The following is a 104920-nucleotide window of genomic DNA, read 5'->3' as shown; positions in this document are numbered from 1 at the left end:
GTCTCTACGGGCTGATCATAGGTATATATCTATATACGGTTAATATTTCATAATAAATTTATTTATGAATCATAAGAAAAATGTAGATGATAAATATGTTATAAAATATCAAAGAACAAATAATTTTTTTTTTTTTTTAAATGTAGTAAAGGGTTTTTATGGTTGGACAGTGCTGCCACCTTGCTATTGGTTCGAGCCTCCGCTTTGAACCTTATAGGTGGTATTCGAAACTTCTGGTCACACTTATATTCACATATATTTGAACGCCAATACATCGATATGTTTTGATAAAATATTTGTTTATGTCGTGATATCGAGTACAGTTTTTGCAGAGGAGTCGTTTTGTTTATCGATACTTTGTAGATTTTGTTAGCAATTAATAAATTTAAGCGAGCGGAAAATACGCAGGAAGCCAGAAACCAGTGAAAACTTGCCCGAGGGACACAGGAGGCGTGGGGTCCACTTGGCCATATCAACTATCAATCAAATCAGATCGAACCGAGCTTTCGATTCGGCTAATTTCGCCATCGGGCACAATTTCATCACTGCACACGTGTCTGGAGCTTCGCTTGGAAATTGGACACCTCCGTGGATTGCGGACAACCACGAAGGGGCTCTGGGACATTCCCAGCAGTCGGCGGCGGGCAGAAAGAGACTTTTCCGGCGGAGAAGAGGCTGCAGCAGCTAATTCGAGCTGCTGCCCAGCGGAGGCGACCGTGGGAGCACCGGACTTTCCATGGCTGAATACTGGCAGCATTTGACCAACGGCGCCGGCGGATCAGGCTCGGGATCAGCAGGATCGCCTGCCATGGCCGCGTTGAATGGAGGGCACGAGACGCCGGCGACGGGTGGTTCCAACAACACCTCGAACGGCAACAACAACTATGTGAACTTCAATCAGTTCATAATGCAGCACAATCTGGGCGGTGGAGCACCCTCGAATGCCGCAGGCACCATGCAACATCCACTTGGTAGCAATAACATCAACAGCAACTCAAACTACTCCCTCGGCGGCGGCGGAGGGGCTTTTGGACTGAATCCACCAGTGGCACAAGGGAACACCAACAACTTCACAAATGTGAGTCATGCTTGAAAGTTTTCCTAATCAATAGAAAAAATTTACAACGCCTTGATTAAGACACTTCCTATCCCAAAATTTGTATCTAATCGAGACTAGCATCATTCTGGTGATTAATTGGTTCATTGCTTTCTCTTAATAGTTAAAACAAAAAAATAAATAACTGTTTTTTTCACACAGTTTTATTCGCAGCCCATCTTCCCATCGTATTCAAATGGCGAAGGCGTTGCCGCCTTTTCCAACAGTTACGGGTCGGACAATCCGAGCAGCAGCACTTTTTCGAGTCTTTACACCCCGTTTGGCAATAATCCATTTGACTTCAGCGCTTCCAAGCTGCAGGCCTCAGCGCCCGAATTCGTGCCCAGTATGGCCAAGCTAAGTCTAGAAGAGACTCCGACGGCCGCAACGAATGGGAACAGCACTGCCAGCCAAGAGACTGCCATAAATGAAACGAGATCTAGGAGCTTACAAGCAGATGGAGCTGCTGAACGAGGAGCCAACAACCATCGTTCGAACCAGAATTACGAAAGGGAGCGAGACAGGGACTCGCGTCCAGGCAGCACGCGACAGCAACGACGCTCTGATTACCGCGAAGATCGGGATGATCGCAGAGAAAGGGAGGAGCGAAGGGAGAGAGAGGATCGCTACGAAAGAAACGATCGCAGAAGGCCACAGAAGCAGCAACGCTACGACAATCATCGGAGCAATAAACGCAGGGACGACTGGAACCGTAACAGGGATCGCATCAACGGGTTTCCCCGGGCCGTCGACGATCTGGACACGAGCAACGAGAGTGCCCACCCATCACCCGAAAAGCAGTCACAACAGCAACAGATTTCGCCCAGAAGAGCTCCACCGCCCCCACCGGCGGACAACGAGAAGCTATCGCAGCGAGAAAAACTCATCCGCGACATCGAGCAACGACGTCTGGAGTGCCTAGTTTGTGTGGAGGCGATCAAGGCGCATCAGCCCACCTGGTCGTGTCAGAACTGTTACCACTTGCTTCACCTAAAGTGCACCATCACCTGGGCGAGCAGCTCCAAGTCAGAAGTGGGCTGGCGTTGTCCAGCCTGCCAGAATGTGCTGCCGGAGCTGCCCCGCGAGTATCTGTGCTTCTGCGGCAAGCTAAAGAATCCTCCGGTGTCGCGAACGGAGCTGGCCCACAGTTGCGGGGAGGTTTGCTGCCGAATCGAGGGCTGCAGTCACGCGTGCACTTTGCTCTGCCATCCCGGTCCATGTCCGCCTTGTCAGGCCAACGTGGTTCGTAGCTGTGGCTGTGGGCGCAGCTCCAAAACCATGCAGTGCGCCATGAAGGAGGAGCTCCTCTGCAACGAGATCTGCAATAAGACGCTCAACTGCGGCGAGCACAACTGTCAGTCGGAGTGCCACTCGGGCAAGTGCGCCGCGTGTCCCGAGCAGGTTGAGCAGCACTGCCACTGCGGCAAGCAGGAGCGCCAGGTGCCGTGCACGCGCGAGAACCAGGATAAGCGGAGCTACTCGTGCAAGGAGAGCTGCGGCAAACCGTTGCCGTGCGGTAACCACAAATGCAAGGACTCCTGCCACGCGGGCAGCTGTAGGTGAGAATATACTCCATTTAATATACATCATTTAAAGTAATTGTATACTTATTAATAGCTTCATATAAATGACTTTATGAAACACAAGTGCTATGTTTGATTTGTGTTTCATTAAATATGTGCATAACACATGACTTTAAAGTACAAAAATTATCTTACTGAACGACAGAAACATTCACCATATAGCCTTACTTATATAAAAGTCAATTGTATGCTAAGTTCTAAGTATTCCAAAGCTTTAGCGACTGTGTCTGTCTTACCATTTAAAGGGTATTATAAAATATAAATGCATCATTTAAATAATAAAAACCTCTCATTACAGGCCCTGCAAGCTGAGTCCCGAGCAGATAACCAGCTGTCCCTGCGGCAAGATGCCTATACCGGCGGCCCAGCGTACGAGCTGCCTGGATCCCATCCCCACTTGCGAGGGCATCTGCTCCAGAACGCTGCGCTGCGGGAAGCCGGCGCATCCGCATCAATGCGGCAGCAAGTGCCATTTGGGCCAGTGTCCCCCGTGTCCCAAGCAGACGGCGGTGAAGTGTCGTTGTGGTCACATGGACCAGATGATCAAGTGCCGGCAGCTGTCCAGCCGAGCAGATGATGCCCGTTGCAAGCGACGCTGCACCAAGAAGCGCAGCTGTGGCAAGCACAAGTGCAACGCCGAGTGCTGCATCGATATCGACCACGCATGTCCGTTGCCCTGTAACCGAACTCTGAGTTGTGGCAAACACAAGTGCGACCAGCCGTGCCACCGCGGCAATTGCCCGCCATGCTACCGCAGCAGCTTCGAGGAGCTCTATTGCGAGTGTGGCGCTGAAGTGATCTATCCACCAGTGCCGTGTGGCACCAAGAAGCCCATCTGCAAGCGCCCCTGCTCGCGCCCCCATCCCTGCGAGCATGCGCCGCAACACAACTGCCATTCGTCGGCCACCTGTCCGCCCTGCATGATATTCACCACGAAGTTCTGCCACGGCAACCACGAGCAGCGCAAGACCATTCCCTGCTCGCAGCCCAACTTTAGCTGTGGCATGGCCTGCGGCAAGCCGTTGCCCTGTGGCCGCCACAAGTGCATCAAGCCGTGCCACGAGGGTGCCTGCCAGTCAGCAGGAGAGATTTGCCGCCAGAGCTGCACCAAGCCGCGAAACAATTGTGGGCACAAGTGCTCGGCTGCCTGTCACGAGGGAGCCTGTCCAGAGACTCCCTGCAAGGAGCTGGTTGAGGTTCAGTGCGAGTGTGGCCACCGGAAACAGAGTCGCAGCTGCCAGGAGCTGGCCAGGGAGCACAGTCGTATAGCCACCGCCCAGCTGGCCTCATCCATGGCAGAGATGTCGCGTGGAAATTACATGGAGCTCAGTGAGATTTTGGCTCCCGCTAAAGCCAACAAGTCTAATAGAACGTGAGTAGTACAGAAATATAATATAATCAAAAACACAAGTTAATAAATATTTTAATTGTTTTCTTTTAGTTTGGATTGCAACGATGAATGCCGCTTGCTGGAGAGGAATCGTCGCCTGGCTGTGGCCCTGTCCTCAGGAAATCCCGATACAAAGCAAAAGTCCCTGACCAAGTACTCGGAGTTCGTGCGTGGCTTCGCTAAGAGAAACCCGGCGCTGACCAAAAGCGTTTACGAGACGCTGAGCGATCTGGTGAAGTTGGCCAAGGAGAGCAAGCAGCGGTCGAGGAGCCACTCCTTCCCCACAATGAACCGCGAGAAGAGGCAGCTGGTGCACGAGCTATGCGAGATATTTGGCATAGAGTCGGTTTCCTATGACAAGGAACCCAACCGCAATGTAGTGGCCACGGCCCATAAAGAAAGGGTAAGTTGAAGTAACGAAAAATGTCCAAAGAATGTGTCAACTTACTTGTCATAATTTGCAGTGCTGGCTGCCTGCCACGAGCATCATGGAAGTGCTGGCTCGCGAGTCCGGACAGCGTCGTGTCCCGGTGCCCAGCAACAATGCATGGGGCTTGAAGAAGTAGATCTAATCCATCTGGATATTCGTATACTGAGATATTCTAAATGTTTAATCGTTGGCGCTGGAAAATAGTACTTTTAATTGGATGCAAGCGATGTGGAACAGGAGCCTGGATGAACTACTGATATCGATCCTGAATGAGAGAAAGCCAAGTGCGCTGCGAGGACAATACACAAGGATTGTTGCCGTTATCACGTATCTTTTGTAAATTATAACGAATGTTAGTTGAACCCTAGAATGCTAAATGTTGAATACTGAATGAAGTGAACTGGATGCGCAGGCACAAATATGAAGAATGCTGTTAACCAATCTGTTGTACGATGAATTTATCCAAAATTGAAACTCTCTGACCACGTTGCATCTAACTAATTAAAAAAGAAATAGATCAGAGGGATAAATAAATGAGAAAATAGAGCCGAGGGAAATTGTTGCGTTTTTCTTTACAATTTTTTGGATAACGAAAATCTTTTAAAATTTTTTTGAGTGTAATTTTATTTCAAAAATTGTTGAAAATTTTTAGTATCTTAAACCAATACAAATTTAAATACACATTAAATCAGTTTGTCGCATCAAAAAACTTCTGTAAGATATCTACCTTATAATGTGTTGTACCAATTAGCTTTCATCAGTATCAATTTAGTGCTGCAAGACGTTTTATAACGGACCGTTTTTTGAAAGTGTCTGTGAAGTGAAGCATAAATTTTAAATGTTTTCAAACATGAGTCTCAAATATTTCATTAGGTACAAGAATCCCAAACCGCATATAAAGGCGTTATTAAAAACAGATCCTGCAATGTGGGCCCTGCCCCACCATTAGATAATTAAAGTTTCAGGGCATGGATATAACCCAAAAGTAGGTGCTCAAGGGATATTCCACCTGATTGTCCTCGTAGTCGAGGAAACTAGAAAATATCCCTTGCCCCCACAGACGCGTTGCCATCTCGTTTCGGGCTATGGGCACACGCTTCTAATTTGTTGCCATTGCCGTTGCCATTTTCACGAAAAACAATAAGCGGCGCCTGGGGAATAATGCCAAAATAAAGATGAAATGTTACGACAAGTTAGAGTGGCGGGGGATTCCCCGAGACGAGGCATACTCACGCACTCAGCGGAACCCAAGGCGGATGGGGTCCTCGGCGGGCTGGAAAAGGCAAAAGGCAAGTCGTATATGAATATAGACCTGACATAATGAGCAGCCTATAAGCGAAATGGCTGCCAACATCGGCCTGCCTCAGCCTCTCAAGATGTGTGCGTAATTTGAATTTAGTCTGCCGGGGAGTTTATTAACAAATACAAAGAAATACGGACGATGCGGGGGCTGAAATGAGCGAAAAAGAATGAACGCCTTCAAGGAGAAACGGGATCTGATGGGCTGGGGAAATAATTCCGGGGAGATTAAATTGTGGTTGGCATCTTTGGACTGGGGCTTTTGGCCAAAGCCCGCGAGATTGAGGGGAAAAGAGTTCATTTTGGGTCAATTGTAACCACTGGATGTGCGTGCGACGAGGGGGGTTGGATGCTATGTATATGATATGTGTGTAATTTTAATTATGTGTTACGGCGAGTCAGAAAAAAAAAATAATAATAAAGAAAAATAAAACAAAACGAAATGGCAAATGTGTGTGCATATGCTCTCGACTGATACTTGAACACCTCAACATTCCAGAAATTACGAAATTAATATGGCTATTTGTTTTAAATTTAAATTTAAAACCAACACGAAATTTTTAATTGTTCGAGAAATTACTTTGCTGCGGTCGGATAGGTGTGGACTTAAAAAATATTCGTTAACTGGCTTTCACGGTGTGTTGAAATATGGGCTTAACTCAATGCGATATCATTAGTTGTCAATTTTGAGTGGTCATAATACCAATTAATTAATTGCGGAAATTACATTCGGGTGTGATAATGAGGAATGGTAACATATTTAAATGATTAAAAAAGTACTACTGTAAGTCTTGTTACCATTTAGTTTGCATTAAAAATTTTAATAAAAAAAGGCGTGCCTTTAATGTGGATTTATCTTTACGTTTATAAAAGCAAAAGTCGATATATGGATTCGGTACATATTCGTTGTTAGATAATCCAGACAGACTAATGTGCTTTTGAATTTATGAACTTAATTAATGCACTGGAAACAGTGAACTAATAAAAATAGAGCGCATTCAAGTCTAACTGAATTGCCAAAAAATTAAAGATAATTTATTAAGTGGAATTTATTTTTCTATTCACTAATTTCCTGTTTTGGATTCTATAGAAAAGACGAATGGTGTGTGTTAAATTTTGGTTAGTCCTTTTAAAAAGTTCCATTCATATTCGGGCACTCCAATATGAACTTTGGCATTTGCCGCAGCAAAAATAGTAACTTGACAAGCATTTGATGCTCATTTGTGACATTTGTCCTGGGCGAACATTCATACATCTATGCATATAACATATGCAGTGGCAGGTAATATGAAAGCTGTCCCTAAAATATTCATTAAGTCTGAGTGCAGTGGCTGAAATTATGCCTGCGTGTGGCCCAGTATCCCAGCCAACCCAACCCTCGACCCCAGGCGTGTCCTGCGTCCTGTGAGCACGTGACCCCAGTGAAAAAGAGACGACCACAGAAATGAAAGGAGGCGGGGTCGACTAGTGAAAAGATGGGTGGCAAGCCGGCGAGTCGCTTTCAATTTGCGCATTTTGGCATTTTTAAAAATGCATTAAAGGAGCAGCCTCAGCTCCATCAAGGAGCACAAATAACGTGCCCAAAAAGATCTGCAGACAGACACAGCGAGAATGCGAAAAGAAAAAGTTGCGATGAAAGCGCGAAAATTACTTCCTAAATAGCCGCCTGACTGCCTGCCAAGACTTCTCAGCAAAAAGGCGGCATCTTGGTGGCGAGGGTGGCGGAGAAACGGCCTCCTTGCCGAGACGACGGCCATGTCTTGGGCTCAATAAAGGACACACACAGGCAGGCACTAGCACACACCAGCACACACTCAAGGTACGGTATGCAAAAGGGCCAGGAGTCAGGAGCCGGGAAGAGGTCACAGGCAACGGGGTCGCAGGGTCGAATTCAAATTGCAAATTCGCCGCAGATTTTTTATGCACTTTTCCCTAGCCAAAATTAAGCCAAGCGAACGCTGCGCTCCGGAACGATTTCCAGACGGGTACCAAGACCAGGAACAGGACTAAAACCAAGTGCAGGACGACCAGGAGGACGACATTGCTGACGTTTTGACAGCGAAATAAAAAAAGAAATAGACTGCAACAGGGAATGGTAATAGAAGGCGGGGCCTGAGGAAAGAAGGCCCAACTGAATGCAAATATTATCGTATCTGTATGCGAAGACAGACCAGCGAGGGAATATCGAGGTAATCGCGAGGAGAAATTGCACAGAGAAAAACGTATCAAAATAAGAGTTCCTTTTGAAAAAAAATTAAGTCTGAAAGTTAAATGTATACAAATAAACAAACAAAGATTGCCTAATTAATTTTGGCATATTTATAGCAGTGTTACAAATTAAACAAACATTATTTTAAATGAACCTTACATATATGAATAAAATTTTAACAAATTTAAAAAAATTAATATAATAATTTATTGTTATACAAAAATAGCTAATATTATTTTCCTGTGCAGGGAAAAGGGAAAAAACTCAAGAACGAGTACGACGACGAGTCTCGCCTTTCTATAAGACCTTTTCTATAGCGAAAAGGTGACAAACTGGTCGAGCCACTTGTGAATGGTGGGGGATTGGGTATTGCGAAGGCCATGCGGAGATATAACCACCCAAAACCACCCACTGACTATCTGTCGCTGCTGGCCCACTTTGGACTCCCTTCCGCCATCCAACTAAATGCATTTCGGTTTTATTCATATTTTATTCAAATGTGGCAACCAAAATGGCACAAACACTGCACAGTTATTTATGTAATTCGTTCTTTTTTCCTGCAGTCGTCCTTGTTGCACCAGAGATGCAATAAGGGAACTTGGAAATGAACCAAATGCGAGATACGTAAATTTCAAGAGGAAAAAGACAATTTGGTGGGTCACCGAACCGATTCCTTTCATAGCTTTTGGTTCAAGTTAAGGCAATATTTTGTATGAATAATTGTATTTTTATAGAAAACCTAGTCGGTAAATTTGTTTTAATTTAAAAACTACCGATATGTCTTAAATCCCAAGTAAAACTCAATTGAATGAAGAAATATTTAGCTATAAAAACTAAAACAAATACGAATTTTCAACATTTCATACTCTGGATATTTTTTAAATAATAAAACTAGTTCCATTATCAACAGACCTACCTGAAAGCATGATTTATTTTGTAGCTCACTAATTGTGCTTATTCGATTACGTTCAAGCCAAGTGCAGCAACTTGAAATGAACAAGGCAACTCAGTGTCACGAACTGTCCTCGAACTACGACGAGTCACTTGTTTGCCTTACTAAAATTTCACTTAGTTATTTATGCATTTATTTCTTGATCACTTTAGCAAGAGGGCAACGAGGCAGGAATTTTATAATTCTCATTGTTCAAGGCTGTGGGGCGGGCGTACTGATGGGTTGCTTATAAATAAAGCCACGAGACATCAGCTTGCCATGAATTGCATTTTCGCTTCGCCTCCGCTCATCTGTTCGCCTCCGTCCCGGTTTTTACCAATATTCCGTCGCTGCCTCGCTTCGCCTCTCACGAAGCCTTTGCCTTTTTGCCATAAACTTGTCATCATTTTAATATTGGCAGCTTATAAAGCCACGATAGACGGGGGACGTTGGGAATTGGAGGGGTGAGCGGCGCGAGGCGTTCGAACCGTATAAAATGGAAGCAGAGCGGGACGTCGACCCAAAGCCAATGTCAGGCCAAGTCAAGACAAGCCAACTCAGCAGCGGATTATCTGCGACAGCAGCATGGAAAGCGCCGACACGGCTGGTGGTTGGGCGGTAGTGGAGTTGTGGGAGTGGGTGGGAGTGGGTGGGGTCGGAAGGTCACAGGATGTGCGGTGGGGCTTTTGGGGGCGGGCTTACAGGACACAAGGACAGGTCGTCTAGCTAGCTAGCTAGTTTGTGTGTTGCAGAAATTTACTGTAAAATACAATTTCCCGTTTTTATAGCTCATTTCCAACAACATTTGCTTAGCCGCCGTCACCAGCGTCTATGGGAAAACAATTTTTATTGCATTTCGCTGGCAATAAGGAAAATGAGCGGCGTGGCGAAAAAGTGCTGGGGGGGGGAGGAAAAACGGGAAGGGGATAAAGGAAAAGGGGTGATGAATGGTGAATGTCGAACGGTGTGGGAGTAAGTAAATATTACTTCTTTTCTTCTTTTCACTTCCTCGTCCATCTGCCGCTGCCTCTTACTCTCTTTTTTTAAACACTTGGCATTAAGTGCAACAGCTGGGGCGGGAAACGGTGGCCAGTCAGCCAACGTTTCCTGCGTTAGTTGTGCGCTCCAAGATTCAATTATAATGCAATAAAGCGCGAATCAGAGCTACAGTAAAAATACAAAAAAAAAAAAGAAAAAATGAGCTCCTCTAAGGGGAGACCCACCCTTTAACACACAGATGGAAAACGAGGATACAATACATATACCATACGATTCTGGGGGACTTTCTACCCACCATACATATGCATGTTGATATTAAAGGATGTTCCAGTTAAAGCAGCTCGTAAAAATGTCTCCGCCTTTCCATTTTAACATTTTTAATAAGTAATTAAGGAACGCAAATTTATCAAAGTGATGGTGGATCAGGAATGGGTATTTTTACTTATTGAACAAAAGATGTTCCGCACTTTTAAATTAAATATGAATTTATTTTTGAATAACCATTTTCTTTTATTTTTACAGATTTTGGATATTGGTTTTACATTTGTAATTGTGTAATATTTTTATTGTAGAAATCCAAGGTACCTCTAAACTTTGTAGCTCTGCAACCTAAACTTAATTAAAATCCCATTCACTAAATTTCGAAGAAGATCCAGGAAGAATAAAACAGAAAATGAACAACAGAATGCGGAAAATTGATAAAACGAAGACTTTAAGCGATTTCTAGCTCCGGGTGGGAAATTCCAGGGAATCGCTTTTCTGGAACGTGCTTAGAATATGCAACAAAATGAAGGGCGGACTGGGAAGATAACCCACTACAGTGGCAATCGAGGAGGAGGAGGTGGTGGGTTGGGGCTAGCTAAGTGCTTAAGTGTTCTAATGTTGTTCCCGTTCTCTTTCATTTGGTCGGACCCCCTTCATCCAGCCATGTTTCCCCTTCACTCGAGTTGCAATTTGCAAGGCGGCAAGCTTTCCATATAATTTTCCCCCCTCCAAAAGAATCCCAGCCTCATTTTAATGCAATTATTGTTGCTGTCTGGCGCTTATTATGAAAATTATCAACTTGATGCTACACCACCAAAAACAAACTTTAAATAAGGGAAACCAAAACAGACTTAACGGCAAAATTTCCACTAAAAAAGCAAAGTGCTAAAAAAAAATTTGATGTTCCTGGAATATATGCAGTGGAATTGACTTGGGGCATTTTAATTATCCAACATAAGGGATGGCAAAGCCAACAAAATGCTAAACAGGCAACGGCAACAATAATGCCCACAGAATTCAATTAAAAGTGGAATCCCCGGAAATTCCTTGTAGTCGCCCAAAATGTCGAAAAGCCATATTGTCAAAAAACAAAATGGAAAAACAAAAAAAAAAAAAAAAAAGAGGGAAAGCCAAATTGTTTAACTCACGAAGGTGGCTATGGCGAAACATGTGGCCAATAAATTTGCCAAGGCCGGGCCTAAAAACAGAATCAACAAAAGGGAAAGTGGGGAAAAAAAGAGAAGACAAATCTGCTCTTCAGTAATCCCAACTTAAGTATGTAAATTGCCGCACGTTCATTTTTTGATTTTCCAGCATGAAATCAGTATAATCTGTTTTGCAGACCGCCCGTTTTCCGCTTTTTCCCCGAACTGACCATTTGGGAAAAAGTCAACGTTGGCGCTAAGAGCAAAATCAACTGGCCCAGTCAAAGTGCACAACAAAAAAGTGTTTTCACTGAAGATTCACAGGTTAAAACTGATTTAAATATTCAGATTCGGGAAAAAGGTTCTTAAAATACCAAAGTTTGAAAGAGTTGTTTTTGTTTTTTCGGTAAACACCAACTAAGCTTGGCACATTAGTTCACTGTATCATTGAATTGTTTAGATTTAGCAAAAACAGGGTTCAGAATTTTGTTGATCTAAGCAAGTTAACAAGTTTTTTTGTGTGCAGTCACCAGCAGCGATGTCCTTTGGTCCTGCTGTCCTGCCCAGGAGCGCTGATTAACGCACTCGAGCGCAATCTGCCTCACTTCACTTTTATGTAAACACAAAACAGAAATATAAAGGCACGAAGCGAAGCAAAATAAAATAGAGCTCGTGGCCCTCCAACTGTCTGTGTCTCTTTTGGGCCTATCTAGATTGCCAGCGTGAAAATGCTGCCGCTGGAAAAACTCTCGTCGTCTCTGTTTGACTGTCTGCCTTTTCACATTAAAGGTAATTTTCATATTTCTGCAAATGGCAACCAGACTCAATCTCTCACTGACTGTCTGTTTGTTCTGGCTCGTCCTTCTTTTTCTTCTGCTGCTCGGCACACGGGCAATTCAATCATTTAAATTCAAAAATAACATAAATATATATAATTTATATGCATGTACATAAGTAGAAAAAGGCGGAGTGGGCCGCCAGGCAAAAGGAATATATTGCCGGCATAAGCCAACGACCGCCGTTTGAGTGCGGAAAGTGAAATAGGTGAAACAGAACCAGTATGAAAAGCTCATCGAAGAGGTGATGAAATGCCTGATACTCTTGTTATTTTACCCAGACCCATTCAGACCCATTCTGCTGGTCTTGTTGTGGCAGCTCTGCTCACTTGGAAAAGCAGGTGAAATTGTTGCCATTCGAAGTGAACTCATGGAGTTAAGTGGGTGTGCTCTCTATATGTGAGTGGCTATAAGTCCCAACTTCCCCTTTTAATTTTAGTAAATGTTTGAACAACTTTATTGATACAAGGCTCACCCCATCAATAATATGTTACAAAAGTTTGAAGAGCTATTATTATCAAGTAAAAAGTTTACAACAGTAAAAGAATGCTATAAAATAATTACAATTTTCCAGTAAATATTGAAAATTAATAGTTATACTTTATAAGCGATACTGAAACCAGTATCATACTAAGATTATGCTACCCATTCCACCACACAGAGCATCTCTGTAATAAAAATGGCAAGGCAACTAACAAAATCTTTGGAAAAAAGAGCGAATAAAAAAATGGAAATGTTTTTTAAGCTGAAGCAGCTAAAGTGGCGCAGCAAAAAATATTTATTACTTTCTCCCAACTGCATATAGTAGCTATAGTGTGTGTGTGTGTGCGAGTGTGTGTGTGAGTGGGCGTGCAGCTAGTGGAAGATTCTTTGCCCTCAAGGTGAAAATATGCTAAGTAACAAATAAAAGCAGGATCTCTATCAGAGCCTCGCCTTCAACCCGCCTCCACCATTCCATCGTGGCCCAATCTCCCCTTGCCCCAAACCTCCGTTGGGGCTGCAAATGTTGCAAACGAGTCGACGTCGAGTCTTTGGCTTTTTACATATTTTTGAGGTTTGCAAAACCGGCAGGGCAACACGATGGCGGGGGCGGGGGGCGGAAGAACGATGAACGGCCAAAGGAAAAGCCGAAAGCAGGGCTTGTAAACAAATTAAGAGATTGCTTTTGGGCAGGCGACCGTCAAAAGCGTTGAGCTTGAAGGCCGAACAAATGGCCAGAACAGAGCCGGCAAGTCAGGCCATCAGTATGGCTCGGAGGTTGGAGGCGTTACAAGTCTACTAAAGATTTGAAAGGGGCGTTTCTAATCAAATCAGTTTGGCTGCATCCAATAAATTTTTCCAGCTGAGAGCTAAAAAAATATAAGCAAATGAAAACACTTTGCGGTTGATGGAACGACTTTTTGTGTTTGGAAATATTTGTTTACAAGTTTCGCTTATTTATCTCGGCTAAGGAATAGATTGAATAGACCCAACCCAAATTTGCCTCAAGCAATGGAATATTTAGTTTCTCCTTGTTGTTTTATCCCTCGCCCAAATCTCGTTCAATAAATCTTGACTTTAAGTTCGTTACACTGTTCATTGTTGCTCGCTATTTCATTCTGTTATTCTGGCATGTGAACATGGAAAAGATTTTATTCAGATATTTCTTAAGCCTCAGTAGATGCTAATAAAATCATGGAAGTGAAGTAAATTCGTTGTAATTATAACAGCATTAAAATGGGATTTGCCACAACCAAAACGCATTTTTGATTTAAATATTTAAACAAAGAACAGCTGTGTCACATTGACAAATTTATTGACCAAATTAATTAAATATTCAAATGTGATGTTAAATTAGATATTTACTTTTCTATAATCAACTTTCAATTATTTTCCACGCGACTAGGCATTTATTCCCAATCGTGGAAAATTATTTCCATCAAGAATAACTATTTTGTATACAAACAATATTCATAACATGGCCTGGGAAAATTCTAATTAAATGTGACTCGACTCCAAGTTTTCGAGTTTGACTCTGCAGTTCAAAAGTTGAGCGAGCGGCGCCTTTCGCGGAATAGTTTTCTAATTAACTGTGAACTATGCGCTGCGAACTGAGCAACCAAAGAGAGATGAAGGATATATATATACATATATATATATATATATATAGATAGTCCAGGTAAAAAGGAGAAGAAGAAGAAGAAAGCAAGGCCGGTGAGATAAACCGTGAAATCTCATGAATTAACTGAGCCAACTTTTGACTCAGCGCTGCGAAAGAAACAAATAGAGAAGTGAAAACTATTTGGGAACAAAAGACAATTGCAACGGGGTGGCGCATCGGAGTGGTGGAAGGGAAAGAGAGGGAGGAGAATGGAAGTGGGTGGTGGGAAACGGTTTAGCCAGGACGGAAAGCGAAACGTCGCCAGCAAACAACTTCGAGTGCGGGGCTTTCCCCTCCATTGTTACCGCCATTGTACCGGAAATGCCGCACAAATGAGAAGTGGAAGGAAGTTGACAAGCCAAAGGGGGTTGCTGAGGTAATGTAAGGGTGCTAAGGGTGGTAAGGTGGTAAAGGGGGTTTGGCCATGCCAAGTGTGAAGGCAGTTGACTGCAGGGCAAATGCAGCAGCAACAGCTACAACACTAGCAACACCAACAGCAAAGGCAAAGGCAATGTGCAACAGCAACTTGCAACACCAGTGGGCAACGACAACGTGAGAGGCGTCAACAAGGAATCCCGTACACATGACAGCTCCGAGGAGCTACTGCGGATGCGGGCTGTCTGGGGTTAAAGGCGCTGCTGGGGTCACTCCTCTAATTAGCTGCCGTAATGGTGTGTCAACAGGGAAGGAGCCGGGTGACAGCACAAACTACAAACTGCAGCCTGCAGTCTGCAACTTGCAGCAGCCTCAACTCGGGACTCGGAACTGGGAACTGGGAACTGAGAACTCGGGACTCGGGTCCCTAAGATAACAGTGGTCCCGGATAAACTAAAGCAGTCTCCTGTAACTACACCACCGCTGTTGCAACCAGATCTCCGGGAAATGGAAGGGGGTTTAGGAGTGAAAAGGTGGCGAAAAGGACCTGGTCACGTGGGACAACTCGGCGGAGATGAACCAAAGTAAATGCCGGGCTGAGATTGCAGCCAAGTCTCTTAACCCATTTAGCCCCAGACATCCAACGGGCGGAATGGTTCAGCTGAAATGTAGCATTTGAAAGCGTTGCAGTTGGTCCCCACTCGAATTTCTTCCAATCACTGACATTTTCTGTCAGCGGAGATAGCTAACTCGTATTCTAAGAACACCTATTGACTACAAAGCACTGCGCTTACCAGCTTCAGTTACCCAACTATTGGTTGTATAAACTAATGGAGTGAATGGAATTAGTTCAATTCTTACCTGGTTGCAGCTTTTCAGCTTTGAAGTTGATTATGCACATTATACTTACAGTATTGGAAAGGGGAAACCAATTTGAAGTCTTTGTGGGAACTTAAAAGTCTTGCTTATAAATAAATTTAATCTATAATTAAGTTCTTTCATTTCTGAACGTGTAAAAAATTCGAAGAGTAGCTCTCTTTTGCAGCTTCATGTTCGCCTGGTACTTCAGAATTTTGCTCCAATAATTCTGGTCTTCGCCGACCGATTTTGACGATACTTTTAGGGATCTGAGGTGTATCTTTCACAGCCTTGCAAGCTTCTTTCTGAAATTATTATACCTCTCGCAAGGGTATAAAAATGAGCAGATTGATACAAAAAGAAGTCACCAGACTAAAAAGTTTTAAGATCAACTTTTTTGTTTCGTTTCCTCGACACTTGAAGTAATCTGTACCCGGCATTAAGGATTCCAGAAATTATCCAAGCAAAATCTGTGCCAAGCATTCAACGTCTTCGTACCGCGAAACGGACGAATCTTGTCCCAATTCTAATTTGGCTGACTTTTAAAATTTTGTTCCTTTTGCCTGACACAAATAATTGGCGCATAATGAGCATAACTTAAAGCAAATTACGAGTTTGGAGCGTGTGCTTCGAACCCTGAGCAAAAGGGAGAGGGCGTGCCCTTGGGGCTGGGTTGGTTTTTTTTTGTATTTTATTTTGGGTGGGCGGGGTCGTTCGTACCGCTCTGCACACTGGACTTGTGCATATTTCAAAGCAAACTTTAGAAAATATGTCCCGGCGCCGGTTTGTGCAGCTCTGCGGTTTTATTCCTTTATTGCTTCTGCTCCCTTTTGAGCTCCGCCAACGTTTTTCTTTAATTATTCAAAAGATAATTACACTAAAAAAATTGTTTGTCGCTAACTGGCTGCCAGCAGACCAATCCCAAGTTACTGGGCCAAATCTATAGACGTCCGTGCCATCTTGAAGGCAAGGAAAACTTTGGGTTATTCACTCGTTTTTTGGCTGGAAGAGGAGCGAAACTGGCTGCTAAAAATGTTGTTTTTATTTTGCATTTCATAATTGCCAGCCAAGTAAACTGAGCATACGAACGAGCGCCGGATGGCAGCGGAAAGTTAAAGGAAACACAGCCCAGATACGGAACACAAGCGGTTTGGCACATAAGAAGATACCCCAGATACAGATACGGATACAGATACAGATACAAACACAGATGCAGACACATATGCCATCTGGCAGGAGTTTTAAGGATGTAGCCGGAGTAAAATAAAAAGGGAAAAGATGCAAATCGCCCGGCTGGAAGTCTGCCAGATCATTCGCCCACTTTTTAAAAGTGTCTCGAACGTTTTGTTTTATTTTTCAGCCTTCCCATCCTTTTACGGTTTAATTAATTAAATTTATTTTAAGTGATGCAATAAAACGAGGCGAGCTGCAGATATTTTGGGACGCGTGAAAACACAGCCAGTATCGATTTTTTGAATTTTATCCGTTGCCACTATCTTTATTAATTATTTAAAATAACAATTTGTGCATAGATTGGCACTTTAGATTCAATCAGTATGCTCGATATTTATTTATTACATTTAAAGGCGTTAACACGGTTTAGAGGCCGCATTCATTACAAGTTTATTTTTAGGTTGTCAAATGTTTCAAGTGCGTTTTATCAATTTACCTGGAAAACCGAAATTAACTGAAATATTTACCTCAGTAAAAGCATGAATATTTTTAATCAATATTTAAATCTTCCCTCGATGTCGGCACGGCGTGCACATATAGTTTTATGGCTATCTGGCTACATAAAAGGCAACCGTATATTGACCATTTCGATTTGGCCCACTCAATGTGCATTTAAGCATCTGGCCAACCGAACTGTCGACCACGGTCAGTTGGGCTTTAACGGTCGAGTCGGGTCGAGAAAGAGTTCGATAATTATCGAGACATATTTAATAATAACAAATAATAATAAAAGACCCGCAGACAGTCCGCTGCAGTTTGGTGTGGTACCCCATATGGCCACAATATACTATACGCATATATTCATCTCTCTTAGTACGTTCTATAAATAAATGTGGAACGCGCATAATTGCCAGAAATTAACGTTACCGTACAATCAATATTTATGCATGCATTTATATATTAATATAAATATAAATATATATATATGTTAACTTTATGAGTTTTATGCCCCATTCAAGTTGTGTGTAGTTCGCTTGGCTGTAATTTGCCTTGCGCTGCGTTGGCATTTTAATTTAAATTCAAGTTGGTAACTGCAAAAGGGCTCAATATTTTTTTTTGTGCCCTGTTCGTTTGTTGATTTTGTCCATCAACATACAAAAATGGCACGCAAATTATGAACCGCAAATGTGCGTGCCAGTGCAAAAGGAAAAGCAGGGGGTCGGTGGGCGGTAAGGTGGTATGGGTGGTATGGTGGATGGTGCGGTGGGCGTGGCAATTGAAAGAGCCGAGCTGCACATTTGCATGTCCAGCAGCTGACGAGACTGGCCGAGTTCACTGCCACACAACGGCCACACATCTATTTTTAATGGACATATTTTCATATGCAGGGCTATTTTTTCGCCTCATTTTTGCCATTTTCATTTTTTGTCGTGTGTGGTGGGGAAACAACAGCGAAAAAAGAAGATGAAATTTATTTACGCAAACATTGCGGAGCTTATCTATGGCCATGGTTGGTTTAATGGCAGGGAAATGGTCGCGGCTTGATGATTTTTTTATTGATGCCCATGTCGAGGTCGCGATTCGTTGATCTTTGTCAAGTCTGCCAGGGAATGTTTTTCGGCGATGTCAAATAAGATCTGAAACTGTGTATTAAGCAAAAAGAATTACTGACTCCATAAATACCAGCAGTAAATAATGAACGTTGTATTTTAATAAGTACATATGTTTAATTAAAATACACTAACGAATACAGTTGCATATCACCATTAAGCATTCTGCCGCATATTGTTTTAATTATATCACCGAATAATGAGTTCTGGTACATGGGAAGCAATTTATCAAATATAATTTTTTATATCTATATCTTATAACTTTTCTTTTTCAGCTCTTTAATTGAGAAAACTCTTTAATCTACTTTAAAAAGGATGCAAGAGACTTTTTTGAATTAAGTATTTAAAACTTGACCAAGCTAAAACAATTTTTCCATACTTTTAAGATGGTAAATTCATTACTTTCTATTTTTAAACGTTAAAAAAAATAAAAATAAAATAAACAAAAGAAACCCTTCTTGCCAGGTGTGGGGTTCGAACCCACGCTCTCTCACGAGAACCAGAGCTTAAATCTGGCGCCTTAGACCGCTCGGCCAACCTGGCCATGTCCCACAGGAATAAATGTTTCGCAATATATTCAGCACTCATTTCACACGGTAACCTATTTTGTTATGAAATGTACCGTTTTCTTTTCTTCCCATAAAATTGAAAAGCTATCACCCCAAAAAGGGAACCTAAACGCAATCCTCGCAAATGGACAATACAAATCCGAGCTCTACGGCAAACGCAATCCACAAATGGAAGTGAAGTTGAATCAAATTACTGCCTCACCTGGCTGGAAACTTTGCCTGGCTTACTTTCCAACACTAATTGCTTTATTCTCCAATGAACTTTATATCGCACAAATGTGTCCCTCCCACAATGTCGTCGCTGGAGTTTTGTCCTGCTGGCAGCAGGGCTGCAGTTTTATCTAAAGGCTGCGTCAACTTTTTGACCAGGAACTTCAACAACTTGGCAGTAACTCATCAACAGCAACTGAAGAGGCAACTGCAGTGGGGGCAGCAGGAGCAGCAGCAGTGGCACAACTGCACTACCGAAACCAACCACACATGTCTGTTGTTGCCAGTTGGTGGCAAGTGGCAAGTGGCAAGTTGCAAGTGGCAGAAGCAACTGGTGGCCTTTGCGTGCCTATTTGCACTTGCGAAGTGCCAAGTGGGCAAGTTTACATTAAATACAATAAATACCTGCCACAATTTATGCAACGCCAATGGGGTGGCACGTTGCGCTGCGATAATGCGGCTGGCAAGGGTGATATACATATTTTATGGCCTCCGGAAGCAATTCAAACTGCATACAAGATTCAGTTCAATCTATCTTAGATTGAAGGGATTAAACTGGAGTGTATAGTATGCTAAGTATTCTGCTGATAGTTGGAAATGGCCTGTTTAACTTGAATGTAATTTTAAATAATTTACATAAAAGAATTCGATATTCTACCAGATTAGGCTTTTGAAGAAACACCTCATAAAATATTTTTATTGCAACTTACTTTCAATTAGATTCATTTACATCATAAAATATTAAAATGATCAAAGCATTGATTTAATATACTTTTAATTGATTTTTTTTTGCTTTGCAGCTTATTGATTCAAAAATGAATTGATTCTTTTGATTCAGCATTTGTCAGTCAAACGCAAAGCCCAAAATTGAAAATAAATTCCATATATGTACATAAAGCACATGCAATATTCATAGAGTCCTTAACAACTTTACGCTTTGGCAAAGGATTCAACTCACATATCATAAACATGTTTCACACGTTTCCCAGGACCAAACACCCGAGCTCACTTCTGTTAACCATTTACGTTGCCATTTCGGGGAGGCCACAAAAACCAGCCCGTCATCGTTCACTGTTTATCGATGATGTGCAAATTAAATTTTCCAGTGCAGAGGCGGCTTTGGAAATTGGAGGGCGTGGTCGTCCGTCCGGAAAGGAAGGGATGGCAGACAGTGGCACTGATGGATACGATGCGCACGTGTCATAGACCGCAATCGAAAATATTTTTACACTTCAAAATTATGGGGACTGGCAGTGGACAAACAAACAAATAAATAAATAGAGCTAACGGAAAATTGTGGCTGCCACAGAAGGCTGTGGCAAGGGGTTGAATTGGGGAATGGAGGAGGTAGGGGCTTCGGTTCGACGACCATGAGTTGGTAAATTTACTGAAAGTTGTCTAAATTTATAAAGCTGCAAAACAGTGAACTGGTGGCAGTGGTGAGTACCTTTATGGGTGCCATGAACAAAGCGCTAAAAACGAAGCCAAAGCCAAACGAAGCAAACAACTTAACCAAATAAAAAACTAAAATGCAACTAATTTGCGAGGAAACATGTGGGTGGCGGTTTATGCCAGGAAGGGCCGTTCAAGTGTGTTGGCTGAAGCCAGTTTTTCGTTTTTTATTTTTTGAATTGTTAGAATAAGTATTGTTGGATTGAATTTGAAGTTTACTGTAAGTTAGTTTAGGGCGAAGGCGGGAGCGCAATAAAGCATTTGTTCGCTCTCGGCGAGTTCGCTCCGTCTTCGCCAACCTTCGGTAAGCTAGGCTTAAGTATGATTGTGGAGAATAGAGCATTCGTTGAAATTGAGTCTTACCGAGCGCACGCATTATTTTCGTTTCGTTTTGCCAAAATAAAAACATTAATTAGCCACCCAAATTTTCGGAATTTAATATTTAGAAAAACGCTTCTAATTTTTCATGGCGCCCCCGGGTGGACTAATTAATTAAATAAAAGGCAACAATTTTTTAAAGTGACAGTGACACAAATAACAAACAATTGCAAGTGATTTTTTTCTTGTGGTTTTTTTGCTATAAAAATTGCACAAAAATATAAAGTTCTTGTGAAGTACATACAAGTTGCCCGCGACGTGTGGTGTTTTTAATTATTAAAAAACAACAACAAATTCACTCGTGCCGGTCGCGAAATTTAATACCCTAATTCGACGTTTCTGCCACCGACGAGGGATGCCCTGCGATTGTTCAAGTTGCAAAAGGAAAGTGGCAGCAGGATTGAAAGATCCAAACGAAGAACCAAAGGTATTTGTGCAAAAAATTGAAAGCTGAGTTTTGACAAAAAACTAGAAATATTTGTTAATTGTCTAGTGCTGAAAAATTGCACCTCGCTTTCAATTCTTGGCACATATGTACAAAATAGTAGAGCTAGATTGCATGCAAAATAAAAATTTAAACAATTTTAATAATTTCAAAGAGTAGCAAATATTACAGCCATTATATATATATAAATACCTAATATATTTACAAGTGCTAAATTGATATATACTATTTGAACCAATTTGGATGCAACTTTTGTTAAATTGTGTTAAATTATTGCAATCACTGTCGCCCCCCTTGTTTTTAATTATCGTTAAAACCTCGCAAGTTAATAGTTGGGAAGTTAATCTGAGCCGTTATACACAAATAAATAAGCCCTTATATACAAGCAGCTGCAGCGGTAAACTTTTTTCGTTTTCGCTTTCGCTTGGTCGCCGCTAGCAGCGTTGTTGTTGTTGTTGGGTTCTTGTCATTTGGGCGCGCTACAGGTTAACGGACCGTCAAGTGACGCGCTACCCCGCATTCGGTTGGGTATATTGTTTTTCGCCGTCGTTTGCACCCACTATTAATTTTGATACTTCGTGCCTCGATATTCAATTTAAAAATTATTTTCGTTGTTTCTCGCATCTAAATAATTATTTAATAATAATAATTATTTAATAATTTTTTTCGAACAAATTTAATATTTTATAAATTATTATTTTTTTGTGGTTTAATTCGAAAATTAATTTCATTTAAATTTTTCACACTTGGTCCTTTAATAATTTACTTTAATAAATTTGGTTTTTGATAATTTAATTCAAAAATGAGCCAAGAAAAGCCAAAAAGTAACCTGCTTGAAGACTTGAAAGCCAAGTTACAAAATCGAGTAAAAAGCATTCGCCGATTAAGTGATCGACTCGATTCTGGCGCGATCGCGATTAAAGAAGAAGAATTAAAATGTAGATTAGATACGTTAAACGCTGCAATTAATAAGGCAAATCTATTGCAAGAAGAGATAGAAGATATAGATGATGGCGATGAATTTAGAGATGAGTTGGAGGAGCTATCAATTGTTACCAAGGCAAAATTAATGTCGCTTTTGTCGGCCTTGAAGACAGCAAGCGATCCAAAAATTTCCGGATCAGCTTCTGTAGCCCCAACTCGAGCTCGACTTCCGAATTTGGCCTTGCCAAAGTTCAGCGGCAAATATTCGGAGTTTAAAAATTTCATCAGCCTTTTTGAAACTCTCGTTCATCAAGACGACAGCATTCCAGTTATCGAGAAATTTAACCACCTAATTTCGTGTCTCTCCGGTGAAGCCTTAGGGACTATTAAGGCTTATCAAGTCACCGCGAGCAATTATGAGAAGGCTATGGCCAGCCTTAAAAAAGTCTACGATAACGAATGCTTGATTTTTATGAATAATATCTCAACATTGTTCACTCTTCCAAAAATTACGCACCAATCAGCGTCTTCCTTAAGAAGCCTTATCGATACCGTTTCATCAATTTATGGATCGTTGTTATCGATAGGAGATGATACAAAAATATCCAATGCAATGTTGATTTATCTCGTCTTGAACAGAGTAGACCCAGTGACTAAACAAAAATGGGAAGAACAGCTCGATTATGAAACTTTGCCGCTTTGGTCCGATTGTGAGAAGATGTTGAATCGCCGATATCAGCATTTATCTGCTGAGGAAACATCAAAACCAAAGCAAGATAAATTAATTCCGAGCAAACATAATCGAAGCTCGTTTTCGTGTTCTTCGACCAACACTAAGTCCGTGCAAAGTTGTAGCTATTGCAATGCTGGAGACCATGTCCTAGCGAACTGCAGTCCGTTTGGTCGGCTGTCAGTAATGCAAAGGTTCGATTTTGTTAAATCTGCGTCTTTGTGCATAAATTGTCTGCGAAAGGGTCATACGGTTTCCAAATGCAAGAGTAGTAAATGTCGAGTTTGTGGTCGCTCGCATCACGTTTTACTGCACAGGTATACCGTCTCCGAGAATAGTTTAGCGTTGCCACCACCCCAAGAGAGTCTGTCTCCCTCTAAAAGTCAGGATCAGCCTTCCACGTCACATGTTATGCATGCGACATCGTTGGACAGGGTGATTTTGGCCACGTCGATCGTAAGTGTCCGCACGAAAAGCGGTGAATACATTTTGGCTCGAGCCCTTCTTGACTCTGGGTCTCAAGCCAATTTCGTTACAGAAGACCTTGCTCGCCGCTTACAGATCCGTAAAGAGGAATCGTGTATCAACTTACTTGGTATTGGCGAATCCAATTCTCAAGTTAAGAAAAAGGTACACACAGTGGTGAAGTCGCGAATAAATGGTAGTGAATTTTCGTTCGATTTTTGGATTTTGAAATCGATATCCGGATATCATCCGGACCAGTCTGTGAATATCAGTGACTGGAAAATTCCAAAGAACGTACCATTAGCAGACCCCTATTTCTACAAGCCACAAAGAATAGATATGTTGATAGGAGCAGAATCATTTTTCGAGCTTTTAGCTGTTGGTCAAATTAAGCAAGGTCCTGACTATCCAACTCTTCAAAAGACCCTACTTGGATGGGTTGTTTCAGGCAGATACAAGGCGTCTGCCCCAAGAGATGTTGTGAATAGTTTCAGTTGTAGTGAAGAGCTATTAGTATCGATTGATAGCACACTACAAAAGTTTTGGTCACTGGAAGAAATGCCATCTATAAAGAAAATTCTATCACCTGAGCATAAGTTGTGTGAAGAACACTATAGAAAGACCACTCAGGTTTTGCCATCAGGTCGGTTTGAAGTTAGATTGCCGTTTAAATCTGATCCCACTGGATTGGGCAACTCATTCGAGGTTGCAAAAAGGAGATTTCTGTTGCTCGAAAGAAGGTTGTCGCGAGATCCTGAATTAAAGAAAATGTATCTCGAGTTCATGGAAGAATACCTCGCGTTAGGTCATATGTCTCCTACAGACAATAGAGTTCCTTTGACTCCACATTATGTTATTCCGCATCAGTGTGTCCTTAGGCCCCAGAGTACGTCTACTAAGTTGCGTGTCGTGTTTGACGCCTCTTGCAAAACGTCATCTCAGGTGTCCCTAAATGATATCTTGATGGTAGGCCCAACTATCCAAGATGAGTTATACTCCACACTGCTCCGCTTCCGGCTGCACAGGTTTGCTCTGACAGCCGATGTTAAAAAAATGTATCGTCAAGTAATGGTAAATGAAGCGGATAGGCCATTTCAACTCATAGTGTGGAGAAGAGACCCCTCAGAATCCTTGAGATTATACCAGCTCAACACCGTAACATATGGAACGGGTCCAGCTCCATATCTAGCGATTCGGTGTTTAAAAAGGTTGAGTGAATCTGCCAAACTTTCATTCCCTAGAGCTGCTGAAGTGATTGGATCCGACTTTTACGTCGATGATATGCTAACTGGTGCTGCATGCGTCGAGGAGCTCAGATCTATTAGGTCTGAAGTGTCTCAGGTTCTTCAAACCGCCGGGTTTGAATTGACAAAGTGGTTTTCGAACTCACCTGAGGTCACCGCATCTGAGAGCACAGTTAAATCCATACCGATCTCGGATTCAGAGTCGACGAAGGCGTTAGGCATATCGTGGTTGCCTAACGAAGATTCTTTCAAGTTTGAAATTGACAATTCCGTCATGGGTCTCAGAGCGACAAAGCGGAACATACTATCGGTGACATCGAAGCTGTTCGACCCCCTCGGCTTGCTTAGTCCTATCGTAATCAGAGGAAAAATCCTATTGCAGGAACTCTGGCTGAACAAGTTGGATTGGGATGAGTCGATTCCTGTGCATTTGGAAACTGCGTGGAATAAGTTGAAAAATACATTGTCTCGTTTGGAAGAGATAACAATTCCGCGGTATGTGCACACCGATCCGATGTCACCGGTTCAATTGCATGCCTTTGCCGACGCATCCATGAGAGCTTATGGAGCTTGCGTCTATATTCGTAGCAAAACTGCAGAAGGTATTAAACTGTCATTACTGACGTCAAAATCTAAAGTAGCGCCGCTCAAGACTAAAACGCTCCCAAGGCTTGAGTTATGTGCCGCTCACCTTCTCGCAGATCTCTGTCACAGAATCAAACCCCTATTAAAGGTCCCTATCGAACGGATAGTCTATTGGTCAGACTCGGAAGTTACGTTGCATTGGATTCGATCCCATCCGTCTTCTTTGTCGATAGTCGTCTCGAATAGGGTAGCGGAGATTCAGGAGTGGTCAGGAGAAGCTACGTGGCGGCATGTCCCAACTAACCAGAACCCAGCAGATATTGTATCAAGAGGTTGTGACATAGAGGAAATTAGCGATTCAATCTGGTTTACTGGACCATCCTTTTTGAAGAATGGAGAAGAGACCTGGCCCAGAAATTCACATTTCGTTCTCGATGAAAAGGTCCTAATTGAAGAATCAAGGAAGACTGTGGTAACGATGGCCGCCACGGTACGGAAGTCGGAACTGGTAGATGTCATCGAGGGATTTTCGTCACACCTCAAGCTGCTTAGAGTGTTCGGTTACATGTTCCGCTTTATAAGGAAATGCAGAGACAAGAGTATAGTTTTTGAAAAAACTCTGTCTCCGAATGAGTACAACGAAGCCTTCTTAAAAATTGTCGAGACCATCCAGAAACACGAGTATCACGAAGTTCTTGAAAAAGTTCGGAAGAACTCCAGAGTTGGCCCAAGTCTTCAACGATTGAACCCATTCATTCATGAAGACTCAGGCACTTGGTGTAATTTTTCGTTGTTGCGAGTTGGGGGCGATTAGCAAATGCTCCTATAACGTACGATGCCAAGTTTCCCCTGCTGTTGACAAAATGCTCCCAATTTGTGCAGAGCTATGTCCGGCAATTGCATCTAACCAATTTTCATGTCGGGCCACGAGCACTTGTGAGTCTCCTTCGACAGCGTATTTGGATCGTAAACGCTCAGGAGGTCTGCAGTCAAATAGTTCGATCATGTATTCGCTGCTTTAAATGCAAGCCTCGACTAATGACGCAAATTATGGGAAATTTACCCGCAGATCGTCTCCGTGCTCTCCGCCCATTTAGTATCTGTGGCGTTGATTTTTGTGGCCCCGTCTATACGACATTGAAAATTCGTGGAAGGCCTCCGTATAAGTCCTACATAGCGCTTTTTGTGTGTTTTGCGTCCAAAGCGGTTCATTTAGAAATTGTGTCAGACTTAACCACTAACTCCTTCTTATTGGCTTTCCAAAGGTTCGTTGGGCGCCGAGGATGCCCTCGCACAGTCCACTGCGACAACGCGACGAACTTCGTCGGAGCGAGTCGCCACTTCCAGGGCCTTCGGGAGCGCATAGAGAAGGAGGCAGACGCCATTCGAGAATTCGCGTCAAGAAGCGGATGCGAGTTTGCATTCACACCGCCTCGGGCCCGCACATGGGCGGGCTTTGGGAGGCAGGTGTGAAAACTGCAAAGCACCTACTCCTACGAGCGGTGGGCAGCGCGCTCCTAACCGCAGAAGAGCTGGAGACGGTGCTCGTCGGGATCGAGGCGGCGATGAACTCCCGGCCGCTAGGCGCGCTATCCAACGATCCCAGCGACGGAGAAGCGCTAACACCAGGGCACCTGCTGACAGGCGGGCCGCTATTCCCCATCCCAGCACTCCGGACCCCGGACCAGGCGGGTCTCAGTTGCTTGCGGCGATGGCAACTTGTCTCGTCAGCCAGGCAAATGTTCTGGCGGCGATGGTCCCTGGATTATGTGCTGGGCCTGCAAATTCGGGGCAAGTGGCACCAGGAGCAGCCCAACATCCAGGAAGGACAACTGGTCGTCGTCGCCGAGGACAACCTGCCGCCTCAACAATGGCTGATAGGGAGGATCATCGCCACTCACGCAGGAGAGGACGGCATGGTCAGGGTCGTCGAAGTGAGGACCAGCGGAGGAGGAATTTTTAAGCGGGCCATCCATAAATTGGCGCCGCTTCCAGTTTGTTGAAGCCGGATGGGCCTTCAACGGGGCCGGTGTTGGCTGAAGCCAGTTTTTCGTTTTTTATTTTTTGAATTGTTAGAATAAGTATTGTTGGATTGAATTTGAAGTTTACTGTAAGTTAGTTTAGGGCGAAGGCGGGAGCGCAATAAAGCATTTGTTCGCTCTCGGCGAGTTCGCTCCGTCTTCGCCAACCTTCGGTAAGCTAGGCTTAAGTATGATTGTGGAGAATAGAGCATTCGTTGAAATTGAGTCTTACCGAGCGCACGCATTATTTTCGTTTCGTTTTGCCAAAATAAAAACATTAATTAGCCACCCAAATTTTCGGAATTTAATATTTAGAAAAACGCTTCTAATTTTTCAAAGTGTTTGTTAAATGTTACCAGTGTGTTTGTTGTAATGCTTTTGTAGTTTGTTGTGCTGCTCACTTTGACTTACTCTAACCAGAAAAGAGTTGCTTGGTTGTCTAATAAAGCCTGAATTCGAGTAAGACATTTTTTTAATATTTAAAACATAATGGGAATAAAATGGAACACTTAAAACAGAAAGAGAGAGTAATGTGCCGCTTAAAACTCTTATATTTTCATGAAGTAAGTATTCTCTTAAAATACCTCCTCAGATTTATATATATTGCTACAATAAATTCCTGGTAATAATAAAATAAAATTCTAAAATAGTATATTGATAAGCATGAATCAATAAATAACTGTATTCTGTGAATATACACTTCACATAACTGAAAGACTGATAAGTCCAACTCGGCTGATTATTATTTCCAAAGCTTCAGTCATTCAATCGGCAGTTGCAAAATGAACACCATTGCAGTCGGGATCACTTTTCTTATTTTTCCACTTTTGGGATCTGCTCAATTCATCGATCCGGCATGTGGAATTCGGGCAGCCAATCCTTATTCCTTCCGAGTTGCAAACGGAACGATCGCTGAATTGACATCGAGTCCCTGGATGGCTTTCCTCCACACTACGCAAAATATATTCGTTTGCGGCGGAAGTCTTATTTCTCAGCGTGAGTATTTATACATCCCTTCAGTTTATAATCATACATTTTTTATATATTAGGTCTGGTCCTTACTGCAGCACATTGCCTTTATCCTAAAAAGGAATTGTACGTAAAATAAAATTTTGGTTTAAAGATGTTTTTGAATTATAATATTTAACTTATAGAATAGCTCGTCTGGGAGAGTACGATAGAGAGGATTACGAGCACTGCCATGGAAGTTACTGCAACTTTCGAATTGAGGCCAAAGTTGCAAAGGCCATTCATCATCGATTCTATGATCCTAAAACCTTATCTAGCGATATAGCCATTCTCCAGCTGTTCAACAGAGTACAGTACACTGGTGGGTTTCGATATTCTAAATTGCTTGAAGATGAAATCAACTGATAATTTGTTTGTTTTATAGATAGCATCAGACCCATTTGCATTCCGTGGAACACCAAATGGAGGCACTACATCGACAGATTGGATCCGCTAACTGGAACTGGCTGGGGAACCACGGAATCGGAGCGTGATAGTGCCATTCTCAGAACTGTGGACTTGAATCGCCAACCTCCAGATGTTTGCCTTATGTACACCAACGCCATTCTTTCGACCGATCAGTTTTGCGCTGGAAATTGGGAAAGCAATTTGTGTAACGGTGATTCCGGGGGTCCGCTTGGAGCTCTGGTTCCGTATGGAAAATCGAAGCGTTTTGTACAAGTTGGAATTGCCAGCTTTACGAACAAAAAGTGCTCGAAGGCAAGCGTTTTCACTGATGTACTAAGCTTTGCGGATTGGATAGTTAAAGTGCATTCCTTTTATAATTAAATGTTTTTACTCCATTGAAAATTGGTTAAATAATAATAAATTTGTGAAGAAGATCAATAGATAAGTAATTTTATAAGATTTATTAGTTTTAGATACTTGTCAGTCTAAGAAATTTCATTTCATCAATTTTTGTATTTTTTGATTTAAAAATATATTTAAAGACTGTAGTCTTCTATTTCTGACCTCCGCAACTTGCTCTGAAGAACATTTGAACTTCGTGATATTGCTGGTCGAATCGTAGGAGGGCGATACCCGACCCGTTCAGATCGCCTGCCATTATGCTGTTGACTTGCTCCTCCCCAGTTTTTCCATGCGTAACTTTTGTTTGCCTAAGCCACGCTTAAGCATTTGGCCTGTGCGTGTGGCAAGGCAGTATTAGCATCCGTTGCTGGGCTTCTGGGTTTCAGCTTGTGTTTGCCGGCTGCTCTCTTGGTTGCTGCGTTTGTTTGTGGCTGGCTTAATCCTTTCATTTTCATAACTCGTCATAGAATGTAAACAAGATTAAGTTAGTTTTCTGTGCCGCTCAAGTGGCTTTGGTCGCCCCAAGTGCGAGGCAGTCCCCGTGCTCCTGGTTATAGTTATGTGGAAAGGGTTCGGTGTTTGGGGTTCGGGTCTGGCCAGGACATAAGGATATGCAATATGCCGGGGCGGGGCCATTGCGGCTGTCGTCCTGCCCACAACAAGTCCACCAAGTGACTGTTGCAATTGCTTTCGGAGCTCATGCTGTTGTAGTCCTTGCCTTGTCCTTGCCTTGTTGTTTCTACTGTTGCTGTTTCTGTTGCTGTTCCTGCTGTTGTTGCCATTCTACTAAGCTCGGTAAAAGTTTTCGTATTAAAAAGTTGGACGTAAGGATTTCACAAAAGCTTCCGCCGCATTATATTGAGAGCTGATTTTGAGGATGCCCTTCTTGCCCACTCACTTGCTCAACCGCTAGCCATCCGGCCAACGGGCCAACCAAACCAGACAACTATCCAACCAACCGACTTCCAAACGCCTTCGTCTTAGCCTTGGCTTTCCCGTTTGATTGCCCAAAGTGACATTGCAGTTTGTGCTGCTACTGCTGCTGTTGTCGTTGTTTTTGTTGCTGTTTGCATAGTTGGCAGCACTAATAGTAATTAAAGTTATAGCAAACATAAATTTATATGCAGATTGGAGGTTTGGAGGCGGTTTTCCTACACCAGCCATCAATAAGCAAATGAAGTTGCCGAGCGGACAAAAAGGAGCAAAACAAGGATAGAGCCTTTTTGGCTTACTAATTAGTTCATGATAATTTGGCAGACAGCATATAATAGCATTATACTTGCAGAAAGCTCTCGCATGTTTAATTTGCTTAAAAATTGAGTTATATCAATACTTTTGTAACTGAATAATATTCTTGTTGCTTTGTGGCATTACACTTTGCAGATGAATAAACATTTCAGTTTTCTTGACCTCTCTACCTTTACTTCAAATTTAATTATAGGTTATTGATAAGCTAATGCTAGTCTCAAAAGAACAAACATGTTCCTGAATGCTGATTACACAATGGCTGGTGAGGACAATTATTTGACAATAAGTTCCAATTAAATCAAGTTAAAGGGAACGCACGTAACTCAAAGCTGGTTACTTCATCAAATGCAAGTCGGAGCCTCAAGCTGAACTCATTTGGTTAACACCTCAATTTTCTCACACAGTCACCCGCATGCTCAAAGTCAAAATAGTAATTAAACTTATTAGAATTTCATTTTAAGCACATTTCGGGCTCGAGACGGAGTTAATCAATAAATTAAACATTCGGTAGGAAGGCTGGGAAGTGGAGTATTCTCAGCCGCAGCTCTTGCATAATTGCGTAGGCGTAATGTTTGTTTAGTTCAATTCGCAAAATATGTACACTTGCATGTTTAAATAGGGATATTTAATGCAAATTCAGGCATAAGTGAACGAAGCCAACTGTGCAAAACCTCGCACACGGACCGCATCAAATAATCAAGTTTTGTTTTGCCGCTCGATTGCGATTTACCGCAGGGACCAGCTAGGCAAACCCCATTCCCATCCTTAGTGTGTAGTACCCAGTATCATTTGGAATCCCTTCGTGAAGACCGTTCCCAAGCTCATCATCTGCGTAAGTCGGTGCCTGCCACGCCCACTTACAGCAATTTGTGCACATCGGCATACATATGTGAATTTCCTGTAATAGATCTTGCGGCAAACATAAACTGCATGTTAAATGCTTTTGCCTCGAGGACTACTAAGCCCCGACTCTAAGGGGAGGTGAAAAGGCGGAGGAGGTGGAGCCATCCTCCTGATGAGCTCAATGGTTTAATGCATTTGAATATATGCATGGTGGAGAAGGAAGAGGAGGAGGAGGTGGGCGGAGTGCGTGCGTCATGCTCAAATGATAAATTGCTGAAGCCAGGACCACGAGGACGAGGTGTGGACGGGACGGGGAAGGCGGCTGGGAGGCAGTTGTGATAGCCGGGGATAACACACAATGCACAGTTGATGCCACACAATTTACACATATTAAGTAATGCTCCCGGTAACTAGTCTATCAGTGCGTATATCAACTGAAGATGCCTCCAAAGTGGGCGGTCTGCCCATCGATGGCGGAGGCTCCGCATGTGTGCCATTGTGCACATGGACAAATTGCAACAAGATGGTCCGAATATCTTTGGCCAGGCAAAAGATATCTGGGCATCTTCAAAGTCCCGAAATTGGTCACTGGCGTGCAGCAAATTAGTAAGCACAATGGTTAGCTCGCAGGCATCTCAAGTGTTTTTGATTAAACATCGTAGCACATCATCGTAGTCGGAAATTTCTGGGGTTATGGCTAGAGAAATTGTTGTATTAAGCTTTGAATATGGTGCAAATATTTGCTCTTAAGCTGCAGGATATCTGAGTTTATCTAAAGCTTATTATTAGGCTTCTATTGTATTAAATAATTATACTTTAATGGCAGTTTATTACTTTTAAGCTTATTAAACTTATCTTGATAGTTAATAGATTGGATACAAGCTGCTATTTTGTTTGCAATACTACTCAAAATTCTATTCATATAGTTAACCACCATTAAATACCATTCCTACATCTATTTTAGTTCCGAGAGCTCTTAAATAAATTTCAGAATTTTCAGTTACTTTCCTGTTATAAAATATCCACAAAAGAAAATCAATTCCAAAGTCGACATAAGAAATGGATTGGCTCTTAATCAAGCCATGTGTTTCTCTTTGTTCACTTACGATGATGGGACCACCATTATTTTCTGTTTCCAGTTTTCATTTTACATATGCCCCAAGTGCACCTTGTGCACTTTTATTTGCTGCCTATAATAAATTGTGGCATTCTTTGTGGGGCAGCCGGAAATGTATTTTTGATTTAAAATGCGTAAAGCACCGGCCACGTTGCGTATACGCAACGATGGCTCAGTGTGTGTCCGTGTGTGTGTGTCCTACTTTGTCTCATACTTTTGTATATTGCATTCCAGGTCCTGCACACACTCACACACACGCACACACACATCCCACAAGTGGGAGTTAAGCCGAGTGGGGCTTCTTCTGCTCCTTGCCGTTCCTCGGGCGATTCATGTCAAGTGGAAAATTAAGATTGATTACGGGAGATAAGCCGTTGAATTTACAACGAATTTAATTGATTGCATGTTCACCCGCCTGAGATGTGGCAAAGTGTGTGTGTTCGAGTGTGTGTGTGTGTGTGAGTGTCTGACACGTCAGCCTTCAAGTGCAACCTGTCAATAGCTTAGATGCACTGCACTTAGTTGAATGTGAACCATTGCCATTGCAATTTAATTGCACGGCCAGTCAGAATCGAAAAGGTCCTTCACCCCTTTCCACCCACCAGATGTCATGGCTGCAAAACACTTCGTTAGCGCAAACTACAACGCACAAGTCACAACTCGCAACTCACAAAAGTGGAGAGTGCGGTAATAAGCCGAAGATGATGATGCTGGCGTGTCAGCCAAGCATCGCAGCAATTTTCCAAACTCCAAACTGGCAACTTTCTTTTGCGGCAGAAGAGGCAACAACAACCGCAGCAACAACAACAAAAGCGCCGGGGACCAACAAAAGAAGTATCAGTTGTGGGAGCAGTTGGAGCGGCATCGGCAATGCGCAGCTACAAAATTTGTGGTTCCCATTGCGGTTTTCTACTCTGAAAAGCAGGCAAAGTACTTTCCAAATTATACAAGGTTCGTTAAAGCTATCAAACTACTTTAATTGGATTTATCGCCATGGCAGCATCCAAAATAATGTTAACTTACTGATTAATGTTTAATTTTTGGTATATTTTCAGCTTTTTTAAAATGCTTGCAGATCAATTTACACAAAGCTTCATCGTGAGTTCATTAGTGTGTGCCCATTTAAATGGGATTTTTGAGGGGTATACCAGAACCAATTTATTCTTTATTATAAGTATTGTTTCCAATTTTCTGAATTTGTTGTTTGCTTTTCTCAATAATATGCAATCATAAACTATTTCCAAATTAAAGCTGATTTGGTGTGTAATTTTGTATATTTCTGTTCAATTATTCTGCCAAACTTAGGGGTCTTCATATTTATGGGAGCTTATCATAAAAACAAAATTGGGGGAAATTTGAGCTCAAATATAGCAAAAATGTTATGTTCCAGTGTAGGAATAATAGGATGGGTCTTTTGTATTCCGCTCCTAATTATCTTATTTGCAGCCAAATAAGGGTATCGTTGGATTCGATAAATTGGCATCGCACTTCTTTTCGGAGCTCCGTTCGCCGAAATTCTCCCTCTTTTCAGGCAGCTGGATGTCGTTGCTTTTGTGTGGTTTGCTGCTTGTTATGCCATTTTATACTTGGCGTGTTGGAGCAAATGTTTATGTTTGTTTACTTATGCATGCGTGCGAGTGTCAACCTCGCCCTCATACACTTGCCATATCTGCACTTCTATCAATGTGTGTGTGTGTATCTCTCTATGTGTGCGTGTGTTTGTGTGTTCGGTGTCTGTGAGTGTGCGTTTGTGGCTCATTTCAATAACAAAACCAGCTCAACTCACTTGTTACCGCAACTGACGCACTAAACTGAAAATATTATGCAGAAGACAAAACAAGGCAGAAACTGAGAATTGCGACCACAATTGTTCGCTCCAGGAGCCACGATCCTTGCTGGCTTTCCACCCGGCTCACTCAAGTGCACAATGACAGCTAATCAGGGCTGTGATAGGCCACCCATTCCACAACCCATCGCACATTGACAGGTTAATGCAAATATTGTGCGAGCATCTCGAATCAATTGGTATTAAAATTCACACAGGACAGCTTAAAATTTGGCAATTGTGTTTGGCCAGGCTGAAAGATGGTGCCGAGTGGAGTGAAGTGGAGTGGGTTGAATGGGTGCGTTTGCCGGACTTTCAATCTTATCTTGGCCAGGCAAAAGTTTGCCCCTGGAAAGCACTTTGTACCTGCATTTGTCACAGAATTTATGATGTTCGTGTGCGCTCTCTGCGGGGCGGCAAAAAGTGGGAGAAGACTTCCAGAAGTTGTAAGGCAGAAGGTTGTTAAATGGCACTGGGACAGACGACAAACGATGCCGCTGCAAATTCTCCTTCGTTTGCTGCTCACTGGACTCTATCTAATAAAATCTCGAGTGTTTAATCCTTTGCACTCGGCTGCCATTGTTGGATTTTCGGAATGGCCGCATTTAGAATTTGGCTGCTATTTTCGCAGTCTCCTTAAAAGCTAACTCATTGTGCTCATTGGATGCATTTTAATTGGAATTTAAATCCCCGTGTTTTGGGAAGTCAGTGCTGAAAAGTGGTGAATTAATTGTGTGTAGACAAGCAGTTGATAATCATAAAAAAGTTTTGAAATAAAAAAATTCTTTAAATCTTCATAAAATCTTTTTACACAGTTTCAATGTTCGTAAGGAACCAACAGAAATCAAAACTGACAAGAGGATTTTTTTATTGTAACATTTTAAGAATCTAATGCGGTTCGGTTTAACTGCCACAATTTTTTGTAGAAAAAAAGGCATTCCTTTCATCCTTTAGCTGACTCCTTAATTACATATTCATTTCCCGCAAAGTGGTGTCTTTATAAGATTCCCACCAAGTAGAACCCTTGAGTTCCGTTATCGGTTTATAGTTCTTGAGGAAAGTGGTTTTGGATCGAAAATCTCTTGGGATCAAGTGTCCTCCAGCCAGTCGGCTGATAACCCCAGCAATTGGACCGCTCACAGTCGTCGAGTGACGAAGCCGTAATTCAAGTTCAGTCAGCGCCAGGACTTCAAGAGCATTCGGTCGTCCTTCTTCACTTGTCTCTGCACCATTTCTCCGTTTCTGACTCCTTTGTGCCATCTTCTAAAAATTCATTTCGCCAATGCACAAAAGCGTTTCGCAAAGAGAAAAAGCGGGGGAGGGGGGGAAGGGGTCCAGTCATAGTTGGCAGTGGAAAACTGCAGTCGAGAGAACCGGAATCTGGAGTCCTAACCCACTCGATCAAATTACTTATTGTAGCTGCGCCGCAGGATGCAAAAGTGCCATTAATACAAATAAAGTGACACGAATACAGGGAGTCCGTGGGAATTGCCGTTGGCCAGGTGGAAAAGAGGTAGAAATGGTGGCTATCGCCTCGCTCGGTCGCCTGCCTGCCTGCCTTCCTGCCGGGCTCTTCATTTTGCCCCAGTCCATTCGGCCCATTCCCATTCCCGAATGCCATAACTTTGGCGCCCAGCAATGCTGCAGATTTGGCCAAGTGGAAGACTAATCTCTGAATCCACGCTCGCGGGGCACGCGGAGGTGTGAGTGATGGCGCTCTGGTTGGAGGGGGGAGGAGGGGGTTGAAAAACTTTGAACAATGGGCTGGTAAAAGTTTTTTTCCTCGAGAAAAACTAGTCCTTTGCCGGTGAGCTTGTCAACTGCGAGCGAGAACAACGAAAGGCATTTCGCTAGCCAGCGGGTGGTGTGTCCTTGTGCCGGCCGCCCGCCCTTTTCATTCAGCCCCATTTTCAGCAACGAGGCGTGAAAACAGCAGGCTAGAAATGGAAGCATTTCAAGTGGAATTAGGTGAAAGCGAGTCCTTCTTTTTCTTTTCTACACTGCCTCTGCGCCCTGCGTGTTGATAGATTTTTCTGGCTTTTCTGAGCGATTTGCATTTTAGCGTTTAAAGGGACACCCTTGACCAGACAAATAGCCGCCGAGGAGCACAGCGAAGGTCAACCAGGGGGCGTGTGAACTTTCGGGCTGAGCTCAGCCGAACTGGCCATCTGTCCTTGGGCTTCCGTCGAATTGAGTTTAGTCGGCGTCCCATAAAGTGTCTGAAGAGGGTAGATTAGCTAAATGTCTGGGCGGTCGACTTTGCTGGGAGGGGACTAATATGCTGAGCCAGCCAAATTAAAGCAGGAGCCGAGAAAAGGATACAATCTCTTTAAAAGGGTTTGCCAAGTCTGGCAAATAAGCAAGCAAATTAAACATCCAAGGGAGACATTTATTTAGCTAGCTTATTTATAGGGGAAGAGGAAAAGCTAATTATACAATTTCTTACTCATTTGCACAAAAATGTTATGCTCACTTAATAATCTGATTCGTTTGCTTACATAACATATTAAAATCCATGTAACTTTTAATGAGCTCAAAATACAATTGTCGAGCAATTAACACCACTATTAGCATTAAAATTCTAGATTTTTAAAGTATATTTTCCATATTTATTTATTGTTCCTTTCCTTCTCAACATTTTTTACTGCAAACGTTATGACTGCACTCATAAGTAGGCAACATATCATATTCCTTTTCTCATATTCCATTTCTCGGTTACTAAGCTCGTTGCCATCGAAATTGTAATCGCAATAGCAATCGCAATTCACCATCCCATCGCCATATCCTGATTACCCCATCTGCACATGTCACCCAACAGGCTCAGGCCAGGCTCCCAGGCTCCCGTGGCCCTTTGCTCTTTAACCCCTGACCCCAGGCTCAATCCGCAGTTCAGTTCCATCGAGACCCCCACAACGATGTCCCCAATCCAATAAATTTACAATATGCTGGCATTTAAGTTTGTTTTGTACTCTAACCGCGGGTGAGGGAAGTGGCTGCCACCGATTTCTGATGGTCTTTGCCCGCCTTTTCGAGGGAAATCAAGCGGAAAATAATGGGGAGTTGTTGGAGGTGCTTAGGTAAACAAAAAAAATGTATATTACAGACAATTAGTTTAAGTTTCCAGGCGGTTGTTCAACAACATCACACCACAGTCAAAAAAAGTTGTATTTAATTGATAGAAATAAATGGTATGGGTTATAATGCGTGCTGCGATTAGGCTGATTATTTAATGTTGCTCATTAAAGAAATCTCTATAAATTATAAAGTTTCTTCTTATTGTCATTCATAATCATTCTAATTCTCAGACATTTTTAATTTCTTGATTGGGAGTTTACATTGTAAAAAACGACTTTATTGTTAGCCGTTGAACTTATTTGTTTCGAGACTTTTTTACTGAAGCAAACATTTTAAGTCATGGCAAATAAGCTCAAATTTTTTCCAATTTGTTACCGAATATGCTGCCCTGATAATTAATCCCTTAATCATTAATAATGTCTGACTACTGGTTAGGGTATCGAGCCTTCGTTGGGGTCATTAATTTTTCTCGACTTTCATGTTTGTTGCTCTCGCTCTGCTGCTGCTGTCGATATTTTACAGCCCGTGGCACAGAAATTTATGTTTGCGCCTTTGCGCCAAGTCAATGAATTGCAACAAATTTCGCTTGACTCCCCTTAACTACCATCGCAATACGGCTGCCCCCACCCCTCCACTGCCCCGTTCCGCCCCCTTTCGACGCCCCTGATCCACCTTGCGGCTTGTTAGGCGGCATTTATTTATTTATTTATCGCGCGTTGCCTTGACAGTGTAATAAAGACACAAATGTGGGGTTCGACTGGGAGGTCAGGTGTCGCCTGTTTGTCCTGCTTCCCTCTTTCTCTTTGTGTGTGTGTGTGTGGTTAAAATTTTTAACTCCATGGTCGAGGGGGGAAGGCGAAGAGCTGGCTCATTCGGATTTATGTTGTGTTACGGATTTTTGTGGCCTATAAATCGTAATTACTTTAACGCGGCTAAATGAGTTTTGGCCAGAAGGCATTAGGCTTCAGTCTTGCCATTATTGTAGCTACTTTTTTTCGTCTTGTTATCCGTTCTTGTTGTTGCTTTTCTTGTAATGGCCGTAATTAAAATTGGTTGCCTTCATAATGTGATCGGCTTGGCTGCTTCGCATTGAGAGCCCACCACAGTTGTATTTTAATAAAATGCCATATATCAAGAAGAAAAACCGTCGAACGTCTTGCGATTTATAGCCACAGCAGCTGTCAGTTGGTAAATGGTTGAGGGGTGAATATGGGGAGAGTGGGGGTACAAATGGGGTGATGTTGGCCAGGTCAACTCAGGTAAGTGAGTTCGAAAAACGTTTGCTCCACTGCTCTTTGCCAAACTGCCATCCACTTACCCCTCCCCACTCCCCCTTTCATCCACTTGCCACTAAACAAATTCACACGACACGAAACATTGCACACGGTCAGGGGCTCACGAAGGGGGGTTCGCCATGATTCAGGGAGCTGTTGGAGCTGCTCCGAGCAGTAGGGGCAACACTTCAAACCACTCAACTCGTCATAGACTAAATACTTGTGAAGCCATTCGGTGGTGGGATTGAGTGGCGGGTTCGAGGGAGGGAGCAAGGGGGAAAGTGTTGATGGGGAGAAGGATGGGGAGGAGTGCTCGGTCAGGAGGTGACGCCCATGGCAAATAACATTTTGCAAAATCGGCCGCAATTGCCAAACTAGCCAAATTAGAGAATATGCTAATGCAAGCAACATTCACACGATGTGACTGGATGATGGTAGTTTGCCATTCGGACGGACGGACGAAATAGAGGGTACAATTCGGCCAGAAAGGACCAGTGTTGGCCGGGCCAAAACGCCGTTGCCAGTGTGACTTTTAGCTGTGATGGAGTCACAGTTTAATTGGATGACAAACTTTTTTCCTCCACTTTTAGTGTCTAAACGGAGGCTTGAAGTTTACGACTCCCAAAGCAGAGCTGTTAAAATGAGCAGTTGCTAAAAACTGAAAGACATATAAATTCCAGTGGCCTTTAATAAAGTAAATTAAAATGCATATTTGTTTTACTGTACATTTGTTAATTTGTAATTAATTGAAGCCGTAACAGAATCTATTTAGTATTAATCAGATTAGAAACTTTACGACTCCATTATCACATGAGTTGTAAGTCTCTTATGTGATTTCGATTGCTAAAAACTATTGCAATCCTGTTGATTTCACACTCATCTCTGTCCGGCAGATTAAACATTGTTGCTGTCGTAATCATAGTCACAGTCGTCGGAGTGCCCATCATCGTCGCCATAATCATCATCAGCAGCAGCAATCGTAATCGACAGACGGCATCTCATCGACCTTTCCCCCTGGACGACAAACCGGACAAATAGTTGGCAGTTCGGAGGAGTGGCACCGTTCACATGGAGACAGACGGGTCTGAAGGCAAGGCGACCGAATTGAATGGACGGGATGGGGGGAATGATTGGGGGATTGGGGACTCCCAACGAGTCCCAAACCGTCATCAAAATCCGCACGGAGTCAAAGGTTTATAACTGGCTGCTGTGGTTCGTTTGTCGTCTTAATCGAGAGACGGCAAGCCGAGTGAACTTCCCTGACCAACATCACTTTGGCTTGGCTCCGTTCTGCTGTTGACGTGTCGGCCAACCGAGGCTAACTAAAACAGCAAACATATTGACTAATCATTAAATTGAAGCGACTTCGTCACCAAATTGTGCAATTAAAACCCAATTGAGTCGAGCGATTTTGGCCATGTCGATCGAAATCGATACCAAACCACAACAGCAAAATCTGGCAATTCTAAAAATAAGTTAAACAAATGCTTTTAAACCTTTTTTGAAAATCTAACACTTGCTAATAATGGTTTTACAACTAAATTGAAAGCAATTATAAAACAATTGCCCCAGTTAAACAAAGTGTTTTATTTTGCTGGGTGAGAAGTTTAATTGTTGATGCTTTGAATTTTAACCAATTATTATAGTATCTTAAAATCAAGTTACTGAAATAAAGAAGTCACAAGATGTTGAACGTTGACAAAGCGGTGTGTTTTTCTTAAAAGAAATGATAACAGAGAACTGCCGTGTTTACCAATTTAAAAGTAAATACAAATATTGTTTTCTGAAAAAAATACGTTTATGGTAATTTGATTACCCAGTATCCAGGTTTCGGGTACTCAAACTGAAATCCCTTTAATTGTTAGTTCCCACATTTTTTCAGCGGCTTTAGTTCAGAATGCGGCTTTCCTCTTAGCCTTTTTTTTTTTTTTGCTTCTCAGCCAGCTTGCGGCGTTTACGGCTTAAACAAAAGACTCGGGGACAGTTGTAGGGCTGCATACGTTTGGTTTGGGTGCGAGAGGCAAATCGGTTTACCCCCACATAAATCCATGGCCCGTGGCCCTGGCCTTTGGGGCTCCGCCGCGCGGAATGAAGAGAAAGAGAGAGAGAGAGAGAGAGAGAGGAGAGATAAAGGGGAGTTTTGGGGCGACACACACAACCACGAAACAGACAGGCGATTGCATTTGGGTATTGGGGATTAACGTTGCTGAAAATGTTAAAACGAAATCCGTTCGTATGCCGTCGCTATGCTCGTTGAGACCCTTGTTCAAACTGTCGCTGCTTACAGCACCAAAAACAGACGGCCTTTAGAGCTGGCTGGCTGAAGCGAACAGAACAGAACAGAACAGCCCCGGACAACACTGAGTGTAAAAAATGACAAAAAGGCATTTGTAGCCATAAAAACCCTGCAATTTGTATTTGAAATTGCCGCAAAATCCCAACAGCAGCAGCGGCGCAAATCGCAGGAAAAGTCCTGGCCCAGAACTCGGGCTCGGGACTCTGGATCGCAGGACCCAAGGATCCAGACCAATCCGAATCCCAATCCGAATTGCTGGCCCAGTCGACACATCAGTTCACTTGAGTTCCAGCCAGTTGAATATGTATGAAATTCGGCGTTGTCGTTGTCTTTCTTTGCCTCCGCCTTTCAGGTCTGGTTATTTTTGGGCCTGCGGAGCAGTTGCAACTGCAGCATCAGCAGCAACGACTGCGTCATCAAATCCACTGGGTGTTATTTTTTCCACGAGACGCTGTTCCGATTGGGAAATGGCAGTACGCGTTTTGGAGCCGCAATTCCTGCGCTTTTCGTGCGTGCCTCGACTTTGAGGTGGGGAAACACAAGGTGTCAACTTTAACCCATGTTAAGTATCAAAAATGTTTAATAATCCCACATAAAAAAAATTTTATTTAAAAATGTATTTTTAATTTTAGATAAAAACATTGATATATGGCTTTACGTAGTAATGTTTAATTTTATTCAATAAAAACTAAAAATTTTATTTGTAAACTATAATTGGTAACACTTAAAAGCATTTACTTTTATACAAGTTTTATTTTAAGGGGTTATATCCAGTTGCGAGGCCAAAAAATGTGCTTTTTGAAAATTATTTTGGAGAGGCTATTTATTGTATGAATACGTAATATATATGAAAAGATAGGTCATTATTTCTAGTTTTAGAATATATTTAAAAAAAAAAAATTTTGGACTCCGTCGGTCCTGTAGAGGATCTCCCGAGGGTCCACTTCAAAAAAAGGTTTTGCGGTGAGCAAAATATCTCCGGTCCAAATTATCTGAAATGCAAAAAACCAAAAGGATTACGTAAAGAATAGACAAATGCTGGTAATGAGACTTGGGATTTTCAAAATTTTGATTTTTGACAAAATGGCGGCTTCCCAAACACAAAACTTTGTTTTTGCACAAAAATTTCAACTTTGAAGTGGCTAAAAAAATCGAAGTTTTTGTCGGAGCCAAAATTCCAAGTTTCATTACCTGAAAAAAATATCTAAGAAGAGAATGTGAAAGTTTCAAGTCAATCGGACAAGCCGTCTCTGAGAAATTTTGCTCACCGACTTTGAAGACATAGTTTCGAGAAAACGCACTTAAAGTTTTGGCTACTAGTTGAACTACATGGGAGGCGTCTTTACAAATACACTGATTACTCCAATACTATTTACCGGAATACTTTGAAACTTTCAGACAATCTTCTTATATATATATACATTCAAAATAGGCAAAAAAAAATTTCGATTTTTTCAAAATCGCAACTGGATATAACCCCTTAAGCGAGTTTTGACCATTTAAACATTACCTTCCCTCTTGGTAGTTCACGAAAAAAGACCAAATTTTATTTCCACCAACAGTTTCTGAAGACCAATCATCCGCTCAAGGGTTAATCGCACAATATCTGATTGTTGCCATCAAAATGTGAGTTGGATTCGACGCTTCAGTCGCCCAGATGCTGACGTTTTTTTCGGATGCTCCTGCAAGTTTGGCTGCTGTTCGAAAATAAAAACCGCAAACAATAAGCTGATCCATTGCAGCGGTCGAGCATTGGAGGGGGAAATTGGGTGGTGACTGGCTCCTGACACGCATGTTGAGCATTAGAAAGCGCACGGGGATGGAGGTGGAGAAAGAGGGGAAGGGGAAGTGGAAGGGGGAGGGAGGAGCGCAATCAATATTTTATCAAAGCGAAAGACGCAGTGAAAGCTCAAACTGCACAGAAACTGTTCTTCACAAATTTCAACATGCCACCATTTTTGTATAGCTAACAGAGAAGAGATAAAAAGTATGTTGCTTTTATGCAAACGAAGGCATCTCTTGAAGTCCAAAAAGCTACTCAACCAAAATTTAGGTAACAGAGATTTAAAGCAAATGTAATTATTTGATCCCGAATAATAAGTTTATTTTTCTTTCGGACAACTTCAAATAAAAAATATTAGTTTTTTACGTACTGAGTAATCCAAAGTCGTCGCACTCAACTTAAGTATTTTTCCATGTTTCTTCTATCTAAGAGATGATAGTGGGGTGTTGTGGGGAAAGTTGGTGCTATTTACTATTCATGCTAAGCCGTGGCGTGTGCAAAAGAAAAACTGCAAACAATGAAAAGCGGAGCACGGGAAAAGCCGAAGCCAAAGAACCAGAGCCACGAGCACTGCCAGCATGAATAATACAGAAATCAAAGCGCGTCCCTGAAAAACCTAGCCCTAAGTCATAAACGGATTCGGGCTTGAGGAGAGTAGACTAAAAAAAAAGTATCGAGGAAATCCCAGAAAGAAGGAACTCCAAAGAGGTCCAAGGGCAGGAGAACCCGAGACAGACAGAGAAAATCGTTGGGCAAACTTTCATTAAGCTGCTCGAGCAGATTCGTTAATAAATGATGGCGAAACGCAGCCTGGCAATGTCATCAATCATATTGCAATCAATTAATTTGCCCTGCGGCAGGACACAGACTGGGGATCCGGGTCCAACGTTCGAATTTCCCATGCACGTCCAAGTCAATTGCATTGATTCGTTTCTAATTCGGGTTCGTGTTCTCTGCTTTACAAGCATCAGAGCCAACCAGCTCAGCAAAATGTCCCCAAAAGGGCCAGAAAAAAAGGGGGATGGTGGAAAGCTGGAAAGCAGGGAGGCGGGGAAAGCGGGAAAGCAGGGAATCCAGGGAAAACCCGGGCGACTCAGGCGACTGGAGGAGTCTGGACACTCTCGCCTGTCATTTGCAGCACATAACAAAGCGTCAATAAACAACTTTGACAAAAAAGGAGAGAGATCCGGAGTTCGAGAGACAGTAGTAGTTACTGGGCGAACAGTGCCTTGTTTTCGGCTATATGTTGGCTATATATATCGTCCGATTCAGTAGCACAAACCCGGACCACGTCGTCCTGGTTACCTTCGTGCGGGGGCGAAGTTGATAGAGTCCTTGGTCCTTTTGGTCCAAAGGTGTTGCAGTCCCTCCTAGCCAATGCTTATTCAGTCCGGCAAAGGACATCTGCCTACGGACCGATTCTGATTTGCTTCTCTGGCAGATCGAGTGATGGAAACGGGCCAACAAAAGTGAGCAGGTGGGTGAGGTATTTACCACACCCCAATTTGGTCCAATCCGAGGCAACTTTTAATTGGCAATGTAGCAGCCATTTGAGGACATTTGATAAGTCTGCCTGGCAATGCAAGATAATTCAGTCTTTGAGAGGTGAAAATGAATAGAACTTTACTTTCTAAAATGCTGCTTTTGCCGAAAGTATTTAATTATTCCGTAGAGTGAAACAAGTTTATTGAAAGGCTAGCATACCAATTATTAGAGCAGCAGTTTAAAAAATATAGAGCATAAAAGTGTTCCGTTAGGGGAAAATATCTAATAAATATTGCTTACCAAGTTACTTAGGATTCCTATAAAAAACTTATTTTAAAATCCCCTCTTTCTTTAAAGCCGAAAAACAAACGAACAAAATTAGCATAGACAGCAAATATTTGGAGCTTGATAAAGGGGCAAGGGTAAACTTTTCCCACCAATTGCTAAACTTTCTCATTTGGCAAATCTGATTTGAAAACTGTGACTGCCTGATAATCCAGTGCAGCCCTCGCCCTCGCCCTCGACATTCAACTCGATCTTGACCACAACCACCATTGCATTACCCTGGTCATCTGCTGGAATTTCTGGTGGCCAGAGCCACTGACCAATTCGCCGGCTTGTTGACCTGTCCGCTTTTGTTTAGACCCCCTAAAAAAAAAAAAAGAGGACCCCTCCAGTTTCGGACCCTTACCGAGAACCGCAAAAGTTTTTAAGCCCAGTTTTTGGCTGTGAAAATTATAACTGGCCGGCTGACTGCTGAACTGCCACAACGTCCTCATCGCCAACTAAGCCCCAACACACATGTGCACTTGGAGGCCAAAAATTCAGAGAGGTCCTACTCGTTCCACAAAATGGGAAAAAAAAGTAGGCTAATGCCACTTTCGAGTAGTTCGGCCGCAGAGTCTAGCTTGTGAAGTGTGTTGGCTGCAAGTGCACTTGTTACCAATTAAGCTAATCCGTCAGATAATTAGTAACATAACACACACACACTCACGCAGTAACTCACATACACACACGTACATGCGAAGGGGTCGGGAAGAAGGACCCTTCTCTCTTGGTCCTGCCAGTCCTGCCGCTCCTCCTTTCTGCACTTCCTGCAGCCTCGGCACATGCAATTTATAGCCGCACGTGGTTGTTGCATGTATCACGTGACACTTGATTTCCGGCGCAGTTGGTTTGCCTCCCACCCCCTACCTTCTCCCCACCCCTTTCCCTGGCCACGCCCCTTTTGCCGGCTTCTCCTCTTGCTGCTGCTGCTGCTGCTGCTGTTTGCATTGCTTTTCTTTGCGACTTTTCTAATTTGGACGTTGGCACAACATGCAATGGTATCGTCAACGTCGTCGCGAAAATTTGTGGCTGCCACCTTATTAAAAGCGCCCAGCAGCTGAGGCTCAGTCTCCGCCAGACAGCACACAGGGCCAAGTACACTGCGAGAAAATATATGCAAAATATGTTTTTCAAACATTAAAAAATACATTTTAAAAAATTTAAGTTAGGCTAGCTTATATATATATATATCTTATATATTTTTTTGACCTTTTAAAGTTCTAAAATATATTCCAGCTTATGGCCTTCTCCATCTTGTTGTACACCAAGAAATGATTAAAAATGTTTATGTGAAATCCGGAAAGCTTCTTATTAAAGTAGATTTTAAATATTGAAAGACTGAGTACCTTTTTTTTTCATCAACCATTTGCAAAATGTATTCAATTTAAGACCAAACGCATAACTACCATTTAGGTTTTTGCCCAATAATTGTTGACCACTGCAGGGCTTACAAATGGTTCTAAACCGATTGTTAGTGGATTTCGGGCTGTATTTTAAGCCCTTTCTCCATGTGTGTGCGATTTCCGGCCCCCTTGTTACCCAGTGCTACCAATATTACCCATCCCGTCAGCCTCTGTATATTCCAGGGCCACTTTTCGTCTTCGTCAACCGCTCTGCTGCCTGCTGTTGCAGCAGTTGCAAATTGGCTGGCAAATGTCGTTGGCTGCTTTTAGGCTGGCTTATTAAAATTTCAACGTGTTCATTTGCCTGCAAGTCAACGGCTGTGGGGAAGGTGCAGGTCCCTGGGATTACTCTTGCAACAACTAGTTAATGTTTGATTTGCCTGGCTGCCACACATGGTAGAATATAGCTAGCGATCCCATCCAGCCCAATTCCTTTCAAGCGCTCAGCGCTCCACTTGCCTCGAATTCGTAATTTGTTAACTTGAGTAGTTTGTCGTCATCGCTCTTGGTGGAAAAATGAAAGCTCTTCACAAGTTAAGAGAGGTGCAAAATATTAAGAAAACTTTGTAAGATGTCCCAATAGAATTTATTTTAGAAAACAATGAAACTTTGATAAATTAAAGGAATATATGAATATAGGAATAATAATTCTTTTTTTATTCATTTTATTTACTATTTTATTATATTTACCTAGTCTAGAATAAATTCTAAATAAATAGCAAAACAACATAAGTATCAATATTAATTCGATTTACTGTTCAACAAACTTATGCCACAAAATCAAAATAAAATTCAAATCGGTTTATGAAGTTGAAACTCAAACATTTCATTCCGCCATCATTTGTTCCCCAGAGTTGACAATTTTTTGGCTGCCCCTCACCATAACTACCTTAACTGTTTTAACTCGGCTTTATCCACCTCTTTTAGCCACTCAAAGGGCATTGCTCTAATTTGTTTCTAAGTGGACCCCGCTGCTTGGCCCCATCTTCACATAATGGCTAATTAAATCGCTTGAATTACAAGCCAACAATATTAAAATATTACAATATAAACTTTTCTTCTTCTCCGAACAGATTTTCGGACAAAAACAAGAACAACAATGCAAATTAGACTGTTGGGGGAATGAGACGATGGGTATTTCACAATTGAGAACGGGGCCCGAAAAATATTTCCAGCAAAAACTTTTCACATTAAATAAAATACAAAATGCCCATTAACAGTTCGAGTGGATAAACTCGGCTTGCATTTCCCACACACACACATACACACAGACACAGATACACCCACACACACAACAAACGGAACAGCCCCAAACAAAAATTGAATTTTCGGTTCGAGGCTCAAACTCAAAAACTCGCGCATGAAAAGAGGAGAGGGGGAGTCGGGGGTGGTTCGGAAAATTATCGAATGGGTGGGTGGTGGAAAAGCGTCGAAGGCGAATGCCACAAGAGCATTGTTGGTATTGCCGGTTATTGTTGCTTTTGTTGTTAGCTGGTTGGCATACAATAAAATACGAACGAACGACAACAAAGAAGTACAAATTAAATCCCAATTGGAGTTGACCGCAAAATGGAAAAGACCACAAAATTATAACCACAACGATGTGGGCGAAGGAGCAGGGCGTCCTGGGAACGTTGCCAAGGGGGCAAAAGCGGGGCGATTTCGAATCGTTTTCGGGGGAGCTCCCCCTCATAACCCCCCGCCCCACTTTGGCCCCGCCCCCATCGGCAAATCGAAGCTGTAGATAAGCAGCCGTGGGGGCAGAGCAATATCAGGAGAAGCTTTCAACTTGTTTTGTTTGAGGGCGTTGTGGCCTGATGAGGGGCTGAGGGGCCAACACATAGTTACCGCGCATCGTTACATTTGGCCAATTGATCTGGCAATCGACGTGGCTGGCATTTAGTTTGGCCCATCGCTTACTTCCCCTTCCTGCTAGGCTGAAATTGATATTTATATATTTAACCCAGAGCCAACAATAAGCCGGGGCCAAACCGATTGCCACACAGGGCGTATGCTTAATGTGGCCAAATGACGTTGTGGATTTCAATTGATTGGATGGCGGCGGTATACAGATACAAATGCGAGTACGGTTGTTCTCTTGTAGGCGGCAGTGCTTGAATCGAGTTGTTGTCTATTTTTAGATAACAGGCAGCAAGTCAACCGAGAACTTTGGCCGTAGGATGTGATTATACCACGCTGTTACGGCGGATATTGCCCTAAGCCGGGTTCTTGGCCCTGTGATTTGCCCCCCGGGGGAGAAGAACCTCTTTTAGATGTTCTTAAGGAAAATCTTTTGATACCAAAATATAAGTGATGAGATGGGAACTTAAAAGGGAAACAATAACTTATGAATTTGAATAAATTATTTGGTTTTCAGGTACAGAAATCCTTTGTTTGCAATACGTTTTGCTGTTGGGGAAACCATTTTGTAGTTAGATTGATATTTATATAATTTATAGGGTATTATAATTATACATTTATAGGGTATTACAATTTCAGTCAGAAGATTGCAACGGTCAGACCCAAATCTTTGGGCCAAACTTACTTTGAAGTACGAGGCGAAACGATTGCTATAGTAGGATGCTACTCTTTTTTTTCAAGATTTTTCAAGCAAGCTGCTTTCCTTGAAAATGAAATTTATTTTGATTATGAATTAATTTAAATACACGCCTTGTGGCGTAAAATACGTTACAAATGCAATGATGATTCTGATATTGTGTAATGGGTTATGGTAATAATAGTAATTACTTATTCTTGATCGATTTTAAAGTAAGAACTTTATCACTTAACCCAAATTTATGATCCTAATGGCAGACCCTTGAATGATAAATAGGTGACCCAAATTAGCCATCCATCAAGACTCGGATGCATCTATGCTAATAATCTGCTCTAAAAATAGTCTTATCAGGAGCATATTTAATGCTGAGTCGGCATTTAGTATTGTGACGAGTGGCTTCCCGCTCCCCGCTCCACTCAAAACCGAAAGCGTCGCCTGCGTGTTCCACATTTATAATTAGCCAACAAAAGCACTAACAATAACAATGGCAGGGAGAGGGGGAGGGCGAGGGGGAGAAGGGTGACGCGGGACGCGGGATCGAGAGCGGCAATTGCAATACAGACAAGTGCGACGCCTCGTATGGCAGCGTCAAACTTTGGCCTATAAATCGTAGCGCCAAAATTTAAATTAAAACCAAATAAATTAAACGCCTTTCATTGAAGATTAATGGCCTTAAGACGAGCCAGCTTTGTTCCCAGTCGGAAGTGGTCATGGTGGTGGGGGAAAAGGGGGTTAGTTTTGGGGGACAAAAAGGAGGGGGGTGGCGCCTTTCAGCCTCTCTCGCTCTTTGTACGCTTGACTGCGAATTTTACGGTTGATGGATTTCCAGTTTCAGATCCTGAGCCCCCGAATTCGGTCTTTAATGCCCTCCGCAATGCCTTTCTTCGAGTGCTGCAGCTCGGAACGAAGGCTTTAAGATTGCGGCTGCCACCGACAATTACCACACGTACTCAATTCAATTTTATTCTTTAGTGAATCCAAACGGGTTCCCCTGATCACGTGCTGGTAATCGGGGAACCACACGAACTTGCAGCGAGAGACATTTATGGAGTTGCTGTCCTAGAAGCATAAGGATATCTTCAAATTATGGGGAGCATTAGCGGATTTACAGTTCAATAAAAGCTTTTCCAGTTCGATTTATGGGTCAAGAGCACTAATCCCCCAAGAACCACTTTTATCAAACTCCATAAATAATGTGCATAGTGTTTCTTCTCAATCAATCTTAGGTACATAAAAATACTGATATTAGGCAGCATAAAAACCAAATAAATTAAATAGAACATTTGTTTTATGGTAATTTATTTTTCACGTCCCAATATTTCTCATTTAATTCAAAAAACCAGTAAGTTGCAAATTTATTAAAACCGTTGTCAACCCATTCATGAATTTCTCATTTCGACATTCATACATTTATTCATTAAAGAATTAACAAAAAGAGATTTTATTATTTATTTCAATGCAGAATGAGTCAATTTAAGTGTTTTAAATACATTTCAAGCCATGCTAGTTTACAAATTTTATTCATTTAACGGCCTGGGGGAAACATCCCGACACAAATGCGCTAACAAATTTTTGCAGATTTTCAACAAGAATTCCCTTGGCAATTTTGGTTTATCTGAAATGCGAACAAAACGGCCACCGACAAGTGCAATGCAATTGTGAACTGCCATTAAATGAAAAAATGTATTGTGTGGTGAGTTTAAAAATGTAGCATTTAATATAAATTCAATTTGAATATAACATGTTAAAGTTTTGTTTGATTTCAAACGTTTGCCCCATCGATTCGTGCGCTTCTAGAGTTCTCCGAAAAATTCAGAAGAACCACACAAACTCTGTTTCAACTAATCTCTTAAGTAAACACACTTTCTGTGGTATCAATATTGCAGGAACAATGTACTTCTTAAAAATAGATTGCCAACCCATTAAGTTTGGCATCACAGGGCTGGCAGCATAATCCAGCCACGCTTAAAGGGTGGAGACGAAATTCGCTCAACTTTTCCACAGAGTTATGTGTGCTGCGAAAAAGTACCGAAAATCTTTAGCGACTTTTGCCTCCGTGGAGCAGCTGGCGTTCCTGTTCCTGTTGCTGTTGCTTTTGCTGTTTTGGCTGCAAGCAAATTGTCAAGTTGCGGTTGCGCCTTTGAATTATGCAGCGAGCGGGGCAAAAGGGGAAGGGGAAGGGGAAGGGGAAAGGGGATGGGTAAAGGATGCAAGGAGCTGGTTGGAGCCGGTTGCACCGGCATCTTTTAACACAACACGGAAGAGAGTTTGGGCTTTTTGGGTGTGTGCAGGAAGGCGAGTTGCTAAATTTATATGCAGCTTAGTTGCAACCCAAAAATTCTACAAATTTTAATAATAATGAGCTGCTGCTCCTCCAGTGTTTGTATGGTTGTATGTGTGTGTGTGTGTGTAGACATGTGCTGCTAAAATAATAAAGCACCGGCACACACACACACTCACACTCCGACATTGTTCGAGCTGGAAATTGGATTGCAGCAGCTGGCGACCAGGCGGAAAAAAGGCCACCCATCCACCCACCCACCTACCTACCCATCGCCTACCAGGTTCACCTCATAATAATATTATGTTGCAGCTGCCAAGGCGCAGAGCGAGATCACTGCAGCAACTGTTTGCACAGTCTGAAGGAGCGGCAGAGAAAGGACGAGAAGGACGAGAATGAGGAGGAGGCAGAACGCTCTACTGCGAATGTGGCGACGTGTGGTCGCAAATGATATTAACAATTCATTAATTAACCTCATTTCGTAAGGGTTATGATGAGGCAGGACCCGAGCCACGGCGACGGAACGGAGATTGTCTGGACCCCGCCGGAGTGAACCCAACTGCCTGCCATTGGACCCCAACATCCGGAAGGCAGAGAAAGAACGAAGGTTCTCGTGTATCCGGTGCCGGTGCCCCTTGTCATTGTTCCGGCATCAAATTCTGGGGCAGCACAGCTTAGTCAGTCAGTCCATGTGCATATTTGGATAGTTACTAAAGTTGATCCAGTCCCCCAGCGTTTCGCCCTCCGTCGGTTAACTTCATTTCGAGCTGGTCACAAAACTCATATGCGGTTTCAGAGTTTTAAAAGTAAAGTCTAGCTCGGTTCATTTTTTCTGCAAAAATGCAAATGAACTAAATGAAACACTCTTTAAACTGGTAAAAAAATGTTGAAAGTATTAAACAAGTATACTTAAATACATATATATAATCTTTTTAACCTTTAAAAAAATATAGAAAGAGTGACAGCTTAAGGTAAACTGAGTTAAAATAAGATGCAGTATCTAAATCAACATAAATTCATTTTACGTGAAAGCGATCCAAACTTTATTACCAAACGTGGGAGTTCCAGCCTCAACAATGAAAAAGGTAGACGAATACAAATAAATACCCCTTCAAAGGTTATTTAAGTATCTAATGTAAAACCGTTGTTTAGTGGAATTAAAACAAAAGTATATAGTAAATAATAAGCTCCACTTCAAACATGGAATAATATCTACATCAAATGAAACCGAAATCAATGGTCTTGAAATAGAAAATAATTGAGATGAAACCATTTCAGATTTCAGCCGAAACGAAAAGTTGCTTTGTTATTCCAACTGCCATTCGCCCACTAAAATTATTCGCCCGCCCATTTTGGTGGAGCTCTGCCCTCGGTGGGTCTGGCCTGCTTCCATTCTCATCATCTTTCTGCCTAGCTGCTACTCTGACATTTTAAATAATTAATGTATAATGCATACCAGATGGCAGTGGGGCCAGCGGGGGGAAGAGAAAGGGGACGAGCTGCCACCAAAAATGCTGCCACTGTTTAACAAAAATAAAGCAGAAAGAGAGCGAAAGAGAGAGGCATCAAACGAGGGAGATGGAAAGCTGGAGCTCAACTTTTACCACGAGGATCCGAGGACCGAGGACCGAGCGACCAGGGTCCTAATAAATAAGAGATATTTTAATGTTTTTACGTAATTATATGGCAAAGCAATTAAATATTAAATAACCCAGCGTTAACTAGTTTTGCGGCCCACCATCGCCACTGCCAAACTATGTTGCAGTTCAAAATGGTGGAATGGTGGTTGTGGTGGAGTGGGTCAAAGTACTTCAATTGCTGTGGAACGAAAAGGGGTCGACGGGGGGTCAAGAGGTGACAAATCAATCAGCAAATCACTTGGCGTAATAAACTGAAGGCAGGTCAGCAAATCAAGCCAGACAGACGGCAATTTCCGCTTTGCAATTGGCATCGGCACGACGGAAAAGGGCAAAACGGGTGGAGTAAAAGGGGGCGGCGAATGAATCCGGGCGGAGGTCAGGGGTGAGTGACGGCTTTGGGTGGTGCGACTGGCGAAGGGGTGGGGGCGTGGCATAATAAAATGTCAGATGTACGATAAAGCGAGGACCAGGCTGCTTAAAAGCACCCAGAGCACAGACATCTTGCCCACTGGCAAACTCAAACTCGAACCCAAAACTCAAACTCAAACTCAAACTCAGTCACACATTGTGGGAGCTTTAGAGCTTCCAATTGAATGCACAGCGGGAAAAGGGTGAGTGAAAGGATGATGTACGGAAAGTCCAGAGGGGGGCGGGTTCAAGGGGCCACGACGCCATTGGTAAGTATTCCGAGAGCTCTCGTGAGCCTGATATTATCACTTCCTGGACATTATTTGGTGCCATAGGCCAAAAAATACTTAAGCTCTGCCAAAGCTTCTCAAAGATGCAATTTGTATGTGTCTGCATCTATAGATGGATCAGAGTAGAGGGTTGCCTAAAAAGTTTTTGAAATTCTTTAAGCCTTAAACAAAATATATGATCTAAGGTGCAAATAAAATGTTATACAGGTCACAAAAACATTATAGCCTCAATATGTTACATATAACTTTCAATTGGATAGAAACTTAAACAAGTTAAGATAAGCATCCAACACAATCAGTTGCCTTCTTTATGTAGACAACATTTAATACAAAACCATTTGAACAGCAAATATTATCAAAGAGTATTAGTTTATTATTCTTGGTTATATAATAAAAGCACTTAAAACTTAACAAAGAATGCTTAACAATATACACCAAAGCTAAACAGTTGTTCAACACTCAAGTTGTTTGTTGAGCCATACATGTTCCCACTTTTGATGAACCGTCGAGAGGCCCTCGCACTTGTGTATTTTTGCAGCTGGCAAACTTTCTAAAGAAATTGCACTTTGACTCATGCTTATTACAATAAGCGACGTTCTCTGGTTTGTTGGCACCTGCCAAGTCAAAAGTGGATGCCACTGGAAGGACTTGCCACCCCATTTTTCGACCCGCAACTTGCCTGTAATCTCAATGCGTCTGCTGTGCTCAAGTTCGAGCCTTGGTAACAAACGTAACGAACGGAAACGGATATTGCATACTTATGCCGAGTGCAAAATGGCAACCCACAGAGAAGGATCGACTGATACTGTCCAACTTCCCCTCCCTTCTGCAGGTTACACTATACATATATAGTGTAATACACACATCGTAGGTAGGAAGAACGCCAGCCACCGGCAAACTTTGTGAACAGGACTTGTAAAATCAAAAGCCGATTAGATTCCATTTCAATGAGCAGCAAGCTGGTTGGTCATTTCACAGGGCGTGCGGTACTCGAAATCACCGGGAAGGTGGGTTTTGTTTTTGGCCCTGCCGGTGCATATGAAGTACGAGTACGGAAATCAGACTCCGTACTGTCCATATTATTGCTATTTTGGGAACACACAAAATCACGGGATTCGTACCTGAAATCGGCTTCACGAGCATTGCACCTCCCGCAATGTTGCCAATGGCAACGGCTGACAATGAGTGCAAAATGCACTGGCATATTCGTATCCGCCCAGCTCTTGATTAGCTCTTAAATTAAACTAAGCAACGGGCCTGACCAAAAGCTTATGGGCTTGTAAGCCGAGCTGCAATCTATCATTGATCGAGTTATAGTGATTTGGATTAAATAATTGGGACTCGAAATACCGGCAATGCAGTTGAAGTGTTGGTACTCAGAAATGATTGGTATAGGTGCATATTTATGTGTTGTTTACAAAAATGTGTGAAAAATGTACACCTCTAGTTCTTTGACAGTTTTAAATGTAATACACATTTTCGTTGAATGGTGTTTATTTCCAAAACCACCAGATATTTGTTTAATTATAATGACCAGCTGCAGTCCAACCACTAAAAGGTTTCAAACCGCGCAAAATTAAATCGTTAAATTTGTTGTATTTTTTTATTCAATTTTATTAAATATTAAATAAAATGAAAACATATTACACGACTTAAAAACTTTGTTTTCATAGAAATATATAAACACTTTTGATTGCATTGTAATAGCAAATAAAATACCTAACATATTTGAATGTTTATGATTACATTCTCACCTTTCAATAAAAAACATTTTGAATTGGTTGCAGCCGCAAAATAAAAATCATTTAATGGTTGACAAGCTTGCTTGCCTAATTGATGAGCTCCACTTGGTTACTTTGAACTAATTGATACCGAGATTTAATTTCCACCTTGAAGGGTTTTCCTTTTAAACAAATGCGAGCTTCGCCACTCAGAAATCACATAATTGCTCTCTGGCCTGTCCCGAGCCACCTTTGGCCATTATCCTTGCCCAGAACCCCGCCTTCGTCGGCATCAACGTCATGGTCTCGATATCCTGCCATCCATCCTCCTCCACTCCTCCTCCTCTTTCATCTCTTTGTGCCAGGCTCACATGACGCCCCTCGTCGAATCATCTGCATTGCTCAGTCATGTATGCTCTGCCAACTGATTTGAGCTCGAGTTGGAGCCACCGAGCATTTCCCAAGGGGCGAATCATGGATGGAAGGTAGCCGCACTCTACTCCTTGCAGAACGCTCCGTTCATTTGGTCTAATCAGTCTAGTCAAGCGGCGAGCTAATCGTTTATGATTTAGTTTTGATTCGCTCGCCGAAATAACCATAAACCGGATGAAGCACCGGGACACCGGGATATACACTCGTATACTCGCAGCTATAATCTCCGCCTGGATATGTTAACTGCGGAGCGAAATGGGAATGCTGCGCCACACGGAAGCCCAGTGAAACCGCTGCTCTGTGTGTTTTCGACTATAAAATTAAATTGCGATGTGGTGGAAAAGTTAGAGCAATGCCCAGTACAACAAACACAACGGCAAAACTCTGTTCCTTACTGCCCCACATTTGGTCAAATACACACACTCCTGCAGATACTGAAAATGTGGAGGGGAAAAAAAGTGGCAATGGGGGAGAAAAAGTGCAGCAGTGAACAATTGTTCAGTGCATATCATTTGGTTAAAAGGATTCGTTTTACTCTTCCGTGCGGTTCGGACGCCAGTTCCCGCCCCAAAAACATTGTGACTATGTGTATGTATGTATGTGTGCGAGTGTGTGTGTGTGCGAGTGTGTACAAATCAACTAATCTGCTCCCCACGGCAAAGTTACGAGAAGACCGACAATTATATCCGCTCTCTGCTCACAATTTTTGCATGTCGTAAAGTTTCTAGTGGTGCACAGCTCCAATTCACTCTGCTCCCTTTTGGCCCTCCACACTCGTTTGTAACCCCCTTCTTTGCATGTCTGTGTGTATATGGCTGCAGTTTGGCCCTAACCGACTCTCGAACGGAACTGAAACGGCAAGTAACACACGTTAGCTGAATTTTTTGAATGCTCTTTCCCGGCTCTATTCTCCTTTGAAGGGGAAGTGCTCGGGCATTCGTTGTGACGCAGGAAACAATTGGATTGATGTCCCCGGGGTGACAAGAAAGTAATGCAGTGGAACTTTAACAGCTGGAACAAAGTAAATTTGATGACAGCATAAAGAAGATTAACCACTTTATGTGGAAGAAGCATATTGCTATGAATCATAAATCTATATAAGCTACTTTGTATATTTTAAATAATTAATTTAAAGATAGTTTCCCTCTCAAAGAGCATTTATATTTCTCCAATTTCATTTAATTTCTAGCTCTTCCAATGCTGTTGCATACTTTTAGGGGCAGTGAGCTGCACAGCCCGTGGATGTGTATCTGTATCTGTGTATCTGCATCTGTATCTTCGCCCGTGTCTGCATCTGTGTCCGTGTATCCTTGCTGGCAGGACGGTTGTGCCGAGTGTGAATCTGCCCTGGCATTACTGTTTGTATTGCAAAAGTTGTTGTAACTTCGTTAAAATAAGCACTCTGTTAGTTTGCCCGCTGGCGCGACGGGAAGCGTCCTCGTTTCCCCTTTCCCTCTCTATTCTACTCCCCTTTCTACTCCCCTTTCTACTCCCCTTTCTACTGCCCTTTCTACTGCCCTTTCTACTCTCCTTATTACTCCTATTTTCGCTCCCCTCTTCACTCCCCTTCTTCCCAAACTGTCTGTGTGTTAGTGGGGGCAATGCAGCAGATTTGTCGGCGGTTTTTGCCATTACTGCTATGCCGGCTAGTCCTGCTGGCCCCTTCGTTCCACCTTCCCCACTCTTTGAGTGTGAGTTCCCCTCTGGATTCCCTGATATCTGGCATATCTGCATTAGTAATGGTGAGTAGCGGCGAGTGCCAGGCAAATTGGGTGGATTCGAATTTACCTGCTCGTCGCCGGCTTTGACAGCCAAGTGTGCTCTGCTCTGCTCCACCTCCGTAGCCCCTGAAGCCCACAAAACAAAACAAAAAAAAAAAAAAACCGTCAGTACTTTACCCCAATGTGTGGCAACATGCCTGCGAGGTAAACTTAACGTTTAGTTTTCGGGCGTCAGCTCCTTGGTGGCTATTAAATTGCTGCAACTCCTAATGGCGCTCCCCAAGCAGCTCACTTCCTTTCACTTTCGGCTGAGATGTGGCTGAAACAATATCGATACTTGTTAGCCGGCATACAGGTAAGAACAGTAAGTAGCGGTGTGTAGTATTACCATCTGCAGTACGTATCCACCGAAGAAAAAGGTTTAACAGTTTTCAGAAATATTTTTACAAAGCTTGATAACTTTATGATAGCATTAAACTAATTTAAAATGGAAAATCTATTAAATGCTATTCAATGTTTCAATAAATATATACCAACCAATAAATAAATAATTAAGCAGAAATTGTTTTATGAACTAGCCATTATTTAAATGCTGCTGACTATTAAAATGACAAAGGGGTAATGATTTAAGCCTTTGAATTGAAAATAGCTTCTCTACTTTTTGATACTCAAACATATTTTTAGCTGTGCAGCAATTTTTAAAAGCTGGTGCAGTTTCTACTGCAGCTGCAGTGGCAATCCCCACCGACAACTTGTACTTAGTGCCGCTTCCTTCCGACCAACACGGAAAATGGCGAGGGGAAAACTGCAAAAGGCGAGCGGAGGAACCAACAGAGGAGCGGATTGTGGAAAGGGGTATGGAAGGGGAAAAGCGAGTATGTGAAAGGGGGAGGGGATTTCGAACAGCCGGGCACGGCGAACAGCTCGTCGGCAGGACTGTCTGAAATGCAATTAAGTCGCATCGACATGCAATCTCCGGCATGGGGAGACCGGTCCGCATAAAGGACTTCGCAGGAACAACAAGTACAACCACACAGGCCCACAATTCGCGGCCATACTCGTCCACGAATAGGGAACGGGGGGAGAAGTGGGGTGGGGAAAGCCTTAAAAGCGCTGAAAGGTTTCAGTTATCCCCTAAAAAAAAGAAAACACACGCACTCGAACAAGAAGGAGCACCACACACAAGCTGAAAAGGGAATCCGGCTTGACGAGCCTGAAAATACCCTCAAAGGAGCATCAGTGGTCGGGATTATTTATAGAGCAGCTTCTTCGGCGGCGTAAATGCACCGCGGCTGCTGGATGAAAGGTAAGTTGTTTGCATTTCTGAATGTTTTAATGAATATCAAAGGCGCAACAATTATTTTTACAGAGCATAACTTTAAGTAAAACAATTCTCGTTTCTTCAGATAAAAAATGTGGGTTGTTTCAAAAACTTTTAACTTCTGTTTGTATATATGGGGTTTTCTAATTATTTGAAATTTTTGTGGTTAAAATGACCAATTAACTGGACTATTATATTATTTTGCTGTTGGGAACGATTTTACGAAAACATAACAATTTTATATACTCACTTTAATTTTATTTTAAATAAGTAACACAAACTTTGCAGATTGATAACTTTACAATATTTGTTTAATAACCTTGCAAAAGTTTTACCAGAATAGCCAATACCAACAATTTATGGAGAGAAAAGAGTATCCGCCACTGATTGCAGCACGAGACGAGCAAAATTGACGAGGGTGGCGAACAAGATCTGGTTGCAATGGAATGCACTCATTGAAACACTTTTGAGCGCCGATAATCCAATTATGGCCTGACCAGGGGTTCCTCAGCCACCGCTGCTCCTTCCGTTGCTCCTTGTAAATTTGCTGCTCGTTTCCTCGCTTCACGAGCTTCCTTGCTGCTGTTTTTGTGTGGTAAGGGAAGCAACAGGGGCAGGGAAAATTGCCACAAGTTGTCGGGAGGTGAGAGTCGTGCCACCTGCGGCGACCGCGTCTCCCGCACATAATTTCCCGCAACTTATTTTGCCCCGAGTCAAGTTTCACACTAAAATGTGTAAAAGGGTCAACATCTGCAGGCCAGCAGGATACGGATCTGGAGTTGGAGCAACCTGAGTACGAGTCCTTATTGGAGGCTAATCTCTGGGGTCTGCACCTGATAGGGGTTAAAGTGGCGCAACACGGGGAAACGGAAACTGAAACCAATTCCCATCATTGTTAAACACAAAGGGTTAATATTTCTAGCATTTTTATATTTATTTCATATTCAATTTTCTGTATCGATATTCATTTTCAGTTTTTCATTCACTACTTTAACTTCTCCGGTTTTTTTTTTTAATTTCGCATTTTTTAGCCGCTGTTCGTTAAATGAAAAAATAATTGGAAATAAACGCTGGCTTGAATAAACATAATGAACATTCCATTCCGTTTGCTATATGTACAATATTATTTGATAAAAATTCCATTTGGTGTTCTTGTTTAATTTTTTGGACGTGGTTTGGGCAGATAACTGAAATAATGGTTAGTTTAAAAAAGAATTGCTTTACCAGCAGCTTTTTCAAAGTGTTTGTTTTGCCATAATTCATTTGTCCACTTTGTCTCGTTCAATAGTTTATTTATCAATATCATTATTATTATTATTATTTTACTTGTGCATTTTGCATCATCGTCGTGTAAACAACTACAATTAGTATCACGATTGTCATTGTTGTAACCGAAATCAAAAGGTACAAATAAAAAACGCAATGAAATGGTGAGTAAAGAACGAAAAAACAAGGGAACGTTTTTATTTTGTAATTTATTCCTCTCAGTTAAATTGCTTGGAGTTTTGTGTGTCTGTATATGACACGATTATGCTTTCATTATTTTACCATTATTATTATTTTTTTGCCAAACTGATATGTACTTATATATGTCTGCGTGTGTGTTGTTAAAATTTGACTGCCCGCAAAGTTTGCAAACCGTTCTCTAGTTTTGCTGTTAGTTGTGCAATGTTCGCTACTCTTGCTTAAAAAACAATTAATAATTTCTATCCAATAATTGTTCATATTATTAGTATATATCGTTATTTATATATATCTCGATTTATCTAAATGCGTATTTGTATTTATATTAAACGTACTTATTGGCCTTGTCTAAATTGTAAATTATAGGCAAATAAATCTAGACTTCGTATTATACGTTTCTCTTGCAAATTCGCTTTAAAAATAGTTATGCAACTATTATTAACAACTTATCCTCCTAGGTTGATCTATGAAGATGCAAAATTGTTTAATAACTAGGCTCTAAGTGTGTGAGTGTGTTAGGAATCATCATATGTTCGCTGGTGTGTGTATGGTTCTGTGTATGTAATCAATTGCATTAATTACCTTAAATGTTGGCCAAGACACAACGTCATGCATTGGGCGATAAATGGGAGGGAAAGGGGGATAAAAGGCAATATTCGGATGAATAAGTTTCAGTTTGAGACAGCTATAAATATAACTTTTTATTGGAAGTTTACGAGCGGAAGAAATTACTGATGCTAACGAGCTTAACAAATTTTCTGCATGAAAATCAAAGTCATTTGTTGGAAGAACTTAAATGTAGAACTGAAAAAAATCAGCCCAGCACATGACTTGTTCCACTACTTATAAATACACTTTGTTTGTATGTATGTATATAAAACTTATCAATTACGAGTGGACATAAACCGATTTGCTTGTCTTTCAATTAACTGTATCTTTATTGTTACGGGTCTGCCTCTCACAATTAGCCAAATCCCAAAAATTCGTAGCTACCGATTAGTTTAAGTTAAGTGTATATATATATTTATATATGTACATATCATACAGGCAACCGTTAGTTGAGTATCTTCAGCAGTTCGCCACAGGAGCGGAGTCGGTTAGTAAAGCCACCTCCTCCGATTCGATGTGCTAAAAACTTACTTTGCCGGCAACTAAAGCCAACATCAGAGAGTCATGGTGGTCATCGCGATGGGTATCAGCAGGGCCATCGCGAAGGATAACAGGAATATGCGCTGGCCGGAACTGCTCAACGCACTCGCCTGACAGAGGAGGTCCTCGGGAAAGATCTCCAGGATGGGCAGGTGCCGACCCGAAGTCGGATCGTGGCAAGTGTTGGCACGGGCGCGCTATTAATAGGTAAGACATTTCATTAAAAATGAATACAAATTTAAGCGGTAATAATTCCTAAAAAAAGTATAGTTCGGTTGTCCGAAGTTTGGATATTAATGCAAAGCTTAAATTAAGCAATTGAATTTCTTTCAGCTTTAATACTTGTTTTACTGGTATCAACATTGCTGCTATTAAATTACATAAAATGATTTTGTAGCACTTTCAAATTTATGAAACAATTTCCAAAAATGGAAAAATCGGCAATAATTGTCTAATTCTAGGTCCATAACTTTTTAAATTTTAATCCGATTTTGAAGATGCATACCTCAAAACATTTGTATTTAAAGCCTGTAACCAAGTTCATCATTAGTTAATTTTTTATTTTTTAAAAATTTTTATGATTGAATTACGATCTTTGAATTTTACTTTAAGAGTATATAGCTTCCTTTCTTGTTTTTAGTTTCAACCAATTTCAAAAATTAAATTAGCATAAAATGGGTCAAAAGTTAAAATTAAGAATTAAATTTTGTGGTAGTATATAAAAACAATTTGTTTTTCTTATCAAACATAAAATAACCATAAAAGTGTGACTAGCCCGCTCTGCACAAATATCGCATAAAAAAGGGTTGTAAAAAACATATAAAAGCTTACGCGCATATCGGCAATCGATAGGGGTAACTTTTGGCCAAAAATCAAGATTTAAGGTTAAACAGAAAGTGGAAAAGGGAATGCCAAGTGGGCTTAGCTCACCTGAACCATGCGCTTGAGGTCGTCCTTCTGGATGACCTTGATCTGGGCGGACTCCCTCAGCCACCTGCGAAGCCAGTGGCCAAACCAGACCAATCCGCACTCGCACTCGAGTGGATTGTGCGCGGTGATGAGGCCACCCATGATGCTCCTCGTTCCCACGGCATCCCAGTAGCTCTTGTTGGGATAGAAACTGTCGGCGGCCAGTGCGTTGATGCGATTGTGCGAGATGTCGATGGACAGGTGCGGCACCTCGCGGAGCGCATAGAAAATGCCCGGCGGAAGGTCGGAGATGCGGGTGTGCGAGATCTTCACCTGCAGCCGCTGATTTCGCGACAATCCGGCAAAGACATCCGGTGCAATCGTCTGAACATTGCTGCCATAAAGCTCCAGTAGCCGGATTTTCGTGTTGTTCACCAACTTGGCAAAAAGCTGCGGCCCGATATTCGTTTCGAGGCAGTGGACCCTCAACTGCTGCAGGCCCGGCATTCTGGCCACAATCTCGCCGAGATTCGAATGCGAGCTGGCGTGCAGCTTCCTCAGCGAACGCAGCTTAGAGAAGGCCTGCGGATTGGCCACCTTTACGTCCAGGATATTCAGCTCGGCCAGGTGCCGCAAGCTGGCCAGATCGTGAAGCGTTATCCGCCGCAGAGGATTGTGGGCCAGGTCCAAAACACGCACCGATGGCGGCAGATGCTCCGCCGCACAACTGGCGTTCGTGAGTTTGTTGTGCGACACATTGACGTGGCGCAGGTGTCGCAGCGAACCCAGTGGTGACAGCTCCTGCAAATAGTTGCCACTCACGTCGAGGTAGGAGAGGAGGGGCAGCTTCAGCGGGGGCAGGACATACAGTCCCATGTGGTGGAGGCTCAGCTTCCGCAGGCGCGGCGTGTGAACGAACACCTCGCGCAGGTTGGTCGTCACCAGGGGATTCTGTGACAGGTCGAGGTTGGTCAGATTGTTCAGGAAGCTGAATGTGTTGTCCGGCAGTATCGTGATGCGGTTGCGGGCCAAGCCGATGTCGTACAGGAACTGCGAGTTGATGAACATCGAGGCATCCAAGTACTCCAGATTATTGTGGGCCATCTGAATGGAGCGCAGGGTGAATCCAATGTCCGTGAACGCCGGCACTGGCCAAACGCTCAGCTGATTGTCGGCTATGTCCAGGAACTCCAGCCTTGTGTTCATGAAAACCTCGCGTGGCAGTGCCCTTAGCCGATTCGAATTAATCCGCAGGATCCGCAGTTTCCGCAAATTCGAGAACTGTTCCACCTGCAGTTGGTCCAACTGATTGTGACTCAAATCCAGTTCCTGCAGACTATTCAAGCCCTGGAAACTGCGGCGCCTCAGCGAGGTGAGATTGTTGTGGGCCACGTTGAGGATCTCCAGGAACTCCAAGTCCCCGAAGGCATGGCTCTGCAGTGAGCCCAGCTGGTTGTGGGCCAAGTTAAGGAACCGCAGCGTGTTCGCCAGGTTCGTAAAGCTATCCGACTTGGCCACGTGGTTGTGACTAATGTCCAGCTGGTAGATGTACATGTAGCTACTCAGCTCATCGTAGAAGCTGGTTATGTGATTGTGACTCACATTCAGACGCAGTGGCGTGGTGGTGTTTGAAACGTAGAGAAAGGACTTCAAGGACAGGGAACACAGTTGATTGTGCATCAGATCCAGGGCCGCCAAATTGGGCATCACCGTGAAGGCACCGTGGGAAATATTGACCAACCGATTGTGAGACAAATCCAAGTAGCGTAGGAACTCCAAGTTGTGAAATGCATGCCGGGCAATGGTCCTCAGGCGATTCGATTGCAGATTAAGTGTTTGCAAATCCCCAAGGCTGTGAAATGTCTGCGTCTCCAAATGCTCGAGGGCATTGTAGGACAAGTCAATTTCAACCAGATGGCTGTGGACATCGGACTGAAAGAGTCCGCGGGGCAGTGTCTTCAGCTGGTTAAAGCTCAGATTTATGTAGCTCAGTTCCCTCATCTGCGCGAAGGATTCATTTGAGACTTGTTTTAGATTATTGTTGTCCAATCCCAGCCAAATTAATTGGGAAAGTGGCAATAAAGCATCAAGTGGATCGAGACTCTCGAGACTTCTGGCCGGAAAAACAGCGAACGAGAGTTCCAGAATCTTGAGAGTTCGCGAGACATTCTCGAAAACCAGCGGATGATGTATGGTGATGTCGTTGAAACTCAAACTGATCTCCTGAATCTGCTCCAACCCCGCAAAGGAACCCAAATGGAGGTGGGTTATCTTGTTGTTCCGCAGCAGTATTGTTTGCAAATTGCTGCCCCAGGAATCCACCGCAAAAATTCCCTCTGGAATGTCCGTTATGGAATTATAGCCCATATTCAAGTAGGATAGTTGTGTGTAGTTTTTCAGACCCAAAACCGGGATCATCGAGAAGTTATTGCCACTTAGACTTAGTACTCGTAGATTTTCCGTGAACGAGGGAAGATTGTTCAGTTGACTAATCTGATTGGACGTCAAATAGAGATACTTCAAGCGATGCAGTGAGGATAAGGCCACTGGGACTGTGGTGAGTTGATTTCTCTCCAGATCCAGATACTCCAGGGTTTCAGTCAGGCCCTCAAAGGCCGAAGGATGAATGCGACCGATCGCATTGAAGGCCAGCACGAGATGCGCTATTCCAGTGGCTTTGAACACGGCTTCCGGGAGTTGGGTTACGAAGTTTTGCTCCAGATTTAAGGCCCTCAAATGAACATCCGAATAGTTTTGCTGGAAATAGTCAGATTCTAGGCTTTCAATGCAATTCTGACCCAGATCCAGGCGTTCCAGATGCATTCTTAATGGTCTTATTTGGAGTTCCTTCCACTGAACACTTTTTTATTAGATTGTCCCTAAGGCTCACGATTCGCAACTCGGGAAGTTGTTCGAAAAGTTGCTGGGGGAAAACCGTGAGAAGATTGCTGGACAAGTCCATGGTCACCAGAGATCGGGGAAGATAGTTCCCGGCCACGTGATATATTCGATTGTTGGACAGATCCAGCCAGAGTAATTTTTGCAGCTGTTCGAACGGTCGGCCTCCTGTTGTTCTATCTCCAGAACTTGGAGATGGTGGGTACAGGGAATTACTCGTCTCCAATCTCGTCTGAACTGCTGCCAAGCTCGAGGGCTGAGAACTATTGTCACTCTGGGAAATCACTTCTATAGATCCACCTCCAGGCGCAACTTCCGTAATATCATTATCGGATAAATGCAGCGATCGAAGGGTATCGTGCTGGGCATCCCAATTGCCATCCAAACTGGTGATGTGATTACTGGGAAAGAAAAAAATAAAACAAATTAAATTTAATGAGACGAGATGATAATATTCTCCAGATAGCCTTTTCCTCTTCTCTTAATACAAAACACGTTTACAAATAGTTGTGAGTAAATTACTATTTTCTAGTAAAAGAGTAATAAAGAGGACAAATCCGCCAAGCACTTCATTTTATTGCAGCAAATAAATTCCCCCAGCTCTACGTGAACGCATTTGAATTTGTTTTGCCCCTTTCCCTATTCCACCCACCCATCGTTTAATGTCAAGTGTAGCTTCAAGTTGCTGGGGCTCCGTCAAACTTGAAACCTGAAATCCAAAGACTCACCGTTGTGCCACCAGTCGCGAGAGGGAATGCAATCGCTGCAGTGCATCCAGTGGCAGGTGCTGCATCTTGTTGCCGGAGATATCCAGTGTCATCAGCGAGTGTGTCATCGTGCTGCAAAGGGAGATATCAGATTAGAGCGAGGACGCATGCGATGCCTATACGAATATTATTTAAATCATTCCACATGAGCTACTGCTGGGGTGGGACTGGTTATCAAAAATATATATAATGTCTAAAACTTTCACTCAAACTTTTGTTCACAACTATCAACAGTTTCCGCTTGGGTCTGCAACCTCCCTTCGCCCCATAAACATCCCCATCTCGTGGCTCATATAAATTGACGTGCTGCCTGCCTTTTGACATATCCTACACACAAGTCGGAAAACAAATATTTAAACTTAATTAACGCGTAGCAACGGCGACCCAGGCGACCCCAGCTGCCTTACTCCCCATTTCCCACTCCCCATTTCCCACTCCCCAATCCTCACTCTTCCCCCTTCCACTTCCTCTCTAGGCCCCATTAATAGTTATACACACGCACCGCAAACTCATACAGACGCACACACAAACACATGTGCAAAGGAGTGGACCACAGTGGAATCTAGAGTTTATAATGTTTTTATAAGGTATTTTTAGGGCCCATAAGGCATAGGTAAAAAAAAGTTGTAAAATGGGTTTTGTGCCTGCGAGGTGGTTATAAACTTTGTCACGCATGCAAATTGCTTTTAAGTTTTATTTGTTTATTATTGCAGTTGACTTGAATATTAAACTGAGAGATTTGCGGCTAATGAAACTTGAAGTTTAACTTGGCCAACGCAAAAATAATAATCATACGCAACGTTGACCTACTATATGGCCAAACGAAAAAATGTACTGAAAATTTAACAAAATAACAATAAATAACTAAAATAAAAATATTAATAAAAAAAATATAATTCTAAAACATTTATAACTCATATTATTTATATTTAAAAGTTTTCTTAATTTAAAAAAGGATATTAGTCATGAGGTCCACTCTAATTTTCATTCCAGGGTACTGCAAAGAGAAAACCAAACAGAGTTCGGGGAAACAGCGACCTCAATTATGAAAACCACGAGGTTTTCCAAACAAGCTTCAGCCTCCTCCTTAACGGCAACAACAAAACAACAAAAACCAGTGCAGCGGCATCCTTTTGTAGTTCTTGGTGTTGTTGATTTTGCTGTTGGTCCCGGGACTTGTTGTTTATGCGACGAAGAATCAAACGCAAAACCAAATTTTTGCGGCTCCCTTTCAACTACTTCGGCCCACTCTCTTTTCAGCCCTGCTCTTTGTTTTCGGCTTTCTTTGGCCATTTACCGGTAGTTGTTACTGTTATTCTGGCTTTCCTTGCGGCCGACATTTTGGGTTGCGTGTGTGCGTGATTCGGTGTAAGCGTGTTTGTCATCAAAGGACTTCTAAATAACTATTGGTAACGATTTAGGCGTATCGTCAACCTTCGAGGGCGGCACAATCAGAATTTCACTTAAAAGAGATTAAAACAATATAAGTGCGCTCTCCAGATTTCGGGTTTGTTGTTTTAAAAACTTAAAACAAGCTTATAAAATGAGAAAATGTAGGTGTTGTTGTAAAGTTGATAAAAAAGAATAATTTAAGTAATTACGAATCAAATACAAAATGTTAGGTAAAATTAAAAAGTCTAGTTCCTAAATTTAAACGTAGACATTAATTAAATCTCTAAGAAAATTAAAGAGTTTTACTACCAACATTTCCTATCCTTAAATAGTTCTCTTTATTCTGTTTTCTCCTTCGAAAAACTCCACTGGCTTGTCATTCAGATAAAACGTATACACACATATAGTATATATACGGTATACATAGAATACCGAAGAGTTGCGCATTTATCGGCACTTTGCAACTGAACACGCAACAAAAATAAGTAACACACAACAAACCAATAAACACACAGAGCAGATACATGTGCGTGTGTTTAATTTAGCAATGTAGCACTGTAAATTATTAATTAGCAATTTTTGAAATACATAAGTGCTTAAATATTGATGAGAACTTTTACATATGGTATCATAGTCCGCAACCGAAATGAAATCAAGTCTTCTCCCGAGTGCTCCTTTTACGGGTATTATAAAGGTACACAAATGTATGAAGTGGAAAGTTGGGTATATATGTATGTTATATGTATATATACTTGCATGCGAATGAAACTTTAACTGGCCACATATGCGGTCAAGAGCGAGTAGCTGCTCAAACATGGGTTGTTGTTGAGGGTCAACAAAAGTAAATAAAAAGAGGGTGCATATTTGAGTATATGTCGATTATATTTTGTGATAAATACATTTAAAAGTTGAAAAATTCAGTATTTACAGGTAATATGAATGCAGTGCAATGTTGTATAGGATTTAATAATATAATTTTATAATAATGTTGATATTAATATAACTTGTTGGTGTTGTGATTAAAGAATAAGCTTTATAAAAAGTTATTTTTGCTTATCACACTCCTACACCGTTAAAAATAATCCCCGTTAAGCAGTAAACTAATTACATTTTAATAAAGCCGTTTAAGTGCATATTTAAACACGAAGCTTATTTATATGTATATTTATATATATATTTAAAAATTGCCCACTTGAAAGTTGTCTAGTGGCTTTCCATTTATCCCCCGACTAACTTTTCCACTAATTGACATCGTGGCGGGAGTGTATTATGAAGAAAGCAGAAAAGGTAAATTATACTCAAGAGAGAGAGGGTAATGTGAATATGGAAAAAGAAGGAGGCATAGGTAGACTTCAACCACATTCGCCAGGCATATGAGCATTAATTAGTTTGATTTAAATTCTTAATGCCGTCGGAGTGTGTAACTGTGTCTTCAGTTGGCTCGCCCCCTTTTGGCATTTTCCCCTCCGGAAAACTGCACACAGCCGTTAACTGTGGGCATCCATTTAACTTTAGCAGCTTAATGTGTGTGCGGGTGGGCGGTTGCCTGCGGTTAAGGGGCGTGACCCCAACTCTGGTTATCCTTTGTGCTCGTTAAAAAATTTTCGCGTTTCATTTCATGGCAACAAAAAGCGTATAAGATGAAGAGCAGAAAAAAAGAACCAAAAAGGCTGGCAAATGCGGTCGACTCTTTCCCACGATCTCTTCCCTCTCTCTTCTACACACACGAAAATAAGGTGGCCAAAAGGGAGGCGGTCGGGAAGTTGCAGCCTCAGTCAAATGTGTGATGTGTAATGTGAACTGAATCACAAAATGCTGACGAAATAAGAGCTTGTATTCACTGTACTACAGTCAGCACAACAAGCACTTTTTTGAAGTATGTTAACTTTTTTCTATTTGACTGTTTACACTTTAAAAGGTATCCATGAATTGGCAATCAATAGTAAATCTTTTATTTGAAAATGTATATTAATAGATACTAATATATCACTTATACTTATATAGTTACATGTTTAAAAGAACAAATTATCTTATGTTTTAGAAGCGATCTCTCCATAATTCTTAATTCTTATGGTGCTCCTGGCAGACACTTTGAGTTAAGAATCTTTTAACTAACATAACTCGGTTTAATTTATATAAACTTAACTAATTAGAGCATTTATTTGTTCGGTGTTAGCCCTCGAAGTTCCCTCCCTTCTCCCCTCGTCTAGCACTTCATTTCTCTTTTTGTGATTATTTACACTCAAACAAATAGCGCTTGAAAGTTTTCCATTTTCTCTGGATTTTTTTTTTGCGTTTTCCGCTGCGTGTGTGAGTTTGCATTTCCCGCTTGCATTTTCAGCCTGAGTGCCCCGCTGAAAGCGCGACGCCACCCCGCTCCGCGCTTTGTTAAACTTAATTTTACGCCTTTTTTACAACTTGCAGGTTTATGTTGTAAAAATACACAAAGCACTCTTCACTCGCAGACACACACGCACGCACATACACCCACACTTACACACATACACTCACAGGCATACATGCACCCAGGTGAAAAAAGGGGTCATGTAAATAGGCCGGCCAACTGTCCTGTCATCATTCCCATGGCAGATGGGCGTTTTGGGTCACCATCGTGACTTGCAACCTTCCCGTGGGCACTCACCTGAAACTCCGCTCGGAAATATCCTGCAGCTCGTTGTCGATTAGCTTCAGAGTCTTGAGACGCAGTCCCTGGAAAGTCTCATCGTCGACACTTTGCAGGTGCGTGTTAGACATCTCGATGTAGCGCACACTGCTGTGCATGAACTCTGCGGAGGAAAAGGAAACAATAAGATGGAAAATATTACAAGCTTGCAAAAACAAATTTTTCAGAAGAAACATCTCAGATTTGAGGCACAGAAGTATGTAAATGAAGAATTAGGTTTCAAGGAAAATCAATTAACTTTGTTTACTGTTAAACAGCAGTCTTTAAATAAAGCATTTCTCAAGAAAATTTATTTGGCGGTCTGAAATTTAATCCTAACCAAAGAACCTAATTCTTAAGAACAGCTAAATGAGTTTTCATAACTTTTAATAGGTTCTGCAATTAACCTTTATCTGCGTAGGGTTTATACAAATTTCTTTAAATTTTGAAAGTATAACAAATAAAGTAAAAAAATCTTTATATGTGTACATCTTGTAACTTTTTTTGCTGAAAGACAATGAAATTGCGAAATGCTTTTCGCCACGTGTCTGAAAATTGGTTTGATATTGGACGTACTCGAGAGCATCCGAGACGCCCCACAAAGTGAGAGACCTCGACGCGATGTTGGCCATCAGTTCATCATTCAAATTGATTTTAAACGGCATTCGAAGCGTTTACCATAAACGAGGGAATATGCCGGTCCATCGTCAATTCCCAATGTGCCGCCCGATGCGATGCGATGCATAGACAGGCGGTCCTTCCTCCTCCCCGTCTAACGATGATGGCTTTTGTTTTGGCAGTTTTGATCGCCGGCGCGTTAAGGCAAATGGGTCATCAGCGTGCCATCAGACAATGGACCCACCGACCAGAGGACCATCGCCCGTAGCTTGTAGCCCAAGCCAACTCCCCGCCGGCGATGAGGCCACGCTTTCGATTTTTGTGCGCGTTTTCCGGTCGGACCAGAGGAACAGGATCCGGGCACTGCCTGCAGGAAAGGAACCGACTCACCATCCCCATAACCCCTCCTCCCAAAAAACGGCAACAAATTTCATTTTATGGCTGTGCCAAAGACAGGACAGTGACATCTTGGCCGAGTATAACAATGAATCGCAACGTACTCGATTTGCTCGTTTTATTAAATTTTTATGGGGCAATGGCCAAATCGATTAGGGGAGTAAGCCAAAATTTATTTACCTCCACATGAGGGTAAGCCCTCAATTCGATTGAAAAATATGAATTATTAATTTAAATAAAAATTGAAAGAAAACCCTCGCCCATTGCAGCATTACTTAAATAACAATGAATTCACAATATGTCAAGGTTGATTTAATTACTTTAAAAAAATAATAAAGGAACGTTTTCGTTTATTGAGGAAAAAACAGTTCAGCGATTTGCAATTTTCAAAAGTTTTTCCCTGAACGATTCCATGAATTTTGCATATTTTTTTCGAGCTTAATTCCCTGCCAGTCAAACCTCAACAAAGTTTCATCGGGAATCAGTGCGTTTTCACTTATTAAATATTCCATGGCGTACAAAAAATAGGCAAACATAGACCGATTGATTTTTGCACTCTTTGGCGCATTGAATATTTATAAGAAACAATCAATTGTTGGTCAGTTTTCGTTTTGTGCGGTATTTTTTTTTACTCTTTGTCTAGATGCCCTAGTATTCGGCATTTTTTTGCAGTTTCAACTCATCAAATTGATGTTTAATTATTTCGCTCGGCAGTCAAGTTTGTTTCACTTTTTTCGGTTATGCCAAAAACGTTGACGACCGAAGTCAATCTCCGACAATCTGGGATTAGTCGCGAATTTCGCTTTGGCTTTAATGCGTCCGTGATATTCGCATTTAGTGCAGACGGCAGATACTCACACAGGAATGAATGCATAGGAAATGCGGTGGAAAAACGGCTTATAAAAATAGATAGGTATGCCTTCGCTTTTGCGGGGTTCGAGGTTCGGAGAAAAGCCCAAAAATGACAACACACAAAACACCGAACCGAAGAGAGGAGAGGAGGAAATTTTTCAATTAAAAGCGAAAAGTGCATTTTCATGTTGCACGTCAGTTCCTTCTCCAGTTTTGTGGCAGCATTTCTAGCAGAGAGTGAGTGAGAAAAAGCCACGCCACTCGACCGAAAAATATTTACCATGTCGGCGAACGGGTTGAGATTATGGACAGGGAGGTGGGTGGTGGTTTTCGGGGGGTGATGGTGATGGTGGTGGAGGTTTTGGCATTCCAATCCCCGCCCGCAGAATGCTTAAGGTAAGGTCAGGCCATAATTTAAGTTGACAAGCATGACATGGAAATTCCCTTTGGTCGGCAGCAGCCGTTACCATAATCAGGCTAAAACACATGGTCACCCCGCACACCTTCCTTGTGAGCTACTCCGTGTGTGTGTGTGTGTGTTTGTGTCTGTGTGCGGGTGTGATTGTCAGGAGCTCCAATTCCATGCGAGAGTCGCCTTGGGTGACCAATTCCTTTGAGAGCGCCGTCCCTCGCCCCAGGACTCTCCTCGTCGTCCTCCCCAGCTGCTCCTGTTTAATTAACACATGCTCAACGAATCGTAATTTAATTGCGGCTTTGATGTCTCCCCGGGCTTGCTCTGAGTCACACAAAAAATGAAGACATTAAAAGGAGAGAACCGGCAAGGAGCAACCAGGAACCAGGAGCAAATCGCCGGAAACGAAGAGTGATCGTTACAAAATTTATGATAACTCGAAAAAAGAAATTTCAGTAAGTTATTGTCTGGTTATGTTTGGTGATTCAATTTAAATCTTCTAATGGAGTGTATAATTTTTGTTGGCAATTAAAAAATTTTCAGAGGATACATTGAAAGGACTCCTAAAAAAAGTCAATGGCAAGCATTTTTTTTTACCATTCTTTGTTTCTTTAATTATTGCTTGCTCAATCTCGAAGAATTTAAATGTTGACCATATTGAATTGTCAGCTTTTGGTTGCATAAAGTTAAGCTTACTGTGATCTAGATCGTATCGTTGATACGTTTAGATTGTTGTTTATTCCAGTGTCAATGCAAACGTGTGCGCGGCACGACCGCCCACAAACAGTAATATAAACACAGAGCAGCTTACATCTTAATTACATATCGCATATTAATACAATATTAATCATACGCCCTGTTGACACGCGTGCGCCTCCCTTGACCAAGCAGCAAACACGTGGCCAAGTCCAGCGCATTCCTCATGCAGGGCCAACTATATAACCACGATATATATCGCATATATATATACAAGACATATGGATGTATATAAAGTACGTGTGTGTGCGGGGGCGTGTGCATATCTAAGCGACTACGCCAGTGTTTTGTTATGAGTGGACAAACCAACACCAACACAACAACGGCAACAACACATATGGCGTTAATAAACTTCTAGCCGCCGTGCCTGAGGGTCCAACAACTGAAATGAACTCGGGGAGCAAACTGGGGGACTGGGTTATTGGATACCGTGGAATGGGGGATACGTTTCCTGGACGAAGACTCCTTCTCGTACGTTGGCTTGTGCTTTATGGCCGCAAGTCAATTCTCTGACAAAATGCCAAGCATATTTATTTATTTACTTTCGCTTCCAGGCAGACCAGCGAAGTCCGCTGCCAACTTCTATCCCCCAACCTTTTTCCACCCCCCACAACTTCACATCCTCCCCCCAATTGTTTGTATTCTCGTCCACGTCCAACGCTCTCGTCTCGTTTTGCGTCACTTGGCAAGTGTTTATTCAACTTGCCCCACCGAGCACTATATGAAAAAACGAAATAAAGCACAAACAACAAAGTGTTAGTAGGAGCAAAAAGGGGCACTGGCAGCATAGAGATGCAAAATTAACTCAACCGAGACCACCGACAATTTCTTTGTCTTGTTTAAACTCCATGCAAAAACCATAATAACTTTGAAAGGTTTATAAAATAATATTTAAAACTCCCAAAATGTGGCAAGCATTTGTTAATCCAGTTTTTTGTGGGCTGGAAACCATATAATATTATAATATAGCACTTTTCTATCTTGGGTTTCTTTTCTTAATGACATAAAATCTTAAAATATAGCTCTTTTCTATCTTGGTTTTCTCTTCTTAATGACATTAACGTATCTCAGTATTCTTTCCTGTTTTAATTGCTAGCCAATGCTAAAAACCACATGCACATATTTTGAGAGCCATTGTATGCTGGCCAAAAGGAAAGTCATTTTAGGTGATGCGACAAAACCTGTCTTGGTACATAGTCCCAAATTTTAACACAACCATTTCAGCAATTTGGGCTCTATAACCCAACTAAAGCTGGCTGGAACTGGGGACCAATCTGCTACCAACCGACAGCCAAAACTGAAGCCTTAGAGCCTGTGCGTCCGTGTGTTGATGAAGATTACGTCAGCTGAAAAGTTATTGTTTTGCCCCGGCATTCAGGAAGGCAACTAAAGACAGGAACCGAGTGGGTGTGATGGCCTGGGAAGCTACCATTTATATCCATATAGTTTCTGTCCTGCACCGGGCAATAACAAAAACCAAAAAAAAAAAAAAAAAAATATAGAGAGAGTACGAAACGGGAGCAGGAAACGTGCGGCATGTGGGCAAACTGTCGTCTTTCATTTTCGGTTTTTCGGTCACTAGCAAATAGTTTTGGGCATGAAAATTGCGGCCGAATCGAACCAAGGATGCTGTTATCTACCAAAAAGCCTCTGGCCAAGCGTGAAAGTGACCGGCAGGAGCAGTTCCCAAAATGAAACATTAAAAATAAATCTAAATTGTAGCTCTACATTTTTTCTTTTTGTTTCTATTCCCTCCTGCACATCCAAGCAATAGACAATAGAAATTCAACATTAAATTACGAACATATTCAGAGCTGTGGAGGAACAAAAGTGCCACTGCTGCAATTTCTGTGCGCCAGCGACGCAATGGAAATTTTGAGATATTAAATGAATTTTCAACTAGTCCTTGGGTCCCCAGTTACAGTTGTCAAATCCACTTCTGCTCCATCTCCTCCCTCCTTTTTCGGTTCTTCTCCTTCCTCAAAAAATTTCTGGGTGCATAGTTTTGGATATTTTTTTTCCGGGTTTTCTCGACCACATGGTGACATGCCAGCCAGGAAGTTGATTCGATGAGGGGATGGCTGGCGGAAGGCGGTGGTGGGAGGAGGGAAGGTGGGGGCGTGGCACGCAATTAGCCAGGCTGTCAACCAAAGTGTTTTCTCTTCCCCTTTCTCGCATCTCTCTGTGTGTCCGTCTGCATTAGAATTGCTAATTGCCAAAAGTTTTCCAGCTGCAACATTTCTTCTGCTGCTAAAATGCAATCGTTGTCGCTAACATCCCCATCAACGTCGTCAAATATAGATATATATTTTATACATATATGTATATATGTATATGCGTATGTAAACGTTCATATTGTGGATGTCTTAAAATTGAGACATCTGTTTGGAGTGCAGTGCTTAAAGCTGTAAAAACACACACTTTATTTTCCTAGGAAACACGAAGAAAAGGATATAAACAAATTTTGATTTGGGAAAGCTTGTCCGACGTGCCATTCGTTTTAATTCGATTAGTCGTAATATTTTAAAGTTTTTCATTAAAGCAAAAGCCAATGCAGATGCAATTGGAAAGTTTTGCACAAGAAACGAAGGATAAATTGGCAATGCGGAGTGGCTACTTCGTCCAGCCCCCCGCCTCCCACATTCTCCGGGGAAAGCCATCGAGCTGGAGACAAACTTTTCAATAGTACTCCACTCTTCCTGTCTCTATTCCCGGTGCTGCCAATGTCTGGCCAATTTTTGTGTGTTTTGCCAGTCAACAACTTTGTTTATTATTTTGTTTCCTTTATTTTTTTATTTTTAGCAACTTTATGCGGCAACTTTTGGCCAAAAAAGGCGACTCTGTGGGCGTGTCACAGTTGTTAACGAAGAAGAAGCGGAGTGTAGAATGGTAATATTTTCAACGCAAGACTCAAACATACACAAAGCGTGCAGAAAAGAAGCCACCGCAATGAGAAACATTTTGCGCTGGGAATGGAAATGGAAAATGACAATGGAGCAATGGAAACTTGCCATTCATTCATTACTTAAGAAGGGAGCAAAGTCTTTTAGAGTCTTACGAATATATCATACCCACTATAAGAAATTCAAAGGAACTGTAAACTTTATAATGAAATATGAAGGACAAACTTAAAACCTTTGTTATATCCCAGAAAGTTTTCCACAAGTGGGAACTAGATTAACTACTTTAAACTTTAGCTGTTTAAATTCGTAGTGATGGGGTATTCAAATAATAGGTTCGTAATACTCACATTTTTTACCACACTTATCATAAAATTCATTAACTCAACCAACTTTCCCCATAATGATCTCGAAGTAAGAGCATATGTTACACGCTATAAAACAATCCACCCTTGCACATAATAAATAAAAGGTATAAAAACTACCAAAATTTGCGTGGAATTTGCCACAGCAATCGTTATAAAACTTTGTCCGAGGAAACAGAACGAGGGGAGAATAAAAACCAGGGAATACAAAGCGGGGAAAACAAAATAAAACGAAAGGAAACTTTATTTTTACAACTAATTGGCAAACTTAAATGTAAGATTTCATTTTATTTGTGGGCCGCGACAAAGCTGTTTGAGGCTTCATTAAAAAATTACATTTTTCGGGCTGCAGGCGACAGGAGCACAAAGACCCCAAAGGCAGTTCACTGGTCTGGGAAAAATGGCAAAAGGGAAAATGGGAATTGTGGAAAAGGGGAAGGGAAAGGGGAAACAGGAGAAATGAGAAAGGAAGAAGGCCAGCGAGTCCTTGGCCCGTGATGTGGCCAAGGCAATTTATGACCGACTGGCAATGAAAATATTTGCCACATAAATAAAGCGTGACAAGGTGGAAGGACACATTGACAGGCGATACATGTGGAGGCCAGGATATTGGGGCAATCGGTGGATATAGACGGGGTCCGCTTACCTGGAAACTTGTACAGGGCCACCTCGTTGCAATTAATCTCAATCAGGGTGCTTGTCTCGTTGGGAAGTCCGGCGCACTGGCACATCGAGTTGAGCGGACAGGCGTAGAGGATGTCCTGCTGCTGGGATCCTAGAAGAGCGGCTGATCCCCTGCCACCCGATGGGGATGGTGGACCCCTTCCCGTGTTCCTCGGCCGCCGATGACCTCCGCCGTCGAACTGCCAGCAGTGCGTGGAGCTCACCAGGCACGAGATCAGCACCAAATACAGGTGCATCCTGCAACGGAGAGAAGAACAAAGTGGTTTGTGGTTGAGACAGGTGCGATCCACGGATACAATCTTATAATCTAGTGGCCCCCATTTCATTTCGGCACGTCGGCTCACATAAATCCATCGTGTGGAGACACCTTGGCCGGGGGCATTTGTTTATTCGCTGCTGCTTTGCATAAATCACACGTTCCGAAAGCGAAAGCAAATGAAATGGCATAAAATTAACGTTAGCCCACACGCGTTGTAGTCGCACAGTGATGCAAAAAAATATATATACAAAATATTAAAATATATATAAACATTTGGTATCAGGTATTAAAAACAACCTGTTTTAATGAGACACATCAGATTAAAATTGAAGCATGTATATTTCGTATTCAGGGGACTATCTTCTATTTTGGCTTAGATAGATCAAACAAGTAAAAATTACATTTTAAGCCCTCTTGTACCCCCACACAGGATATAACTCCATTACTAGAATCGTGTGAATTCTTCAATTTCTCTCATTACGCCTACGGGTAAAAACAATTAACTTGATTTAATTGTTTTCGTTATACTTTTGAACCAATGTTGATATTTTGGCTTAAGCGAACACCCTTCGCTCCGCCGCCAACACGCCACAACGACAACGGAGGAAGTTTTCGACTAAAAGCCTGCGACAACTCATGCAAATGAGCCGCAGTCGTGTGACACAGTACCTCCAAAAACCCACACCCCCTCCCCCTCCCCCCTCTCATCCATTGCCATGCAATCTTTCATACACATGGAAATGCCTAGCCCTAAAAAGAAAAAAGTGCACCGTGAAAAAAGTTTCAAAACTAAATAAGAACATATATAAATATATAAAAGCCTTTATTAAATTCTGTTTAGATCGATTTTGGTTAAAAGAAAGTATTATCTGTTCCTAAGCAGTATCTATAAATATTTTAAATAAATAAAATGTATTCCTTTTTATAAAGCTGAACTATGACCTTCTAAACCCATTTTTCTCTCTACTTGGATGAAAGCTGGAAGAAAGTGCGCAACCACAACACGTAGAGGCCTCAACAGCCGCAGAGAAGTCGCATATAAAACATGTTTCATGTACGCTAGATGTGTGATGTTTATTTGACACGCCAAAGTATATAATAACAAATAAAAACTTTCGGCTCCGCCATGGAGCCCTACCACACCAGACGACGGCGACAAGGACGAGTACGGGCCATTAGCACGATTGTTGAGCTTTAAGACTCCCGACGGTTTACCTTGAGTGTGCCGGAGTGTGGGTACCTGCGCACATTACGACCAGCCATAAAACTAGGGCCAACGAAAAGCGAAAAAAAAAATGGTAGAGAGCCCTAGCAGACTGGCACTCAATCCCGTTTCCATTCGCCTAAGTCTGTAAGTTATTTCCAGTCAGCTCAAAGCTTCGGATAAGTCATATATATATTTTATACGTTATGATATATGGCCAGAAAGTATTTTATGTGCGAGGTCTAGATAGCACAAATTATACGGCTTAAGCTTCAGATTAACTCCAAAGGAAGAATACCAAATCAAAAGCAGAAGAGAAATCATAGTTCTATTAAATTTGCAAAAGATGAGAAGGACTTCCAAAAATAAAACTCCATATTCATGCATAAGTTTTTTACAGTAAGCACCTAATTCAACGAACCATGTGAACGTAATATCATATGTACATTGCGTTGGCAGCAAAAGTAATTTTGTGAGGAACTACCCTTAGATCTCTTTGATGGTAAAATTAGATAAATATGCAATTTGGAAGCTAAGACATCAGCCCATCTATCTTCAGCCTCAATTTAATAAATATATTCTGATTTAATAAATCTAATCTTGTCAGGCAAATCGCCAACTGTTTACTTAATCTTCCGACTGTCATTTGCCATATGCACTTAACATTAAATTCCGACCCGGCAGCAGGAGAAAACCAATCAGAAAAGCTTCAGTTTGCCGCCCGGCAATTTTGCTGATTGTTTTTCATTACTCTGATGGTGACAAATCGAAGTCTTTTTCCCTCGCTTGGACCATGTAAAACAAATGATACATCACACAGTTGAGTGCGTATATGTAAGTAGTATCAACCTTTATGCACCTTCCCCTCAAACACACTTACACCCACACACACACACATACAGTATATCAGATAGGGACAAAGTCGAAGTCAGGATGTTGGACGACGGGCGGCAGAATAAAAACGAAAAAGATAAATATGTCGTAAAAGTTTTTTATTTGCGTTTTATTTTTGTATTTTTTGTGTTTTTTTTTTTTTTTTTTGATACAGAAAATGACTAACTTGTTGGCTGACAGACAAGCAGCAAACAGGCATCGCTTTGGGCCAAGAACAACTGGGGTCAAAAGCAGGGGGAAGGGGAGGTGGGTGGTGGTGGTGGGGGGTAGAGTCGACAGTCGAGAACGGCGTCTGTCACGCACACACGCCCCCTTCTGCCCAAGTTGGACGCAGCAGATGCGGGCGTTGCTTCCATCTGACCCTCAACCTTGTCGGACAAAACTTTTTTAAAACAAGCCAACAAAATGTTGGTCAGCAAGTGTGCGGAAAGTTGGTTGATATGTGAATGCTCTTACAAAAATTTAGAATGTTAAAGAAGCGTTAATGAAAAGTTGAACAAAAGGAATTGATTTATGTATTTTGATTACTTTTAATAATTATATACATATACTGTTGTTTAATAATATTATTTTGCTTTATTTGTTCTCATTTATAGTTTATCTATTATTTTCTCTTATATCCGCAAGCAGTTTACATCTCATTAATCATTCATGCGATAACTTTTTAAAGTACACGATACCCTTTTCCGCACTTAAGGTGAATGCCAAAGAGCAAACTACACAACAAAGTGTCAATCCTCCACAACCACGCCCGTTATCACTGAGGAATCCTTTGCTGCCACCATCTTGCTTTGAGGAGCAGGACGAATGCCACGAAAAGGTCAACAACAAGAGGCAGGCTGCCAGGCGGGCGGGCAGACCGCAAGTTTTTATTACGCATATAATGCCAGCGATTTGCCCAAGGAGAGTCGAGTTGGAGGGGGAAAGGAAGAGAGGGGGGTGGTGGGTTGTGAGCGGGGGTGGGGGGAGTGGGAGTGGCTTACTGAGTTGGCTCACAGAGGTCTGCATCATTTTTATACTTTTAATTTTTTATGCCGGTGACACAGTGACATGAAATGTCAACGAGCTGCAAAACAAACAGCAGCAAAAGCAAAAGAAACAGCAGCAATAGCGGCAGGAAGAAAGTCCTGGACAAGGACCAGGATAAATATGATGAGCGTCCGTTGGGAATGATGTCCTGCTAGTTGGCGCAAACGCTGACGTCGACGTCGACGTTGAGGTCGACGCAGGCAGCGCATCGCAGCGCAGCATGAAAAATGCTGAAAAACGTAGCATACATTTGGGAGTCGTTGGCGCGCAGTTTCTCCGCTCGTTTCGCTCGCTCTATCTCTGTCGAGAATTTGCGAGTTTGTGCGATAATAACATATGTAAGTTGCCTCCCCGCACACACACAGGGCATGCATATGTGAGCATGTCGGTTTTAAACTCAGCCCCATAAGCTGCTCCCATTTATGTTGCTGCCGCTGCCGCTTCTGCTACTGCTGTTGTAGGAGGCCAAAGCTTTTTCGCCTCTCCCCAAAAAAAAAACATGAAACCCAAAAAAAAAAAAAAAAAGGAAATGATTTTAAAGCCGTCGCTCAGACTGGGATCAGAACTTTAAATGAACTTAACAAACTGTAGAGCGTGTATTTAACGCAGCCGAACATGAAAAAGGTTCTTGGCTGTTGGGTGTGCTTTTACGTGCCAGTAGGTGTGCCCTTTTGTATATGCAAGCGTGCGACTTATGTATTATATCCTCAAGATACATTACAGTTAATCGGCGTCAAGTCAATTAAGGATACGGTAAAGTTTGGCCCGTCCCTTTTTGGCACGAGTGCTTCAGGAATATGGATGGGTTATAACGACCTTACAGGGGATTTTCATTTTGTTCAGAAACTGTTGATCCTTTAAGGAATTTATGCTCCAGATTTTACTGCTAAATTTGGAGGTAACATATTTCTAGCACAAATGTATCTCGTTTATCTCTATTTGCGTTCTCCAAGGAACGACTCCATCTTTTTGATTCTTTAGCAGTCATATCTTTCCTTCTAAACGAATATTCTTTCACCAATTTTTCACGATGTAGCCATCCATTCAACCGGTTTGAATTTGCTGGCAAACGTCTGAGGCCATTCTTGGCCATATCTCACACCTTGACAGATGCAAACCGATCCATCTTCGGCATTCGGCCAGCACATATGCAATGGGTTTTATGAAACCATTAGCAGAACGGCACAAACTTTAAGATACATTCATCTTGCGAGGCGTTTTAAAAAGAAACTTAGACTCAAACTGGTTTGGCTCGGCACCGATTGCTTGGCCATATAAATCACACCCCGGCACATCGACACACACACACACACACATACATAGTCTGTATATATATCAGACTTTCACAGTTTAGTCAGTTCATTCAAGTGTCGTTTATCGCTTTTGCTATTTTGGCAGCGCCTTCCGTGAAACTGCTTTTGGTCATAAATATGCCAATTTGGCAGAGAGACCCTTACCCTCCTCCTTCCCCTCCTTAACAAGGTGATTTCCCGGGCACTCGAGGTATCCCGAAAAAGGCAGTCAGTCAGTCAACCAGAGTCAGTCAGAACAATAAAAATGAAATTTATTACTCAAAGTTTATGGCATAGCAATAAATGTATCTTTTCTGCTGAGTATCCCGGTATCTGTATCCATAAATATGCACCCATTCGCACCTAAGTGCGGCATGCAGGGGTGCCACATGTGGCGCCCAGACCACCCACGAAATTATTATCCTTCCCTCAACCCACCACCACCACCACCACCTCATCCCTCCCCCTGTTGTAGCCAGAGAAAGCACAACCCTTGATTCAAATCCCATAAAGTTGTCGAGTGGCTGTTGCCGTGATAGTTGCTACTGCTGGCCATTTTATGTTGGTCGGAGCTGTTCGGCAATTGCCGCATCATTAATCTTACTCACGGAAACGGCGCTTAGGTCAAAGTTTTGAGTTTGGGTAATTTATCTTCGACTTGCCGCAATTATGTGCCAGACGTAGTTGGCTGGGGAGCGTTGAAGCGCCACAGCGGTGGAATGGCAAAAAAAAAAAAAACTAGACATTTCTGCACCGTATGCTGACACCTTTGTTAATTCCAGTCCCGCTGGCAATCACCGACGCACCTGAACTTGAAACCCGGGATGCCAGGGGGCTTAATCTACTGCGGGAGAACCGCTTGCGAAAGGGTTGCTCTAATAATTCTTTGCCTAAATAATTTAGCAGCAATTTCGCGCCCGCGGCACTAAAATTAAATTGAAGTGTTTACGGAAAACACATGAATTGCTTATGAACGCCAAGCGTCAAACTATCCAAGGACGCAGGACGCAGGAGAGGTGTTCCAAAGGGGCGGGACTCGTTGCCACGGGCGTGTCATGTTGTGCGGTGGGCGTGGTCGGTGCTTCGATGTGTGGCGACGCTTTGGATATTCGTATTCCATGCTTATCAAGCAAATGACAGTGCACAATGGAAGCAGAAAGTTGAGGCCGACAAACGAGTGATGACCAAGCAACCCTATCGTATATGCACAGTGGCCTCGGTCAACACTAATAATATTTACTTTATTAATATTAGTTTCCTTTAAAACTTAGGAAGCCAATCAAATTGGTAATCAACTTCTGTAAAAAAATAAATCTTTGGCCGTGAAAAGATAAGCTAAATAATTTTACATAAATTAGTATAGCAAACCAAAAGCTTTGTAAAATAGCATGAATTATAAACAACACAACGAAATGAACAATGTCAATATGGAAATTTCAACTTTTTAATTTTATTTTAATTTTGAACTTATTCAAAGTGAGCTTTATCTTAAGGTACTAATTATTTAAAGTTCTTAAATCCAATGACTTGCGCAAAAAAAAACTCAGAGATTATGATGAACTCGCAAAATGTTGCCTGCGCGAATAATAAGTGAAATGGGCAGCCCTTAACTCATAATTTCCTTCCCCAAAACAAACACTATTAGCCAACATTTCTCAGGATAAATGAGAGTGTTCTTAAAGGGTCTTGCTGCCAAGGCTTTATTCCCTCTTTTGGGCCACTGTTTCGCAGTGTTGTTGCTGTTGCTGTTGTTGTTATTCTCGGGGCACACAGCCGCACAATTAATTGCGTAAACAAAACGCGACGGACGGGCGGGCATGAGCATTGAATTATTCAAATCATCTATAATTACAGCTGGCAACTCGCTCGATTGCCGGCTCCCCTCGCACTCCCCTCTGCCACGCCGCCCACTTGGCCCACTCGACCCAACGCATTTATCAATTAAATGCGAACGCAGCAGCAAATCCAGCAATTGCAACAATAATAGCACCAACAGCCCAACGTTCAACAGAAATGGCAGCAGCAATGAGGACATTGCTGGGCCAGCAATTAAATTATTAAAAGTTTGTCATAAATAAAGTGAGGCACTTGACAATTATTAAAATGAATTACAAGCGAATTGAAGAGGAGAAAGGAATGATTGTGGGGGGGTAGCCTAAATGATTGGCCCCAGGATCGATGGGGGCCCAAAAACGATTGACTAAGGGAAAAGGCAAAACGATATATACGAGTTTTTAAATTTATGCGCTGCTTTTATGGCTTCGTTCTGTGCATGTGTGCGAATATCGAGCTCTGGGTTTATGAAATGCCAAGCGGCTGTTTTCATTCTTATTTTTTCAACTGTTTAATCTCAATTACCAGCGAGAAATATGCAATAAATCTGTTATTGTTTGCTTTTATAACCGATATACAGGGTATATTGAGCTGCTTTGGGGGGCGCCAGCTTAATAGAGAAAAAAACTGGTAAAAGGTGAAAAACAATAAATAGCAATTTCATACCGAAAAGCCTATTTATCTTTGGGTGAAATGACAATCAAAAAGCATTTTACCATTTCCATTTAGTATGCATAACTGGGCTTAAAAAAAGTCACAGTCATTTTAATATTTTAATAGAGTATATTGCAGTTAAATGAAGTTTAAATTCTTTTAAAATTTTATTGACATGGTTTTTGCTACTTAGCAATCAATTAAAGCTGGTGAAAGCTATAAGTATTTTCTTTATGAGAAATTTTCTTTAAGTTTTTAAAAGGGTATACACAGATCGATCATTTGGGCCTGATTCAAAGCTTGTTGCTGCATGTGTCATGGTGTGTCAGAGGCGTTTTATGCCATTCTCTCAAGTGCCCCCGACACAGTTGTTGCAAATGGCGGGTGTACCGCCATTCTTCTGCTCTCGATTTGCCACCTTACCCAAACTCCGCATCCTCATCCGCATCCCGCTAACGCTTTTTATTTTTTGTTTCATGTATGAAGCAATAAAAACACAAATAATGGCGGCAGTTGGATAAAAAAAAATAAAAGGGAAGAAAGGAGGAAATGTGTGCAGGGGACTGTGAGGCAACATACGCAATTTGTGCTGCGTTTGGGGATTGTTGCTGGATTGTTACATTTCTGTTTTCGGATTGTTGTTGTGTTTGGTTTATGCGCTCTTTTTGTGCTTTGGTTTTGCCCTCTTTTTATGTGCTTGTTTGTTAGGCTGAATTTAAGCCTTTAAGCACATAATTTCAATTGCTGTACATAACACAAAACGGATTAATTTTGATTTTGACGTATGATTTGTGTGTGTTCGTGTGTGTTTTTGAGCGCGTGGCTTTCAAAATCTGTGCGTTTGAGTGCAAATTACCCGAAGCCATGAATGCCTTACGCAGATTTTTCAAATGCTCAGTCTTTGGCAATCAAAATGCAAACGGAAACTGGCAGGAAAATTCAGAACCAGAAAAGTGCTCAAACGCATCTCCACAACTCAAAGGATTAGTGAAAGCTTAGCCCTAAATTTTCGATTCACAATTTGAGAGGTAAAATGTTGCCCGAAGTAAAATATGTGTTCATGTGAAAGTAAAACGAGGTCATGCCATTTTTTTTTAAAAAACGTTTCCCTTCTGCCTGGAAAAAGAACGAATTGCTCGGCTTAGCATTTAGTTGAATTTTTAGTAGACTTATATTGCATTGCTAAAATTCAGTTTAAGTCAAGGTTCCAAACCATTTCAGCTTTAATAAATTAATCATGAAATATATTTACCTTCGTCATAAACTAAAAATACATAAATAACAAAATGTATCTCTTTCTGATTTTGCAAAGCGCAAACAAAACAGAGCTTAATTTGACTTAATTAATTACAGTTAATGAAAGGGCTGAGAAAATCATAAGTCAACCGTATATTTATCTGCGGTTTGTATTGCTCCTTGAAGTCTCATCCACTTCAACCGCAAAATAAACTTTTACTTTTCTATTTATATAAATATATATAGCTACAGCGCAAGAAATCAGGTTGGCGACATTTCGCTCACTGAATGGCTTCATTAGGAAATTAAGGCGACATAGACTGAAAAACATGGAGAAGAGAAAATGAGAGGGAAAATGTTGTGCGTCCCAGTTGAAATTTATGAATTTGTGGCATGATTCAAGCTAATCACGTTGCTGCCATTACCCAAAATTATTTCACATATAAACCAGCGAACGGGAAAGAAGGGAAAAACATTATTTAAATATCTTAATGCGTTAAATTTACGAGTCCCGGCCATGTGAATGGCCCCGCATAAACTACACGGTGTGTGTGTAGATTCACGAGGCTCGGGCGAAATATTCAAATTCGGTCAGGTGTATAATTAAATTGGAAATTGTGAGCGCACGCACAGGCGAAATACTTGGGATTTGGAATATTTAAACGACTTGGCCCATCGTCGCCTTATTATGCCGGCCACTTGACCGCCACTTAGGAGTTGCCTAAAAGGTCAAAGCATAAAGTTTTCCCTGGAAAACCGTATACAATTGGCAAGGGAACGCAGGCTTAGCTCATCAGGCTGAAAAGCAATACATTAACCCATTCATTAAGAATTTAAGCTATAAACTTGCCCTTAATTACATTTTAATAGCTAAAAATATCATCGAATACTATCTGCTTCTCTATAAAACTATCGCTATGAAAGTTGATTACCAATTATATCTATAATGTAAATTCAGTTCTAACACTTTATGTAATTTTTGCCACCTTCTGGTTATTTCAACTTCCCATTGTTCATTTATTCTTGACCAATTTGACGTCCAGCCGCCAACATCCCGATGAAATGTGTGCCAATGACTCCTTGGGGCTCGGAACCCAAGGGATATTCCCAGGTGTGAGTGCGTCGTTATAAACCTAATGAATTCATTAAAGTTGCAGGATACGATGAATGTAAGCTCATCAGCGGAAGCCTTGAGAGAGTTTCGTGGAAACGGAAATTGTAGCAACTTTCAGAGAGGGATGTAATATCGATTATCCTAATCTCTGCCAGTAAAGTTTCGGTTTATAAATAAATTAGGTAACCATTGTAACAAAGTTGCTTGTATAATGATTTGAATATTATCTTTAAATACTTCGTGAATAGAAGCGAATTTTATTATTATTTATTATCTTTTAAGGGAAAAGTGTTTATATTTTCCCAAACAGCTCTTTACTTTGTAGTAAAGCAATTGACCATGTACTTAATTTAGGAGGAGTCCAGCTTTTGTATCCCCATATGCAAGTGAGTGCGTCACGTTGCGAGGCGCTTTTCTCATTAAATGCGAAAATTTAATTGCCAGGACTAAGACACGTGGCGTATAATTAATGACGTGAGTCAGAGAGAGACTCGCAGCTCTGCTAAAGACGACTGAGAGGACGAACTCAAACCGAACATCAACTGAATAAGTCATAAGGTTTTGGCTTTTCAATGGGGCGCCACAGGAAACGGGAACGAACGAAGAGGGCCGGCAACATCCGTAGGACACAAATAAGCCATATCATTCGCATTTCGTGTATTGACTGGCAGTTAACATGGCTTGGCAAAAAGTTTGCAACGACTTGTGCAATTGTCCTCCATGCATACCGAAATCCCCTTCCCCCTTCTCACCCGTCCGAAGTACAATTGCAACTGTCATACGCACGCATTCCCCAAGCGGCAGGGGCAAGTTGTTGGCAGAAATTGAGGTGGAGAGTCCTCTCTTCGCCACACACACATACGTGTATACTATATATGTGTGTCCGCATATACTATATGTATGTATTTGGCAACAATTTATAAGGGCAATACGTGCAGGGCATATGCCCGAGTTAGGTTAGACTTCCTGTCGAGGACAACTATGCGAGGTCCACGCGTGTGCATACCAATGTCCCGACCAACAACCCAAGGCGAACGTCGGAAGGATCGGAGTCCTCCTCCATTTCGAGGCACTGCAATCGGAGCAATCGCAGCAAACATTTCAGGAACGAGCAGCCAGAGGAGGGCAGCAACTGAAAAGCGGAGGAACTGAGTGGCAACGGCTAGCTTCGGGCCAGAAACTAAAAACCCCAAGAGTTTCTATACACTGTATTTAGAAAATATGCTTAGAAGGTAAGTCAAAGTTACTTAAATCGATTTAATTTTAATTAAAACAAGCTGAAAGACTTATGCCATATAATAGGTTTAATTTATGTAACTATTCTATAATCCTTTTTGAGGGGCTATTTAATCACTTGTAAGTTGTTTTGTTTGTTTATAAACAAATTTAAGGTATGGGAAAAGCATTTACGTTGAATAAGAAGGGCAGAGGCAATTCCCCGCATTGCAATCCATGCTCAAAATTAGAATCACATTTTCTAAACAGAAATCCTATACTAAGCCCAGTATGAATGGAAAAGGGTATCGAAAAGGAAGCGGAAGTTACGACTGAAAGTTATGCCGGAGGTGGTCCCTGAATTCAACTTGGAGTTTTTGAAATTGCTCGCACTGCGCCGTCATGTCTTTTGCCCTTCTAGCCCCCTTCGCCCCCTCTCTTCACCGTATTACCAATTCGATAATAAATATTACAAGCTAGACAACAAAAGAAGAAGAAAAAGCATATATATATATATGTATATGTATATGTCTGCGTATTGAAAACGAATTCAACAAGAAAACGAGAAAGTTGCTTGCACAAAACGAGCGAAAAACAAATTAAATTCGGTTTGTCGTTCCCATTTTTTTTTCCCACTCCAAGTTTTCCCTCTGCAGCACAAATTTTTTTTAGCAATTACGTGGCGGTGGGTGGGAAACGGGGGGAGGGGAGAAGAGTGGAAGGAGGAGTGGGTGAAGGCTGCACGAAGTCAACGATTTGCATAAGTTGGGCGTGGCATTGCTGGGGCGTTGTCGCATTGATTACAAGCGTGAAAATGAATTTCGATTATGCGATGAAGGCAAGGACGAGAGGGTTCGTTGACAATGTTTTCGTTGCTTTTTGCCCAGGACTCATTGTCAGTCGGATGGCGCCGCTAGGTATGCTATGATTTCTGCACAGCGATTGGTCGCTGCTGATCAGGTTAAATTCGCTTCGCTAGCCGGCGCCACATGTATGTAATTTGCGCAATGCATACGGAAATGTAATCAAAGGCAATGCTGAAATCTAGCACACACAATTTTCCCTTCGATAAATATCTGAGAGGCCAGAAAAAGCGAGTGCATACTATATGTGATTACGCTTCGGGTGCCAAGGCCATTGATCAAATTTGATTCGTTTATTTAGCCAATTTATTGCCGACTAAGAAAATATGTGTGCATGCATGAACATTTTATTGATTTATCAGCAAGAAATACTATTTGAAAAATTCGAATTCCAGCGGTTTTTCACATTTACTCTCAAAGGATAAACAACAAAAAGCAACATATTTTCTATTTGATTTAATAATTATTTCATTAAGCTCTGTGTCCTAAAACAATGAAAAAGAGGAATTTTGTTTGCTTGTGACAAATTGTTATTGCTTGCAAAAACTCAATTATTATTTTAAGCTTTAACAAATTCTTTCTTTCGTTGTCAAATTTTTTCTTAAGATTGAACATGTGAAATATTATTTGTTAAGAAAGTTAATTCATTATTTAAAGCCCTTTAAAAACTTTCATATTTTATTGTACAAAAAAAGTAATTTTTTATCTCCCGTCATTGCTAAATCCACTTATGGTTTCACGTTTTACCGTATTATTTATTTTTTGATCTATTCTTTTTGGGGCTGATTTCGCAGTCGTCTTGAAAAATGTACTTTTTATGCTTCATTACGTGGCGTCTTCCTGTTGTCACTTTTTCTTTACATTTCGTTTAACATTTGTCACTTTTATAGCCGCATGTGTGTGAGTGTGAGTCTGTCAGTCCGACTGAGTGTGTGTGTGTGTGAAAATGCCTCGCAGCTGCCCATCTTCATTTTGGTATGTTTTTCCTTTCTTTTTCCTTTCCCTCCTTTTTTTTACGCCGATGTGTCGCTCTAGTTGTTGCTGCTACTGCTGATATTGTTGCTGTCGTTTCATCAACAGCTGCTGCTGTTGCACAGTTAAAAAAATTCTTAAAAAAGGTATAATTTGAATAAAACAAGCTTAAAAAACATCACCTTTTTCTGGAAAATGTAAACTTTTAGTTTCAGACAACACCTTTTTCAACTTGATATGAGAATGGGGGTCAGGATGAAAATATTTATAGACAAGTTTGAAATTCATGTGGCCTGGATTTTTTTGGTTTTTTTTTTTCCCCGGTGTGGGACTAGCAGAGAGAATCCCCAAACACTTTGGCCCAGCCTCTTTACAACTTGATTTAAGGTTCAGTGGATATGGCGCCATGTCGACTTGCCTCTCGCTTCCACTTGTTAGTGAACCACTCCCACTTGGCAGGACTCCCATATCCCGTCTCGCATCTTTCCACATTCTGGTTTTCTCATGTGTTTGTCTCCTGACAAATGTCATGTTCAAATTGCAGACTGAACTTTTGACTTTTGACAACGACACAGAATCAACGACGCGATTCCTTGATAGATATGAAGTGGATTTTCAAGGAGTCAAGGTCGAGCATAAATGAAGAAAAGCAATAAAGGCATGAACGTGAACAACAGACTTATCTTAATTTCGAGAACTGATTTCTCTTGATCAATTGTTTGTGAAACATTTGATTTATGTATTGTAGTTTCCTTAGAGGCATATTGAAATTGGAGATAATTATAAAATGTTTCTCAATTGCCTCAATGTTATTGAAATTGCAATTATTGCTGACCGAATCGTTGCATTGAATTAATAGTTCAGATTTGATTATTAATCGGGCTATTTATGATAAATATAATTAATTGGATGTTGGTGTCCATTTTAATACAATTTTAACACAACTCATAGATGTGCTATATAAGCTATATAATCTTATTAATTTACTATCTCATAGGGAATAATACATTCAGCAAACTTTAAGATTAATTTTGCCCGTTGCTCTTCTAATTGCTTGGTCGTTCTGGCGGTAATAAGACATTCGCCTTGTCCATTTACGTGTCACACTTGGACCATTTGTTTCGATAAATACATTGATCTATCACCGGATGTTTCATGGGCGAAGCCATCGACATTAGGGCTCAATCACATTAGCGTGTTAAACTACTTAACATGGTGAAAGACAGACGTAACCTGTTTTCTGCCGCAGGAAGATTGTATGTGCATAAAGTCCGAACGCCGAACAACTGAAGGGGCGTGCCACATTACAACTGATTGAATTAATCAGCCTCATTATTTTGCCCTACTTGGGGATTTAATGCATTTGCAGGGCATGTTTCAATTAGGCCACATCCAAGGACTTTGACTCGCAGCTACATAAATTCTCCAACCGTATCGAATGGTATTGAATTGAATGGCACGGCCTCGAATGGAATGTTTAATGCATATGTATAAAGAAAGGAGCTTCAAGCTTGAATACGGGAATTTATGTGGCTACGTGCGGGGCATTTGCCAGTTGAGAAAAGAGATGTCTCACCTCCCATTTGCTTTGCGGACTTCCCCAGAAGCTGAAACTCCACCCGAGCGGAGGCATATTTAATGACACCAGGACCGACTACTCCATAGGCCATTATTGGAATTGGTTCGCCGCAACAAAGGACGAAGGTAAACAAAGCTAACTAGCAAACAAGCGTGTAAACAAAGTTAACAAAATATTATACCTTTTTCACAATGCACATATCAACGTACAATGCTCTCAAATATACATATAATTTTTTGGGTAAACAGCTTGAAGTATGGATACAACCGCATTTGTTGGTAGTTTAATCAAAAAGTTTTCAATTCTCTCGTATCAATCAATATTCTCGTATGAATCACCGAGGATTACAATTCGAACGATGATGATTTCGCAATCAATGTCCCAAAAGTGCCGAAGCCCCGACAGGTGACAAGCTTACACGAAGGAGGACCCAAAGAACCCACATCCTTGCACGGGCTTCTACAAGATACTTTGCACAATGAGGAAGACAACAGAAGAAGATATATTACGTACACCCAGCCATCCTCACTTATCCCACACAACAACACACACACGAATATTGTATTATTTTCAATAAGCAGGCGACATATTGATAACAAAGCTTTGAAATATACACAAACTCCCCTGCCCCTTCAACACCCGCTGCCCCGATCCTTGATTTCAATGGCTGGAAAATATTGAATATGTCCCTGCCACCGCCCCCACCATCTGCCCCTTTGTCCCGCCCACACAAAAGGAGATGACAGGACGAGGTAGCATCGAAGCGCAAAGCATTTTGTGCCAAAAAAAGGAGAAAGGAGAAATATTGTATGGTCATGTCATTGTATGGGTTATAAATGTATGCAGCGGGCGGGGGATTAGAATACAGCTGGAAGTTGGGTTTCTATTATATTTTACCCACTCTAAGGCGGAGATGATGCCAGAATGATGATACTACGGAGCGCAATGACAGAAGAACCGCAAAACCAACAGAGTCGGAATGAAAGTCAGAAGAATGGGGAAAGCATTTAAAAATGGCAGACAGCAGTAGATGCAAATGAGAATCGGTTGCAGGCTGCCTGCCTGCTACTGCTGCTGCTGCAACTACTGCTTTCCACACTCGAAAGTTAACATACACACACACACACACATACATATCGCAATCCCCGCAGGACCAAACTCACTCCCACTCAGAATCAGTCAATCACTCCTGCTTCGATTACGGCAGAAGCAGCATCAGAAGCAGAAGGAGTGACATTTTTAGTTGCAGCAACAGCAGAAAAAAAACCCGCAAAATGAATGAAAAGCTAAGATGGGTGGGGGGGGGAAATCCCCAGCTACACCACCTCCTTTTTTTCTCATTGGGGGCCAGCACTCCCCTTTTTTTTTGAGCAGCGTCTGCTGCTGTCACATAATCCCCTTTTTCAATAAGATTTAAATTTGCATTTGACACATATTGGACGAGGACAGCCAAGCCAAAGACGAGGGCACCGACGAACAGCCCAATCCTGGCCAACAAACGAAACGAAGCGATGGTGCTGACAACACCTCACTGCGAATAGGAAACTATATGCATATATCTGCACATAAATATTTCCTCAAGTACCTGTGTGCGAAAAGATTGACACGGCCGAGATAACATGACCCATAAATGTTTGTCCCCCCGAATTGTTTGAGAAGCAACAATTCAATTCCGTGTTTCTGGGACCTTGTATTTTATGAATTTCGAATAGATTTTCTGACATTTTAATAACTCCAGTGGAGAAATGCTCAAAAAAGCACGATAAAACATACTTTTTGGGTTCTCCTATTAGATTATATTGTACATAAACTTATAAATACTATCCAGTTGAACAATCTCTAAATAATTTATGTCAAGAACTCATAATAAAATAAGTACCATTTATATTCCTTTCCACAGGCTCTACTTGCGCTACTATCATATTATTGCGCAATATTAATGGCTTATTGATTCGAATCATATTTGTAGATAATAAATTGAGCCGTTGTTAAGCGTGTATGAAATACGAGTATGCATTCCAAACTGTTTTCAATTGCCACACAAATATTGACTGCTTTTGCTGGCAAGCTCTAAGCAGATCTTAAATATGCCGCTCTTTTCAGCCATCAGCCACCAGCCCCTCCCCTTTTCCCCCACCGCCCACTTAACCAACTGCATTAGCATAGACTCCACAACAGAACATATATTTACCTGGGCGCATGCATAACAGAGGAGAATGCAGTGGCATTGCCAAGAAGGGCATGGGCGGGTTTTCAAGGGGGGGGGGGGGGCGGTGCACTCACTATACGTTTTTCGTGGGGACAGGTGACAGCTGCGGGGGAGGCGGAAAAAAAAGGGGACGTCAGAGGTTGAAATAGTGCAAAAGGTAGTTTACAATAGAGGAAACTGCGCGTCATTAGCATAGCTAAGGGAATTGTTTTAGGTGGTTTCAGTTCGTTTGGTGGGCTGGTTCGGCTGGATTGCACGGTTTAGACTCGCCAAACGTAGGGGTGTGGCATTTGCGAGGGGGGACGTTGGCCAACATGGCTGACATGTTATGTGATTTGATTTGGATTCCCTTACTCATCCCCTCCCTCCCCCTCCTTGCTATACCTTTGCCGCATACCATTTCTGTGCCCGGTCTGTGGCAATTGGGGGTAAGTACGTTTTGGTTTGGAAACCTCATTAGTTTGACATTCCAATATGTCAGATTGCGGCTACTAGTGGCAACTGCGGCAAAACCAATAAAAGGGAGCCAGCGAAAGTCGAGAATTGATAGGATCAAAGCAAGCAATGGATGTAACTGGGAAATCAATTATCAACATTTTATCTCTATTGTTACATAAGTGCTGGCAATTGTTGCTGATTACCTCGTGTAATTTAGAACTTTTTTTGTGCGAAAAAATAGCTAGAGATAAGGGGTAAATAAATCGGATTTAATTTCTGGCACCTAAGGGTTTTTTAAACTAAAATTTATATATAGATATTTTATATTTTACTAACATGTTGACCATTGTGAGCGTTTAAAACCGAAAATCTCATTCAACTCATTCACTCTCAAAGGACTCCCATTAGTATCAATTACCCTGGCGGCACACAACTCTCTCGTCGGACTAATAATGCATAATATGGTATTATCATCCTCCATTTACGCTCTATCTAATTGCATCTCATCTAGCATTTCAATTCCCGTTGCCGTTCGCTGTCAATAAGCTGCCAGTTTCTCAATGGCCAGACAACCCAACCAGTTAGCCAGCGAACGAACCATCCAACCCACTTGCTCCTTCCTTCCGACATATGCTCATCCATTTATCATAGTCGCCATAGCGATTGTGTCGAATGGATACCCTTTGGGGCTGGGCGGGTATCGTCCTCAGCTCGCTTCATTAAAAAGTAAGCCCTTTTAAATTGGCCCCCTTCCCCTTGCGTTCGTTTTAGCCAGCTCGAAGCCATTCCGCTTTCTATCCGGCCAACAACCAATTGACATTCATAGAAAGCAACGGGACTGCGTTCTTTTCTCCGTTCTCCGTTCTCCGGTCTTCTCTCCTCCACTAGTTTCCCCACCGTATTCAATTTTTTTTTTTTTGGATCCTTCTCAAATCGTTTTGGCCTGTTCATCTTTTTCCCAACTGCGTGTGAGTCTGTGTTTGTGTCTGTGTCTGTGTGTGTTTGCCTTTCAATTTGCTGACTGCTGCGTGTGTGCCCAGTTAGAGAAACATAATCGGGCAATACTTTTCCAGCTATTTGCGTGGCAAATATTTTTGCGGAGCCCGGAGAAAAACCAACGAGCCCATCGAAGCGAAGCCAGCAACAAAATTGTCAAAGGGTTAGCATTTTCCCTGGGCTGCTTTTGGCCAGGTTGTGCGTCCCGCTTTCAGTTTAGAATACTGATTCTGTTTCTGGTTCTGGTGGCAGCATCAGTAGCAGTGTCTCTGGCTTTGGGCCTGTTTGTCATCAGCTCCATATCTGCCGGCCAATTTACATTTACGAGCCGGCAGCAGCGACAGCAGCCGGGCAGCCGTCAAATATGTTAAATAACGAACTATTTTGCATTTTTATTTTATTTTTTTCCACCGCCCGTCTCTTCTTCTCTGCTCATATTGAAAATGGGAGGGAAAATGGGGCAAGGGGTCTTCAATCCGGTGTTGGGCTTCGGTTTCTCTTTTTTGTTTTTTTTTTTTTTTTTTTTTTTGGGGGAAATGCCTTGAACGCCGAGAATTTGTGTGCGGCTTTCAATGAGGAATGTGTGTGAGCCTCTCCGTCTGTTTCTGCTTTTGTGTCTGCCTTTGGTATCCTCCTCCCCCTTCTGTTTACACAACCATGTCAATTTAAATCTATGTCAAAACACACGACTTAGTTGAGGTTTATTTATGTCGGTCTGTCCCCACCTCCCTCCCCTTCCCTTCCCTCCAATCCCTCGTCCTTCCTTGGCAATTCAATAAAAAAAAAACACAAAAAATGGAAGCGGTTTTTTCCACCTTTTTTATTTGCATTTCCGAGTCACGTAAATGGATCTTCGGCACTATCTGGATAATATTCGATTTCCACGCGCTCCCCTTTTCAATGCCCTTTGTGCCGATGCCTTTTAAATTGGTTTGGCTGACAACGCCTCGCTCAATAAATATCTAATTTCCGTCCTATGTGTTCATACATTGTGTACGAATTAAAGTGGAAAATGCTCACTTTTTCTTTCTCCTTTTTAGTGAACCTGAAAGTGGGGGCGTGGCAAGGATTAAGCCCATCAAGCGTATGATTAGCGTCAATCAGTGGAATTGTGGACGTTTAATTAAAAATCAATCAGTTGCTGTGACATAAAACCGGAATGGTTCGATAAACAGTTTATGTAGCCAAGGTTCAGGTTCCAAAGCTAAAACGGGATTATAGCGTGAATGAAATACCATATTCCCCCGGAAAAAAGTGGGAGTGGCCACGGAGGCGATACATTGAAAATTTTGTAGTGGACATCAATCATTTTGTTGCACGGCCTGGCCAAAGTTTCGTGTTAATCAGGAAAACACCCATAGCATGATAGATTGACTCTCTATTTTGTGTGACTAAGGTTATGTCCTAGTAATTAGGGTCTGGGCGAACGTGAACTGGAAATTATAGACGTCAGGAATCGGTCAATGGAACGTGAACTTTATTGGTTTTAATGCGTCAGTGGATAATTTTTGAAAATAATTTGTCTTTTACTCTGTTTGTGTTTGTTTGTTTTTTTTATGATAATTAAAAGAAGTTAATAACGAATTATCCACAGTGAAATCAATATTAAAATCAAAATAAATAACACAATTTTTATATAGCTTCAAGTGGCGGCTTGCAAAATTTGATTTATTAAGCTCATTACATTTTATTGAAGAAAATCGATCAGAAAGTCCATTAGTCAATCAGAAATCAGAAAGCCCGAAGGCTAGCAAATAATTTAATCGACAGCATGATATGTATATTATTGTTCTCTGAACCGGTCTCATAATGAGTTGATTATAAACCGGAGGAAACTTTCTGTGAAGGCACGACCCCGGTCAAGGTAAATTAACTTCGAGTGTGAAGTGAGGGTAGAGTGGACCCTGTTTATGATTGCTTTCACGCCTGTCTGGTCATTAACCTAGGAACAACTTTGCCCCAAAAAAACATTTGCGTTCTCCGCATCTTTCCATTTTGTCTACTTTTTTTTTTTTCATTTTTATTAGTCCACAAATAAAACTTTTTTTGTTTGTCTATTCGTGATGAGGGTCGGACAGAGGGGTTGGTGGCGGAAGGGGGGAGGGGACAGAGGTCCTAAAGCATAAACAGATCAATAAAAGAAGACGAAGAGGCAAAGCCACAAAACTACGAAAGGAATCCGGCAAAAGGAGCCTAAGAAACAACAGCGGCAACTGGCGCAGTTCCCATGCAAATTTCACCAGACAAACTACACCCCCTCGGAGACTCCATTGGATCCATAGATTCCAAGGAACCCCTTGTAGTCCCCAAACCCTTCGTTCAAAGCCCAGAGGCACCTCGAGGACGACACTCTCCACGCCATTAACTGTTGCCCGTCTCTATTTGTTTGTACAAATAATGTGTAAGCAGGCATATTTTTGTCAACGAGGCTAATTTCTGTCACAGATTTACGTGACAATGGCCCGGGCAAGAAGCTAAGGCCCAGAAACGCTTCGAAAGCCAAAGAAATCCCCAACAACACGCATACACGGAATAAAAACACAACAATTACAAAACAGGTTCCATCAAAAGAAGGCAATGGGAATGGGAATGGGACTGGGCTTTTTGGCTAGTGGGTGGCGGTGAAGGTGGCTTTTGGGCCAAGTCTGCCAGTTTTTGGTCGAAATATTTTCGTTTCTTCTGCTGTCAGAGAGGTTCGTAGTCGTCGTCGTCGTCGTCGTCGTTTTGCGGGCAGTCCGTAAAAGCCATAAAAAGAAATATACCGGCAGCGGGCAAAAAAGAGGCCCAAAACAAAACTGAGCCGTGAAGAGCCAGCCAGCGTCAAAAAAAAAAAAACAGAAAAAAACTGGGTTAGCTCGGGTACTCCACTCCCCCAACATCATCTCCCCTGTCATTGTTGTTTCTCGTCGTTGTTTCTTTTTTTAGCACCTATGCACTGTTTTTGCTCTTTCTGAACGATGCGCCCTGCTCCTGTCCGTCTTGGTTATTGTTGTCCAAGGAACTCAATGTGTGACACATATGCAGTTGCCACAGTCGCAGTTTCCCCCCCCCCATGCCACCCACTACTCATCCTGCCGCAGCACTCGTTCCCCAGATTTTTCTGGCCCGCTCCACTTTTTGGAGCCAGCGTCTTGAGACCACAGAAATCGGATTTCTAGAGAGTGCTTTATGGGTAAAATTTTGATATCTTTAAAAAATAATAAAATAATAAAAATGTTTTCCAACGAGCAGCCTTTCAAATTTAAAGAACATTATTTTAACAGCATTGTTTTTGTTGTTTAAAGAAATTTTAAAGTAGAACGCACCAAATAATCATAACTAATAAATAAATATTTAACTTTTTAGTGTCATAAAAGATTAAAAAATTTTTTTTGATGACCATTAATTATAATTTGTTGTACCATAAATCATTAACTCAAATCATTTTATCTTTAAAGCAAAATAACAAAAAGTTCAGTTAATCAAAGTATTTTGGCTTTTTCAGTTGAAAAGCGTGAAAATGTAAGTTGAAAACCCAACAATGATAATTATTTGATTAAGCAGACATAATCTAAATAAGCACTTTAATGCGTTCCAAGGATTTTTTATAGGAGAGCTGCTAAAATATTCACAGCTTTCAAGAATCCCAATAATAATATCCTGGCAAGACAACAGAGCAAAGCTGTTTTGCCTGGCAAATGAAAACCGAAACCGAAATCCATTCGGATTCCATGCTATACTGCTGAAATCGAATTTTCACCCAAGTCCTTGTTGGGCAATGCAAATAGCCAGTGACAATCTCTGGATGCCTCCACTGATCTGTGGAAATGCCAGTAAAGCAGCAGCAGAACGATGCACTGACCACCTATCAGAATCGTTGATGGACGCTGATATGTTTGCCACATTTAATTGGGAGTGTGGGTGGTTGGGTGGTCAGTACTCTTCAACCCACTCCCTGCTGATCCAGTACCACCACCACCCCCCGCCGAGGTTGTTTATTGGCTGACAAGTGCTGCACATCCGGGCTGCGTTTGCGGAAATGAGCAAATGACTAATGACTGACCAGGGCGAAGGCACCCGAGGCGGCAAATGACCCTTGCCCCCCAATTCCAGCTGCTCACTCTGTTGCTGTTGCCATTGCCGTTTCTGTTTTCTGTTTTCAGCTTTCTGTTTCTTGTTTACTGTGCGCTTCAATTAAAGCATCTTGCAGGAAATTGAACTTTTAGTCAAGTGGCCAACGACGAGTGGGCGGCTGATGGGTGATGGGATGGCTGATGCCTCCAGTTTGAGACGTCGACCGCCTCATCAATCTGTTACGTACTTGACTTGTGGGTGGTGCCGGATTGCTGGATGCTGGTGGCTGATGGCTAGTGGTGTCTGGAGGCTTCGTGGGTCGGCGACGGCTGTTCAGGGCTCAAGAATCGTATCCGTATCCAGTTGTTGCATGTGCCCCGGTTACTTTCCTCCGTTTGCTTGCCTTTCTTGCCACTTGAGTTTGATTACTGATCACTTCACTTCATGCAATCACCACCGCTTGATTACTTCTTACTTTTCGATATGCACTGAAATCTGCAACTAGCGAATATAATATTTTTTTGTGTTGGTGGCCCCGAAAGCCTATCCATTTGTGGTCACCATTACGCGATTGCCCAAATTGCTGGCCGGCTAAGTACGAGATGTTGCCGCTATCCGGCCGCGCACCACCAGCAACATCGATACGGCGGATAATGCCACACGACCAGGGGCGATGTACTACTATCTATCTGCGATGCTCACGCGCCAAATAACCAACGTGCACTGGCACATCCGTGCCACATTATGCGCATTTTATGGCACGTTGGCGCGACCTCGACACTCGCTTCGTTTTAGATCACACGAAGTGTTCGGCGGCGGCGGCGGCACGCGAGCAACATGCAACACGGAAATTGTTGTCCTAGGCGCAACAGAGCCCAAAGCCTCCTCCAAGTACCCGAAGCCACATGGAACGACCCGTGTCGTGGCACTAATCGCTTGCGAGAGTCGCCAAACCCGAGCTCCACCGATTGCCAGAGCATCTGAGCATGCGTCTTGCGTGATTTCGAATTAATTTGCCACCTGGCAATGCCATGGGTCTTCGGGCGGAGTATTCAAAGAAATTCTAGACTGGACAGGACAGTGATTTGATGGCGGCAAAGACGAAGATGGATGCGCATTATGGAGAGAGAGGGGCCAAGGGTGCCGAACCGGCCGGATTCAAGTTCGGGTTGCCCTTTGACCGCAAAATACCGGCTGCCAGCTAATAAACTCCAGTAGCAACCAAATTTGTTCTTCGAATTTATTGTGGAGCATTCTTGCGTTGCTGCTTTTCGGACCCCAAAAACTAAGACTGATAAATGGCCACGCACACTGGCAATTTGCAAGTTGCTGGCCGTTTAGAGCACTCAGCTAACCCCAAAAGTTTTATATGCCTCATCTCGGCTCGTTGCGGCCCGGTTCGGGTCCCCTTTTTTGCCGGCTCCTCGTCTTGGTTGTTTTTAATACACAATATTAGCCGGTAGTGATGTTTCAATTAATTTTTAAGGTGCACCACCCCCCACCACTCCACCATCCCATCGCTCGACTTGAAAACCGAAAGCCGAGGAGGCGAGAGATGGCTAAAGATATAGATGGAAGCTTTAAGATGCAGAACGAGGGGAACGAGAAGGCAGAACCGCATGCTAAGATATGATGGCAGATGCCAAGCAGGATGAATAAATGGCTCGGATGCAAAGTTTAAATTTTTCATCGTTGGGTGGCTCGGTTCGCTTCGGTTGGACTGGCTCTTTGGGGGTTTGCTTGGCAGTTCTAAATCTTCCTCATCTTTGTCTTCTTGCGGTTTTCATTGGTCAAACTAGGGAGCAATTGGATTTTGAGCAGTGCCAGTAGATTATTGCATTTCTAAGTAGTTTTACTTTGGTCAAGACAACCTTATAAACACATAAATGAATTAATGTTTTTGAAAACTTTTTAGGTTTCTCAATTTTTTGTCTTTATTATTCTAGCTTTTAATCCAGTGTAAATTCGTTAAGGATTGTCATGAAAAGAATTTTCAAATCATTTCCTACAGCTATTTACACAAAGTTACGCCTTCCTCGCAAAATCCCGATTCGGTTTTTTTGAATGCTACGAATGAATATAGGTAAAGTATTGGGGATTGTAAAAAAATATTTATGAAAACTTACGGGGAAGCTTTGCCTTCTGTCGTCGGCACTTTTCGTTCTCCAGTGCACAAGTACTTGTTCCCTCGTAGTAACATTTTCCATCGTAGTTGCAAGTGGGCAATATACATGGCCCGCAAGGCTTGTTGCAATTTTGGCCATAGCCAAAATCGATCAACATAAAGACTAATTGACGGATATAAAATATTAGTACTTAATATATATAGAAAGAGTCATATAACAATTGCTTACCCAAAACAATAGTAATATATAAATTCATTGCAAGACCTTTTACTCAAAACTAAAGCCTTATAAGAACCAACAATGTGGAATGAAAAAAGCCACTGGATAAGGTTCATGCATTTCAAAGGCATATCGATTTAATTAGTCATACCAGAAATGCTTGCATAAGCTTTTCAATTTACTAGAAAATGGTTATGGTAATGGAATTTAAACCGTATCGGCTAATCCCAAAGAAATACATTTACAAGTGTCTTTCGCGGAGCTCAAAGTTCGACGCGCTGTACATTTAACAAACAATTTTCAGTCAATTGTGTCGGAACATTCCCCATTTCGATTCAATACCTACTGCAGTTCAGTTCCGAGTTCTGCTGGATTCTGCTCATCCCCATCCCCATCCCCTTCCCCAGCCCCATTTCCATCCTGATCCCCAAACCTCCTTCATCTTGTTCTTGTTGTGGTTTAATGGATTTGCAGTTTGCAGTTCCTTAACAATTCCATGTTATTCTCGCTTTTTTGCGTTTCCTTTCTCGCGCTTGCCCTTTTCGTGTTGGAGTTGAATTCTCGCAATCTCCCCCTTCTATTTTTGTTGTATTTGGTTCCGTTTCTTTTTTCTGCTTCAATTTTTGTAGTATTTTTTGTAATTTCGTTGTATTTTTTGTATTTTGGTAATTGCTTGCCATTGTTGGTGGCACTGCAGCGATTGCAGGGCGAACTTTCCCCAGCGGAGTTCGCAATTGTTGAGCATTGTGCGACTAAAGTAAACTCTTTAAATATCCCCCCTGGTTGAGAAGTATTTTCCGATCTCTGCCACCGCTCGGCAGTTATCAATCGAAGACAAATCAAGGAAAAGTTTCTCCTCTGCGTTGGGGGCTAAATCTGTGCCTTCAAATTAACTCGCACCCAACACGTATCTAATTTCATTTTCACTACATGTGTGGCACATAAAAAACTAATTCAAAGCGCTCAATATAATTTATATCCTATCTGGACAACAAACAAACAAAGGGACACGAGAAGAACGAGCGGGAAAGGACGAAAGGAAACGCCAGGGGACCTGAGACCTGGGAAACAGGGACCAAGGACCTTCGACCAGGACGAAAACGAGGACCAACGATGCTCAATCGCACACAGCAATCAGCCCAAAAAGGCAAGCGAAATTTTTTGTAATTTTTATGACCCCAAAAGACGCATCAATTCCGAAGGGCAGATCTCCGAACAAAGGACCCCAATACACACCCAATAAGAGAGGGCGGCCAAAGCAAACTTATTTAAAGATGTAAGCGCAATAAAATAAAATAATAAAAATACAACTTTTCACCCATCCTGAGCAGCTCACCCAAGCGTTTTGGGGAGCGGGGGAAGTCCCTATCCTCCTCCGACTATAAACTGTTCCAAGTTATCTAAAGTGTTAAATCACCTGATGCCGTCAGCATGAAATTTACGCACATAAATCTTTTGGGGCAAGCCCAAGTCCGAAACTGAGAATGGGCCCGCAAAAAAACATAAAGCAAACATAAGCAGGACCCTTTAACCGAAGAAAAAACAGGACACGAACAACAACTCAAAAAGCTAGAACAGCGAGGGTCGTTAGGTGGATAAGTAGAAAAAAAACAATCAAATTAAAGGGTCTTAGATTTTGAGAACATAATAAGTGTTCTTTAACTTACTAATCGTATTCATTAAACTTTTGTAATTAACCAAATGATTTAATAAGATGTAAGAAAAAGGAATAAAAATATTGAAAACAAAATACTTGAAAATTTGGTTTACTATTCTTAATTTGTTGCCTTAAAATGTGTTGTAAAAGTAAACAAGTCTAGAATTAATAAAAGAAGGGCCCTTTTGTTTAATATTGGTTGGAAAAGACTTTTGAGTTCGGAAAATTTCCCTGTGTTGATCTTTTCCTAAACTATTTATATTGCTATATCACAAAGTTCTTGACCGCATCTCCGTCTGTAGTTGTTTATAAAGGTTGCCCAGGCAGGCCGTTGACAGTCTAAGGCCCCAGACTGTGAACCATCCATCCCCCGGCCTTTTTTACCCATTCCTGCCCCAAATCATCTGAACCATCTTCCCCCGTGGAGCTGAACAAAACGTGTGCGAGTGCGAAAGGCTCGACCCCTGAGTTAGTTTGTGTATATTTTATGGCTTTATAAAAACGCCTGACCTGTCGACGTTGAGCGGGGTCACCGATGAGATGCACGGGTTCGACAAGTCTAGATTTTGTTGGGGGCTACTATCATATGCTCATTGATTGATACGGGTGATTGGAATCTAAGGGAAGTCTGAATTCTTCTCGGTTTAACAGAAAGTTGCGATCTGTGAGGAAGTTATTTAAATTCTTCTGTGCCATTCCTTTGTTTTCACAATTGTTAGCGATGATGTTACCCAAAGCATCTTGTGATGTTTTTAACGACAAAAGCGTTAAACGTTCGCCCCTGCTACAGTGGCAGGTGTAGCAGGTGTGGCAGGTGGGTGGATTAGCGGGCTCAAAGAGGGTTGTCGCATCAGTGGCAGCATCAGCAACTGGAAAATCAACAAACAGCGCTATAAAACTGTTGCAAAGGCAGCGGAAAAGCGAAAAAAGCAGGCGAAAATAACAGTAGTAACTGGCATAATAATGCCAGCAACAAAAAAGGGAAACGTAAACGTTGCGCATTGCGGTGGGTGGCGCAAAAACAGTCGCAAGTTGGCAACTTGAATGCTTTGGCAAACGGTTAATGTAATGAAAATGGCAGCGACAATAAAAAACAACATTCGATGTGTGCAGGAACGTAGTTTTCCCGTTGACATCCGGACAATCGATACAAGTTGTTTTCTTACTGTCTGCTCGAATCAAAAGCCCTGAAAACTGAGTTCAGGACCCACTTGTTATGACACTTGTCGGATAAAGATCCTCATTGGCAACAAAATTTGTTGTCATCAGTGCGGTCATCACTTACGGTTGAGTATGTTTGCTAACATGATTTTATTGAACAAAAAATAAACCTGTTAAATTTCTGTAAAAGGAAGTTTCTCCTTATTATATTTTCTTTGCCATCTGAATTTGTAGCCGTGAACCAAAATTCCTAAAAATACAGATGTTATCAATAATCAGAATGCAAGTAACCCAATTATTTACCAACCACTTGGACTACATTTCCCTGCAAAGCGAAAACGATCGTTAGAAGCGCCTTTCCCTCCACAGAACCATCACAAAGCACGTCGGCGGCGGAGGAGCTCCTTTAAAGGCTAAAAGATTTCGCCCCAGTTGTTCTGGTTCAGCTATCTTGTTTGGAATGTTACCCCAGAGGCCTTCAGCCAAACTGAAATTGGACAGAATGGAAGCCAGGGGTGTGGAGTGGAGAATAAATAAAAGAAGCAGACCTAAGTTGCCTGTGAATTACCTTGGAAAACTTGCCGACAAGTTTGTGCATTTGCCCCCTGGAGCCCCTCGTCTTCCTGGCCTGAACTCAATGATCCCCCCGACTGTGTGCAACAAGGTAGAGCCAATAATGAAAAACTACTTCAACATGCAATAAAGCAAAGTGGCAGGTTTTTCGAAAGCAGAATACGAATAATAATGAATTAATTGATTACAGTTAAATGGGAATAGTTACCAGCTGAAGGTTGTTTCACAGATGGCCGGGAGGTGGAAAGCTACGAATACCACAGCCGAGTTCGGGAAATGCTTTCGAAAGCGGAACAAACAGTCGACGAAAACAAATTAAAGCGCACACATCAAGGATATAATAGCACGAAAGCCCCCAAAATGAACTTTTCCCAATTAAAGGTTTTTCGATATACATTTAACTAGAAATATACATCGGCTCTTTCTCTAATTCCCCTCATGGCGCACTTGCGTGAATAGCAATAGAAGAGGCAGCCTAATTAAAATTTAATTGCACATCTAAATGAAATTTACAACAAACAATTGAGGAGGGCTCACCCGTTCAGACAGACAAACAAACAAGCCAACAGGGGTGAATGGGAAAAAGATAGACAGCCAAATATCACGCATACGCAACATTGTTCGCAAATAATGAATCCTATTTGACATAAATGACGAAAAAAAAGAACAAGCTGATTGAAGCTATAAATAGTGCTTTAATGGTGAGGTTTTCTAGGGGAACTAAAACTTTAGTTACTTTACATTCGGTTGGAGTTTAATATATTCATTTTTAAACCTTGCAGTCCGTTTTTATTCGTGTGTAGACTCAATAAAGCATTTCATCAGAAACTAAAGCGTCTTGATAAAAAATATTTTTTAGGTGTTTAATTAAGTTCTATTGTGACAAGCGGAAAT

At 42.0% G+C, this 104920-nt stretch overlaps 5 protein-coding genes and 1 non-coding gene across 6 annotated transcripts in view; 3 read left to right on the top strand and 3 right to left on the bottom strand.

Annotated features, from left to right (window-relative positions):
* The window catches only part of LOC108101734 (V-type proton ATPase 16 kDa proteolipid subunit), a 712-nt gene extending 627 nt beyond the window's left edge, over positions 1-85 (top strand). The window contains exon 1 of the mRNA XM_017206186.2: positions 1-85. This exon is cut by the window's left edge and continues 627 nt beyond it. Within this exon, the coding sequence (XP_017061675.1) occupies positions 1-53 (53 nt within the window). The 3' untranslated portion in view covers positions 54-85.
* A 236-nt stretch (positions 86-321) lies between these two features.
* On the top strand, positions 322-5056 carry LOC108101744 (protein shuttle craft). Its single transcript, XM_017206205.2, has 5 exons — positions 322-1078; positions 1259-2655; positions 2978-4051; positions 4121-4472; positions 4534-5056. The coding sequence occupies exons 1-5, from the start codon at positions 737-739 to the stop codon at positions 4633-4635; spliced, it is 3267 nt and encodes a 1088-aa protein (XP_017061694.1). The 5' UTR covers positions 322-736; the 3' UTR covers positions 4636-5056.
* A 13741-nt stretch (positions 5057-18797) lies between these two features.
* On the bottom strand, positions 18798-18881 carry Trnal-uaa. The gene has a single exon. It is a non-coding gene; the product is annotated as a tRNA-Leu (tRNA).
* A 9262-nt stretch (positions 18882-28143) lies between these two features.
* Positions 28144-29226, top strand: LOC108098436 (serine protease grass-like). The gene is made up of 4 exons (XM_017201327.2): positions 28144-28357; positions 28411-28456; positions 28516-28691; positions 28755-29226. The coding sequence occupies exons 1-4, from the start codon at positions 28144-28146 to the stop codon at positions 29156-29158; spliced, it is 840 nt and encodes a 279-aa protein (XP_017056816.2). The 3' UTR covers positions 29159-29226.
* A 30010-nt stretch (positions 29227-59236) lies between these two features.
* On the bottom strand, positions 59237-98992 carry LOC108098445 (chaoptin). The gene is given in 7 exon segments (XM_017201348.2): positions 59237-61036; positions 61770-64613; positions 64615-65047; positions 65375-65485; positions 69447-69591; positions 76413-76687; positions 98538-98992. Coding segments are annotated over 6 exon segments (3990 nt in total). The 5' UTR covers position 76687; positions 98538-98992; the 3' UTR covers positions 59237-60853.
* A 1206-nt stretch (positions 98993-100198) lies between these two features.
* Positions 100199-100732, bottom strand: LOC108098437. The gene is made up of 3 exons (XM_017201328.2): positions 100645-100732; positions 100417-100578; positions 100199-100357 (listed from the first exon to the last, which is right to left on the bottom strand). The coding sequence occupies exons 1-3, from the start codon at positions 100670-100672 to the stop codon at positions 100302-100304; spliced, it is 246 nt and encodes an 81-aa protein (XP_017056817.1). The 5' UTR covers positions 100673-100732; the 3' UTR covers positions 100199-100301.
* Between the last annotated feature and the right edge of the window lie 4188 nt (positions 100733-104920).

Source organism: Drosophila ficusphila, unplaced genomic scaffold, assembly GCF_018152265.1.
Source record: "Drosophila ficusphila isolate 14025-0441.05 unplaced genomic scaffold, ASM1815226v1 contig_436, whole genome shotgun sequence".
NCBI lineage: Eukaryota > Metazoa > Arthropoda > Insecta > Diptera > Drosophilidae > Drosophila > Drosophila ficusphila.
The sequence above is the reverse complement of the archived record's forward strand: the minus strand, read 5'-3'. Positions and strand labels throughout refer to the sequence as shown.

Excerpts from the sequence above, each read along its gene's own strand:
- LOC108101744 (XM_017206205.2), top strand. The coding sequence starts at position 737 with ATGGCTGAATACTGGCAGCATTTGACCAACGGCGCCGGCGGATCAGGC. Across the intron at positions 2,656-2,977 it reads TGCCACGCGGGCAGCTGTAG|GCCCTGCAAGCTGAGTCCCG; the intron begins GTGAGAATATAC and ends CTCTCATTACAG. Across the intron at positions 4,052-4,120 it reads GCCAACAAGTCTAATAGAAC|TTTGGATTGCAACGATGAAT; the intron begins GTGAGTAGTACA and ends GTTTTCTTTTAG.
- LOC108098436 (XM_017201327.2), top strand. The coding sequence starts at position 28,144 with ATGAACACCATTGCAGTCGGGATCACTTTTCTTATTTTTCCACTTTTG. Across the intron at positions 28,358-28,410 it reads CGGAAGTCTTATTTCTCAGC|GTCTGGTCCTTACTGCAGCA; the intron begins GTGAGTATTTAT and ends TTTATATATTAG. Across the intron at positions 28,692-28,754 it reads CAACAGAGTACAGTACACTG|ATAGCATCAGACCCATTTGC; the intron begins GTGGGTTTCGAT and ends TTTGTTTTATAG.
- LOC108098437 (XM_017201328.2), bottom strand. The coding sequence starts at position 100,672 with ATGAATTTATATATTACTATTGTTTTGG. Across the intron at positions 100,579-100,644 it reads ATATATTACTATTGTTTTGG|TCTTTATGTTGATCGATTTT; the intron begins GTAAGCAATTGT and ends TCCGTCAATTAG. Across the intron at positions 100,358-100,416 it reads ACAGAAGGCAAAGCTTCCCC|CATTCAAAAAAACCGAATCG; the intron begins GTAAGTTTTCAT and ends ATTCATTCGTAG.